At 38.8% G+C, this 116,206-nt stretch overlaps 6 protein-coding genes across 11 annotated transcripts; 5 read left to right on the top strand and 1 right to left on the bottom strand.

The window, feature by feature from the left end:
* Positions 1–26,865: 26,865 nt before the first annotated feature.
* Positions 26,866–43,146, bottom strand: LOC310727169 (cell division control protein 42 homolog). The gene is made up of 6 exons (XM_083543402.1): positions 43,027–43,146; positions 38,587–38,691; positions 33,676–33,748; positions 28,889–28,998; positions 28,521–28,718; positions 26,866–27,786 (listed from the first exon to the last, which is right to left on the bottom strand). The coding sequence occupies exons 2-6, from the start codon at positions 38,689–38,691 to the stop codon at positions 27,697–27,699; spliced, it is 576 nt and encodes a 191-aa protein (XP_083399528.1). The 5' UTR covers positions 43,027–43,146; the 3' UTR covers positions 26,866–27,696.
* A 10,014-nt stretch (positions 43,147–53,160) lies between these two features.
* Positions 53,161–71,924, top strand: LOC310727129 (gamma-enolase). 2 transcript variants are annotated; one of them, XM_083543331.1, is made up of 12 exons: positions 53,161–53,518; positions 55,702–55,787; positions 55,914–56,009; positions 56,104–56,162; positions 57,423–57,492; positions 58,910–59,043; positions 59,271–59,493; positions 59,590–59,787; positions 60,132–60,333; positions 60,708–60,816; positions 69,476–69,534; positions 70,782–71,924. In XM_083543331.1, exons 2-12 carry the CDS (start codon positions 55,703–55,705, stop codon positions 70,849–70,851), a joined length of 1,305 nt encoding a protein of 434 aa, XP_083399457.1. In that variant the 5' UTR covers positions 53,161–53,518; position 55,702; the 3' UTR covers positions 70,852–71,924. The 2 variants fall into 2 exon arrangements, with proteins under 2 accessions (XP_083399457.1, XP_083399456.1); XM_083543330.1 differs by lacking the exon at positions 53,161–53,518 and adding an exon at positions 55,287–55,366.
* Positions 71,925–76,110: 4,186 nt separating this feature from the next.
* pbxip1a (pre-B-cell leukemia homeobox interacting protein 1a) lies at positions 76,111–88,537 on the top strand. 4 transcript variants are annotated; one of them, XR_014533936.1, is made up of 12 exons: positions 76,226–76,356; positions 79,295–79,386; positions 80,646–80,730; positions 80,829–80,902; positions 80,996–81,830; positions 81,913–82,140; positions 82,263–82,286; positions 82,786–82,817; positions 82,989–83,051; positions 83,281–83,443; positions 86,109–87,117; positions 87,232–88,537. XR_014533936.1 is itself a non-coding variant. In XM_083543276.1 (11 exons), the coding sequence occupies exons 2-11, from the start codon at positions 79,321–79,323 to the stop codon at positions 86,909–86,911; spliced, it is 2,373 nt and encodes a 790-aa protein (XP_083399402.1). In that variant the 5' UTR covers positions 76,226–76,356; positions 79,295–79,320; the 3' UTR covers positions 86,912–88,537. The 4 variants fall into 4 exon arrangements, 2 of the variants coding, with proteins under 2 accessions (XP_083399403.1, XP_083399402.1); XR_014533937.1 differs by having other exon boundaries at positions 87,214–88,537; XM_083543276.1 differs by having other exon boundaries at positions 86,109–88,537.
* An 82-nt stretch (positions 88,538–88,619) lies between these two features.
* Positions 88,620–89,839, top strand: s100a11 (S100 calcium binding protein A11). The gene is made up of 3 exons (XM_083543412.1): positions 88,620–88,731; positions 89,132–89,285; positions 89,483–89,839. Exons 2-3 carry the CDS (start codon positions 89,157–89,159, stop codon positions 89,615–89,617), a joined length of 264 nt encoding a protein of 87 aa, XP_083399538.1. The 5' UTR covers positions 88,620–88,731; positions 89,132–89,156; the 3' UTR covers positions 89,618–89,839.
* Positions 89,840–92,427: 2,588 nt separating this feature from the next.
* s100u (S100 calcium binding protein U) lies at positions 92,428–97,478 on the top strand. Its single transcript, XM_083543404.1, has 3 exons — positions 92,428–92,636; positions 95,909–96,035; positions 96,449–97,478. Exons 2-3 carry the CDS (start codon positions 95,916–95,918, stop codon positions 96,785–96,787), a joined length of 459 nt encoding a protein of 152 aa, XP_083399530.1. The 5' UTR covers positions 92,428–92,636; positions 95,909–95,915; the 3' UTR covers positions 96,788–97,478.
* Positions 97,479–98,382: 904 nt separating this feature from the next.
* On the top strand, positions 98,383–102,884 carry s100s (S100 calcium binding protein S). Of its 2 annotated transcripts, none has more exons than XM_083543408.1 (4): positions 98,383–99,738; positions 101,023–101,078; positions 101,403–101,556; positions 102,215–102,884. In XM_083543408.1, exons 2-4 carry the CDS (start codon positions 101,056–101,058, stop codon positions 102,404–102,406), a joined length of 369 nt encoding a protein of 122 aa, XP_083399534.1. In that variant the 5' UTR covers positions 98,383–99,738; positions 101,023–101,055; the 3' UTR covers positions 102,407–102,884. The 2 variants fall into 2 exon arrangements, with proteins under 2 accessions (XP_083399534.1, XP_083399533.1); XM_083543407.1 differs by having other exon boundaries at positions 98,383–100,233.
* Positions 102,885–116,206: the final 13,322 nt, after the last annotated feature.

Raw genomic sequence — 116,206 nt, 5'->3', positions numbered from 1 at the left:
CTATAAGACGTTATAGTCCAAACTGTACATGTTAAATTTACGTCCACCCCTCGGCCGTTCTATACAGTTTGAATAAATCGTCAATGCAACAATGATGTGCAGTAGGAGGAAGATGCCTGTGGTCATAGGATGTTCGTGCAAATGTATTTCTGCGACAATCCAACAATGTTTCACAGATCAGAGCCAGACCAAACAGATCAGACCTGGACTGATAGTACTGATATTGATAGTACTCATTATTCTATATTCATTTATCACAATGGCTATCAAATCCTCATCGGGGATCAAGTTCATTTCACACTTTGTGTAGTGGTTTAAGTTTTAGGATCCTGAAATCGAGCAAACATCTGAGGATCATCTTGAGGAACCATCCTCAGAGCCCCCCCACCACACACACACACACACACACACACACACACACACACACACATACACATACACACACATTCTTTCTTTCCTTAGCCTTATTCCCACCACGTATAAATTCCTCTGACTCAGCAAACTCTTTCTCTTGGATAATACTTAATTTTGGTCACTGTCTTTTGCCATCCTACAACCGTCGCTGTTAATTTTAGAATCTTTTTTCTTTCTCTTCTGGGTTTTGTAGGCTTTCTCCTAAAGCACAGGCACAAAGAGCAGCGGAAATGAGGCACATGTACACTTGAAAGTTCTCTCGCCCCTCTCCCCCCCCCCGTACAGAATACCGAACATTAACACCAACATCCCATAATTCTAGATATAGAGGTGGTTGTTCAGGCGCACCCATCCCCCACACCATGCTCAACTAGCACCAAACATCCCATAATATAATTTCTGAGTCAAAATAAAGTGCAGACCATAATATTCTTCCTGTGCCGACAGTTGCCATGGTGACGAGCAGACAAGATGGGTGGGGGTTGGGGGGTCAGATTACTGCATATGCCAAAATGCAGACCATAATATTCTTTATGCTAGTACCCCCACCACATACACACACACACACACACAAACACACACACTTACACAAACACACACACACACACACACACACTTACACTCACACACACACGTGTGCACGTCTCCAGTCTACAAACATCGCTTAATGTTTGAATCACTAAGCAAAAGAACTACATATGGATTTCATTGTTGAGCCTCGCTAATAGACAGGCAGGGGGAAAAAAACACAAAGGACGACGGAGCGAGAGAGAGAGAGAGAGAGAGAGAGAGAGAGAAGGAGAGAGAGAGAAGGAGAGAGAGAGAGAGAGAGAGAGAGAGCACCAAACAAGGATGTGGACTCATTGATAAATGATTTGACAGATAAATAGGCCAATAATCCACAGAACAGACAGACTCAGAGATGGAGCATAAAACGACTAAGAGGAAAACCCCTAAAGAGGGCAACGTTTCCTGTTTCTGTCACCATTTTCATATGCATGCTGAAGGACTCTTTGATCGTTTTCTTCCTGTAGTTAATTCCACCTATTGGACCGTGGTTGCAGTTAGAATTTTGATCATTTCATTTGTATTTGGGGAAAGAAATCCAAAACCTATAGAGTATTGATTTTTCTTGAGCGAATATCCAGGTTACTGAAGGTCTTCCAGCGGAAAAAAACTATTAGTATAAGAAATAACTTTGAAGTGTGAGTTTCACCGTGGACTTCATATCTATCAACACACGACTTCCTTTAAAAAATAAAATGGCACCTGAATTACGAATGCGGCAAAATATGCATGCAGAAACCCGATCTGTGTGCTAGATCTGGGAGCCCTTGCCACGTGATAATGAAGTTGTTGGTTAAAACCGTGAAAGGTGATAAGCGCAAAAAAAGTAAGGGAAGAAACCTAGGCCCGGAGAGTCAAACCATAATATTCACCCCCTCCACCCCTTTAGTCACCGATTTTACCCCTCCCCCACATACCACTCACACACATCCCATAATATGCTGGGTGGCAAGAACACCCTATCCCTCCCCCCATCTCACCGCCACCCCATAATAATCAAAGAACAGGAGTACTAATTCACAGCTCACGTTTTGCCGTACTCTCGCAGTGTGCTAAAGCAGGGCTGGCCGTGACGTCTGCAGGAGATTTTCTCATCCTCTGGCCTTATTTTTCATGCCAGGATGTATAATACCAAATCAACCCATGTAGTTCATACATTAATTCGTATCAAACCGTTTTGTGGGTGAAAAAAGAAATACGTCATGCTAGTTCGGTGTAAAACTCCTACGTGAATTAAGCCTGTGCCTTTCTGACTTGCTGCAGGCTAAACAATGACAGCATTATGTGATTCTCCGACCGTGTTGGAATCTAATATATGCATCAATTTCGATGTTTGTATCCTCATTTATTATTTTTTTCAATATCGTCACCCCTCCGCAAAAAAAAGGGAAAAAATAACACACACACACACACACACATCTTAGTGGCCACCCTCCCCTCCCTCTCCTATATGAGGCCACAATGTGACAAAACAAAGAACATCCCATAATAACAAAATCAGCCTCACCGCTGCAGTAAGCATGGAAACTGACTATAGTGTAAAGCCTCAGAGTTGTTGGGAAAAAAAATAAATAAAAAATGGGTTGGAAACTGGAAAACGGGATCTAATGTCACAATAGGTACGAATCTCATGCATCTGTATCGCAAACACACAACCTCTTTCGTCAAGTAGTCATTTAAAATTTGTGACATTGTGCAAAAGAAAACTACATTCAACTAACGAACTGCCAATCGGGATGCTTTTGAAATACGGTGAAAAATAATCAAACAATAACAGACTCCTTGCATTCAGTGCCATGATGCTATTTGAAATCCTGGGCTTTCAGCCAGACCCAGATTAGCCATCAAGCGATTAAGGGGAAAAAATGTCCAGAACGTGATATGTCTTGCAACTGATTGGACCTGCTTATTTCAGCCCTTTTCAGATTAATTTTTATCCATATACAGTACAGACCAAAAGTTTGGACACACCTGCTCATTCAAAGAGTTTTCTTTATTTTCATGACTATGAAAATTGTAGAGTCACACTGAAGGCATCAAAACTATGAATTAACACATGTGGAATTATATACATAACAAAAAAGTGAACTGAAAATATGTCATATTGTAGGTTCTTCAAAGTAGGCATCAAGAGAATGCCAAGAGTGTGCAAAGCAGTAATCTAAGCAAAAGGTGGCTACTTAGAAGAACCTACAATATGACATATTTTTAGTTGTTTCACACTTTTTTGTTATGTATATAATTCCACATATAATTCCACGTGTTAATTCATAGTTTTGATGCCTTCAGTGTGACTCTACAATTTTCATAGTCATGAAAATAAAGAAAACTCTTTGAATGAGAAGGTGTGTCCAAACTTTTGGTCTGTACTGTACTTAAAACAGGATCAATTAGTCCTGAACCTGCTAGTCCATCGTGCATTCCTTCATAATCTCCATCTGGCTTCTGTAACTAAACAAAGTATGAAACAGAAAGTTTTATACTTCGATAGATGCACAGAAGAATGTGCAAGAAGGAACCCTGGTGGGCCGAAGAACATGAAATGAAGAAAAATACCACTTTTCTGAAGTGCAAGTCAGTAGCTGCTTAGCTAATACACTTAGCTAAAGATTTCTGTTAAGCTGCTTTGAGACAATGTCTGCTGTGAAAAGCGCTATAGAAATAAACTTGACTTGACTTGACAAGTATCACTATCTAGCAAGTAAAACTGCAACTGGCCGAATAAGTGGCATTTTTTTTTTCATCTCTGCATAATCTGGACCTATTAAGATAGCAGCTAAGGCTTAATTCAAAATGAAAGCCAGGATTGATAGCCAGTGACTAGTTAGCATTTTTTGGTGTTAGCAAGCTCTCGGCCTACACTTACGTGAATTGCATATATAAAGGGGAAAGGAAAGAAAAAAGTTATGCCACACAGGGCAATTTCGATATTTTAGTATTAAGACAATGATCATGCACTCCATGATTTGATTATTATTTCAATATTCTTTCTAATGGCTTTTTGTTTTTTTGTTTTTTTGCATTGTATGGTTTCTGCATTCCAAAAGTGCACTCCTAATCATATAGTCTTATTGGAGTGCACACAAAAGCAACAAAATTCTCAAAATACTATTAGTATTAATTATATTGCAGTATTATCAGTAATAATAGTATTAGAGATCCGATTCTGATATTGGAGAAAACTTCTGGGATGTCTTTCTGCACACAACTGTTGTAAAGAGTGGTTATTTGAGCTACTGTAGCTTTTCTGTCAGCTTCGAAAAAGTAAATGTACCGGCATTTACAGAACAAATGCCCATTTACAATTTTGTGTAAAATCTGCAGCAGACTTTTTCCTACGAAGCGCCGAAAATCTAATTTGATTGTGTCTCATAGACCGAAAATAAATGCTGCATTTTACCTTAATGTTATATTACAATTTGTATTAGTTGTCATGCTTACATTAATAATTTCTCAATATTTAGAAGTAAATTATTAAATGGAAAACATTACTAATGCCACTATAATTTCTAGTTTTCTAGTTTAACTTGAAAGACTTATAGTTAAACAGAAACATAGAAACTATTCCATTTATAGTATAATGAAGTTCAATGTGTAAAACAGCTATTTAAGCTTTAAGCAATACAGTCATGCTTATTTTTGTCTATTTTCCAAATTAGGATGCAGCTGAGGTACTGACAAAGTCAGGATATTGTGTAGGTAGGAGGTAAGTTAGTTTCCTTTCCAGTTTACACTTGTTAAAATTCATCAGATTGAAAGTCTGCTCACAGAGGTAGTTCCTTCCAAAGTTTTCAAAAATGTTCATCTTAAAAATAAACCTTTTTTTTAAATGTGAAATTTGAAGATTTGTGTCAATGCTACCCACGCATTTTTTTTCAAATATGGCATGGTGGACCAAATCAAAGGAGCGCTTTTGGCTCATGGGGCCTAATCTGGGCATCTCTGCTCTTCTTTCTATGAAGATAATATTATATATGAAATATGGAAATATGGAAACCCAACATGTCTGGTCTTAAATCACAATGTTTCCCTCATACTGATGTATGACCCAAACATTAACTAAAACCCTTGACCTATGCTTTTTATGAATTTTATACTGAGCTGCCCTATGGTAGGTTAATTAAATATTTAAAAAATGCGCCGATATTCAAGTTCTGTTTGATTCGTTAGTGGGTCTTTTACTGATTACTAAAAACTTTAAAGAAAAAAGTGAGAAACAAAACACTGAAAGGAAGAAAAAGGTACTCATCATCAACAAGAAATTATGTAATGGGGTAACAAATCCTTATAGATTTCGAAGAGAAAACCAAAAGAAAATACGTTTTTGAATATGCACAGGAAAGTGTGTGATCATCTCAGCTGTTTTTAATCGGTGCAAATCTATAGCATCCAGGTGGGACCAGTCACAACACCAGAAGGTGTGTTACAATGGCAGAAAGCTCCCAGCGAAAGTAGAACAAAAAATCAGGACAAATCAGGAAGTGATGTAGAGGTGTGTCATAATCATGCACTGGCATCACATCAGGCACATACAGATAAACACATACCGCTTCATAGAGAGTAGAAGAGAGTGCTATTTAATTAAAATAAATAAATACACCGCTTATCGACCGGCATGGACATCGACCTTTTCGCTTAGCGAAATTTGCGCCCGCTGAACGACCAAATGCCCGCTTATCGACCTTTTTTTTTACCCCGACCCACGTGGAGCGAGGGAAAGGATCTTCCCAGTCTCGCCTCAGCCTTCGTGGAGACAGCATTTATCGTAAATTAAACTTCGGTTTGTGAACAATAAAGTGTTATTTAGCGGTCAATAAAACAATTTAGTGCGTGTATATTGTATATTGCATGTACATTCGCTCTTCGACCTTTTCGCAATTCGACCGGTTTTAAAGGACGGATTAAGGTCGATAAGTGGGGTACCACTGTATTTAATTACTATTTAATTCAATACATTTGTATTGTAATTTAAATAATGGACATTGTCTTAAAGCAACTTTACACAGATAAAGCATTTACAAAGTTGTATAAAAGAGTGTCTACGTTATAACCTATAAATTTGTTCTTTATAATTGTAACTTTATCCCTAACGAGTGAGCCAGTTGTGACAGTGGCAAGAAAGAAACTCCCTGAGATGGCATGAGCAAGAAACATTTAGAAGAACCAGACTCAAAAGCATACTTATCCTCATCCTCAACACAGAATGTCCATTTATTACAGGTCGATTATTGTGCAGTAATGGGTGCTTTAATGCAAAACTGTTCATGCAACCTGTGGTCCTGAGCCATTGTAGCAAAGTTCTTGAGTTGCTCAAAAACTAGGCTATAGCTACAGCAGGTTCTTATCCTGAAGTGGTTAAAAATGGTGTACATTGCCCCCTAGAGTGCTCCTTTAATCACCCCTAAAGCAATTCCTAATTTTTTGTGGCGTTAAGAAATTTAACTGTAATGAATGCATTTGGGATTATACGTCATAAGTATACTAATAGTATTCAGAACAGCTGTACTAAGGGCCCTGCTCAGGGGCCCATCCGTGGCAGCTTGGTAGTTCTGGGATTTCAGTGAATATCCTTCTAATCATAAATTTAATATCTTAACCAAGCAAGTCCACACCAAAGCTTGGCTTGAATCTTAAATTGTACAACAAAACAGTAAAAAAAAAAAAAAAAAAAAAAAAAAAGCCAATCATTGAATACGCAGGTTTAGGAATGTCATGAGTACAAAGACGAGGACTGAGTATGAAGGAACCCGCGTCTCTGTTTATTGTATGTGTTTGTGTATGGAAGTCTAATTGAGAACAGGTGTGCTCAATCAGTAACTGGGTTGGTGAAAACTGAAGTCTGGTGCAGCCTTGTTTGGGGGCTGCCACGTTCATTTGGAATTAAAGTAGGCAGTCTGCTGAGACCTGTCATCTTTGAGCAACGCATTACAAAAAAACACAAAAAATCATGCAGAAACAAGTCAAGAGCTTAATATGGTGTCCATATCAAGTATCAGAATAAAGAAAAAGAAAAAGAAAATCTCTGATTTGTGGCATGGAAGATGGTAACTAATGGGCTGGTTTGCAATTTTCTGAAAGAAGCATTATATTCATCACATGTACATAACAGCACAGTAAAATTATTTCTTTGCAAATCTCAGCAATGTTAGGAAGCTGGGGTCACTGCACAGAGTCATCCACATCACAGCAACCCTGGAGCACAGAGAGTTAAGAACCTTGCTTAAGGGCCCCAAGAGTGGTGGCTTGGCAACACCAGGACTTGAACCCTCAACCTTCAGATCTGTAAACCCAGAGACTTAACCACTGAGCTACAAAACTACTGAACTCCAGGGAATTTCATACACAGCAGTCTCTAAAGTGTTTAAAAAAACAGTGAGTGAATGACATTTTTGTGTAAAACGGCTTATTGAGAAGAGAGAACAAAGAAATATGGACAGATTGAATCTTCTTTCAGCTGCTCCCGTTAGGGGCCACCACAGCGGATCATCCTTCTCCATACTACCCTGTTCTCTACATCTGCCTCTTTTAAATTAACTACCTGCATGTCTTCTCTCACCACATCCATAAACCTCCTCCTTGGCCTTCCTCTTTTCCTCCACCCTGGTGGCTCTATTCTCAGCATTCTTAATCGATGTCCCTCCTCTGCACATGTCCAAACCATCTCAATCTCGCCTCCCTCACCTACATCGCTGTTCCTCTATTAAACTTCCAGTCTTTTACTCAATGCCACTGTCTCTAAACCGTACAACATCTCAGGTCTCACCACAGTCCTATAAACTTCCCATTTCACTCTTGCAGATACCCTGCTATCACAATTCACTCCTGCTATCACTCTTCTCCACCCACTCCACCCTGCCTGCACTCTTTTCTTCACTTCTCTAACACACTATACTTTGCACTGTTGACCAGGTACCTGAACTTCTTCACCTTCTCCACCTCTTCTCCCTGCAACCGCACCACTCCACTGCCCTCCCTCTCATTCACACACATCTACTCTGTCTTACTCCTACTGACTTTCATTCCCCTTGTCTCCAGCGTGTACCTCCACCTCTCCAGGCTCTTCTCAACCTGCTCCCTACTCTCACCAAAAATCGCAATATCATCCGCAAACATCAAAGTCCATAGAGACACCTGTCTGATTTCATCCGTTAACCTGTCCATCACCACTGCAAACAGGAAAGGGCTCAGAGCTGATCCTTGATGCAGTCCCACCTCCACCATGAACCAGTCTGTAGTTCCAACTGCACACTTCACTGTAGACACACTGTCCTCATATATATCCTGCACCACCCTCACATACTTCTCTGCTACACTCATACAATATCACAACTCCTATCTCCACCCTCCACGCTTTCTTTAAATCCACAATCACACAATGCAACTTTTTCTGACCTTCTCTATACTTCTCTATCAACATGATAAAAGCAAATATTGCGTCCGTAGTGGTCTTTCTTATCATAAACCATACTGTTCCTACAGATGGTCACCTCTTCTCTCAGCTTAGCTTCCATAACATTTCTTCTCATACAACTCCTCATATGCCTTTTATGTTGCTTTTGCCACATCGCTCTTCACCTGCTGCTGCATCTCCTGCAACTCCTGACTACTTTTCTCATCTCTCTCAATTCAATCCTTTTAGCAAAATCTAACACCATCTGCCCTTCCACATTCCTCTCCTTAAAGCAATACCTACCATCACCTCCTCATGACCTCCTCATCACCTCTGTTCCCTTCACCAAAATGTCCATTGAAGTCTGACCCAATCACCAATCTTTTATTCCTATGTACACTCTCCACCACTTCATCTATCTAATTTTTCCTTTTTCTTCCTACTTGCAGATCATAGGCACTGATGACATTTATCATTACCCCTTAAACATCTAGCTTCTTGTTCATAACCCTATCAGAATCTCTTTTCACCTCCACTACACTCTTACTGTACTCTTCCTACAGGATCACCCCTACACCATTTCTCTTTCCATAAACACCATGATAGAAAATTTTTAAACCCACCTTCTAGCAGGAACCATCTCTGCTCTTCAGGACTGCTTTGAATGCAGACTGGGACAAGTTTAGGGAGGCTGCAACCAACAGCAGCTTCAGTCAATCCGGATCGGGAACAGCATCTCCAGCACCAATACACGGAGTACTGGGGCCCCTCAAGTCTGTGTGCTCAGCTCACTGCTGTTCACTCTGCTGACTCACGACTGTGTAGCAATGCACAGCTCAAACCACATCAAGTTTGCTGATGACACAACAGTGGTGGGTCTCATCAGCAAGACCGACAAATCAGCTTACAGAGGAGGTGCAACAATTAACAGTCTTGGGTAAAGCAAACAACCTGTCTCTGAACATTGACAAAACTAAAGAGATGGTTCACTTTAGGAGAGCACAGAGCGGCCATTCTCCACTGACCATTGATGGATCCTCCATGAAGATTGTCAAAAGCACCAAATTCCGTGGTGTTCATCTGGCAGAGAACTTCACCTGGTCACTCAACATCATCTCCATCACCAAGAAAGCCCAGTAGCGTCTTTATAGTTATTTTTTTATAACTAAATAACTGTTTACATGCTGTTTTGCACATCTTCTTGATTGCTGCTGTTGCTGTTTTACACAACTTTTTGTGTTTACATTTTGTGTTTATATTTACAATTACTCTGTTGTTTAAAGTTATTACAATTACTCTTTTGCACATTGTACTGTATAACACATTATACAGTAGGTTTACTGGTGGCACTATTTTGTTTTGTGTATCTGTACGCCATAGAGATATAAGGCATATATAAGACACCCCACTGTCTTGGGTTGTCTGTTTGCACTGTTTTCACCATGTTGCACATGATGCCTTTAATGTCGCTAGGTCAACTTACTTAAGTCTTAGCTCTGTGTTCTGTTATATATCTCTATGGCGTGTGATGTAGCTCTATGTCGTTTTATGTAGCACCAGGGTTCAGGTGAAACGTTGACTCATTTCACTGTGCACTGCATCAGCTATATATGGTTGAATGAGAATAAAAGCTTCTTGACTCCTGACTCATTAGATTAAAAATAATAAATTTAAATTCATAGATTTATTCGTGTGATTTTATCCCTAATGGGTGAGCCAGGGGAGACTGTTGTGAGAATAAAACGTCCCTGAGATGATATGAGAAAGAAACCTTGACAGAAAACAGATTTAAAAAGTAAACCTTTCCTCATCTGGGTGAGACACCGATATTTATTCATTATAGTCTCATCTTTGAGGTCAAACGATATTCACAGTGGTGGACAGTAACAAAGTAAATGTAATTTGTTACTGTACTTAAGTAGCTTTATGCTACTTTTTTTTCGCGTGTTTCCAATTGGGGAGACTTTTACTTAAACTTCACTACATTTCAAAATTAAATATCTTACTTTACTTAACCACATTTTGCAAAATCAGTCCTTTTTATTATTGAGTGGATAAAAACTTAACTGGTCAAACACGCAGCAAGCCACAAATCAGGGTAGAGTGCGCCCTGTTTTGAACTTGTTTTTATTGATGCTTGGTGGTATCTACTTAGCACGAAAATACAGTTCAAAGTCAGTTCAAAAGCAAGCAGAACATTTTGAGAGTGATAAAAAACTGATATAAGAGTGATATAAACTCTTGACCCTATGTTGCCATAACACACATGACCTTATTTGTGCCAACTGCACATTTGCTCAGTGGCATGCAAGATCATTGTTTGGCACCCCTTCCTCCTTCTCCCAAAAAAATAGGGATAAATACAAAAATAAATGCACTACATGCAATGGCGCCCCCATGTGAGGCACTGCATATACTGAATACACCATTTTTGCGCTTCTGAACCTGGGTGAAAGTGTGATAATGGGGACAACAGCATCCAAAAATCCCAATCCACCATGACATTCTATCCCTGTGAACCCTCCTTATACTTTACCTAAGGAAAAAACCTATTCACAAAAGGTTTGACAAAAAAAACATGCGTTTAGCTTAGCCCAAGGTTGTCTAATCTTTTTTTTTTTTCACCAAGGGCCGATGTGGGTGCAGGTTTTCATTACAACTAATCAAGGGCCACACCTAATTGTCATTGAAAATAAAATAATGAGTTTTAAAAAGATAGAATTTGGGGTGGACTTGCTTGGTTGGAATAAAAAACTGCACCCACACTGGCCCTTAGTGAAAACAACTGGACACCACTGGCTTAACTTTAAACCCTTAATCTGTGTCTGCATCCTAAAACACCATTTGAAAGACTGTTCTATAACTTTGGGGCGTTGTAAGAGAACTTCTAAAACTTGCTATAGTCTTTACTACTCAAGGTACCAACAAATAACCTGTACCTTTTGATTAAAATAGGTATGAAGATTGTAATAGATAAAATTTAGTTTAGGTTCCGTGGTGCAAACCATTCAATACATTTTAAGTCCACAATAAATGCAAAATCTCAAGTTGGTGATGTTTTCATATCTACTCTTGCTGCTGCATTCTGGACTGACTGGAGATCATGGGGTAAACAGAAGAGCTTCTCAGCATGCACAACATATCAAACCTTGAAATTAATGGACTACAACAGAAATAAAATCACATTTGGGTTCCACTGCTAAGCTAAGAACAAGAGGCTGAGGCTGTCACAGGCATAAACTCACCCAAAATAAACAGTAGAACAGATAATTAGATAAAAAAATCACCTGGTCTCTTTAGATAAAAGAAGTCTTTAGAGTTTGGTGAATGTACTTGGTGTACTCTTATCTGACCTGATCTGATCTAATCTTATATTTTCATGACTATGAATTTCTGAGCATCCGCACAACAATCTAAGATCACTATGTGCAATGCCGAGCTTCGGCTGCAGTGTTGTAAAGCGCGCTGTCACTGGACTCTGTAGCAGTGGAAACGTGCTCTGGAGTGATTAATCATTCTTTACTATCTGGCAGTCTGATGGATTTGGGTTTTGCAATTGGCAAGAGAATTCTACCTTCCAGACTGCACAGTGACGAAAGAATAGTGGGGTGGAGGACGGTTAATAGCCTAGGGCTGTTTTTCAGTTATGGAAACTTAGTTCCAACGAAGGGTAATTTCACTGTTAATGACACAATAAAAAGAGATTTTAGACAGTTTTACACTTCCAGGTTTGTAGAAACAGCATGACAATGTCCAAAGTGCAGTGAGGTCCATAAAGGCATCGTTTGACCAGTTTAATTAGGAGGTCACCCCAGTGCCGGGGTGTCAATTATTTGAGTAAATGTACTTCATTACTCTACCTAAGTACTGCTGATAGAATAGGTCTGTAGGCATCATTTGAAGATCACTAGAGATCCAGCTGTTTGTATATTGAGTGAATGTGTTTTCTGTTTTTTTACCATCGGGTGTCAGAACAAAAGAAGAGTCTGGAAGCATGCCTTCTGAGAGATGGGAAAAGTCGAATAGTGGTAGAGGATTAAAGGGTGAGATTCTGTAAAGCAGAGGGGTGTTGGTCCATTTTTTGCTTTACAGGCAAGGATCACTGACTTAAATCTGATGCAAACAGTTACAGGAAGGAGCTGGAGGAAGGATAGCAATGGGGTAGTGTGAGAGAACTTAGGTTGTTGGAAACAAGGTGAAAACAATGTAGGTGGGAAGCAAGTCATGCAGCTGCATTCTGGATAAGTTGCAGGAGTTGAGTATCTCTTATAGGCAGACCAGGCATGAGCGTGTTGCAGAAGTCCTGTCTTTAGGTTGACAAGGAGCTGAAAAAGTTACCTGTGTGGGAAAAAATTGACCAATTCTTCTGATATTGTAAAGGGATACAATGTCGGTTTGAGCTTGTTTGAGTGTGTTGGTGTGACGATTTAAGAGCTTTAGTTTCATTACTGACATTGAGGTTCACTGGAGGGCAGAGGTGTAAAGAGTACCTGAAAATTATACTTGAGTAAAAGTATTACAAGTTAAAACGCACCAATTCCAATATGCCTTGACTAAAAGTATTTAAACAGAAGTTGAGTATTTGACTCATTTTGAATGTGGGCTTAAAGATGCACTAGTCATCAACACCGAGACACGTGTTAGTGAAAAGCCAAAACAGTTGAATTGTGAGGTTTTATTTTCTAAAATACATATCAAATTGTACACCTCAGCACTGCATTATCAGGCTCTTCAACATGCCAGAATAAAACAAAGATCAAAACAGTAAAGCAATCTTTCAAAAGGGGATCTTCAATTAACCAACACAATTACAGTACCATGTCACTTAGCAGTAGAACATTTAGTATTCAATGGACAAAAGCAAATATAAATAACGATAAAGTAAAACAAAACATTCAGAGATGACTGTGATTTGATGCACCTCTCAGGGGCAATATATTTTTATTCAACTTCGGCTGGTTCTCAAAGTTTCTGGAATTTATTCGAGATCTTTTTGGACTTCAAATGAAGCCAGCAGTGTCACTCACAGGAAGCAGTAGGGGAGTGTTGAGCCTTAATGACATCTTCAGCAGTGGTGCAAAATGTAATTGGTAACAGTCATTGCCAAAGTACAAGTCGCTTATATCTTTGATACTCAGTAAAACTAGAAAGTAGCCAAAAAATGACTTAAATTGGCACTTCTCTATATAGATACAGTATGTAGATGCTTTAAGTAAAGTTCATTCTTCACATATTCCAGTGATGTTAGAAGGCTGGGGTCAGATTGATGCAGCAAACCTTGAGCATTGAGGGTTAATGGCCCAAGAGTGGCAGCTTGGAATACTGGGTCTTGAACCCCCAACCTTCTATACAGTAACCCAGAGCCTTAACCATTGCAGTAGCGCTTCAGTGATAGATAGATTTCTTTATTTTTTTTTACAGATTATTTTTCACTTCAGATGAAGTACACCAGTCGGATTGGATCATTCATTTATTCTATAAACGATTCAAATTGCTTTTACTGATGTACTATTTGTCTCTACATAATTGCCAAATTGTATGAATTGTATCTAGACTTTATTTTCTGTCTTACATTCTCTCAAAATCAAGGTCATTGCTATTCAACACTGCTGGAATGTTTGTGCTTCATTGGTGGTATTATTCCTTGTTAGCTTCCGTACTAAATAGGAGTCTAAAATGATTACAATTCTTTTTGCAGAGATATGCAACTGTGTGTTCCGTTTAATGCCATTTACTACACATTTGTTCTGCTTTATAATGAGAGTGTAATTATTACATCATTGTGCTTTTTTAATGATTATTTTAATCATAATGCTTCTCTGCATCTTCCTAGATGCCACTGAAAGTATTGATGGAATGATTCAGATGTGCTCGATAAGCCGTAATCAGCTATGCATTGCTTGTCCAGGAGCAACTTCAGGCAGCTTTGGTTCACCTATCGATTTTGTGGATTCCAGATGTGTAAAGAGCATCATTCTGGAGGAAAAGAATATCTATCTTACCTTAAAACTTACTTAATTACAAGTTAAAAGTCACCAATTCCAATATAACTTAAATTAAAGTCTTTGAGTATCTGATTTGAACAGTATTTAAGTATTTGGCTCATATTGAATGTAGGCTCAGAGATACACTAGTCCTCAACACCAAGACACATGTTAGTGAATAGCCAAAAACAGTTGAGTTGTGAGGTTTTATTTACTAAAATAAAAATCTAACTGTGCACCACAACACTGCATGGATCAGCACAACAGCTTCTACAACATGCCAGAATAAAATAAACAAGTCAGTCAGTCAGTAAAAAAAAAAAAAAAAAAAAAAAAAAAGGCTTGTTGTTAAGAAATCTTTTAAAAAGAGATCTTTAATTATGGAATAAAATCACAGTATCATGTCAAAAAGTGGAAGAACCTTTAGTATTTAATAGACAAATAAAATGTATCATTTTAGATATAGTAGAACCAAATATTCAGAGCTGACTGTGATTTCATGCACCTTTCATTCTCAGAGAGGAGCAATATTTCTATTCAAATTCAACAAAAGCTGGATTTCAAAGTTTCTGGAATTTATTCAATAATAATAATTTGTGTTTTATATAGTGCATTAAAGAAAAAAATAAAAATAAAATGAGTAAATAAACATAAAAAAAAATTAAATAAAAATCACAAAAGCTATCCCGAAAAAGTGAGTTTTAAGAGCAGATTTAAAAACAGTAAAAAAAAAAAAAAACAATCAGACTGTCCAATCTTAGTGGGGAGAGAATTCCACAGCCTTGGTGCATGTGAGGAAAAAGTCTGATCACCTATAAAGGGTAAAAGGGTAGTGGGAACAACTAAAAGACAAATAATAATAATAATAATAATAATAATAATAATAATAATAATAATAATAATAATAATCAAATAATGAGGTGCCGTACAAAGTAGGGCATGATAGCTCAGCATTAGAACTTTAAAATCAATCCGGAATCTGACAGGAATTCAATGCAATGACTCCAAAACTGGAGAAATATGATCACCAGACCTGGTCTCAGTCAGAATCAAGTTCTTTTTGGACTGAAAATGAGGTCAGCAGTGAAAAAAAAGTTTCTTACAGGCAGTGTTGAGCCTTAATGACTTCTTCAGCAGAGATGCGAAATGTAAATGTTAACAGTGATTGTCAATTCATATATAGTGGAGTAAAAAGTACGTATATTGAAGAAGTAGTAGAAAGTTGCTGATATCGTTGATACTCAGTAAAAGTAAAAAGTTATTTTTTGGCTACTTTCTACTTTTACTGCGTTTTAAAGATATTAGAAACTTTCTACTTAACTACATTTATGATTCAATATATGTACTTTTTACTTTTTATAAATTACAAAACCGATTCCAAAAAATTTGGAACACTGTGCAAATTGTGAATAAAAAAGGAATGCAATAATTTACAAATCTCATAAACGTATATATTTTATTCACAATAGAATATAGATAAAATATCAAATGTTGAAAGTGAGACATTTTGAAATGTCATGCCAAATATGGGCTCATTTTGGATTTCATGAGAGCTACACATTCCAAAAAAGTTGGGACAGGTAGCAATAAGAGGCCGGAAAAGTTAAGTGTACATATAAGGAACAGCTGGAGGACCAATTTGCAACTTATTAGGTCAATTGGCAACATGATTGGGTATAGAAAGAGCCTCTCAGAGTGGCAGTGTCTTTCAGAAGTCAAGATGGGCAGAGGATCACCAATTCCCCCAATGCTGCAGCGAAAAATAGTGGAGCAATATCAGAAAGGAGTTTCTCAGAGAAAAATTGCAAAGAGATTGAAGTTATCATCATCTACAGTGCATAATATCATCTAAAGATTCAGAGAATCTGGAACAATCTCTGTGAATAGGGGTCAAGGCCGGAAAACCATACTGGATGCCCTTAGATGGCACTGCATCACATACAGGAATGCTAATGTAATGGAAATCACAACATGGGCTCAGGAATACTTCCAGAAAACATTGTCGGTGAACACAATCCATCGTGCCATTCGCCGTTGCCAGAAGTGCAGGCGTTTTCTCTGGGACAAGGCTCATTTAAAATGCACTGTGGCAAAGTGGAAAACTGTTCTGTGGTCAGCCGAATCAAAATTTGAAGTTATTTTTGGAAAACTGGGATACCATGTTATCCGGACTAAAGAGGATAAGGACAACCCAAGTTGTTATCAGCGCTCAGTTTAGAAGCCTGCATCTCTGATGGTATGAGGTTGCATGAGTGCGTGTGGCATGGGCAGCTTACACATCTGGAAAGGCTGAATGCTGAAAGGTATATCTAAGTTCTAGAACAACATATGCTCCCATCCAGACGTCGTCTCTTTCAGGGAAGACCTCGCATTTTCCAACATGACAATGCTAGACCACATACTGCATCAATTACAACCATGTATTACAGCCATGAGGCTGTGTTGAAAGAAGAAGAATTCCGGGTACTGAAATGGCCAGTCTGCAGTCCAGATCTTTCACCCATAAAAAACATTTGGCGCATCATAAAGAGGAAGATGAGACAAAGAAGACCTTAGACAGTTGAGCAACTAGAAGCCTGTATTAGACAAGAATGGGACAACATTCCTATTCCTAAACTTGAGCAACTTGTCTCCTCAGTCCCCAGACATTTGCAGACTGTTATAAAAAGAAGAGGGGATGCCACACAGTGGTAAACATGGCCATGTCCCAACTTTTTTGAGATGTGTTGATGCAATGAATTTTAAAATCAACTTTCCCTTAAAATGATACATTTTCTCAGTGTAAACATTTGATGTCATCTATGTTGTATTCTGAATAAAATATTGAAATTTAAAACCGGAAATCAGTGTCTCAGTGTCTCATCTTAAATCATGGTCTTAATATGTATACATTTGAATTTCCTGAATTTTGATGATTACTTCTACATTAATAAAATATCTAAAACTCCCAAAATACCTCCAATTCAAATCAGTTGTATCTGTATATTGCTTTCAACAATGGACATTTTCCCCAAAGCATCTTTATAAAAATACATAGATTACAAATATATATTTTAAATTAATACAGTTTAAAATAAAGTTTGCTTTCATTATTGGTGAGCCAGTGGAAGCAGTGGCAAAAAAAATCTCCCTGAGATGGTGTAAGGAAAAGAGAGGAACCAGACTCAAAAGGAAACTCATCCTCATCTGGGTTACATCGAATGTCCATTCTTTATGATTTCATCATTGTTGGTTATTAACTGTTCACTGATTGACACTTGAATGCAAAACTGTTCATGGAAGTTCTAAACAGATATTAATAACAGTCCAAATCCATTTTCATGGTTCCTGAGTTTAACCCTCCACAATAACCTCATGTATTTCCAGACTGTTCATGTTGAACCATCCTCAGCTAGTGGTCTCCAAGTTATTCAGCACTACGAAATGATATTGTATTAGATAGTGGAATCCTTTACATTTTCTCTTCTCTAACAACCAATTCACAGCTTTTCCTGGGTGTGTGTGGAAATAAGTGATATGAGTAATGCTAAAATGGGCATAGGAGTGAATCCAGGCTCAGGAAATCTGTTTTAATGACAATTAATTGACTTGAAGCATTGTAGCGCCCCCAAAGGCCAGTTCAAATAATTTTTAAGGTCCTCTAAAAAAAACTTTCATGAGAATACATAGTATTCACTAAAATTCAGTGCAATTCTTTCAAATTTGGTCACAATCATTATGTCTAATTTGAGATGTAGTTATTTTATTCCAGCAATTGATTGAGTATCATGTTTTTTGTGGTATATAATAACAATAAAATTTCAGACTGTCAAAAATGTATCAAGAAATTAATTGCATTCAAAGATAAAAAAATCTATTTTAGGTTTTTGCCCTTCATTGTATTATTATAATTTTTTTTTTTATAAAATAGATTCAATATTTTTCCCAATCATCAGGAAAATTCTCCATAAAAAAAGGAACATTAAAAATAAATAAAAAGAACACATAACAAAAAGAATGTAAACATAAACAAAAGGATTTGTACATTTATTTCAAACAGCATTTACGCAAATGTACACGACTGCTCTACTTTGTTGAAGCAATTGCAAGTTCTTATTTATTTATTTAATCGAATAAAAACCCTAAATAACACTTTTGCTCAATTCTTCAGGCCCCAGAATTTATTTTTTAAAATTCACAGATTTGCTTTTCTTGTTTTAATTTCGAAGGATTGCATATAAGGACATTTCACATCATTTACATTAATGATGTCACAGAGCTCTGAGACAAGACTGCATTGAGATACAGATCTGGGAAAAGGGTCGAAAAATTGTTCTGCTGTAGTGAAAAACACTGGCTTTCACTCAAAGTTCACAATGTTCTAGCTGTACTGGTAAATTGAGAAGAAGGACTTCAATCAAACAGGTGACTTTCTCTTTCGGCTTCTCCCATCAGGGGTCGCCACAGCGGATCATCCGCTTGTTTGATTTGGTACATGTTTTTACGCTGGATGCCCTTCCTAATGCAACCCTCCCCATTTATTATGGGACCGGCACTAAGAGTGGCGGGGGTTGGTCCCTGACCGGGGATCGAACCCGGGCTGCAGCGGTGAGCGCGCCGCATCCTAACCACTAGACCACCAGGGACCCCAATCAAACAGGAGACTAAGTCTTCTAAAATCACTCTGACAGAGGTCCACCATGGTGCTGGAAGATCCTGTCAGAAGAACAACCATATTTATATCTGGACGTTTAAGATTAATCATCACCAATGTACAAGGCTAACTCTTAAACTGGAACAAGAATTAAATCAGGTATCAATGAGAAGGTGGTGGCTCAGTGAATTCAAATCCCAGCAACACCAAGCTGCCACTGTTGGTGTCAAGGCTCATTGAAAACAGAAGCAACAAATTCAATAACAAAGTTAAATCACTCCAACATCTTCATCTTGTATGCAGAAGACACCACCGTGGTCAGCCAGATCAGCAACAAAGACAAATCGGTCTACAGGGAAGAGATCCGAAGCCTGACAGCGTGGTAAACCAACAACCTGACCCTCAACGCCACAAAGACTAAAAATCTCATTGTGGACTTTCGGAAATCTAACAGCAGAAAGCTTTAAGGTCTTGGGAGTTCACATCTTTTAGGATCAGTCCTGGCACCAGAAGACTTTGGTTAGGAAGGCACAATGACGCCTGTACTTCTTGAGGAGTCTTAAGAAAGCTCATGTGTCCCCAGGGATTCTAATGAGTTTTTACTGCTGCATCATCGAGAGCATCCTGACCAACTTCAGCACTGTATGGTACGGAGGCTCCACTGTGTATGAACATAAACCCTGCAAAGGTGGGGGGGTGTCAAAATCGCCCAATGCATCACTGGCACCCAACTACATGCTATTGAGCACCTTCACCACAGCAGATGTCTGTGCAGAGCTCACAGCATTATCAAGGACTCTTCACATCCCAGTTACAAACAATTTAACCTCCTTCCATCACAAAGTAGATACAGGAACATACCCACCATCACCCTACTGAACTCTACACTACACCGTTCGATCACTGTACAAACACAGTATATAACTTCTGTACAATTATACATACAATGTACATATTGTATTTTTTATACTTTTCATTCGCTACACATATTGTGCTTACATCTGCAAAGGTTTCCTGAGCCTTTAAATGGTGCCTCAGTCTGGTTCAGGCTAAACAATCATGGGGGAAGCTGCTGACTTGACAGTTGTCCAGTAGACGATCATTGACACCCTGCACATGGAGGGTGAGACACAAAAGGTCAGCGCTAAAGAAGCTGCTGTTCACAGAGTTCTCTATTGAAGCACATTAATGGAAAATTGAATAGAAGGAAAAATGTGGTAAAAAAAAGGGGAAAAAAGCCCATTCAAAAGATTCACAAAGAGTGGACCGCATCTGGAGTCAGAGCTTTAAGAGCCTCCACACACAGACGTATCCATGGGCTACAACTGTTGCATTCCTCGTGTCGAGCCGCTCCTGAACCAGAGACAACGTCAGAGGTGTCTCACCTGGACAAAGAACAAAAAGGGATGGACTGTTGCTTAGTGGGCCAAAGTTGTCTTTTCAGATGAAAGGAAAGAAAATTTTGCATTTCATTTGTAAATCAAGGTTCCAAAATCTGGAAGAAGAAGAGAGGAGGGGCACAGAATCCAAGTTGCTTGAGGACCAGTGTAAAGTTTGCACAGTCATTGGTGGTTAGAAGAGTCGTGTCATCTGCTGGTGTTGGTCCACTGTGTTTTATCAAGTCCATGGTCAGCACAGCCATCTACCAGGATTGCTTTAGAGCACTTCATGCTTCCTTCTGCTGACCAACTTTATGGAGATGCTGATTTAATTTTGCAGCAGGATTTGGCACCTGCCCACACTGCCAGAAGCACCAAACGTTGGTTAAATGACCATGGTGTTGGTGTGCATGACTGGACAGCAAACTCACCATACTGGAACCCCATAGAGACGCAAAAATGCAAATGAGCTGAATGCCACTGTCAAAGAAACCTGGGCTTCCATACCACCTCAGCAGTGCTACAGACTGATCACCTCCATGCCACGCCGAATTGAGGCAGTAATTAAAGCAAAAGGGTATTAACCAAGTATTGAGTACATATACAGTAAAAGAACATACTTTCCAGAAGACGAACAATTCACAAAAAATGTTTTTTTTTTATTGGTCTTATGAAGTATTCACATTTTTTTGAGATTGAATTAGTGGATTTTTGTTAAATGTGAGCCAAAATCATCACAATTAAAAGAAATAAACACGTGAAATATATCAGTTTGTGTGTGATGAATCTATAGAATATACAAATTTCACTTTTTGTATTCATTCATTTTCTCCCGCTTATCCGTAATTCGGGTCGTGGGGGCAGCAGTCTAAGCAGGTCCCAGCCTTCGACTGCTGCCCAATCCTCACAGCACCGTCCCATACGGTCCCTCCTGCAGGCGGTGAGCCCACGGGAAGGTGGCCCCACGTCACTCCGACATCACGGACCTTGATATTTCCCTCGTAAGGGACCCCCAGAGCATAGAGGGTTAAGGGCCTTGCTCAAGGGCCCAAGAGTGGCAGCTTGGCGATACCGGGGCTTGAACCCCAGACCTTCCGATCGGCAACCCAGCGCCTTAACCGCTGGAGCCACCACTCCCCCCCCCCCACTTTTTGTATTGAATTACTAAAATAATTCAACTTTTTAATGATATTTAAATTGTTTGAGATGCACCTGTATATTTATTGGACTTGTTTATTCAGCTTGCACTTCTTTTTTTGTCAATGCTATAGCCTTATAACCTTTACTTTGAACAGTGACTGCACATCTCTTCACTGCTATAGCCTTTATATTTATTCACTGTACATATGTTTACATACATATACACACACATATACATATATATATATATATATATATATATATATATATATATATATATATATATATATATATATATATACATATACACACATACATTATATATATATATATATATATATATATATATATATATATATATATATATATATATATATATATATATATATATATATATTTACATGCTGTGCATATACTACATCTTTATCTGCACTTGTCAATTTGCACAATTGCTACTATTTGCACTTCTGGTGGATGCTAAACCTCATTTCGTTGCTGTGTACCTGCACTATGCAATGACAAAGTTGTTTGTGTGTGTGTGTGTGTGTGTGTGTGTGTGTGTGTGTCGGTCTGTCCTGATGCCCAGGCAAATACACTGCTCAAAAAAATAGGGGAAAAAAGGGAACACTTAAAACAGCACATCCTAGATCTGAATAAATGAAATATTCTTATTAAATACTTTGTTCTTTACATAGTTGAATGTGCTGACAACAAAATCACACAAAAATGATCAATGAAAATCAAATTTATTAACCCATGGAGGCCTGGACTTTGAGTCACACTTAAAATTGAAGCGGAAAAACACGCTACAGGCTGATCCAACTATGATGTAATGTCCTTAAAACAAGTCAAAATGAGGTTCAGTAAAGTGTGTGGCCTCCACTTGCCTGTATGACCTCCCTACAATGCCTGGGCATGCTCCTGACGAGGTGGCGGATGGTCTCCTGAGGGATCTCATCTTAGACCTGGACTAAAGCATCCGCCAACTCCTGGACAGTCTGTAGTGCAACGTGGCGTTGGTGGATGGAGCGAGACATGATGTCCCAGATGTGCTCAATTAGATTCAGGTCTGGGGAATGGGCGGACCAGTCCATAGCATCAATGCCTTCGTCTTGCAAAAACTGCTGACACACTCCAGCCACATGAGGTCTAGCATTGTCTTGCATTAGGAGGAACCCAGGGCCAACTGCACCGGGATATGGTCTCACTGGGGGTCTGAGGATCTCATCTTGGTACCTAATGGCAGTCAGGCTACCGCTGGCAAGCACATGGAGGGCTGTGCGGCCCCTTCAAAGTAATGCCACCCCACATCATTACTGACCCACATCCAAACCGGTCATGCTGGAGGATGTTGCAGGCAGCAGAACGTTCCCCATGGTGTCTCCAGACTCTGTCACGTCTGTCACATGTGCTCAGTGTGAACCTGCTTTCATCTGTGAAGAGAACAGGGTGCCAGTGGCAAATTTGCCAATCTTGTTGTTCTCTGGCAAATGCCAAATGTCCTGCACGGTGTTGGGCTGCAGAACCACTCCTTTATTGGGGGTGTCTTGCTAATTACCTATAATTTCCACTTGTTGTCTATTCCATTTGCACAACAGCATGTGAAATTGATTGTCAATCAGTTGCTTCCTTAGTGGGCAGTTTGATTTCACAGAAGGGTGATTGACTTGGAGTTACATTGTGTTGTTTAATTGTTTCCTTTCTTTTTTTGAGCAGTGTATATTCTATTCACATACTGGGGCACAATGTATCTCTCATACCTTGGTGACAAAACACTGTTTCCTGCAGGTAGAGTCAAAGGTATTTGGGATTGTTCAGTCAGGGATTGGTGACCCAGAGGTGCACAAAGCAGGCTAGATTTGGTATGGAGGGAAAAATCGTCAGACAATATGAACAAAAAACCTTGTGGGGAACTGATAGTGAAGATCCCTTGATGAGGTTCTGGTAACACAGGACTTTATCAGTGGTCTAAAAATTAATGCAGAACTGTTTGTAGCAATTGTAATCCTAACCCACCATAGATTGGTTTCCAACTGAAGCGATCTCCATCCAGAAGCATCAGATTTGATCAGGCAGATCCAGGAAGCAGAAGGGAACAGGATGAATGGAATCTCAGGAGTAGCAGAGCCAGAATGAGAGAATTACAAAGGACAATTGTGAGCAGAGTGCAAGCAGGGATCTTCTGGGAAATTAGTGTGGGAAGGGGGGGAATAAAACACAGCTCTTCCCCCTGCTGGACACTTTATGATTTTAAAGTACCAATAAATAGCCTGCACTATTTAAATGAAGAAGGCCAGCAGACCATAGAAAGCCAAAAGCTCGCTGAGGTACTTTATTATGTCAGTCGAAATATTTTATAATCAGTGCAAAATAAAGGGTAAAGATAAAGATAAAGGGGCGTGTCTTCTGGTTCTACTAAAGTTATGCTACATCCTGGACAACTGAAGCTTGTGTATAGTCGTACTGTGACCTCCAGAACAGCAGTTTCTGAGATGAATGAAAGCTTTAATCTACATATTTAATCTACACATGCTATAAATTTTATAATTTGCTATTCTACATGAAACACAGTGATGCACAGTGTACAACATGCTTCTTTGATTGTTACAGTTGAGAAAAAATAGGCCACTTTGGTATTAAAGTGTATTATAAGGTCACCATTCGGATCATTTTATTTATACCTGGGTTATGATTGAGTTTGACCTAATATATTCAAATACCTTAGAGGAAATATTCATATTCTCAAAGCTGCCAGGAGCAGGGCTCAGAATCCAAATATACGGATGACTGGTTAATTGCAGCAGTTGATATTCTCACAGTGTATAAAATCACTTACTGTCTCTCGGCTTCAGAGTGAATCATTTGGAAAACTATTTTATTAAGATGAGCGGAGTTTAGTAAAATGTCCATGCACACGTCGGTGGCATTCGATCTGTCAGAGAGCGCAGTAGATCACATGCTTATTAGTACAGGGTCTAATCAGATCAGCTAAGAATCAGATACTTTGGAAAGTAGATTTGATCTTAACACCTCGGCCCTGTTCAACCTCAAAATAATCTTTCCCTAATGAACAAGTGTACAATAGATGAAATGGTCTTTTCCCGATTTCTGTTGGGAATGAATGTCAACAATGATGGAACTGTAATAAATGGACATTCGTTGTCACCCGGATGCGGATGGTGTCCTTTATAGTCTGGTTCCTCTTAAGGTTTCTCCCTTAAACTATCTAAGGGAGGTTTTTTCTTGCCACAGTCACCACCGACTCGTTCATTAGTAAAAAAACGTACAATTATCTCGTAGACTTAAATGGAGAGTTATCCAGGCTAATGCTAGTAAATTATGGCGTGCCACAAGGTTCAGTTCTAGGACCCCTGCTTTTCACAATATACATGCTTTCCTTGGGAAATATTATTAGAAGGCATGGAATTAGCTTCCATTGTTATGCTGATGATACCCAGCTATATATCTCATCTAAACCAGGCGATACAGCTCAATTAGCTCGCGTAACTGAGTGTGTTAAAGAAATAAGAGATTGGATGACCCATAACTTTCTACTATTAAATTCTGATAAGATGGAGATTTTGCTCATCGGCCCAAAAACCAGTACACAGAAGCTCCAGCATCTCAACCTGCATTTAGACGGATGTACTGTAACCACTAGTTCAACAGTAAAAGACCTGGGAGTTATTTTAGAAAGTGACCTGTCCTTTAATAATCATATCAACCAAGTTACAAAAACAGCCTTCTTTCACCTTAGAAATATTTCTAAGTTAAGAAACATGTTTTATATATATCTGATGCAGAGAAGCTCGTCCATGCGTTCATGACCGCCAGAATAGACTACTGTAATGCATTACTAGGTGGATGTCCTGCATCATTAATAAACAAGCTTCGGTTAGTTCAGAATGCGGCAGCATGAGTTCTCACAAGGTCAAGAAAATATGATCATATAACCCCAATCTTATCATCCCTGCACTGGCTTCCTGTTAAGTTTCAAATAGACTTCAAACTACTGCTTCTTACTTATAAAGCACTAAATGGTTTGGCTCCCATGTATCTCTCCAGTCTTTTAATACACTACAATCCGCCACGCTCCCTGAAATCTCAAAACTCTGGGCTTCTAGTAGTTCCTAGAATAGCATAGTCCACTAAAGGCAGTAGATCATTTTCACATTTAGCTCCTAAACTCTGGAATAGTCTTCCTGACAGTGTTCGGGGTTTAGACACACTCACCCAGTTTAAGTGCAGATTAAAAACATATCTGTTTAGCAAAGCCTACACATAACATACGTCTCATCATAACCTTGTGCTCCAGAACACATGATCACATGCACATTATCAACTTGTGTTTGTTAATATCATGAACAGCAGCTACGCTAATTCCTCTCCACTGCTTCTCTTTCTCTCCCCATCCCGAGGTTGGCCAGCTCCAGTCAGGTCCCACCTCATGAAGATTATGGACCTTTGAAGAAGTAGATGCCGAACTCGCAAACATGCCGAACCATCTAGAGACGTACCAGTGCCAATTGGATCCCACTACATGTGTGGAGTTTTGACATTGGACCTCCTGGCTCTGGCATGGAGAAGCTGGTGCTGGATCTGTGATGATCACAGATGTTGAGCTCAGTAGCTCCTAGTTTTATAACCATAATGACTGTAGAAAGAACATTACTTACAATTAAACCCACACTATATGAATGCCTGATCATAAGATTAATATGAGCTGCTTTTTGAATATCCCAATCCACATTTAGTCCCTATTTACTGTTATTCTATCCTCCACTCTTCTGGGAAGATGTTCAGAGAAGATGTGTGTTAACCCACTGATAATGCAAAGTCAGGTACTGTGTAGATGAATTGAGGAGGCCTGGGGTGTGGTCAGCGTTCCAATTCACCTCAAAAGTGTTTAATAAGTTTATGGAGCTCTACAGGAGGTGATCTTCCACTCCAACCCATCTAAATCATATGTTCATGGAGCTGGCTTTGTGCACAGGGGTATGGTCATGCTGGAACAGGTTTTGGACCTCCAAGCTCAAGTGAAGGGATTCTACGACATCCAGAGACATTCTATAGAACTGAGCACCTCTGACTTTGTCCTTTTGATCAACTCATGTGCTGTGGTTTGTTTGTGTGATGCAAAATAAACCTAATGATCACAAACAAGAAACTGAAGAACCATTTCGGAGCCCAAAGAAGTGGACATCCAAATAAATTCCCTGAGAAATATAATCCTGTATTTTCTGTATTTGATTCAAAACACAATGTGTCCATGCATATAATATGACAAAGGTCTGCTAACATTTCGGTTTTTGTTTTGTTGCTTTACATTACAGTAACACAAAAAAACCTGCTCCGATATCAGTTCCACATCCTGTGAATTTTTATTATGTCATTATTATTGCTTTAATTACCATGGCTACCGGTTTAGACACCAGCTAATATAATAGATTATAACGCAATTAATATTCCTTAAAATAAAAAAAATAAAAAAAAAGGACCGACTGTGGTGATAAAGTGGCACCTAAAAAAAAATTGCACTAAAATCTCCTAGCTGTTAAACTCCCACTCACCAGAAATAATAAAAAATATATAATCATACAATACTTGTTATTATTAATACGCCACAATCATAAAAAAAAAAAAAAAAAAAAAAAAAAAAAAAAGGAATGGAATGGAATGGGGAAAAAATAAAATAAAAGTTCCGGTTTAAGTCCTGCAGAGGGCAGAGGTGGTAAGAAACACTTGGAGCTCCAATTTGCCACAATGAAAAAGGAATGAAAAGAAGGAAAACTGATCACTTTAGCATGTTGTTCTTCCTTTTAAGATTGCTCAAACTAAACAAAAGGCGGCAAAGGAAGGAGGGATGTATGGGGGGAATAAAGGTAATGGCAGGGTTGTTAAGCAAGAAAGAAAGAAAGAAGAAAAAAAAAAGCACACCAGTCATCTATTTTCCTTGTTTTGAAGGCATTGTGGTTTGTTTCTCTTTTTTGGTAGGTCTTCTTCAGAAAGACTGGTCATTGGTGAAGAAGAGAGAGAGAGAGAGAGAGAGAGAGAGAGAGAGAGAGAGAGAGAGAGAGAGAGAGAGAATGTCAGCATATTACCACACAAACCACTCAATTTTGTAAAACTAAAGGCACTGTCTGAAGGCCTCCCATTTTTCTCCCGGTCAACTTGTTCCCACATTTTCATTTATAAGAGAATGCAGCGTTTCTTGGGTTTGGTCTCAGGAGGCTCCAGCGCAGCCAAGATGGCTTCATCAAAGACATTCTTCAGTCCTCTCTGTATGGAGCAACAAAAAGAGATGGAGAAAGTATGTGAACACTATATACAATGAAACTTATCTTATACATACATTTTTTTTCATGGAAAAACGAATCCTTACTGCAATTGAGTCAAACAGTATTTAAACAGTAATTAGATAAAAGACCTTCGCTTGAATACTTGGTGAGAATACCATTAATTTAAGTATTTTCTGAGTAAAAGCTTTTTCTGGTGCCTTTGAGAGCATCATGTCATCATATCTATAGGGTTTTTACTGTGTAGTAGGAAAACATGAGTAGCCTCGAGTGTCTATATATACTTAAGTGCCTTCTGACTTCTAACGCACGGCTTAAATAAATCTAGATGTTCATTTCCTGTTCTGTCTCAAGGGAGATGCAGCTCTACCTCTGCCATGTTAATCTATAATCTATGTGACTCCCAGGACACACCTCGGCCTCCATAGTGTTGTTTTTAAAGAATCGCCAAATTGCTCTGCTTGACTGCATTGGTTACTTTATTCTGATCTAAAGACACACATTTTCCTGCTGATTAACTTTGAGCCGTATACAATTAGATGGTGAATAAATACATCTTGGTGTCTAAAATGGTTTTAAAATGTGCACGTTATATGTATGTGTACGGGATATGTGCATATCACCTAAAATAAAACTATAGAGTTATGCGGTATGCTGATTATAGTGTAAAAATATAAATACAACTGGAGAAAGAGTTTTTTTTCTGTATGTCCACACCTGTGTGAGGGCAGAGCACTCCACATATTTCACTGCTCTGAGGTCTCTGGCCAGTTTGTCTCCGCTCTCGGGCGACAGTGGACGCTGTTTGTTCTTGGCGAGTTTCTCCACCGTGTTACTGTCATCTCTCAAGTCGACCTGCGTACCAACCAGCAGGAATGGGGTTCGGGGACAGTGATGGGAGATCTCTGGTACCCACTGTATGAGAAATGACAAAAACAAATGATGTGTCTCGAAGTCGCAACGGAAAATCACACACGATGCCATTCATACATTTTTATGCGATAAGAAAACATTCTATCTATCTAACTATATAAAAAAAATTTGATTTTAAAATAAATAAAAATATGCATTGATTGCACACTAACCTTTTCTCTGACGTTCTCGAAAGAGGAGGGTGAGACAACAGAGAAGCACACAAGAAAAACGTCTGTCTGAGGGTAGCTCAGGGGCCGTAGTCTGTCATAGTCCTCTTGGCCTAAATGGAGAAAATGTTAACGACAATGCAACAATTAGGGGATGGAGAAGGTCTATGGGATTGGATCTGACTACGTTCACCTCTGTTTGTTAATTCAAAGTGACTAAACAGTATGGAAACTCCTAGTCTTTTATGTTTTTTGAGACACTTGCATGTTTCTTTTGTTTCTATGCAACGAACTCTACAGCTAAAAAACAACAGAAGGAACGGACACTGAATGGAAGAAAGTTCTGTGAAGAGATGATGTTAGCAGACTGCCTCGCCCCCACAGTCTAACATGGACGGGGTGAAATGGTTTGGGGTTGTTTTGGAGCAGGGAAAACTGGAGACTTATTCTGGGTGAAAGGAACCAATATGGCAACCATTCCATACTTCAACAACATGCAGTTCTCTCTGGACTGCAGCTCATTGGAACTGACTTTACCATACAAGACAATGACCTGAAGCATTATTTAGAGTCGGTTGGAGTGTTCTCTATAATAGAACAGCCTGCCCAGTCACTGCACCTAAATCCTATTGATTTGCTCTGGGATGAACTGGATCACGAGAAAGAAATATCCAGTGAGATTAGTGAAGAACATCTTTGGCAAGTTTTCCAAGAGGCACGACAAAGAAATGCAGCTGAATGTTTGGAGAAACGAACTGTCCGGATGCTGAGTGTGTGTAAAGCTGTTATTATGCTCAGGGAGGAAAATCTGTGCATTTACATATTTGTTTCGTCAAATCAAAACTTCATACTGTTACAGTACCTGGTCTGTTGCATAGAAACAAAAGGAACATGTCCTTTTTATGGTCTCAAAAACCATAAAAAGACATGGTAAAAATTCCCATGCTGATTGACTAAAAGGTTTAGTAAAACCTTGTTAAAACACTGTACATTTGAAAATCCTATCTGCTTAGTAACCATAAGAACTGCAGTAATGCTCTTATTTAGAAAAGCAGCTTTGATAGAACAACCATTCCCTCAAGTTACTTTCCCCCAGAACTTCTTCTTCTTCTTTCGGCTGCTCCCATTAGGGGTCGCCACAGCGGATTATCCGTCTCCATACCACCCTGTCCTCTATATCTGCCTCTTTTACACCAACTACCTGCATGTCTTCCCTCACCACATCCATGAACCTCCTCCTTGGCCTTCCTCTTTTCCTCCTACCTGGTGGCTCCATCTTCAGCATTTTTCTACCAATATAATTCATGTCCCTTCTCTGCACATGTCCAAACCATCTCAATCTCGCCTCCCTCACCTTGTCACCAAAACATCCTACATGTGCTGTCCCTCTAATAAACTCATTTCTAATCTTGTCCATCCTCGTCACTCCCAACGAAAACCTCAACATCTTCAGCTCTGCTACCTCCAGCTCCACCTCCTGTTTTTTACTCAATGCCACTGTCCATACAACATCGCAGGTCTCACCACAGTCCTATAAACTTTCCCTTTCATTCTTGCAGATACTCTTCTATCACAAATCACTCCTGTCACTCTTCTCCACCCACTCCACCCTGCACTCTTTTCTTTACTTCCCTAACACACTCTCCATTACTTTGCACTGTTGACCCCAGGTACCTGAACTCCTCCACCTTCTCCACCTCTTCTCCCTGCAACCGCATCACTCCACTGCCCTCCCTCTCATTCACACACATGTACTCTGTCTTACTCCTACTGACTTTCATTCCCCTTCTCTCCAGCGCATATCTCCACCTCTCCAGGCTCTTCTCAACCTGCTCTCTACTCTCACCACAAATCACAATATCATCTGCAAACATCATAGTCCAGGGAGACTCCTGTCTGACCTCGTCCGTCAACCTGTCCATCACCACTGCAAACAGGAAAGGGCTCAGGGCCGATCCTTGATGCAGTCCAACCTTCACCATGAACCAGTCTGTAGTTCCAACTGCACACTTCACTGTAGACACACTGTCCTCATACATGTCCTGCACCACCCTCACATACTTCTCTGACACACCTGACTTCCTCATACAATACCACAACTCCTCTCTTGGCACCCTGTCGTATGCTTTCTCTAAATCCACAAATACACAATGCAGCTCCTTCTGTCCTTCTCTATACTTCTCCATCAACGTTCTCAAAGCAAATAAGGCATCTGTGGTGCTCTTCCTCGGCATGAAACCATACTGTTGCTCACAGATGGTCACCTCTTCTCTCAGCCTGGCTTCCACTACTCTTTCCCATAACTTCATGGTGTGGCTGATCAACTTTATTCCCCTGTAGTTACTGCAGGTCTGCACATCTCCCTTATGCTTAAAGATCGGTACCAGCACACTCCTTCTCCTTTCCTCAGGCATCCTCTCACCTTCCAAAATCTTGTTAAACAATCTGGTTAAAAACTCCACTGCCATCTCTCCTAAACATCTCCAAGCTTCTACGGGTATGTCATCTGGTCCAACCGACTTTCCACTCTTCATCCTCTTAATCGCTGCTCTCACTTCCTCCTTACTAATCCTATCTACATCCTGCTTTACTAACTCCACATCATCCAACCTTCTCTCTCTCTCATTTTCCTTGTTCATCAGCTGCTCAAAATACTCCCTCCATCTTCTCAACACACTCTCCTCACTAGTCAACACATTTCCCTCTCCATCCTTTATTGCTCTAACTTGCAGTACATCCTTCCCAGCCCTCTGCCTGGCCAATCAGTATAAATCCTTTTCTCCTTCCTTAGTGTCCAACCTCTTATACAGTTCCTCATATGCCTTTTCCTTGGCTTTCGCCACATCCCTTTTAACCTGCTGCCGCATCTCCTTGTACTCCTGCCTACTTTTCTCATCACTCTGTCGATCCCACTTCTGTTTTGCCAATCTCTTTCCCCTAATGCTCTCCTGCACTTCCTCATTCCACCACCACGTCTCCTTGTCTTGCTTTCTATTTCCAGATGTCACACCAAGTACTTTTCTAGCTTTCCCCCAGAACACTATGTGGAAAAAGAGGATTAGACCTAACCTGAAAATAAATCAGCGCTAAGAGGTTTTTCAATTTATATCTAACTGTGTACTACATTTGATTGCTTTTTGTTTATTAAGAATCTGACTGTAATTTGCGTGATCAAAAGTACAGTCATCCCTCGATTTATCGTGGTTCGAACCTCGTCCCACTTTAATGCGATTTTTAATTCGGCACATAACTATTTTGATTTGCAAAAGGTTCTGATTTCAGTTCGTCATAAGACATGAGTAGCGTATTTATTGGTTGTAGTATCCTCCGACGTCAGGGGGAAAAAAAGAGGGCGGAGTTGAAGACATGCGTCACCAGATTTAGCTAATGAGAATAAAGAATGCAGTGACATCCTATTGATTTGCTCTGGGATGAACTGGATCACGAGAAAGAAATATCCAGTGAGATTAGTGAAGAACATCTTTGGCAAGTTTTCCAAGAGGCACGACAAAGAAATGCAGCTGAATGTTTGGAGAAACGAACTGTCCGGATGCTGAGTGTGTGTAAAGCTGTTATTATGCTCAGGGAGGAAAATCTGTGCATTTACATATTTGTTTCGTCAAATCAAAACTTCATACTGTTACAGTACCTGGTCTGTATTTTTAACTCCGCCCCTTTTTAAAGTCATAGGACACACAAAAACAGGCAGAGAAACTATGCATAGACTACACTTCAGTACTGTACTACAGTACTCACTATAAATGTGATATTTCTACACATTTACACAAAATTCATCTTACTTTATTCTTGCAAGTGTTTTCTGTGTGTGTTTAAAGAGTGGGGGAGGGGGAAGCATTTTTAGGGTAGGGTCCATTTATCAAACTACATTTTCCACGGTCGGTTTTGGGACGTAACTACCGTGATAGACGGGGGACGACTGCACCTGCTAAATTAAAACATCTGATTACTGAACCTTATACACTACATGAACAAAGACTTATGGCCACCTGACCATAAGATTGGCATGAGCTTTATGCTTTATTCCACTTTTAGTCCCCATTTACTGTTATAATAACCTTAATTCTTCTGGGAAGATGTTCCACTAGATTTTGGAGTGTGCTTATGGACATTGGTGCTCACTCAGATTGTTAGTGAAGTCAGGGGTTCAGTGGGGTTATAGAGTTTTATAGCAGCCAACTCAAGATCTTCATGTAGCTGGCTTTGTGCACAAGAACATACTGGAACAGGTTTTGGGTCTCCTAGTTCATCCTATAGAATTGGATGTCTCCAACTTTATAGTAACATTTTGGGCAAGAACCACATATGGCTGGAAAAGGGGTCAGGTCAGGTGTCCCAATACCTTTGTCCACATAGTGTCTATTTACTGTCCACTTTATTAAGAAGTACAAGAATGAAGAGGAACAGTGACCCTGGCGAGTTTCAGTTCCGTTCCTTCATCATTCTGACACTTGCAGCAAACTTCAACTGAAACCTCTGACCTCTTTCAATATCATTTAATGCTTTAGGCTGTTGCCTGACTGGACAGTTGCATGAAGGATCAGGGGTAGACATGTATCTATTAAAGAATAGGACCTAAATTAGGCCATGCTTGCATATTTGGCACAAGTATCTTAAATAACAAAGTTTGTGAAACTAAAATAAAGCACTAACGGTATTTGGGGATTAAAGCTGGAAGGAAGTTTTTGTCTGAAAATATAATGAGGTCTTCATGTGCCCCATTTCGGTGTAACTAGTAATCAAGAGTAGAGAATTTGGAGGCAGCTGTTTACCTGCTGTGTCAAAAAGGCCAAGTGTGTATGGCTCTCCTCCAATCATCACAGTGACTGCATAGTTATCAAATACCTGTAATAAGAACAAAAACAAGAACACACACACACACACACACACACACACACACACACACACACACAATCATGTTAACATACAGTGAGGAAAATAAGTATTTGAACACCCTGCTATTTTGCAAGTTCTCCCACTTAGAAATCATGGAGGGTCTAAAATTGTCATCGTAGGTGCATGTCCACTGTGAGAGACATAATCTAAAAAAAAAAATCCAGAAATCACAATGTATGATTTTTTAACTATTTATTTGTAGGATACAGCTGCAAATAAGTATTTGAACACCTGAGAAAGTCAATGTTAATATTTGGTACAGGAGCCTTTGTTTGCAATTACAGAGGTCAAACATTTCCTGTAGTTTTTCACCAGGTTTGCACACACTGCAGGAGGGATTTTGGCCCACTCCTCCACACAGATCTTCTCTAGATCAGTCAGGTTTCTGGCCTGTCGCTGAGAAACACGGAGTTTGAGCTCCCTCCAAAGATTCTCTATTGGGTTTAGGTCTGGAGACTGGCTAGGCCACGCCAGAACCTTGATATGCTTCTTACAGAGCCACTCCTTGGTTATCCTGGCTGTGTGCTTCGGGTCATTGTCATGTTGGAAGACCCAGCCTTGACCCATCTTCAATGCTCTAACTGAGGGAAGGAGGTTGTTCCCCGAAATCTCGCAATACATGGCCCGGTCATCCCCCCTTAATACAGTGCAGTCACCCTGTCCCATGTGCAGAAAAACACCCCCAAAGCATGATGCTACCACCCCCATGCTTCACAGTAGGGATGGTGTTCTTGGGATGGTACTCATCATTATTCTTCCTCCAAACACGTTTAGTGGAATTATGACCCAAAAGTTCTATTTTGGTCTCATCTGACCACATGACTTTCTCCCATGACTCCTCTGGATCATCCAAATGGTCATTGGCAAACTTAAGACGTGCCTGGACATGTGCTGGTTTAAGCAGGGGAACCTTCCGCGTCATGCATGATTTCAAACCATGACGTCTTAGTGTATTACCAACAGTAACCTTGGAAACGGTGGTCCCAGCTCTTTTCAGGTCATTGACCAGCTCCTCCCGTGTAGTTCTGGGCTGATTTCTCACCTTCCTTAGGATCATTGAGACCCCACGAGGTGAGATCTTGCATGGAGCCCCAGTCCGAGGGAGATTGACAGTCATGTTTAGCTTCTTCCATTTTCTAATGATTGCTCCAACAGTGGACCTTTTTTTCACCAAGCTGCTTGGCAATTTCCCCGTAGCCCTTTCCAGCCTTGTGGAGGTGTACAATTTTGTCTCTAGTGTCTTTGGACAGCTCTTTGGTCTTGGCCATGTTAGTAGTTGGATTCTTACTGATTGTATGGGGTGGACAGGTGTCTTTATGCAGCTAACGACCTCAAACAGGTGCATCTAATTTAGGATAATAAATGTAGTGGAGGTGGACATTTTAAAGGCAGACTAACAGGTCTTTGAGGGTCAGAATTCTAGCTGATAGACAGGTGTTCAAATACTTATTTGCAGCTGTATCATACAAATAAATAGTTTAAAAATCATATATTGTGATTTCTGGATTTTTATTTTTTTTAGATTATGTCTCTCACAGTGGACATGCACCTACGATGACAATTTCAGACCCCTCCATGATTTCTAAGTGGGAGAACTTGCAAAATAGCAGGGTGTTCAAATACTTATTTTTCTCACTGTACATGAAAAAAAGAACACAATCCTCTTTTCACTCCATTAATTATACAAATCCGAACATTTAGTGGACATGAGACAAATTTTACAGAATCTGATAAAATGTTTAGTATTATTTTAATATTCTACCGTTTTCTCACTCATCATCTAATACCCAATTCTTGACCCAACCAAGTCATCACCTTCATAGCATTCCTGGACCTCAAATTTGCGATTAGACAACAGAATTTTCGTTTTCCATTATAATATACGGCTCAAAGCTTTTGGGTTCCTCTTCAGTCTTTACTTGTTAAATCTTGAGTTGGTCATGGTTCCATGAAAAACAGAACTTTAATTAATTGTGTTCAGAACGTGTTCTACGTGTCAGAAAATATGTACATGTGATTCTCAATAAGTTGGATCCAAGACGGGTTTTCCAGAAGAAGGTGATCAATACAATCGAAAGGGAAAATGCCTGTTCTGTGGCCATGTTGAACAAAAACCCTCGCAACCCGCAGGTCACACGTGAGGTTTTGTATCTTTTACTTCCCCCAGTGATCTCCCAACGGTTATAGTACTTTAATTTATTACTGAACTACATACTTCATGTTGGAAACTTTCAGAATTTGATTAGATTTTGTACAAAGTTTAAGAGACAAGTTGGGTTCTGTTTTCATTTACAGTCTCTTCCAAAAGTACTGGAGCAGCAAAGGCAATTTACACCAAAGTTTCACATCAAGATCTTAGAACATGGCCCATTAGGTATACCTACAATTTAGCTGAACAAAAGTATTGGAACAGAACTGCACTTTTGTTGCATTGGGTGATGCATCACCAAATGGTTGCATTCTTCTTTTTTTTTTGGTGATACTTTTCGTTAGTTCTTCATCCTTTTTTTCTGTATCCTCCCTTCTCATCTTCAGGAGGAGAAATGTTTGAGTTAAGATCCAATGACTGACCTGGTCAGTCTAAAACCATCCACTTATTCCAAAATCCTTTTACTATCCACTCCCTGACTGAAACAATTAGTTTATTGACTAATGACACATTACTGGGCGAACCTGAATTCTGTGCTGGTTTTAAAACTGCAGCTTCACTTTGAGCTTTTATTTAAATCACGATATGGCCACTGCACAGTCTGACAAGTATGCGGAATAAAAATCATCCCTTTCTCTTAGTTCCTTCCCTCGAATAAATAACTTTCTTTTGGCTTCTCCCATCAGGGGTCGCCCAGCGGATCCTCCGCATGTTTGATTTGGCACATGTTTTTACGCTGAATGCCCTTCCTAACGCAACCCTCCCTATTTATCCGGGCTTGGGACCGGCACTAAGAGTGGCTGGGGTTGGTTCCCTGACCGGGGATCGAACCCGGGCCGCAACGGTGAAAGCCGCATCCTAACCACTAGACCACCAGGGGACCCCCTTTCCTCGAATAAATATGAATGCTTTATTTAAAATACTTTATTTGAGGTGGTTTGGACATGTGCAGAGGAGGGACATGGGGTATATCGGTAGGAGAATGTTGAGGATGGAGCCACTAGAAAGGAGGAAAAGAGAAAGACCAAGGAGGAGGTTTATGGATGTGGTGAAGGAAGACATGCAGGTGGATCCCTGATGGGAGAAGCCCAAAGAGGAAGAAGATATTTAAGAGACTTTATGTTTTATTAAGCACCACTGCCTGTTTAAAATACAAAATGGATGCAAAAACACACCACACATTTCTATTTGATGCATATTTTCCTCTTTATTTTTGTGGACTGTAACATCAGTGTTATAACAAGTGAATCCACCTGCATGTTGATGGGACTAAAGTCTTTCGTTTGGACAGTTGATTGCTGGAACTATTGGTAAAAATCCATACCGTTATACAGAACGAATTGGGCCTCTTGAGGTGAATCACCGACATCTTTTTATTTCATTTTGGATGTAACTGTTTTAATTTTGTTTGATTATTACTTTTTGTTAGAGTTTGAATTTGTCTTATTTACCTTAATATTTATTAACAATATACATTTTTTTAATTGAAATTTTATTAAATTAATATTATTTAATTTTTTCCTATAAAATTTATTTATTTAGCACAGATCCATCTAGTTATTGACGTATGGGTCGGCCTCTAGTTATTAACCGGATTTAAGTCATGACCTCTAGTCCAAATGTGGCATATTCTTAATATCTGTGATAAGAGATTAATGTCATTGTAACACAAATGCAAATATTACACAACCATCATTGTACCAAACTTCTCATACAAACTAATATGTACACTTTCCTGAAAACCCACACAAGCCTGAACCTGCGCATTTAAATGTAGATATTTATCACTAAACCCATATTTATGCAGTAAAACCGTGGAATATTTTGGGAGCTCTTGGAGGTTGTTATGAGCACTTTAGAACAAAATGTTGTGACTTTTTATTAGCTTGTTAGAGTCGTATAATCAGCTAGTGTTCCATTTAAATAGTGTGTAAGATACATTATTCATATAAACTCTTTTCTACAATGGCTTATGGCTGAAATTGAACACTTTTGCATTCCAGTGTCCACTTGATAACCTCAACAATGATGAATGGACCTTCTGTGTCACCCAGATAAGGATTGGATCCATTTTCAGTCTGGTTCCTCTCAAGGTTCTCGCTCAGGAAGTCTCGGGGAGTTGGGCACAAATGGCACAAGCTTTCTTGGTCTTAGAATGTAGAGAAATAAAGGAGGATTTCACTTCCAGCTGTTTGGCCAGAGTTTCTAAAAGTTCTCAGTATGCAGAAAGCTTCTACACCTTTAGAGGACGATTAGGACGCCTGGGATTACAGGGAACACAGTGGAAACTCTTATCCATACCATCTGATCTGGCGCAAAATGGGTGTTGTACATGTACACAAACAACAAAATGTGCTATGACAAGACAAAAGAAAGGCAAGTTTGGTCACACTAGGTACATGTAGAAACTCATCTGTCTGTAAAAACAGCTGGTTTCTACTGTTAATCACACCACTGGAGAAACTGCTCAAGTCAACTGCTCTAGAAGGTCCCACTCGCACTACTCACTTCAGCTTTTTTTTTTCTTTAAGGTCGACTTCCTCTCTTTGACTACTCTGTTCCTTTTCACACCTCAATGACTTGTATGTCTCGCAGTGCAGCGTTCCATCTGAGAAAGCGAACCGTTTCTTGCACTTACCGTAGGCACGTATTCTGAAGGGAACTTGTTGGTTGTGTAGGAGATCAATAAGCAGGTCTTTCCCACTGCACCGTCTCCCACCACCACACATTTTATGGTCTGCATCTGAGCAAAAAAAGAAATGAAGAATGAAACGAGAATGATTTCAGAATGAATCGACTACTTTGACAAAACTATGCAGCATGCAGTCGGAATGCATGCGAATGCACATGGACAATAAGAACGAGTTAAAGCGATGAAGAGTGTTATTGTATTTACATGTCCTGTGACCAGTAAGGACCAGTTGTGACACATTCTGGCAAAACCTGCAATACAACAGGGCCTGCTGTCGACCACACCACTGCCTCGAACTGCCGTGTTTAGAATATAAATTGTGTCATGTTGAAGCAATGTAAATATTAGGAAGTTTTAGACAGGTGTGGAAACATGCTGTAAAGTAAAAATACTTTAAAAATTAGAAGTGTTTCTTTCTATCAATTAACACAAAGGAAAGTCAATGAACAGAAGGAAAATCCAAGTCAAATCAATATACTTCAAGGTACAATTAAATACAGTTTTTTGAAGGAACCTGGCAAATAGGTTGTTCCAAACATCTTGGAAAAATAACCACAAAACTTCTGTGAATGTAGGCTGCCTCAAATCCTTCTTTCTCTTCATGTAATCCGACTTGATGATGAGATTAGGATGAGATATCTGTTCCAGTACTCCATCTATTCTGAAGAGACTTCTTAATGGCATTAGCTGCATGTTTGGGGTTGTTGTCCTGCTGCAGAATAAATTCAGGGCCAATCAGAGGCCTCGCTAATGGTATTGCTCATATGAATGGATAGCACCGAGGCCACATGACCAACTCTCCAACTCTTTTTGCAGAAATGCAGCCCCAATTTTGGTGGAAACCTCCACCATGCTTCACACAGTCGTTATTGTACCGTTCTTCAGCCTTCTGATGAACAATTTGCCTTCTGCTTCAGCCAAATATCTCATCGTTGACTCTTTTGAAAATTTTTCTGCACCCCACTTCCTATGTTTTTGTGCCCACTTCTGGCCAGACGTTTCCAGACATTGCATTGGTGCACCTGGGTCCCACTGGTTTCTGGCAGTTATTTGCTGATGGCACTGCTAGAAATCATGTCAATGTCAAAGCAAAGTAAGCCTGAAATGCCCGTCAATCGCTGCATTAAATTTCCTTGGTTGACCTAGGGTTTTTAACATCATCCGTTTCTCTGTGCTTTTTTAAAACATCTTAAGACCTTGGGGCTCAGAGAGAGACCTTGATGATACAGTAGAACTACCTTGGATATTGTTGCTATGCTCAGCCATGAGCACACCCTCACCTCAGTAGCAGAGTTCGGCTGTTCCTCACCCAGTTTCAAGCCTCCAACACAGTAGTTTCGGTTAATAATAACCAGGTTTCAACCGACATATGAAATGGTATCACTGGTTCATCAGACACTTGCCTCTGATCTTACAAAATCCATGACATTGTCCAAGTGTGCAAAAGTGAGAACTGAAAAGGTGGTGACATCAAATATGGATTTGACTTGGATGTTTATTCTGCTCGCTCACTTTGTAGTTTGTAAAGTGATACAAAAATAAATAACCTTGTGTGTGTGTGTGTGTGTATATATATATATATATATATATATATATATATATATATATATATATATATATATATATATATATATATATATATATATATATATATACACACACACATACATATACATACATACATACACATATATATATATATATATATACACATATCATCTTTCTTTCGGCTTCTCCCGTTAGGGGTCGCCACAGCGGATCCTCCGCACGTTTGATTTGGCACGTTTTACGCTGGATGCCCTTCCTAACGCAACCCTCCCCAATTTATCCGGGCTTGGGACCGGCACTAAGAGTGGCTGGGATGGTTCCCTGACCGGGAATCGCAGCGGTGGGAGCGCTGCATCTTAACCACTAGACCACCAGGGGACAGGGGATGGTTCCCTGACCGGGAATCGAACCCGGGTCGCAGCGGTGGGAGCGCTGCATCTTAACCACTAGACCACCAGGGGACCTATATATATATATATATATATATATATATATATATATATATATATATATATATATATATATATATATATATATATATATATATATATATATATATATATATATATATACACATACATACACACACACACAGTACAGACCAAAAGTTTATATATATTATATATACAGTACAGACCAAAAGTTTATATATATTATATATACAGTACAGACCAAAAGTTTTTATTTATATATATATATATATATATATATATATATATATATATATATATATATACATACACACACACACACACACACACACACACACACACACACACACATATATATACACACACACACACACACACACACACACACACACAGTACAGACCAAAAGTTTGGACACACCTGCTCATTCAAAGAGTTTTCTTTATTTTCATGACTATGAAAATTGTAGAGTCACACTGAAGGCATCAAAACTATGAATTAACACATGTGGAATTATATACATAACAAAAAAGTGAACTGAAAATATGTCATATTGTAGGTTCTTCAAAATAGGCATCAAGAGAATGCCAAGAGTGTGCAAAGCAGTAATCTAAGCAAAAGGTGGCTACTTTGAAGAACCTACAATGAGACATATTTTTAGTTGTTTCACACTTTTTTGTTATGTATATAATTCCACATATAATTCCACGTGTTAATTCATAGTTTTGATGCCTTCAGTGTGAATCTACAATTTTCATAGTCATGAAAATAAAGAAAACTCTTTGAATGAGAAGGTGTGTCCAAACTTTTGGTCTGTACTTTGTATATATATATATATATATATATATATATATATATATATATATAAATATAAATATATATATATATATATATATATATATATATATATATATATATATATATATATATATATATATATATATATTTATTACGCATTCTTACTTTTACAGCACTTTTTCACACCTGTCTAAAACTTTTGCACAGTACTGTATGGTTAAGATTCACTGATTCGCATTGGTGCACCGGCATAAAAGTTAACGATGTGATGCATCCAATTAAAAATAAGTGGACCTCAGATGCAAGTTGGCATTTGTATCGAGGCGCATCGTTTTTAAACATATTTATTAGTAGATGCGCTGTACTTTTAAGATTTAGAAACTGACCAATAATTTGTAACCACTATTTTATACCTCGATTGATTTCTCTTCCGCTAAACTGTTTCTCAAAAGCGTTCTCTCAGAGACCGAGGCGTGTCCCGAGAGTCACATAGAATACAGATTAACATGGCAGAGGTAGAGCTGCGTCTTCCGTGCGACAGATCGGGAATTTTTTTTTTTTTTATTTAATATTTTTTGCACTGCAAAAGCCTGTTTGTGAAAGGGCCATGTGTTTAAAGTCAGAAGGCACCTAAATAAATTAATGATTTGCTGTCTGTCTGAATCAAAGAAATAAAAGCAAACAATCTGCACAATATTGAACTGCAGAACATATTTTTCCCCATTGCATTAAATCAAATAGATATAAATTGGTACTTAATAACACAGTGAGAGGACAAGGTAATAAAAAAAAACACCAGATCCATGAAAACCACAGCTCTTTCCCGTACTGCGCGCGCGCGTGTGTGTGTGTGCGCGCGCGCGCTGATCAGAGACCCAGTTCTTCCTGCACTTCCGCATAACTAGCCGGGCTTCCTTCTAGTCAACAGGAAAGATCTCAACTCATTGACCTGCAGATCATCAGAAATGAAATAGTCTACACATTCAGCTCTCAGGATTGCTGAGAAATACCGAATTTTTCCTCCATGTTCTTCCTGACAATCTAAATTCTGACTGTCTTCTACATTCGACCTGAACTCTTGACCCAGTTAGAAGTTTACTTCACCCCCAGCTTGATCCCAAACTCCACACAAACACGGGATTAGATATAAAATAAAGCTCTTGTTCAATTACTTCAAATGAATTTATTCGAAAAAATAAAACCCCTCACTATGTTTGAGATTTGTTCTTGTTAGCAGACTGCTAGCTAGTAGACAGGAAGTAAAGCAGGCCAACACAGAACTTCTCGCCTGCTAAGCAGAAAATCCTCACGAACGGCCTTATTAAACCTAAAATTTCATTTTTGCCTTCAAAAACGCCCGGGTTCAATACAAAAAGTCGAAATAATATGATATATTTCGAAGAAAGAGACTTTTGACAGGATGAGGAAACTTCAACCAGAAGCGAGTTAGCAAAGCGAAACTAGCCGAAACAACCGAGTAAATAAAAACAAATACTGAATCACATTCTTAGGTCAAACTAAATATAATATAATATGATAAACCTGGTTTTGTCGTTATAAACTATATATATTGTGTCTGAGGAAATGAAACGATTATAAATCTCAGCTCACCTTTGATTCTCGGCTGCTGTCGAAGGAGATCACATCCGGGTACTCCGACTACACGGCTGTACTCAATAGGCGTGTCCAGGCCCAGCCCTTCTCCTGCTTTACACTGTAATGCACCATTAAAAAGGGGTTTGTACACATTTTATTTAGATTTTTATTTAATAAAATACATTTATGCATTCATTTCACATCGACTCTTTATGACTGGGTCCTTTAGGCTGTTTAATTCAATACCTTTCTCTTTCAGTGGGTCACATTTAGGCCTTTACTGGTGTTTTTTTGGAATCAACTCACCTCTTAATACCATCATTAGGACATCATGGCAATAAAAAAATACATCAATATTTTAGAGAAACGCAGTATTCTTATAACGAGAATATAAACGCTACACCAACCCTGTTTTAACAGCTGCGTTGTATTACATAACATGTATTTGAACACATTATGAATACATTAAATACAAAACATTTTCTTGTCAGGCTCGTTGAGCTAAATGCCGTAAAATGTATTCTGTTTTTGAAATCAGAGCGAGTAAATGTAGGCTTTTTGCAACGCCTATGTTTTTGTTTGCCAACTTTCACCTCATCCGCCATCATTATCTTCAAACAGCTAAATAATAGTGAAAGAACCCATCCATCTGTATTATTTGTTTGAATTAGCACATGACACGTTCTAGGCTTTGCCCCATCCTTGACCATCCAGCACTGAAACCTCCCGAAGCCCTGACTTAGAATTCTTCTGGATCGTTCTTTACAGAATACGTTTTCCAAAATAGAGACGAAAGTACATTGTGCCCACTTACGCTTCCAATATGTTGATTGTAACATTTAACAAGTTTATTATTTATTCTGAATACACTGATTTGTCCAAGTACCACAAAGAGGTATATATTTATATTTATATTCACTCCTGGGTATAGTTTTTACAGTTTACAGTACTGTATAACCAAGTATACAGTAGGTTTACTAGTTGGCGCTATCTTGGTTTTGTGTCTTGTCTTGTGTTGTCTGTCTGTACTGTTTTTTGCCTGCACTGTTTGCACCAGGTTGCACTCGATGCACTTTATGCAGCTTGTGTTGTGTTGTAGCTTTATGTTATTGTTTAGTGTAGCACCAGGGTTCCGGAGGAACGTTGTCTCGTTTTTACTTTGTACTGTGTACCACTGTGTATAGTAGAAATGACAATAAAAGCCTCTTGACTTAACTTGACTTGAGACACCTGATCATATAAAATATAAAAATGTAAAAAGTACCATAATATGGACACACTTTGTTTTCAAAGCCTCCTACAAACTGCAAATAAACCTAAAACTTGTATTGCTAAACACATGTGCCAGTGAGCAGTATTGCTAATTTGTGAATTAGACCACCCTTAAGAAGTGAATTTAGACAAACCCAGTGGTGTTCCTTATGTCATGGTCCTTCACATATGTTTTTAAGTTTTGGTATGAATGAATACATTCCACTTTACATTATACATTACTTGAATTGCACTATGACAGTATTATTACCATTAGTATTCATCTTTTTTTTTTTTATGTGGTTTTGTGGATTTTTGACACTTAAATGTCAACATTAAAGTACAATTAGCACATATATAAAAAGATTTTCTTTAGTTTTTTGGTTGGCAAATACTTGTAGGACTAATGAATTTAGATTCATCAGGGAAAAAGATTGCAAAATTATACTTCAGAAGGAAACAAAGTAAATATTTCATGGCATTTAGCGTGAACAACCTGGGATTAAAATTGATTTGGGGAAAGAGGTGTATAATAAAAAATGCACTTTAAAATGCACTTTAAATGTACATTCTATTCTTTTTCCAATATTTCTCCATTGCACCTTTTTGGCGAAACCCAATTGATCTCACTATGCTTTGTTATTAGCTTCTCCCTATCTGAGCTTTGGGTCTATAAAGCTCCTTCAGAATTACATTTTGCATCTTAGTGCTTTCGTTGTTTTCATACTAAGAATTAGTAGATACTATCCTGTAGACAGAGACAATGTTGTGCAAATTCTTTAATAATGTATCTGGTGAGCGTTGTCGCTCTGCTAGAGCAGATTTCGCTCATATGTTTTGGATGTTCCCCAGACTGTTTGATTATTAGGCAACAATATTTAAACCCTGTCTGAGACATATATTAAGGATATTAAGCCTAGTTTTGAAATAGCAGTTTTTGGAGTACCTGAGCAAGGTACAGTCATGTGCAGGAGATGTCAAGACTCTTGTGCTTTGGCATGTCTTCTGGCATGGAGAAGAATACTACTTGATTGGAAATCAAGTAAACCACCTTTAGTTTCACTCTGGCTTAGAGATCGGATGCTATTTTTGGAATTGGAGTAAATTAAATACTCTCTTAGAGGATCCACCAAACGTTTCTATTCTAAAAGGCGTAGCACTTTCCCCAAACTGAATTTAATAGTGTAGTTGGAAGGCATGTGCACATTGTAACAGGTAATGCAGTCAGGTGCAATGGGCTAACAATGTTGTTCTGTATTTCCTCATTGTTTCTAATGTCATAACTTTGAGATTTTGTGTTCATACACATCAGTGCTTACATAAACATCCTCCACTAATGGAGATCAGTAATTGAATTAAATTAAATTAATTCACATAAATCACTTATGTGGTGTGGTGCAAGTCATTAATAAAGGCTTTTACTAATTGACTTCCTGTCAGGACTCTATTTAAATAGAAAGGCAAGCAGAAAGACACAATGTCCAGATCTGGAGGAATCATGATGAGGAATGAGTGTTTTAATGAACTGGGATGTTTGTATGCTGTTGTTCTCCCACACTTACATCTTTACTCAAGTTTGTTCATGGTGGTGTGGTGGGCTGTCTTTTATTCCAGTGATCACTCCAGTCTGTGCTACCTTCTGGCTTCCCCTTTTAATTATGCAGTCATAGCTAGTCTTGCCAGAGTCTATTGCACCCTGACAGAGATGGGATATAATGAAGTACAAATACTTCATAACTGTACTTAAGTAGATTTTTCTGGGGTCAGTACTTTACTGTTTATTTTTTCTGCCAAGTTTTAACTTTCACTCATGACTTTTATTTTTCCAGAAATATCTGTTTTTTCTACTAACATTTTCAAACCAGGCTCGTTACTTTAGTTTTAATCTATTTGGTGACATTTGGTGACATTTGGTGACATTTTTTCTGCTTATTCAGCCCATCAACCTATTTTTTAAAGCGCAGCTTTTTCAATCTACCACTGGTAGAGGGAGTCTCTGTCTCATCCACGTTAACCCCATACGTCTTGTCGCCTTCTGTCTTGCTCATTTTTAGCTTCCTAAACTCGTCTACATCTGTGGTGTGTGAGAAGCAGGTGATGTAAACATGAACGAGAACAGAGACTTTCCTGATCACCTGATCATCATCATCTTTTCTCTGCTTGTGTTCTATATGGTGGATGTTCAGCATTTTTAATTATTTAATATTAATATATTGATATGATGTGAGGTCCAGTTACCAGCATGACACTAAATCAGGTGGTAATGGCTACTTTTTACGTAAGTACATGTCAAAGCCCAAACTTCTTTACTTTAACTTGAGTGAAAACGTGTACTCAGTACTTCAACTTTAACCAAAGTCTTATAAATCAGTACTTTATCTCTACTTGAGTGAAGGATGTGTGTACTGGCATAAGGAAGAAACCATGAGAGGAAACAGACTGGAGGGAACCCATCCTCATCTAAGTGGCACCAAATGTCTATTCATTAGAGCTAAACGATGTTGAGGTCTGCAATTATGGTGATCAGATGCAAACTGTACTTTTAAGTCAGAGTGGCAGACTGTTGACATTAAGTACAGTACAAATCCATCCTCAAAGCTCCTGTGTTACATCGTTATTTCATGGATCTCTAGGGCTGTTGATGTGAAACCATCTTTATAAGCTTTATAAGAAAAAGATTTGCCCCCCTTCATTATTTGAGGTACCAACAAATAGCCTGCACCTTTTGATCTAAGTGGGCCTGGGAGATCATACTGGTACACTCAGATACTGTGTCATGAGACTGTTAAGTGCTTTATACATCAGTGGTAGTACTGTATTTTATAATCAATGCAAGATTTAATTGGGAGCAGTGTAGACTGATTAAAATAGGGGTGATGTACTCATATTTTCTAGATCTAGTGAAGACTCTTGCTGCTGCATTCTGAACTAACTGAAGCTTATTTATGCACTTACTCAAACACCCAGACAGTAAAGCGTTACAGTAGTCTAATCTAGATGTAACAAAAGCATGAACTAGTTTTTCTGCACACTGTTAACAACATCATATTTCTTATTTTAGCAATATTTCTAAGGTAAAAGAAAGCGATCCTGGTAATATTATTCACATGAGCCTCAAAGGAAAGTATCTAAAGTCAATAATCACATGAAGGTCTTTGACTGCTGTAGACACTGAGACAGAAACACCATACAGAGGTGCTACGTAATCTGAAAGATTACTTCTAGCTGCATGTGGTCCTAGTAAAAGTACTTCCGTCTTATTTAAGTTGAGCAGAAGGAAGTTATCAAGCATCCACTGTCTAATGTCCTTTACACACTCCTCAATATTGTTAAACTCATCTCTCTCATCTGCTTCTGAAATATACAGCTGTGTATCATCAGCATAGCAATGGAAGCGAATACCATGTTTATGTATAATTTCACCCAGAGGCAGGATATACAAAGAGAAAAGCAGTGGGCCTATGACAGATCATTGCAGACCACCTACCTTTGCCTCAGAGACTGTGGAGAACTCATTATTTACATCAACAAACTGATAGCGATCAGTCAAATAAGACCTGAGTCAAGAGAGTTCCCTTTATTCTAAAAATGTTCTTAAGTCTATAAAGGAGTATAGTGTGGTCAATGGCATCAAAAAGTTCGAGCAAAACAAGAAAGAGACCAAACCCTGATTAAAGGCAAATAGCAGGTCATTTACCACTTTAACTAGCGCCGTCTCTGTGCTATGATGAGACCTAAATAATAACTAATACATTTCAAAACTGTTATTACTAAGTAGATGTGAGCAGAACTGCTGTGCTACAACCTTTTCTTAAATCTTGGAGATAAAGGGGAGATTTGATATTGGCCTGTAGTTGGACAGCTGACAAGGGTCAAGGCCAGGTTTCTTAATTAGGGGACTGATAACAGCCAGTTTGAAGGATTTAGGTACATAACTAGTGCGAGAAAGTTCAATTATGTTTAATTACTTCTGGAATTATCTGTTTGAAAAAAACTTGTAGGCAAAGAATCGAGAATACAAGTAGATGATTTTGAAGAGGAAATAAATGAAATTAAGTAATTCTCTTGAATAGGAGAAAACCTTGGTAATTGTTTGTTATAATTACAGTGCTGTCTACAGGGTTATTTATAAAATATTTTGGATTTATGTTTATCGTCTGGATTTTTTGCCTGAAACAAGTTCCTGAGGTACTATGATCTTGTCCCTTATTTCTTTCAGACCACCTGATTCATCATCTGATTTACACTGGGAAAAGTTTATTTTCAATTGGAGACCCCTTCGCTACAACTGAGGATGTTTCGAAGATCCACACAGCTACTGAGAAGGGTTTAAACATGACGATGGCTTTGGACTGTAATTACTATCTGTGCAGCAATTCTGTTAAATCAGGTGAACACTGTAATTTTGCCCACGATTTGGTCTTCTGAGACCAATTGTGAAAATCTTAAAATATCTTTATAATCCTAAACTGTAGTCTTTGATAACTGGTTTGACATGTTCACCAACAGCCGAATAATAGCCATTTATTGAGATCACTATTTTCCTCCAATTAAATTCTGGCAGTCGTAAGATTTCAGACTTTTCTTCAGTGTGACTTCTCCCACAACGACTGTCAAACCAAGAACCAACAGGAGCGTCAAGCTTGATGACCCAATGAGCATGACAACTTCAAACCACCTCAGGGAAAATTTCAAAACAAGTCAGGTGAAGGGTAATATATATAGTGGGTTATAGAGTTATAGAGGAAAAAGAGATGTTTGTATTACAAACCCGATTCCAAAAAAGTTGGAACACTGTACAAATTGTAAATAAAAAAGGAATTCAATAATTTACAAATCTCATAAACTTCTATTTTATTCACAATAAAATATAGATAAAATATCAAATGTTAAAAGTGAGACATTTTGAAATTCATTCATTCATTCATTCATTTCCTCCCGCTTATCCGTAATTCGGGTCGCGGGGGCAGCAGTCTAAGCAGGCCCCCGCCTTCGACTGCTGCCCAATCCTCACAGCACTGTCCCTTACGGTCCCTCCTGCAGGTGGTGAGCCCACGGGAAGACATTTTGAAATGTCATGCCAAATATTGGCTCATTTTGGATTTCATGAGAGCTACACATTCCAAAAAAGTTGGGACAGATAGCAATAAGAGGAAAAGTTAAATGTACATATAAGAAACAGCAAGGACAAGCCAAGTTGTTATCAGCGCTCAGTTCAGAAGCCTGCATCTCTGATGGTATGGGGTTGCATGAGTGCGTGTGTCATGGGCAGCTTACACATCTGGATAGGCCCCCTAAATGCTAAATGATATATCCAAGCTCTTAAACAACATATGCTCCCATCCAGACGTCGTCTCTTTCAGGGAAGACCTTGCATTTTCCAACATGACAATGCCAGACCACATACTGCATCAATTACAACATCATGGCTGCGTAGAAGAAGGATCCGGGTACTGAAATGGCCAGTCTGCAGTCCAGATCTTTCACCCATAGAAAACATTTGGCGCATCATAAAGAGGAAGATGAGACAAAGAAGACCTTAGACAGTTAAACAACTAGAAGCCTGTATTAGACAAGAATGGGACAACATTCCTATTCCTAAACTTGAGCAACTTGTCTCCTCAGTCCCCAGACATTTGGAGACTGTTATAAAAAAAAGAGGGGATGCCACACAGTGGTAAACATGGCCTTGTCCATCTTTTTTGAGATTTGTTGATGCCATGATATTTAAAATCAAATTATTTTTTTCTTAAACTAATACATTTTCTCAGTGTAAACTGTTAAAACATTTGATATTTATGTTGTATTCTGAATAAAATATTGAAATTTGAAACTTCCACATCATTGCATTCTGTTTTTATTCACAATTTGTACATTGTTCCAACTTTTCTGGAATCGGGTTTGTACATTTTTATCATGTCATAAGCAAAATGGACCCTTACGAGAAAAATAAATCAAGGACCGTGACGTCGGAGCGACGTGGGGCCGCCTTCCCGTGGGTTTACCACCTGCTGGAGAGACCGTAAGGGACCGGTGCTGAGAGGATTGGGCAGCAGTCGAAGGCGGGGGCCTTGACAGCCCGATCCCTGGACACGGAGAAGTGTCTGGGGAATCTGCTTAGACTGCTGCCCCCGCGACCCGAATTACGGATAAGCGGGAGAAGATGAAATGAAATAAGCAAAATGGACCCTACAATAGTTTTTGTGGCTGCTAGCGTGAGTGAGGGAACACTGATCTGAAAGTGTCATTGATTGATGTCGTTTAACTTCGAACGAGTCTTTTGATTGCCGTACAGTCTGACATTATGACAACTGGTATCCTACAGTGTGACATGGGCTCACATTATATTCAAACAGTCTAAAATGCAACAAACACAATGAGCTATTAAAAAATGCACCCGGCATTTGTTGTGTGTAAACACAAATCCCAGATTTCAACATTTATGATATTTCGCAGATGCCCATCTAAAACGCATTTGATTAGTAGCTCATAGGCCCAGCTAGGTGGTACTGGGATTCAAACTCACAACCTTCTAATCCGAAGTTGAACATCTTAAACGCTGAGCTACCACCGTAGAGAGAATGATGGCAAACTGGTCAGAAAAACAATCAATTACATGAAGTCAGAGGGATGGAAGGTCAGTTAATCATGAGATTAGAGACAAAAATGAATTAATTATAAAGCCATCTCTTCATCGGTGATTATGAATGTGTGTGTGCATGCAGCTGCTTGTCTGGTGTCAAGGGCACTGTGGCTTCTTCAAATGGTCATGCCATTATTGCAGGCGGTTTAATTACAGTCGCACTCACATTCATTGCTATGAGCTGTATAATGACACGAGCAGCATGAGTGGGGCCTTTTCCAGCTCCTGGGTTTTTAATGCTTCACATAAACCATGATTGGATTTATATATATATATATATATACAGTGCCTTGTGAAAGTATTCGGCCCCCTTGAACTTTGCGAACTTTTGCCACATTTCAGGCTTCAAACATAAAGATATGAAACTGTAATTTTTTGTGAAGAATCAACAAAAAGTGGGACACAATCATGAAGTGGAACGAAATTTATTGGATATTTCAAACTTTTTTAATAAATAAAAAAACTGAAAAATTAGGCGTGCAAAATTATTCAGCCCCCTTAAGTTAATACTTTGTAGCGCCACCTTTTGCTGCGATTACAGCTGTAAGTCGCTTGGGGTATGTCTCTATCAGTTTTGCACATCGAGAGACTGAAATTTTTGCCCATTCCTCCTTGCAAAACAGCTCGAGCTCAGTGAGGTTGGATGGAGAGCATTTGTGAACAGCAGTTTTCAGTTCTTTCCACGGATTCTCGATTGGATTCAGGTCTGGACTTTGACTTGGCCATTCTAACACCTGGATATGTTTATTTGTAAACCATTCCATTGTAGATTTTGCATTATGTTTTGGATCATTGTCTTGTTGGAAGACAAATCTCCGTCCCAGTCTCAGGTCTTTTGCAGACTCCATCAGGTTTCTTCCAGAATGGTCCTGTATTTGGCTCCATCCATCTTCCCATCAATTTTAACCATCTTCCCTGTCCCTGCTGAAGAAAAGCAGGCCCAAACCATGATGCTGCCACCACTATGTTTGAGAGTGGGGATGGTGTGTTCAGGGTGATGAGCTGTGTTACTTTTACACCAAACATAACGTTTTGCATTGTTGCCAAAATGTTCGATTTTGGTTTCATTTGACCAGAGCACCTTCTTCCACATGTTTGGTGTGTCTCCCAGGTGGCTTGTGGCAAACTTTAAACGACACTTTTTATGGATATCTTTAAGAAATGGCTTTCTTCTTGCCACTCTTCCATAAAGGCCAGATTTGTGCAGTATACGACTGATTGTTGTCCTATGGACAGAGTCTCCCACCTCAGCTGTAGATCTCTGCAGTTCATCCAGAGTGATCATGGGCCTCTTGGCTGCATCTCTGATCAGTCTTCTCCTTGTATGAGCTGAAAGTTTAGAGGGACGGCCAGGTCTTGGTAGACTTGCAGTGGTCTGATACTCCTTCCATTTCAATATTATCGCTTGCACAGTGCTCCTTGGGATGTTTAAAGCTTGGGAAATCTTTTTGTATCCAAATCCGGCTTTAAACTTCTCCACAACAGTATCTCGGACCTGCCTGGTGTGTTCCTTGTTCTTCATGATGCTCTCTGCGCTTTAAACGGACCTCTGAGACTATTACAGTGCAGGTGCATTTATACGGAGACTTGATTACACACAGGTGGATTGTATTTGTCATCATTAGTCATTTAGGTCAGCATTGGATCATTCAGAGATCCTCACTGAACTTCTGGAGAGAGTTTGCTGCACTGAAAGTAAGGGGGCTGAATAATTTTGCACGCCCAATTTTTCAGTTTTTTATTTGTTAAAAAAGTTTGAAATATCCAATAAATTTCGTTCCACTTCATGATTGTGTCCCACTTGTTGTTGATTCTTCACAAAAAATTACAGTTTCATATCTTTATGTTTGAAGCCTGAAATGTGGCAAAAGGTCGCAAAGTTCAAGAGGGCCGAATACTTTCACAAGGCACTGTATATATATATATATATATATATATATATATATATATATATATATATATATATATATATATATATATATATATATATATATAATTTATTAATTTTTTTATTACTTATTAATTAATTAATTAATTATTTAAGTGATCCGATCCTGGAATCTCAAATTATTTTGGGACAACACAATCTAAATCCAATGGTACACAGCTGTGTAGAAATAAAGGACTAGATTTCTCCATGTTTTATTAGACTCTGATAATGATGCAGGAGTAAATATTAGTTGCACCTGCTCTCTCTCTCTCTCTCTCTCTCTCTCTCTCTCTCTCTCTCTCTCTCTCTCTCTCTCTCTCTCTCTCTCCATGTATTTATATCACCATACCCCAGTTTATCATGCAGTATCTTGCCTCCTTCTTTTCCCCTTCCTCCTCCTGAATCCCTTGTTCTATCTCTTTCTATTTCTCCACTCCTCTGTTTTTCAGTAGCTTCCTCTGACTCATCCTTTCAAATCCCCTCCCTATTGTATCACACGTTCTCTCCCCTTTCTGTGTTTTTTTCCTCCTCTCTCTCTCTCTCTCTCTCTCTCTCTCTCTCTCTCTCTCTTTCTCTCGTTCACCCATTGGCTCGTTTTCTCTCTATCCATTTCCCCCTCCACCTGTCTCTTTGCTCAGGGTTTTCTGCCTTGACTTGGACTTTGTGAGGGTTTAAACGCACAGGTAAGCACTCTGCAGATTCATTTCTTTTCTTTCCATTTTCTTTTCTGGATTCTGTCATCCTTTGCTCCATTGCTGGTGTGCTTGAGTGAGGAAGTAATTGTGGAGTCTAGATGATGCTGCACTGTGCATCCTAGAGACATAGCGGAATTGTCGGGTTTGCGCATATGTGTGTGTGTGTGTGTGTGTTGGGGTCTTTGAGCTTTTTGCGTTGATTTCTTTGCAAGGGTTTGTGCATGCGAATATGACAATATAAGAAAAAGGATATGTGTTGTGTGTGTGTGTGTGTGTGTGTGTGTGTGTGTGTGTGTGTGTGCGCGCGCGCGCGTGAACTGGACATTCAGTGCGTCCGTGTTTTTTACATGTCACGTCAGTATATGCGCATATCTTATTGTGGATCAGAGAGAATGGATATTTAGTCTGATTGTAAAAATCCTTATTCGACTAAGATCGCATGATCTCTATTATTTCCTGTCCACCACCTCAACCTCTCCTGCTTCCTGTACTGTATGAAGAAACCCTCAGGCGTAATAACGGTTTTGCGCACTCCACGCCCCGAGCGTTGGGGTCGTGCTGCAGTACAGACGCACAGAAATGTCGTGCATCATCTCTATTATGTAACGCACGACTCCACTGGAAGTCGCCAAGACCTAAAAATCTGCCTGCAGAATCCGTCCTGTCTTAATGTCAATACAACACACACTGTATACACACAGCTCACATGCATTTATCCATGCCCTATTCAAAGCTCCACTGAAGAAGGGAAAGTCATTGGGTTCAGCCACCCAGATCCTTGAAATCGATCCACATCTCTGTTTGATCTAAAGCAGTGTCTCTGTTGTATATTTTTATATATAGATATATATGCAGTACCTACACTAAGACGTTCAGGTCAGCCATTTTGGTCTTTGGTTACAGCATTTGCTCGAAGCATCATACATCCTCATCAAATGGATTTCTCAGATGGATATTTGAAGTCGGTCGTGAGCTGAAAATTAGTGAATGTCAGTCAACGCATTGCCTCTTTTTAAGTGGCTCTCAGGTTTCCAAAGCTCTCAAGACCCATCCCCACACTGCTCACGGCTCAGTGCTGCAGTTCCCATCCCTTCTCTTCTATCAGCAGTCTATCACCAGGCTGCGACATATCATATGCTCTGCATCGCTGTGTGAGGATCATAATTAACATACTTGTAACAGACTTGTGATTTCACACTGGGATCATAACCCTAATTTTAATGACTATGACTAAAAGCCGCACCGTTTGTTAGTCTTTTAAACCATATATAATGCTAATCATCAAGGGTTTTTAAATACCCAGAGTATACCCTGTAATGTCTTATGCTTTATTTTAGTTAAATCAATATTAAACAAACTAATTTAGCATGATGCAATGTGCAAGTACCAGATAAAGATGGTTTGGCTTTCTGGCCCCAATTAGATAAAAAAATTCCATTAGTTATATGTATTGGGGTATAAAAATCTTGCCCAACCCTCGAAAACTGGGCTACTTGCCATTTAAAATACAAAAAAAGATGGTTGTAGATACACATTTGCACATTTGTCCCCTGCTACTGATCTAGTTGTGACAACTAAGCCATCCATGAAGGCGCTAATGTGGGGTTGTTAAATGCCAGACTTGGTAATAAGCCCTCTACACGATGCACTACTCAATAATTTGGCTAGTATTGGCACGGGGTGAAAGGAGCACTCAAGTCCAGTGATTCTCTGGTAAATGGTCTTGAATTTTCTTTTTTAAAGGGATCCAGGCTAGCTCTATGCAGCACCAATGCTCAGCGACTTTTCTTCAGAAAGCCCTTCATTTTGGGCATCTCTTAAAGATATTATTAGATGGTTGGTCTCTTGGATTTGGCACTTTTTTTGGCCTGAACTGTTATTCCTGACAGAAGAATTAAAATGTTGCATTGGCCAAATCATTCTCTGGATCATGGAGATTGTTATCTCTTTAAAGCTGGCTAGTCCCCCACTGGCCGAACCATTGGCTGGTATTCACGAACAGATTTGCAAAACCTATTGTCAGATTTCTTAAATAAAAAAATAAAAAAGCAATTGCTAACAGTTTTACTAACTTTTTATTGGATTAACGCATATACATATATATTGGATAGATAAAAAAAAACTCTCTCTGCCTGTCTGTTACTTTGCCTGTCTAATCTTTTTGTCTGTAGGATGTCCATTGTAAGCATCATCGCCAGGGAGATCCTAGACTCCCGGGGCAACCCCACAGTTGAGGTGGACCTAAGAACTGAAAAAGGTGATTTATTTTACTTACAGTATTAAATAAAAAAATTTAGAGCATTTTTCCAAAAATATTGGTGTGTGGCTTAATAACTGGCCATCCATTTGGTCACTTTTGCTCTTTTCCTCTTCCTCAATTAAGGATTGTTCAGGGCTGCTGTTCCCAGTGGAGCATCAACTGGCATTTATGAAGCTCTAGAACTCAGAGATGGAGATAAGAATCGCTTCAAAGGCAAAGGTGAGTTAAAAAAATTAATTGCCCAAAATATTAGACAGTGCATTTAATTTAATGTATTTTTTATGTCTAAGTTTCGTTCTTGATATTTCTTTAGGTGTACTCAAAGCTATTGGCCATATCAACGACACTCTTGGACCTGCCATCATTGAATCTGTAAGAAGATAACAGTCATGATTTTAACACATTAAAAATAATTATTATTTTGATGACATCATAAACGTAAATAATATAATATATGACCAGAACAGTATAATAATATATCTGAATATTTTTAATAAAATCTTAACATTTGAATGCACAATATTATATGCAGTTAAATCATTGGCGGGTCGTAAATTTTCTGCCTGAACCAATCCACCTCTTAATACCATCATTATGACTCCATTGCTATAAAAAAAAAAAAAAAAAAACCCAAAACGCAGTATAAAAGAGCGCTGCATCACAGACAGGTATCTCATGCAGTGAGTGTGAACAGACGTCTCCTTTCACTGCAGCCACAGCTGCACTGCCTGCATACATCATCTTTATACACTTTTTCTATGCATCACGATTTTCCTGATAATTAGATATTAATATATTGATTATGTGTTATTGTGCAAATTCAACAGTAAAAGAAAACGCAAAAGTGTAAATGGTAAATGAAAAACGTTACCAACTGATTTGCTTGTTTTGGCTGACTTTTTCTCATAATGTCCAGGTTTGTTTAAAAAGAATCTTGTAAATCTTGTCTTGTAAATATCCTTGTAAGTGTATCTGCGACCAAATCAGTTTCTTCTCTTCTATCAGCCATTGTGGTATATATAAAAAAAAAAAAACAGCTATAAAATCCACATGAATATATTTGAGCTTGCACAGTTTGCTACAGATGCAGTTTGCGAGTTCTGACTATTGCGCTCTCTGACCATCCAGTCAAAGGACGTGAAAATGCAGACGAAATTGGATGCCTTCTAGAGGGCCTTAGTGTCAAAAATTCGCAATTTGATTGGTTAAAGCGACAGCCTGCGAGCAGCATTAACTGTTCGCTGCGAGAGTTGTTCAGTGTGAAGTCAGTGTGAATCACTGACTTATATTTTATTCTATTTTTGTCCAGAATTTAATTTATTCAGGTGAGCTGCTGCTAGAAACTTCTACCTGTTGAATTGGCAAAAACAGTCACAAACCCATCACTACTGAAATACAGACAATAACAAACGATGTTGCAATTATTTAATTTATTTAAGACACATATACTTTAAATATGCTTATGGGAATATTTCCACACATACCTGAAATTATAATTATATTTTACTTATTTAGATGTAAGATGATATTTGTTCATTTTTTTTTATTGTATTTTCAAAATGACACTAGGCAGTGTTTTTATTATATTTGATAAGGTTTTGAATTTAATCTGGATTATGGTGTGATCTGCAGGGTATCAGCGTGGTGGAACAGGAGAAACTGGATAACATGATGATTGAGATGGATGGCACGGAGAATAAATGTGAGCCAAGACCAGTGACCACCTCATAAACAACATACAAATAATACAAAACTTGTATTTGTAGAGTAACAGGAATTTATGTTTTCTGTGAGGTCTAATTACACCATTGGATAGAATCTTATATTGGATGGAACATTCTTTTTTTTTGTTAGTTGCAATAAAAAGCTTGAATTCCACAGTTTACAAACACTAGACATTTTTAGTCAATTAAGCGGATCAAATTTTTAATTTTAAAGTTTTTACCTGACGGATGAAAAACTCCCTGAGATGGTATGAGGAAGGAACCTTGAGAGAAACCAGACTCAAAATTTAACCTGTCCTCATTTGGGTGGCACAGAAATGTCCATTCAATACACTTCCATCATTGTTGAGGTTTTGTGTTCAGCACTGGTGGACGGTAAAGAAGTAAATGTAATTTCCTGCTCTATTTAAGATGCTTTTTTTGCGTATCTGTACCTTACTAAAGAATTTTCCATCAAATATCTTACTTTTAACTACATATTGAGAATTGCGTTTTATTTATGAGTGGATAAAAACTGGTCAAACACACAGCAAGCCATCAATCAGGGTTTTGATCTTGTTTTGATTGCAGCTTTGGTGGTATCTACTTATCACCAACATACGGTGCAGCATCAGTTCAACAGCAGGCAGAACATTTAGAAAGGAATAAATAATGGAAGAAACTCCTGACTCGAACTTACACCAGTGGCCTTATTTGTGCGATTTTTTTGAAGTAGTTGAAAAGAACATTTTGGGCTCATGATAATTGAATCGATATCAATCAGTGTTTGACTCATTAATTCCATTCTATTAATTGATTCGTGTTATACCTGATAAGCAGCTATGGGGACTGTGGCAAGGAAAAACTCCCTTAGATGTTATGAGGAAGAAACCTTGAGAGAACCCAGACTCAAAAGGGGAATCCATCCTCATTTGGGTTACATCAAAAGAGTTATTATAGTCTTTAAACAATACAGAACACTGGAGAGTGAGAACTAACATGAGCACAGGAATGTACGATTATGACTAATGATCTTTCTACAGTCTTATGTAGTCTTTAACTCAAGTACATGCACCAATATACTTCCTCCACCACTGCTATTCAGTGATGGGCCCTTAAATACATAACTGTTCATGCAAACTGCAGTCCTAAGCATTTATAGCAGACTGCTGATATTAATTACAGTCCAAATATATCCAGTGTACTTTGGGATGTTCTGCTATTGGAAAATAAGCCAAATTTTGGTGGTAATGTTTGTTTGGATATGACCATTTTAAGTATCTTACTTCAACACTCAACTTCATATTAAGTGCATGATATAATAAGTCACTTAACTTTAGATGTTTTTATTTTGTTAGTTGCATTTATTATATTTGTAATGGGAAGGATAAGAGCAACAGTTTTGTGTCCCCACAGCTCAATTTGGTGCCAATGCCATTCTGGGGGTGTCCTTGGCGATTTGCAAGGCTGGAGCAGCAGAGAAAGACATTCCCCTGTATCGCCATATTGCCGACCTGGCTGGAAACACTGAGCTCGTGTTGCCAGTTCCTGTAAGAAATTGACCTCATAATTATAGTCATAATTTACTTAACTTCATTTAATGCATTTATCTATACTGTACACTAAAGCCTAATGGGTTTAAAGAACTAGTCTAATATCAGTTAAAAAAGTACACATAGCACATTATTACACTTGTGTCCTAATCCCTTTTCTTCACCTCTACTAGTTTTTAGCTCATTTTTGTGTGTGTGCCTCAGTAAATCTTGTTTGTTTGCAGGCCTTTAATGTGATCAATGGTGGATCCCATGCTGGAAATAAGCTGGCCATGCAGGAATTCATGGTTCTTCCTGTCGGTGCAGAGTCATTCCGCGATGCTCTGCGTGTCGGTGCTGAGCTCTATCAGACTCTGAGGGGCGTGATCAAAGAGAAGTACGGACAGGACGCCACTAATGTGGGTGATGAAGGAGGTTTTGCCCCAAATATCCTAGAAAACAGTGAAGGTGTGCTATTTTTATGCTGTCTATGTTCTTTTAACAACGAATTAAAAACCTCACAGTTTCAGCTGAAATCTCTCTTTTTCATTTTGTTCTTCTCAGCTCTCGAACTGATCAAGACTGCCATAGACAAGGCAGGATTCACAGACAAGGTTGTGATTGGTATGGACGTAGCTGCTTCCGAGTTCTACCGTGATGGGAAGTATGATCTCGATTTTAAATCGCCTTCAGATCCTGAACGGAACATCTCCAGCGAGAAGCTTCTAGAGATCTACCAGAGTTTTGTTAATGACTTTCCAGGTACTTAATAATTAATAAATGATTTATATATTATCACTTTTAAGATCCATTCTATAGTTTGTTCCAGTTCGAGTACTCCAATTTACATTTATGGCATTTGGCAGACACACTTATCCAGAGCTACTTACATTTAATTCATTCATACAACTGAGCAGCTATTTTGTTAAGGGCCTTGCTAAGGGGCCCAGGAGTGCCAGATCGGCTGGGGTTTGAACTCATGACCTTCGGATCCAAAGTCCAATGCCTTAAATACAAAGCTACCACCTCCCAATTGATCACTTTAACATCTCTTTAACTTAATATTGTAATATTCCATTAATATTAATGCTGATTTCCATTTGTAGTTGTATCTATCGAGGACCCCTTTGATCAAGACGACTGGCCAGCATGGACTCGGATGACTGCTTCTGTGGGGATCCAGATAGTGGGTGATGACCTAACAGTGACAAACCCAAAAAGGATAGAGAAAGCTGCAGAGGAACGTGCTTGCAACTGCCTGCTACTGAAGGTCAACCAAATCGGCACAGTCACAGAGGCCATCCTCGCGTAAGTCACATCTGCCTGTAACATGGCTTTATGACATACGCCAGCCAGTTTTCTTTAGTGTGAAGACTTTTGAATCTTTGGAATACTTTTTCGTTGTGGTTCGGTCTTGAGTCAGCTTTCTGTGTTTTAAGATGTTGGGGGTAAGTGCCTGCCCAAAGGTCAGCCGGTGGCACTTTCATGGTGCTTGAATTGGAAATCACAACCTTCCAATAATTATATATATATTTTCAGTGTCTTCGTCAAAAATGGTACAACTGACTAATTCCAACCCTACTGGATTTATGAATCAAGTGATTTATTCATTCAATTTCAGATTTATCTTACATCCATTATCCATTTGATAGTTCATAAATATATAACACTTTCTTTCCTAGATGTAAGCTGGCCCAGGCTAATGGCTGGGGTGTGATGGTCAGCCATCGCTCTGGTGAGACAGAGGACACATTCATTGCGGATCTGGTAGTTGGGCTCTGCACTGGACAGGTAGTAATTTTTCTAGAGAATTGTATTTGTGAATGTCATTTTGATGCTCGGATGATAAATGAGATTAATACAAGAGTCTGGTTCAAACAAGAAGTCCTGGACAAACAAGAATGTAATAAATCAGCATCAGAATTAGAATATTATATTATATTTATTGATTCCATAGTCAAATTGTTGGGTTGCAGTCACTCACAGTAAAATTTAAATGAAGATTTAAGTCAAATGTAAAAAAAAAAAACATTTAAATGTACATGTTAAACAAGTTAAGTTACTGTTTATATTAAGCAAAATGAAATTTGTAGCAGCAAAACAGATGGCAGAAATTCAGACTACAATAATAGAAAAGAAAAATGTTTGCTAGGGGTGTAATGGCACATAACATTCAGGGTTCGGTTCAATTTTGGTACAGTTAGGAGGAAAAAATGCAAAACAAACATAACATTTGTGAACATCAACTGTTTACATTTTTAAAACAATTTGAAATAAAATGCCTGCTTGGTTTAAATAAAAAAATATATAAAAACTGAATAAAATAAATCGAATTTATGATATAGACAATTTTTTTTTATTTTAATTGTAAATAAAATTACATTAATTAATTATTATATAAACATCATTAAATAACCCAGCCATTAGGGAGGCACAAGCCAGTGCACTCTTAGTGCCGGTCCCAAGCCCGGATAAATGGGGAGGGTTGCGTTAGGAAGGGCATCCAGCGTAAAACATGTGCCAAATCAAATATGCGGGTCACGAATAAGAATTTCATACCGGATCGGTCGAGGCCCGGGTTAACAACGACCGCCACAGGTATCGTTAGCCAACAGGGTACCGGTGGAAATTGGGCTACTGTTGGCCGAAGGAGGAGGAGGAGAGGAGGAAGACTCCTACAGAGGCGACAGGAAAAGGAGCAGTGTAGGAGAGTGGAGGTTCGGGTTGGTACTTTAAATGTTGGCACTATGACTGGTAAAGGGAGAGAGATAGCTGATATGATGGAGAGGAGAAAGGTAGATGTGTTGTGTGTTCAGGAGACCAAGTGGAAAGGAAGTAAGGCCAGAAACATTGGAGGTGGGTTTTAACTGTTCTATCATGGTGTGGATGGAAAGAGAAATGGTGTAGGGGTGATTCTGAAGGAAGAGTACAGTAAGAGTGTAGTGGAGGTGAAGAGAGTTTCTGATAGGGTGATGATCGTGAAGGTGGAAGTTGAAGGGATGATGATAAATGTCATCAGTGCCTATGCTCCACAAGTCGGCTGTGAGATGGAGGAGAAGGAAAGATTCTGGAGTGAATTAGATGAAGTGGTAGATGGTGTCCCTAGAAATGAACGATTGGTGATTGGGGCAGACTTTAATGGACATGTAGGTGAGGGGAACAGAGGTGATGAGAAGGTTATGGGTAGGTATGGCCTTAAGGAGAGAAATGTGGAAGGGCAGATGGTGGTAGATTTTGCTAAAAGGATGGAAATGGCAGTGGTGAACACGTATTTTAAGAAGAAGGAGGATCATAGGGTGACGTATAAGAGTGGAGGAAGGTGCACACAGGTGGACTATGTTCTATGTAGGAGATGCAACCTGAAGGAGATCGGAGACTGTAAGGTGCTGGCAGGGGACAGTGTAGCTAGACAGCATTGGATGGTGGTCTGTAGGATGGTTTTGGAGGCGAAGAAGAAGAGGAGGAGAGTAAGGACTGAAAGAAGAATAAGATGGTGGAAACTGAAGGAGGAAGAGTGTAGTGTGAGGTTCAGGGAAGAGGTCAGACAGAGGCTCGGTGGTGGTGAAGAGGTGCTGAATGATTGGGAAACTACCGCAGGAGTGATGAGGGAGGCAGCTAGAAAAGTACTTGGTGTGACATCTGGAAATAGAAAGGAAGACAAGGAGACGTGGTAGTGGAATGAGGAAGTGCAGGGGAGCATTAGGGGAAAGAGGTTAACAAAACAGAAGTGGGATCGACAGGGTGATGAGAAAAGTAGGCAGGAGTTCAAGGAGATGCGGCAGCAGGTAAAGAGGGATGTGGCGAAAGCCAAGGAAAAGGCATACGAAGAGCTGTATGAGAGGTTGAACACTAAGGAAGGAGAAAAGGATTTGTACCAATTGGCCAGGCAGAGGGACCGAGCTGTGAAGGATGTGTTGCAAGTTAGAGCAATAAAGGATGGAGATGGAAATGTGTTGACTAGTGAGGAGAGTGTGTTGAGAAGATGGAGGGAGTATTTTGAGCAGCTGATGAACAAGGAAAATGAGAGAGAGAGAAGGTTGGATGATGTGGAGTTAGTAAAGCAGGAAGTGGATAGGATTAGTTAGGAGGAAGTGAGAGCAGCATTTAAGAGGATGAAGAGTGGAAAGTCGGTTGGACCAGATGACATACCGGTAGAAGCTTGGAGATGTTTAGGAGAGATGGCAGTGGAGTTTTTAACCAGATTGTTTAACAAGATTTTGGAAGGTGAGAGGATGCCTGAGGAATGGAAAGGGAGTGTGCTGGTACCGATCTTTAAGCATAAGGGAGATGTGCAGACCTGCAGTAACTACAGGGGAATAAAGTTGATCAGCCACACCATGAAGTTATGGGAAAGAGTAGTGAAAGCCAGGCTGAGAGAAGAGGTGACCATCTGTGAGCAACAGTATGGTTTCATGCCGAGGAAGAGCACCACAGATGCCTTATTTGCTTTGAGAACGTTGATGGAGAAGTATAGAGAAGGACAGAAGGAGCTGCATTGTGTATTTGTGGATTTAGAGAAAGCATACGACAGGGTGCCAAGAGAGGAGTTGTGGTATTGTATGAGGAAGTCAGGTGTGTCAGAGAAGTATGTGAGGGTGGTGCAGGACATGTATGAGGACAGTGTGACAGCAGTGAAGTGTGCAGTAGGAACGACAGACTGGTTCAAGGTGAAGGTTGGACTGCATCAAGGATCGGCTCTGAGCACTTTCTTGTTTGCAGTGGTGATGGACAGGTTGACGGACGAGGTCAGACAGGAGTCTCCCTGGACTATGATGTTTGCGGATGATATTGTGATTTGTGGTGAGAGTAGTGAGCAGGTTGAGAAGAGCCTGGAGAGGTGGAGGTACGCGCTGGAGAGGAGGGGAATGAAAGTCAGTAGGAGTAAGACAGAGTATATGTGCGTAAATGAGAGGGAGGGCAGTGGAGGGGTGCGGTTACAGGGAGAAGAGGTGAAGAAGGTGGAGGAGTTCAGGTACCTGGGGTCAACAGTGCAAAGTAATGGAGAGTGTGTTAGGGAAGTGAAGAAAAGAGTGCAGGCAGGGTGGAGTGGGTGGAGAAGAGTGACAGGAGTGATTTGTGATAGAAGAGTATCTGCAAGAATGAAAGGAAAAGTTTATAGGACTGTGGTGAGACCTGCGATGTTGTATGGATTAGAGACAGTGGCATTGAGTAAAAGGCAGGAGGTGGAGCTGGAGGTAGCAGAGCTGAAGATGTTAAGGTTTTCGTTGGGAGTGACGAGGATGGACAAGATTAGAAATGAGTTTATTAGAGGGACAGCGCATGTTGGACGTTTTGGTGACAAGGTGAGGGAGGCGAGATTGAGATGGTTTGGACATGTGCAGAGGAGGGACATGAATTATATCGGTAGGAGAATGCTGAGGATGGAGCCACCAGGAAGGAGGAAAAGAGGAAGACCAAGGAGGAGGTTCATGGATGTGGTGAGGGAAGACATGCAGGTAGTTGGTGTAAAAGAGGCAGATGTAGAGGACAGGGTGGTATGGAGACGGATGATCCGCTGTGGCGACCCCTAATGGGAGCAGCCGAAAGAAAAAAAAGAAGAAAGAAGAAGAAGAAGATAAACATAATTAAATTACATAAACAAATGCAAAATAATTTATATTGCTAAAAATGTTGGCAATGAAAAGAAGTGGCAGCGATTTTGCGCATGCATAAAACAAAATTGTGTTTCTGGTATGGATCGAGTAGCTACAGTGACATTGTGCTCAAAGTGCGAGGTGGAGACTAATAAAACCTGCGGTCCGCCACTTAACACTCTCGTGAGGGAACTCAGATTTTAACCATGTTCCACACACAGACAAAATGATTTGGTACGAACGCTCCCTAGTTATTGCACATGTATGCAACAATTATTAATTTTAATATTATTATTATTATTGCACTGAAATTATTGCACATAATTGCCCAGGATATTAACAATATATAAGGGTGGCATGAAAACCTATAATTTAAAAACTCTACAATAATCAAGAGGCTACAACCAACGAGTGGTTAAATAAAAAAATTAAAAAAGTACTGGTCGTAGATTGCAAAGATGCTTATCTCCTTCTTAAGTCAGTAAAATTACAACACTTACCAATAATGAGTGTGAACTTTTGCATGTGGAAGAGGGAAGATAGCACTAAAGTAGAAGTTATACCTAGGATTAGCATGCCAGAGGTCCAACTTGACATAAAGACACACCAGATTGTTAATTCATTTTGAAACACCCAGTATGTCACATATGGTGTAAATGATAATCATAGTGCAAGCTGAGGTCCTGACACACCTAGCAGGATAATGTAGCTAAAAAGGGAGAGCCAGATGGCAGTAGTTATGATGTCACTCCTGACACAGAACAGTGAACAACAACAACCACAAGCTCTTCTATTATGAGGGAAGTCTCATAGCAAAAATGTAATTAAATAGATTGGTGTCACTGTACGCAAAAGGCCTGCTGACTAGTACAGTTTATACAGTCCTTGGTACATAAATGAAGTTGATGCGAATAACAGTATCTAATTTATACAACTGAGCAGTTGAGGGTTAAGGGCCATGCTCAGGGGCCCAGCAGTGGCACAGCTTGGAGATGCTGGGATTTGAGCTTACAATTTTTTCAAAATTTCCCTTTACTTCAACATTATATTCTATTTTAATAGATTCATTGCATACACTTTGCTGAATGTGTTACACAAACCATGTACTTGAGTTAAAGTACAGATCCTCTTCAGAATGTGACTCCAGGAAAAGTAAAAGTGTCCCTTTAAACTTTCACTTGAGTAAAAGCACAAAAGTATTTGCCTTTAGATGTACTTAAGTATCCAAAGTATTATGATTTATTTTAACTATAATGTTCCTGTTATCATTTTGGTCACAAGACTTTATCAACTCAATTTATGTGAAAAGACTCGAATGTGACTCTCAGCAAGTGTGCTGATTAATAGAATGATATTAATGACTCAAACACTGATTGATTTCTATTGAAATGATCATGAGAACAAAACCTTTTGTGCAGAAAATTGTGCAAATGAAGTCATGTGTGTTTGTGGCGAGTTCGAGTCTGGAGTTTCTTCCATCATTTATTCCTCTCAAAATGATCTGCTTGATGTTGAACTGATGCCGAACTGTATGTTGGTGATCAGTAGATATACCAAGCGGCAATAAAAAAAGTTGAAAACAGAGCTCACGATCGACCCTGATTGGTGGATTGCAGGGTGTATGGGCAGTTAAGTTTTTAGCCACTAATAAATAAAAAAGACTGATTTTACAAAATGTAGTTAAGATATTAAGCTTTGAAATGAAGTGAAATTAAAGTAAAAGTTTATGGAGACGGATGATCCGCTGTGGCGACCCCTAATGGGAGAAGCCAAAAGAAGAAGTAGAAGAAGAAGAAGACTGCTCAATGTAAAGTTCGAGGGAGTCTCTGCCCCCTGTAGCCACAGATTCCTCTTTTTGGATGACAGCGGAGCAGCCTGATCGGGTCGGTTACTGTTTATCAACCTCAAAGTTTGATACGTTGTATATTCTGAGACCAAACGAATAGTGGTTAATTGAGTCATCATAGCCTTTTTATGTGAACCAAACGAGTCTTGCTACACTAATATTATAAAAACTGCTGTGTACACAAGGTCAGATTTTCTTTATGTCTCAGGTCTTCTTGTGAGGCATCAACATGTGTCCAAGTGACTTGACCAGAATTTAAAGTACAATGTATAATTTTGTGGAGTCCGTGTATGCTTGAGTGCACATTGTCATAAAACAACAACAACAACAAAAAAAAACCCCAAAGAGACTCAGTCAAGTTGCAGTCAATAACATTTGCAATAATAAGAATTAAATTCAATTGAAAAATAAATACAAAAGGGAACCCTTTTTTAAAAAGTATTTTTTAGACTTTTAGACCCCACTGTATGTATTTCAGAGTAAAAAAGAGAAAAGCTTGCACTAGGGATGTTGCTTGTGTCTGCAAAAAAGGACAAACTGTAATTTACAGTGATGCCACAGTAATTTACTTCTGTATTTGGAGCAATTACACAGCCAACAAGATCTAACATATAATCAAGTAGTGTCTAGCAGCTTTTTAACCAAGTAAGAACATCTCAGCATTTATCAGAGACAAGGGAACGTACGTGCATAACAGTTAACGATGGGAGGCATCGATTTTTAAAAAGTGTGCATCGGATACAAGTTGGCATTTGTATTTAGCTGCAATGTTTTTTAATATATTTGCATAGATAAAAAAATGCATAGATGCACCATTATTTTATTCATAAAAAGTGGCCAATCATTTGTGACTAATATTTTCAATGTAAGTTGATTTCTCGTTGCTAAACAATTTCTCAAGCATGTTCTCTCAGCACCACTGCTGCTACGTGAATATCACAACAATTAAGTATCACACTACATGTCCTTAGTGTCACATAGAATAGAGATTAACATGGCAGAGGTAGAGCTGCAACTTCCTGGAAAAAGAACCGGAAAAGAACGTCTGGTTTTATTTAATATTTCAGTCAGAAGGCACTGACGATTGGCTGTCTGTCTAAACTAAAGAAATAAAAGGGAACTATTTGTACCATATTGAATTGCAGAGCATTATAATATTTCCATTGCATTGTATTGCATTGAATCGCGTTCAGTCGAAATCAGATTGTGCTGCCCTGGAATATGGGTGAATCGCATCGCAATGGTAGCTGCTTTATATTTATCTGCAATGTATTAGCTGTGCATAAAGATGCTAATTACATTGGCCGCAATTATGGAGATGCACATCCCTAATGTGGTTCTTTCCCATAATGTAGCCACAAATTTAGAAGCACACAATTGTTGGAATGACTTGGTAGGCTGTAGATTTACAGTTTCCCTTCATTATAAGTAAGAGACTCAAACCTGTTCCAGCTGGAAAATCCCCCTTTGTACAAAGTAACATGTGAGGTGATCCATGGACCATCTGTGGAGTGAACTGGAACCCTGACAGCACCCATGGTCTTCTTTCCAAATATTACAGCTGGACCTTTCTAAAGCTTTTTGAATAAAAATTCCATATAGCCATGTGTTTGTTGAACATCTCCTTCCAGATTTATTCCTCCTCTCTTGTTATAACTCCTCTGGGAAGGTTTTCAGCTAGTTTTTGTACTGCGGTTGAGAACATTTGTGATCGTTCTGTTACAAGATGAGACACTGATGTTTGAGGAGGTCTGGGGTGCAGTCAGTGTTCCAGTTCATCCTAATGGTGTTCAGTGGGGTTGAGATCAGTGCAGAACACATCTTGGCACACCTGGTCACTTTGCTTTGCTTATAATTGTGTGCTTCCATTTGTTTGGCAAATAACCACATATGGGTTATAGTCACATAAATAACCACATATGATTTTCCCATCACACTTTAGTAAACAACAATGGCCACAATAGACTGATTGAAACAACTGTAGTATTCTCTGCTAATTATACCTTCGATGTCTTTCATGTATAGTGCATTAGTATTGCCTGTCTAGACCAGTCTAAACTTCCTATAGACCATCAGGTATTTGTACTACTGGATGGCTAGTGGTTTTACACACTCTTTTACACACTGGAAATCCATCAACTCTTCCTTTGATTTACCAGTTTTAATCTGATTTATGCCATTTGATTCATTTCCATTGTGAATTCACCCCTCAGTAGTCATTTCAGAGCACTGGTAGGTGGCTGAGTTGCTGTTTTACATTCTCTGGTGTATGTTTAAAATCATGATCTGCAATTAGGCCTGTCCAGGTGTTTCCACAATCATCTAAGCTTCCAGTTACACAAAACACATTTTTATTAGGTTGGTGTTTTATCCGGTCAAGATTTTGATCTTTCAAAGTACAGGTGTGTGAGAGTGGAACAATAGCTAATGACTATTAATCAGAATGAGTTTTATTACCAAGTATGTTTTTACTCACAAGGAATTTGTTTTGGTGACAAAAACTGGAAGTTGCATATTTTTTATAGGATAACAAAAAAAAAAAAAAAGAAAATACAAAAAAAACCAAACAGATAAAAAAAAAAAAATGAGAAAGCGGTATTGTGTTTTTTTCAATTGTAATATTGAACAGAAAATAAATATAACATTTAATTGCATTAATTCTTTATTTGTAGTTATTTTATTACACAATGGAAAGAGGATCTAAAATTTTATGGGGTAGATTTCCCAGGGGAAGAAACTTTTCTTGTGCCTTTCTGTCCCAGTGTTTGGTACTCAGTAGCGTTGACCAGATGGCAAAAGTAAAAAAAAAAAAAAGGTTTATTTATTTAGAATTATATTTGTGCCTTTTTCTTCACTCTGTATACAGTACAGCACATATAAATTAAACTAAAAAAAAAAAAAAAGCACTTTATAAAGCTACATAAAACAAAGAATTATAAAAATGTACAATGCAATTGTCTTATATATTAGTTTTGTATTGAGACCATTAAAAATGTTTTTCTTTCCTCAGATCAAGACTGGAGCTCCATGTAGATCTGAGCGTTTGGCCAAATACAATCAGTTGATGAGGTGAGAAAATTTGCCGGTGTGCTACTTACAACCGGCTCTAGGCCATGCCCTGCTTTCACATTAGGCAAAAAATTTAAATATGGTTAACCACCATTATCTCAGAGGAAAATGCAGTCCAACAATCATAATGCTTACTATCTTTGTCCCATATTGTGTAAACCTGATCTACTGCTTTAAATGAACCACCACTGACAAGATATTCTTTTGGTGTTCGGCTTTTCTCAGCAAAGCAGTGACAATGACATGGTAGCGGTATGCAGAGTAATACTGCTCAGGTTTTTAAAACAATATGTACACTGAGCACATTATTAGAGACACCTGTGTTAATACTCTGTCTATAGTTGTACTATAAGGGTAATGGCTCGAACCGGGGTTGACTGCATGAAAGGGAAGAGCTCTGGCGGTTTGTCCCACTCTGAGGCGTACTTCCGGAAATAAGGGCAAAAATATTCTAAATAGGTCTTGTTTAAAAAAATGCAAAGCAAAAATCAGTCCACAACTCAAAAATCTTTAGGAATAGAAAAATCAAAGTTATGAACACGGACTTACACAGGGCTACACAAGGTTTGAGAGACAGCAAAACAAATGCAAGTAATGGACACCATAACGTCGACTGATCAAGCAAAGAAACAGACAAACGGGGAACTTTTAATGAGGCTACACTAATTCAGGTTCAATTAGAAAACAGCGTTGTTTTTAATCGTTCCCAAAAGTTGCTCATATGCAGCAGCCCTGTACTGAGCATGAGCAAATCGTAAGACGAATCGACCTGCATTAATTCCGCCAGCCGTTTATTTACTTTCTCGCTCTTTGCAATGTCATGGCAATGATAAAAAATTAATTTTTTCCTCCAAAGCCTCCGTTTTTAAAGTCCACACCGCAATGCAAAAACAGCGTTTTTTTTCAAATGTATCTACTTTTTAGGAGCGTGTTAAAAAAAACAACCTTTTTGCCTGACTGAAACTGCTGTCACAGTGTAGACGGAAGGCCAAAGAAAAAAAATTATACGTGTGACATGGCCTTAAATACACTGGGTGGTGATCGGATAAAGGTGGTAACAATCTGTAACAAATGAGGGACACAGGGATACAATGGCGACATCTGGTGGGTAAACAGAGGATGGAAGGCAAACAAAAAAAGGGTAGAAACCTAAAACCCACCAATAATCCTGACATGTACAGCAAGTATAGTATGCCGTTCTAAAATGTTCACAATGTCCTCTCTGTCTCGTATTTTCTGCTTCATAGAATTGAGGAAGAGTTGGGTAATCAAGCCCGATTCGCTGGCCACAACTTCAGAAATCCCAGCGTTCTGTGAGCTGTCCTGCGACCACAAAGTCCACAAAACTAACACCACTAGACAGTATGCACTGACTAAGACAGATACAATTCAGACAAAACAACCGACAGAAAAGACACCATGCACTGTAACAGATACCCAATGAATATTTGCACTGAACACCTACTGACGATAACTAATCTTTTTTGACAAAAGCCCATGCACTGGACCATGTGGACAACATGCACTACAATTGGACTGACCACGATAATAAGCTACTAATATGCATGGCAGACACAAGACATGTCTGACAGGACAGACAGCTAAGTACAGTAGAACATCCAGGATGTAGGACAGACCTACACTGACAAAATGACCAGAGACAATGCAAAGCGATGGAGCAAAAGGGAACACACTATGTCTTGTTAATTATAGAGTAAATAAAATTGAACTTGATGCACATGAATGACTTTATCAACTGCAAATGAAAATGAAAAAAGATTCTTGACAGACGGAGGGCTCTTGGTGCATGTAGAGAAACAAATCAAGAAAGGAAAGAGAGAAAAAAAAACAGACCCTGTCAAAGAGATGGACCATCAGCTTACACAGATAAACACACACACTCACTCACACACACACACACACACACACACACACACACACACACACACACACACACACACACACACACACACATACACACACACACACACACACACACACACACACACACACACACATACACACACACACACACACACACACACACACACACACACACACACACACACACACACACACACACACACATAAACGTACACAGGCTCACATTTGTGTGGAAGTTTCTTAACCTTTCACTATCTTGACACTTTACTCCTTCTCTCTCTTGCTCTGCTGTTCCCCTAATCCTTTACTTTCTTGATGTTTCATTGTCGCTGTCCTCCTTTCCTTCCGCCTTTGGTATTATTGCACACTTGGTCCACCATGCTTGAATTCCTTCGCTATTTCTCTATATGTGGAATCACTGTGGTAAATGTGAAGAAGAAAATGATGGAATAAACAACATGCTTGCCATGAAAATAATGTTATGAATTAAAGCGATAATTTACTCCCACTTTGTGTTGTTTGTTGCCGAATAACAGGAGACGTGTTTGGTATACGGGTGAGTGTGTGTGGGGGTTAAAGAGAGCGAAAGAGACATTTTCTGTGAGGAACTATAGATAAAAAACACATCGTCCACTTTTCTGCTCTAGAATGCATTGATTTCAAAACTGCAAGTCATCAGTCACTGTAGTATAAAGTCAGTGGGTGGTGCAACTAGCATTCCAAAAATCAGGAGATGGATCACATGTGCTCTCCTACCTTCATTTGTAGTATCAATTATTATAGTAATGGATAAATGAATGCTAATGGTGATTAATTAGTGGAAAAGCCATTGAATATAAAGTAAACAAATGCACACAGTAAACACTAGGTAATAGAAAGGTTTAATGTATTTCCGAAACATAGAATGACACATGAAAGGTTCCCTGGTGGTCTAGTGGTTAGGATGTGGCGCGCTCACCGCTGCGGCCCGGGTTCGATCCCCGGTCAGGGAACTGACCCCAGCCATTAGGGTTGCACAAGCCCGGATAAATGGGGAGGGTTGCGTTAGGAAGGGCATCCAGCGTAAAAACATGTGCCAAATCAAACATGCGGATGGTCCGCTGTGGCGACCCCTAATGGGAGAAGCCGAAAGAAAGTTTTAGAATGACACATGAGCTGACTCTTCAGGAGAAATCTCCAGCTGAATCATCATCACTGCCCTGACCACAAAGAGGTAAGGTGGGCCCATAGTCATGTCCACCAACACTGATGCATGAAGCGATGCTGGCACTATCATACCCTGGAGAATGGGTAGAGTAAGGATGACAGACACTGTTTTGAGTAGAAGAGTCAGAAACTTTAGGAATGCATACAAGACGGAACGAAGGCCAAGTTCGTGGGTCTGGAGCAGATGTGGAAGACACCAAACTTTCCAGCGCGAAATCAGCCGCCATGTGCGAGAGTAGAAATTGACCGTCATTTTATTGAAGACATGATGCCTTCAGATGAGTGACACTGTGCTGAGAAGCTCCTGGCTGGCAAATATAATAGTATACTTATAATTAATATGAGCTAATTGGAGCACTTACGCAGAAGAATGTACTCATTAAATTACTAACATGTAGTAATAAATATTATATAAAGCAGGAGAAGAGGTAGGGTACTGACACATATATAATAAAAAATATAACAAGAAAGTAGAAGGTTGCAGATGTTCCTAAATCTTTTTGGTCCAAACCTCAACCGGCCGAAGTTAATAGTAAATAGAATGACTAGACAAACCCCTAAATGACATATTAAGGAAGGATATTTGAAAGATAATGGTAATTAGTGAAGGCCAAATTTTGGGGAGTTTCCAAAGTTAATAGTGTATAAAAGAAGGAAGTTTTGTCGTTTGATTTCAGACCATCTCTGACATGTCATGAGAACCATGATCTTACATAACCCTCAGCTGCTGTTTTCACTTATATCTAGCTTGCATTGAAAATGAATGGCCTCATTAACAATCTTATATATTAAATTTATGGTATGTGAGTTTTTAGTCAGTTAATGAGAACACATCAAATTTCCAAAGCAACAAAACTTTTTACAAAAGAGATTAGTTTGAAAAGCAAAAGAAAATACCCAGAGGAATTGCCTCAGATTTCCCAAAATGCTTTGAAAAACTATCCGGCAATTTGCGTTATTATACTGGTGTAACTGGTGCATTTTTTAAGGCAAAAAGGTATTTTTTTTAGCTATTATATAGAGAAGGTCAGAAGGAGTTACATTGTGTGTTTGTGGATTTAGAGAAAGTGTATGACAGGGTGGAGAGAGAGGAGTTGTGGTATTGTATGAGGAAGTCAGGTGTGTCAGAGAAGTATGTGAGGGTGGTGCAGGACATGTATGAGGACAGTGTGACAGCAGTGAAGTGTTCAGTAGGAATGACAGACTGGTTCAAGGTGCAGGTTGGACTGCATCAAAGATCGGCTCTGAGCCCTTCCCTGTTTGCAGTGGTGATGGATAGGTTGTCGGACGAGGTCAGACAGAAGTCTCCATGGACTATGATGTTTGTGGATGATATTGTGATTTGTGGTGAGTGTAGGGAGCAGGTTAAGATGAGCCTGTAGAGGTGGAGGAGTTCAGGTACCTGGGGTCAACAGTGCAAAGTAATGGAGAGTGTGTTAGAGAAGTGAAGAAAGGAATGCAGGCAGGGTGGAGTGGGTGGAGAAGAGTGATAGCAGGAGTGTTTTGTGATAGAAGAGTATATGTGAGCGTGAAAGGGAAAGTTAATAGGACTGTGGTGAGACCTGAGATGTTGTATGGATTAGAAACAGTGGCATTGAGTAAAAGACAGGAGGTGGAGCTGGAGGTAGCAGAGCTGAAGATGTTGATGTTTTCATTGGGAGTGACGACGATGGACAGGATTAGAAATTATTTTATTAGAGGAAAAGCGCATGTATAACGTGCGGGATAAGGTTAAATAAGGTGAGGGAGGTGAGATTGAGATAGTTTGGACATGTGCAGAGGAGAGACATGGGGTATATCAGTAGGAGAATGCTGAGGATGGAGCCACCAGGAAGGAGGAAAAGGGGAAGACCATGTAAACAATGAGGTTTATGTAAATAAAGAGGTTTATGGATGTGGTGAGGGAAGACATGCAGGTAGTTGGTTTGAAGCAGGCAGATGTAGAGGACAGGGTGGTATGGAGACGGATGATCCGCTGTGGCGCCCCCTAATGGGAAAAGCCAAAAGAAGAAGAAGAAGACTGTATTGTATATCTGATTATTTTTGAGAATCTATTTGTTTCCAGGGAAAAGAAACAAAAATCTGGCGACATATCGTGGTTGTCTAAAATGCTCTTCTTTTTGTTTTTTTACTATCGCAGAACCTCAATGGACAAAACAGCTGCAGTAATATCACAGCAGAATTACTGTAATTATGTGCTTGTAACTGGAAAAAAAACACAAGGTTAAGTGTCTGCTGTAATTATTAGTTAGAAAACCCACACTGGAAATTAGAACAAATAAATACTAGACTTCTGAAGTTTAATCATTAGTTAACAGTTCAGATCAGTTTCACAGAAATCCGGTTTAGATCAGTTTAGTGAAATAAGCAATTATGTAAAAAGTAAAAAAATAAATGTTTTGATTTGATATTATTTCACTTGGAAACCATTAGCTGCTGCTGAGGATGGTTCCACATGACCAGTTTAAAAATATATAAGGTTACTGTGGAGGATCAGGATGGACCATGAGGATGGATTTTGATTGTAATTAATATAATCCGTCTGCTACAGTGGTTCAGGACTGCAATTACCATAAACAGTTTTTGAAATCAAGTTTCCATCAGTGAACAGATGACAACATCAACGATTATAGAACTACAATAAATGGATATTTGGTGTCACCCAGATGAGGACAGGTTCCCTTTTGAGTCTGGTTACACTAAAGATTTCTTTCTTATACCATCTCAGGGAGTTTGTCCTTGACTAATTTTAATTTATCAAGTTATGTATATCTATAGTGCATTCTGACTTCTTACACATGGCCTTTTCACAAACAGGCCTTTAAATTGCAAAAAAAGGGAAAATTATAAAAAAAACAAAAAAAAAACAGACGTTCTTTTACGGTTCTGTCTCCAGGAAGATGCAGCTCTACCTCTGCCATGTTAATCTGTATTCTTTGTAACTCTTAGGACATCCTCGGTCTCCGTTGTCATAACGTCATATTCACGTAGATCCAGATATTCATGTAGGAGCAGAATCAGGGTCAGGTGCTGGCGTCATAAAATCACAGCATAATTTAAATGCAGATCCAGAAGGTAACACACGTAGCAGCATTGGTGCTGAGAACACATGGTTAATTTTTATGCCGATGCACCGATGCGAATCGGGGAATCTTACCATCCCAAATAGAGAGAGAATAGATGGAGTGAACAGAAAAGGTGAATAGAAAGCGAAGTGATTTTTGGATGGATTTGTTTGCATTTATTTTTTTTTTCTTGTGGCACATCCATCATACTCATTTATTTTTTTAATTCTTATCTAACGCTCCTTGACCAAATGATGCAATACCAGACTATTGTTATTTGGAAGGGACAGTCCACTTGGGAAACCCCAACAAATGTAGCCACCTGCTCTACAGACATGTTAGTACAGGGTTGGAGAACAGAGAACATAATCCCAGCCTTTCCCTTGTATATATTTAGGACTCGGACATGTTATGATGTCACTTGGGTTTTTCTCTGGTGTCCAACTTGACAAGTCCACAGCTTGTCACTTCCACCTGTAACTGTCCATCACCCTGAGCGCAAGCTCGGGCCAAGGATCTGATTGGCTAATTCCTTGTGACCTCACTAGGCACTACGCCCCCTGGAGGCGGGATGCAAAGTCGGAATTCCCGAGCTTCCCAAGTTTGGACACGAAAGGATCTTAGGAAAGAATACGGACGAAGGAGAGAAGGAATAACCGCAATTCAGGTGATTCTACATACATATACATACGGTAGGAGCGTGGAGGACTGGAATAAACCGGCATTTTGGATGTCGTGTCTGGGACAGTGTGAGGCTCCATCTGTTAGCTGTAGACAGACTGTAGGAATTTTATTAATGAATCAATCAATGAATTAGTTTCACTAATTACGACCACATATTGCCAGTGAAATACTAACTATTTAGAGAAACAGTGTCATCTGTCGCATAATCCATCTTATAAAACACTCATATAAATATACTATAAAATAAATGAGTGATTCATGCAGTGCATCCGGGTTATTTTTTTTTATTTCAGTATGGCATATTGCTGATATTATTTATGTAAACAGTTTCTAAAACTCTCTGCCCGTCAGCCGCCATGATGTTTATTTGTAAGCCCATTTGCTGTGATTAGAACCTGCGCCTCCATCTGCCAGTGTCACTACATCCCAGAATGCTAAGGACTCGTGACGTTCGCGCATGCGCTCTCGCGCAGGGTTAAGTCACTACCGCGATCGGGTCCTTAATAATAATAAACCATAATAACAATCATAATAATAAAATAAGTAATGCTTACCTTGGAAGTGCGAACGTCACTTGCTGAACTCTTGCTGAAAAAGTGATTGAGTGGCTTTTTTCTGTATTTTTTATTTTTTTTCCCTAGTCTGAGCTCGTAAGTTACGAATTTGAGTTGTTTCTGTGACTGAAAAAAATATCTTAATCATTGTATATTTAAAACTATTAGTCATGTAGGTGATGAAGTAAGAATGCTTTATTAATAGAAGCGTTAATTGTTTATTGTAAAAGTAAGAAAAAGTAAATAAAAAGAATTGACATTGAAATCAAATGAATATTTTGTGTGATTCCCTCTGCCTTTCATCTACTTTTGCACACTTAAGACATAAAGTTTAACAAACTACATCAAATCAACCCAACTATAAACCAAAGACAAGCTCTCAACTTCCATTTAAAATCCAGACACGTCCTAGTAAAGTAATAAAATCTGTTCTGTTTTGCAGGGTAAAATTTGGTAACATTAAATATGGATCTGATCTGGATTTCACTTATTTTCGTTCACTTTTTTATTTTGCTAATTGATAAAAAATTAACTAGTAGATTTTCTATTTTCTCACCTACAGCATCTGTCAAGTGGCTAAAACTTTATTATATATATATATATATATATATATATATATATATATATATATATATATATATATATATATATATATATATACAGTGGGTACGGAAAGTATTCAGACCCCCTTAAATTTTTCACTCTTTGTTATATTGCAGCCATTTGCTAAAATAATTTAAGTTTATTTCTTTTCCTCATTAATGCACACATAGCACCCCATATTGACAGAAAAACACAGAATTGTTGACATTGTTGCAGATTTATTAAAAAAGAAAAACTAAAATATCACATGGTCCTAAGTATTCAGACCCTTTACTGTGACACTCGTATATTTAACTCAGCTGCTATACATTTCTTCTTATCATCCTTGAGATGGTTCTACACCTTCATTTGAGTCCGGTTGTGTTTGATTAAATTGATTGGACTTGATTAGGAAAGCCACACACCGGTCTATATAAGACCTTCCAGATCACAATGCATGTCAGAGCAAATGAGAATCATGAGGACAAAGGAACTGCCTGAAGAGCTCAGAGACAGAATTGTGGCAAGGCACAGATCTGGCCAAGGTTACAAAAAAATTTCTGCTGCACTTAAGGTTCCTAAGAGCACAGTGGCCTCCATAATCCTTAAATGGAAGACGTTTGGGATGACCAGAACCCTTCCTAGAGCTGGCCGTCCAGCCAAACTGAGCTATCGGGGGAGAAGAGCCTTGGTGAGAGAGGTAAAGAAGAACCCAAAGATCACTGTGGCTGAGCTCCAGAGATGCAGTCGGGAGATGGGAGAAAGTTGTAGAAAGTCAACCATCACTGCAGCCCTCCACCAGTCGGGGCTTTATGGCAGAGTGGCCTGACGGAAGCCTCTCCTCAGTGCAAGACACATGAAAGCCCGCATGGAGTTTGCTAAAAAACAGAGAAATAAGATTCTCTGGTCTGATGAGACCAAAATAGAACTTTTTGGCCTTAATTCTAAGCGGTATGTGTGGAGAAAACCAGGCACTGCTCATCACCTGTCCAATACAGTCCCAACAGTGAAGCATGGTGGTGGCAGCATCATGCTGTGGGGGTGTATTTCAGCTGCAGGCACACGACGACTGGTTGCAATCAAGGGAAAGATGAATGCGGCCAAGTACAGGGATATCCTGGACGAAAACCTTCTCCAGAGTGCTCTGGACCTCAGACTGGGCCGAAGGTTCACCTTCCAACAAGACAATGACCCTAAGCACACAGCTAAAATAACGAAGGAGTGGCTTCACAACAACTCCGTAACTGTTCTTGAATGGCACAGCCAGAGCCCTGACTTAAACCTAATTGAGCATCTCTGGAAAAACCTAAAAATGGCTGTCCACCAACGTTTACCATCCAACCTGACAGAACTGGAGAGGATCTGCAAGGAGGAATGGCAAAGGATCCCCAAATCCAGTTGTGAAAGACTTGTTGCATCTTTCCCAAAAAGTCTCCTGGCTGTATTAGATCAAAAGGGGGCTTCTACTAAATACTGAGCAAAGGGTCTGAATACTTAGGACCATGTGATATTTCAGTTTTTCTTTTCTAATAAATCTGCAACAATGTCAACAATTCTGTGTTTTTCTGTCAGTATGGGGTGCTATGTGTACATTCATGAGGAAGAAGAATGAACCTAAATGATTTTAGCAAATGGCTGCAATATAACAAAGAGTGAAAAATTTAAGGGGGTCTGAATACTTTCCGTACCCACTGTATATATATATATATATATATATATATATATATATATATATATATATATATATATATATATATATATATATATATTTTTTTTTTTTAACAGTTTTAACAGACAACCAAACGGCAGTGATGTCGGATAACAGCACCGGCAGCAGCGGGTCTTCCATTAACAGCTGGACTCTTCTTTCTCCTGAGGTAAACATGGAAACCCAATACACAGGATAGTTTATTTTGTATCCAGTGTTGAGGGTCCAGGAAAGTTCCTCAGAGATATGGACACCCAGGAATTTAAAGCTACTTCAGTATATATATATAGGGCAGCGAGTGAACAACAAAGTGGATGTGTTAGAAGTAGGAAATGAACAAGCTTAAGGAGACGAATGGGTCAGAGCATCTCCAAAACTTCACCTCTTGTGGACTGTTCCTGGTGTGCAGTGGCCAGTATTTATCAAAAGTGGTTCAGTGAAGAAACAGTGGTGAAGTGGTGACAGGGTCATGGGTGGACAAGGCTCATGGATGCACATGAGGCGCGAAGACTGGTCCATGTGGTCCAATCCAACAGACGAGCTCGTAAAGGAGTTAATTTTGTTAATGGGTCAGGACTGTTTTGAAAGCAAAAGGGGGACCAACACAATATAAGACAGCTGGTCATATATATAAATATATATATATTAGTGCTGTCAATCGATTAAGATATTTAATCATAATTTAATCGCACATTTTTTCTGTTTTAAATGTACTTCAAATAAATACTTTTTAAGTTTTTAATACTCTATTAAACATGGTCATGGACAGATATTAATGCTTTATGCAAATGTATGTTTATAAGTGAAACCTCAACCTAGAGCATGAAGACAAAATATACTTGTAAATGTTTTAAAGTAAGTACAGTGTTTCAAATTACGCAAATCATCAGGACACCAAACGGAATTTTTGCTATGTTTCCACACGGACGGTTTAAATTGCCGGATTTGCACATTGTGGTGAATTTTGGTGCTTGATTTAAAACTTAAGTAGAGAAAAGATGTAAGAATAAATGTGTTGCATTGAAGGTTTTTAGTCCAACCTCTTGTAGAATGTGACGGGTGTGTGATCAATGGTCAGTCTATTATCTGTTATAATATAATTAGCAGGTTCTTAAATCTGATACCTACAATCATGCAATGGTCAAAAGTCACAGAGGTCACACTTTTTTCCTATTTTGATGTTTTAATATGGACATAAACTGAAGATCTTGACTTCTGTCTGCATGATTGGCTTTTCGGCAATTAGCTAATTAGATAACTGTTATTTCAAACCTTCTGCACTCACTTTACTACCTCTTGATATTTATTTATGTTTTCTTCTATGTGAAATGCCTTGTTTTAGGCATAGTGTAGAAAATGAGCATTAGGGATTGGCTTGCATTTTGGTTTGTAAAATTATTTAAACAATTCAGGTTTTGTATATTTTAGGAGGCTGCCATTGACACTGCTGGACCAGTAGATGATGGAACTGAGAGTATTGGTGATGTACCAAGCATTACTGAGGAAGTTGCAGGTTACATCTTAATTTTATTTCTACCTCCCTTCTAGTTAGGCTCAATGAGATTAACTGTTTGACCTAGCATCATTGCTTTACATTGCTGTTTATCACAGAAAGCACTTTCGAGGTGAAGCCGAGTGAAAGCGAAGCTCCACAGGAGACCGTCTTGTCAGAAGAGGGCCACCAGGTTATTCTTTAAACAAAAAAAAAATCATCCTAAAATATCAAAAATATACGATTTTGTAAAACACATGACACACGTGAAATGTCTTATTTGCAGGTGTGCCAAGGAACCTCCCCAGAACTGTTTGGCGAGGGAGCGGCGTCCGGTCCGAGTGCTGAGGACGATCCTGAGATTTGCGCACCAGTCATCCACGCTACTATCACAACCTCTCCACCAGACAATGATCTGCTTGGGGCAGTTCCCTTTAGCATAGCTACAGAGTCATCCCTTTTTCTTTCACAGGAGCCTTTCCTTGAAGCATACTATGAAGAGGCTTGTCTCATTCCTGAAGCTGTGGCTGAAGAAACACCTGAGTGTGTAGAAAATATTGGCCCTGCATCAAAACCTACAGCTGAAATTGGTCCTGCCTTTCAGCCTTTATCTGATAACAGACTTGCCTCAGCACCAGTAGCTGAAATTGGCTCTGCCTTAGCATCTGTAACTGAAATTTTCCCTGTTCCAGAACCTATTCAGGAAATTGGTCCTGCCTCAGAACCTGTAACTGAAATTGACCCTGTCGTAAAACCTACAATTGTCATTGATCCTTCCTTAGCACCAATAGCTGAAATGTTTCCTGTTCCAGAACCTATAGATGAAACTGATCCTGCTTTAAAACCCAGATTTAAAATAAGCCCCTCCCCTGAGCCCCCACGGTCTTCTTTTCCTGATGTTACTGCAGATGTTTTGGACATTAGTCACACCTCTGCAATCCCTGGGTTGGATATTGGCCCTTGCCCTGATATCTCATTTTCCAGTCTGTCTTCAGAGATTACTCATAGCCCAGCAGCTGAGAGCCTTTTCCCAGAAACCCCTGCTTCCTCAGTCTTAGAAGAAAAAGACCTTGTAACTGATCGAGATGAACATAAATCCACATACGTTGCAAGGCAGGCAGGTACAGTCTGAAATTACAGCTTAGTATATCTCCTTGCTTTCTAGCGCATTTTTATTCTCTTAAATGCTCCATATTTGTTTAGAACCTGTTGGTACCGATGAGCCGATTGAACACGGAGGAGAGGACAGTGGACTGCGGCAGCGACGCGTGCACTACCCTGAGGAGCCGAGACAGAGCTCGGATGAGGAAGATGTGGAGGAAATGGAGTTTAGGCTTCCTGAAAAGAAAGAAGAGAAACCTGGTTTATCGATGAATCACCTGATCATAGGAGCTCTGGCTTTGTTGTGTCTAGGTGCCTTTTTGATCTCTGGTAAGTTGTGAAATTAGGTTTTGCTGATTTCCCAGACCAATGAAATCCGTGCGCCTCGATTTCCAGATTTTAGAAATAACTTGAAACTTCAGGTATTGTATGACATTGTGTTGCGTCTCCAGGTACCTTTTTCGAACAAGCCGGCGGTAGGTACAGCTAGATGGCAGTATAAGCTTGTGTTTAATCTTGCATACAGGTAGAGGCCTCCCTTTAGAGCTGATCTATGACTAGCTATAACTTTTTCCATAAGCGCAGACCTAGATCAGAGACAGAGGGCCACTTCTACCATTTCCTGTAAGCTAACTCTACTAAACACTACCAGGTGTTTGTGTTGTGTCTGTTAATTTCCATTGCAATCAAGTAGTATTTGTGAACTAAATGTAACTGTTTAGTCGATAAACAGTTGCCTTGTCTGAGTGGAATTGCTAAGAGCATGTGGAGAAAACATTTGGATGCATATAATTATTTTGTGATAAGGAAATGCTTTATAGGGAAATTAATACATTATAGGTTATTTGAGGTAAAAAAACAAAACACATATTTTCTCTATCCTAATTCTCTCTCTCTCTCTCTCTCTCTCTCTCTCTCTCTCTCTCTCTCTCTCTCTCTCTCTCTCTCTCTCTCTCTCTCTCTCTCTCTCTCCAGATGACTTTGATGGCACAGAGTTAAGTGACCAGGTTGACTCCTTTCTACATATTTCATCTGTTCTACCCTGCTTTGTTTGTCACAGTAGCAAGCAGACACCACGTTCAGCTTTTATACGATTTGACTTCTTGTTGGCTGTTTCTGTGGAAAATGCATCTTTTGCAGGTTTGTCTAATCAGTACGACTAATCTGTTCCACTCTAGGAACTCCTTGAAAAACTCGTTGAAGAAAACAAGCAGATTTCCATACTGGAAGCCCAAATACAGGTTGGAATAACAGTCCCTCGTTACATTTTGGTTCATTCTCATCTGTCTGTGGATTTTTTAGAAATTTTTTTTAATTAATTACTAGTTTGTTCTTTTGTCCTTCAAATATAAACGTATTGTCATGTAAGCGGATGAAAGAACAAAGTATGCATTAATTAAAAAATAATAATAAATTAAATGATGTATAAATGATATAGAATAATAAATGATATGTTTCCTTTTGTACCAGGCACAAAAGGAAGAACTGGACCAGGCGTTGAGGGCAGCTGCAGAGAAGGGTATCACCGACAAAGAGCATGCCAGGATGAAAGAAGAATTCTCTGCATTACCAGGCCTGAAAGAAGAATTACAGGCACTTAAAGCTAGGGTCTCTGAGCTCACCCAGCTCACAGGTACTCTAAATGTTCTGTGGCTACTAGATCCGTACCGGAAATACAATTTGTTTTGCGCATTTTTATAAAATATTTTTTTATATATTTTTTAACTAAGCAGGCATTTTATTTGAAATTGTTTTAAAAATGTTAACTGTTCAAATGTTGATCACAAATGTTAATATTATTAATTACTGCATTAATAACAAAATGACAAGCAATTTAGTGTTTTGCATTTGTTCCCCTTACGGTTCCGGAATTTACCCGAACCGTGACTTAGAACCCGAGGCATGTACCGAACCGTGAAATTTGTGTACCGTTACACAAAATTACACCCCTAATATATATATTTTATTATGACATTATAATATTATGACCGGTGAGCAATATAAACCGGATCAGTAAATAACTGGAGTATATTAGGCAGTAAGTGAACATTTTGTCCTCAAAGTTGATGTGTTAGAAGCAGGAAAAATGGATTTGAGTGAGTTTGACAAGGGCCAAATTGTGATGTCTAGACGACAGGGCCAGAGCATATCCAAATCTGCAGCTCTTGCGTGGTGTTTCCCGGTCTGCAGTGGTCAGTATCTATCAAAAGTGGTCCAAGGAAGGAACAGTGGTAAACCGGCGACAGGGTTGTGGGCGGCCGAGGCTCATTGATGCACGTGGGGAGTGAGGGCTGGTCTTTGTGGTCCGATCCAACAGATGAGCTCCTGTAGTTCAAACTGCTGAAGACATTAATGCTGTTAATGCTCGACTGGTCAGGACTGTTATGGCAGCAAATAGGGGACCAACACAAAATTAGAAAATTTATTTAAAAAATTCTAAATTTGATAAGATGGACTTTAGATTGAATCAAATGGAGAATATGTGACTGTGTTATTATTTAGTGAGATCTTTCTTGTTCAAGCTCATACAAACAATCATTGTGTAAAAAATGTTAAAAGTTGTGTGAAGATGAAATAGTCAACCTGGCTTTTTTTTATTGTCTGTCAATAAATTACAGTCAGTTGGACTGTTCTGAGTGACTCATAATGTCTGACTTCGAAGAAGCACCCAGTGTTTTGTGGTTTGTGAGAAACACATGTATGTTTCTTTTGTTCATATATGCAACAAACAGATAGGAGGAAAAGTCTACAATAATATTGATAAAAGTTATTGCACATGTAACTAATTATTATTATTGCACTGAAAATATTGTAGATAATTGCCCAAGGTATCAATAACATATTAGTGTGGCATGAAAATCTATAAAAATAACATATCAATATAACCATATCTGTATTATCTATAAAGTATAGTATCTTTATATTGTGGAGCAGCTGTTTAACCCTCGGAGGAAGGAGTTGCATAGTTTGATGGTCACAGGCAGAAATGGTCTCTATTGGTGCATCGTGGTTGTTTGAGTCTGTCACTGAACGTACTCCTCAGAATGGCCAGTGTTTTATGTAGTGGGTGGGAGGTGTACTTTGGACAGCATCATCCCTTCAGACACTATCGTCAGAGAGTCCAGCTCCTCCCCAACAACATCGCTGACCTTGCAGATCAGTTTGTTGAGTCTGTTGGTGTCTGCCACTCTAAGCCTGCTTCCCCAGTATGTCACAGCATACAGGAGAGCAACGGCCACAACGGTCTCATAGAACATCCTAACCCTAAAAAAATAGAGGTGGCTCTGGCCCTTCCTGTAAAGTACATCACTGTTCTTGGTCCATTCTAGTTTATTGTCTATGTAAACCCCCAGGTATTTGTAATCCTCCACTATCTCTACCCCGGCACCTCGAATGAAGACAGGTGTGTTCTTCTTTCTCAGGTGCACTACCAGCTCCTTTGTCCTGGCCAAATTTAGCTGCAGAAAGTTGTCCTCACATCATGTGACAAAATTCTACTGTCCTGTACTAAACTGTCTCATCACTGTCACTAGTACATCCCACTACTGCAGTGTCATCTGAGAACCTGTGAAGATGGCACGATTCTGTCTGGTAGGTGAAGTCTGTGGTGTAGACGGTGAAGATAAAGGAAAGAGCACTGTGCCACCTGGTGCCCCTGTATTGCTGATCACTTTTTCTGACATACAGTGTTGTAAATGCACATACTGCTGTCTTCCAGTCAGGTAGTCTACTATCCAAGACACAAGGTGGGAATCAACCTGCATTGCTGTCAGCTTTTCACCCAGACACCCAGGCTTAATAGTGTCAAAAGCACTGGAGATTTCAAAGAACACGACCCTTACAGTACTTGCCGGTTTATCCAGGTGTGAGCACATCCGGTTTAGCAGGTAGAGGATGGTGTCTTCAACTCCCAGTCTTATGCAAACTGCAGTGGATCTGTATGTGGGCTGATCATGGTCTGTAGCTGTTAGAGGACAAGTCTCATCAAGTCCTTCATAATGTAATATATGGTGAAGTTGGTCCAATGAGCCACAGTTAGGATTGAATTGCATTGTGTTGGAAAGTATAGAATGGTAGCCATGCTGGTTCCTTTTACCTGGAATACCTCTCCAACCTTCCCTGCTCCAAGACAAGCCCAAACCATTCAGCTTCCACCTCCATGTTTGAATCAATTTTATATTGTTAAAATGAAGCAAAGGTTCTGTGAAGTGATTATAATGTTTATTGGTTATTGCTATTTGTATGACATAAGCATAGCATTCTTACATATTTTCTATCCCCACCTTCTTTTGTTTTAGCTGGAGAAGGTCAAAGTCCAGCAGGGCCTGCCAGACTGTGGGGGAATAACGATGAGCTCAAAAGACAAAAGCTTCTCTTGGAACAGAGTAAAACACGATTGGAAACAATGAAAAAACAGGACTGGCCTAAGAAATGGTTAGGAGAAAGGCTGGTTGAGATGCAGCAGAGGTTATCAGACCAGGTGGACCACATAAGCAAGAAAGATGAATGGAGGAGGAAGCAGAAAGGAGCGGAAACTAGGAAAAATGACTGGAGTGACGGTGTCCAAAAGCACAAAGAGTTCTTGAAGAAATACCGTGACGAGTGGGAGCAAACGAAGCCTGAGAGAAAGGTGGAGAGAGAGAGGAGAAAGCAGGAGAGATCTTTGCAAGCCAGGTCAGGCCACAAGCAGAAACATGACCATAGAGCAGACCAGCATTTTGAATCAAAGGACTTCTGGAAACTTCAAGAGAAGAAGCTGAGGAAAAAACGAAATCCACCCAGACACTGCCAGGGCATGTCCGGCTGTGCTGATGCAGAGGGCCTTGTTCATGTTAAGCTATCCGCTTTTCAGGGCCTCCTGGATACCTACCTAAACAAGTTGCAAGGGCTCAGTGCGGAGAATAAGGAGGCTTTCCATCGTCTCGTCGGCCAGTTTTTCCACAACGGCATTTTTCCGCACAACAAAATGCTTTTCAGCGAGTTCGCAAAAAACGTGGCCGACATCTTGGAGGACCTTGCAGATCTTCTAATAGACGATGATGTGCTGGAAGAGGAGATGGAAGAGTTTGAAAGGGAGGTCCTGTGGCACTTTGCAATATAGTGCAAAGGAGTCACATGACCTAAATGAAAGATACCACATAATGCTGAGCAATGCTCTCACTATACAAGGTGGTAGCAAAACGTTTCGAGACTAGCTCTGTTTACAAGAAAATCCTTTATTTATCTATGTTTACACACTATTATCTTCAAAATATCCCCTTGCACAGGAATACAGCGCTCCCAGCGTTCCTGCCACTTCTGCAATATGTCCTGGAAGTCTTCTTTTCGAAGTGTGTCTGCAATGGTGTCAAAACTGCGACCTTAGAGCAGGTGCGAAAGTTAGATCATGTTGTTTCCGGCGAGAAACTTGTGTGTAAGGAGAGCTCAGTGTCAGAATGCAATGTCGTTTGTTCTAACTTGCCGTCCATGATAAAATCGCGGACATGGTAACGCACCTGTTCAGAATAGCACCAGTTGCACAGCTCCCGATGTACACAGGACGATGTCTTTTAGCACACTGACTTATGAATGTCGGTGCTCCCTGTGACTGTGCGTGCAGCCTTGTGCTGCCATCTGTTGGCCTGTTACAAAACTAGTCTCGAAACTGTTTGATACCACCTCGTACATATGGTTCTTTTTCCCCAAGTAATCTGCCAGGAGGAGTGTGCTTCTGAGAAAAAAAATTTAATCATACAACTTTACCGATACAAAATAAATAAACAGTTTTTTTCCTCAAGCTACGTGTCCTAACTGCAGTATGCTTGTAGTGTTTGTAAAAAGTGTGTTTCTGGAGTAATTTCAGGAAAAGTCTGCCGTGTGATTAGTGTATTGCACTACCTCTCGATTCTTGCTTATTCTGTAAAGCAGTAGTTAACGGTAAAGTGTTGCCAATAAAATTGAATCATCTTCAGGAAATAACGGTTTTGTTGACCCCATGTTAAGTTGCCCCGGGGCTGCATTATTAGACACAGGAAGGTGGAGGGAATTTGCTTCAGGCAACCTTTATACCTGTTTACCCCTCATACCATGTAGTATCCCAGACTGCTCAAGTGTCAAAACTGTTTGCTGTCTCATGTCTGTATGACCTTGGAAAAAGGTTTCAAGCTCTGTTGTGAACTGTTCACATCTACGTTGCATGCTTGCACTTTTGATTGATGAGCCGATTACGTGTAACCTGGTAACCTTCACTAAACCTCCGTGCTGCGTCTTACAGATATGTACAACGTGGCTTTATTGTGGCTTACTGCTTAAATGTGATCCTGGGAGTCGAATTAAGTCTCCCAGGGATCTTAAACAAGGGGGTTATATATTATAGATTCTATAATGATTTTGTCCATTTTTGGTCCACTTTTTTTTTTGCACTATATAATTATTATATTATAAGCTGGACTTTTTTTTTTTTACTTTACAAAGCCAAATTGTTTGAATTGGACCAGTTTAGGACAAAATCCCATTAAACCTAAAAATTTATTTATGACCCTGCAATGGCTGACCTTAACTCGGGCAATGCATTAAAGATCACTGAAATGAATGTATAAAATGATTCATATTTTTCACCAGTGAAAAAAATAAAAAAGATTATACAATTGTACCATTGCATCGAAAAAAACTTAATTAATAAATGCTTATAGTTTGCTTATGTTCTGTACATGTTTAGAATCTGTCCATTAAAAAAAGTGTCACTATGGAAGCGGATTGTGTGTTTTATTTGCAATGGAAAGATCTCCAAAACAGATAATAGGACCTTTGTGGAATCTGCATTTTGTTTGGGGAAAACGAGCGTTTTCCGCTGACCTGTGCTTTAAGGTGCAGGGAATAAAAGTGGAGGTGAAAATGAACCGCCATATCAGTCTGCCTGCTTCTACTACCACCACTTTTCAGGTGAACCAATTCTCTTATTTCTTACTTTTTATTTCCTTTTTTTTTTTTTTTTTTACTATTTAAAGTTATGATTTAAAAAAATAGATTGCGAAATGAAAATGATTTGTTATCCCTTGTGTATGGGGAAGGTTGGAGAATCAGAAGAATGGATGTAGCTATTTCTTGTGAATAACGTCTTTTTTTGACAAACCTATTCAAACGCTTATTCTGTCAAATGCTTTGAAACAGAAAGTAATTTGGAAACCTGTTCAGTCATGTAATTTAACACTGTTTAAACAAGATGGTAGAAAACACCTGGACCTGTTTTTTTTTTTTGAAGGGCACATTGGCTTTGTGTTACTAATTGTAACATTAATTCTTTCAGTAACGCTCGTGTTTGCATTATGTTTGCTTTGTCTAGTGTAAAACTCCCATTCCAGCAAGACATGGAGTCTGCCATTAATGTCCTCGTTGCCCAGTTCAAGACTTTTGCTGGAAAAGATGGCAGCTCACAGACCTTGAGCAAAGATGAATTTCAGACCCTTGTGGCGTCCCAACTTCCAAACCTAGTTAAGGTAAGATGTAATCGCTGTGTTTTTAGTATTCCTATAAGTAATATATTTGACAAACTGTCGGCTTAAAGGAGGAATTTTTACATTAATTACTCAGTAATTAACATGCAGTGCCTTCATACTGCTACAAAATGCCATTATTATACTGTATTTTGTCATATAATTTAAAAAAGCACCTGTATTTTTGTCATTATCATCAGAACGCCAGCGATCCTTCTGCGATCGACCATCTCATGAGCTCCTTGGATGAGAACAATGACGGTGAACTGACGTTTCAGGAATTCTGGCAGCTTATTGGTAAACTGGCGAGCGTGCATGGCGGCTTCAGCCAATAACTTCACAGGCGAACCGTTCGAATTGTCTCGGGGGGAAACGATTCGGCCGAGATAGAAGCACGAGACCTTCCCGTCTAGCTGCAGCACAAAAGATTGTAAGTTAAACATTGATGAAGACAATCGACGATAAACAGGAAAAACAGTGTTGTACTAAGTCATAAAATTTATCTTGGTTTTATTGACCTTGTGAACCTTGTAATAAAAGATTGCATACATGTTGGATATACGGCTCATTCTTGTTCTTAAATCAGCAGGGGGTCACACAGTGTATAATCAAAGTAATCAAGAGAAAATACACAAAAGAAAAACACGAATTAATGGATTGTTTAAATACTCTTTTTTTTTTATTTTTATAAATCCGTCACTTTGAATTGTAACAGCTAAGAGACTTATTTTCAAGAAAGCGAGTGTATTCAATGCTAAAATCCACCCCACCACTTCAGCCTTGCTAACAGGGGAACTAGCGTTCATTAACATGGCTTATAAAACAGCAGATTTTGCTCAAGCACAACAAGGCTACTCCCTTGTATTAAACCTTTTCGTTTACCTTCAGAGACTGACCTGCAGGCAAACTGCTGATGTGACCTAGTAAACTTTTTTTTATTTATTGTGCTATGAGCAGCTTATGTGCCCTGAGGCTTGTGCAGGAGGTTCTTTTGTTCACAGAAGAGGTAGGCTCATAACAAACTAATGATTGTTGTTTGTGCACACTGACACAGACAGGTACAGTCACACACATAAGCAGGGTGGTGCCACCCTCAGGCCTGATTACACACAAACGAAACAGCAAGCTCTGTAGAAATAATATAATAAATGTGGGAAATGTATTTGGACATACACTTATATTTCTTTTTCACAAGTTTTATACATCAACAGTTATTTACACTTACAGAATAGGATTGAGGGGTTGAAGTTGAAGAACCCAATCTGGGCTACGTTGTAATGCTGAGATTTGAACTTTCCGTGTAGTTACTCATTGCCTTAACTAACAAACCACAACTTCCTCTCAGCCACTCTAAACTTCTCATAAAAGGGAAATCTGTAGAAAAGTCTTGATAATGTGGGAACGAATGAATGAATTATGAATGAAAGAATAAATTATGGAGCAAACTTCAGCACCAGAGAAAGCTCTCTCTTCTACACAGTTCTTTCTTCTACAGTACCAGAATAAATCTGTCCCTTCTCTTAGACAGAATACCATTGAGGGTTTGAAGTTTAAGGACCCAATCAGGGCTACTTTGGGATGCGGAGATCTGAATTTAGTGACTCAGTGGCACTCCAGACTTTTTAAAGAGGGAAAATCAATGGAAAGGACTTCCTGATCATGTGGGAAATGGAACAGTGAATTATGGGACAAACTTCAGCATAAAAAAATGCTCTCCTCTCTTTTATACACACTTTTCCTCTGTTCTGCATTCTTCTCTTTGACACATTGGGATGCGGAGATTTTACCTCAGAACCTTCCGAGCAGTTACTCAGTCCCTTAACTAACAAATCACAACTCAGGGATTGGGCATTATTGATGATACATGCGTTTAAAATATAAAATAGTATTTTATCATTTGTATTTGAAAGGGTTCATCACAATTTTTTCATATTTTGTATCGAAATACTTTCGTGTTTTGTATGTTTGTAGTTCTAAAATAATGTAAAAGAATTCGTAAGAAGTTCTACGTGATGACATCATAAAAATGCGATCTCTGATTGGTGTCTACTCAGTATTTTGCCCAGGCTTGTTAAGATCAAAACAGAAAATTGATCCATATGAAAGAAGGTGGTGATGGTCAGAAAGGTGCAGGTGCCAGCTTTCTAATTAAATATTTAATAGACTTTATTAATGAATATTGTACCCTAATTGAAGTAGTTGTTTGGTAGGATCATGATTTTGCATACTATTGTGTAAATGACTGCTCGACACATTATATAATATGTTTATGATCAACCATTTATACGATCAATCAGTTAGAAACTTGTTGCTCTGAATGCAGGTCCCATCAGTCGTCTTCTTATGAATGACGTGTTTGTCATTGGGTCGATGTTGCTGAGGCAAATTAGCCCTTCGTTACCAAACACCTAATTAACTAATTTAGTTAATTAGGAAACAATTATGATTAATTTGCAAACTGTTAAACATTTAACTGTTGGTTACTTTCAAACTAACCATCTGGGAGAACAAAGGAAAATCTATGTGAATATTTGATCTGTTAACTGGATGCATGTCAGATTTGTTGGTTGACTCCACCAGAGAAAAGCTGTTGCTATCAAACATTGTTTACTTAATCAACAAAGTTAGTGTATAGTGGTGAAGGAACAGATCAAATGGGTCAATTGATGGAAGGTTCGCAAAGAAATTTCAAAGTATTTTTTAGTATTTTCAAAAGTGGGTGCTGTATTTTAAAGTTTATTTTGATACACTTAAAGTAAATGCATTTGGTATTTTATTTAAAAATACATTTTGATGTATTTTTGTCCAACCACGCCAGACTCCAGAAAAAGAAAGAAATCAGTAGAAAGGTCTTTCTTGTTCATGTGGGACATGGAAGAATGAATTATGGGACATATCAAAATCCTCTCTCTCTTTATCATACACACTCCTTCCTTTCACAATCCCAGAATCAGTCCCTCCCTTCTCCACACAGTGTATTAAATATCATGACAGCTCTCATCCTCAAAATCACAATAACTTAATAAAATGAAATTATAATTTAAAAAAGGATTTTTTTACTTCCCTGTCTGAAAGTTTTCCAACATTCCCATTCTACTCGTCCTGTAGATATGTTGCCAACTCCAGCCTTTTCCCCCTGTGTTCACGCCCTCTGTGTGTGTCAGGGAGGGAGGGAAAAAGTGAACACAGAGGAAAGAGAGAGAAAAAACCAAATCGCGGAAGAGATTGTCTCCAGCAGTTCGAGTTTGACAAGTTTTTTCCCGTTGTTAAAGAAGAGACTGGAAGAGGGGGAAAAAAATAGGCGTAAAAGAAAAGACAGATCATTCAGACTCTTGAGTACCGGTGTGTTTCATGGTAAGTGGACTTTGTAAAGTTTTTTTTTGGGTTACTTTCTTTCCAGATTTTTGCGGGTTTTCTAGAGCGCTCTTTGATGGCGGGGTTTGAAGCGCCACGTTTCCGATCCGCCCTTCCAGTGCAGGACTGGGACTGGCCTCAGACTGGCCCGGGATTGGACTGGGACTAGCCCGGGACTGGCCTGGGTCTGGCCTGGGACTGGGCCGGGGCTGCGGGTTCTACATTTTATAACATGAAAAAAAGAGGTCATTATTCGTGTTGAAATGTGATCCTGTGGATGATCTGGAGCTCTGAAGCTGGTATGGAGTTGAACATGGCGAACTGTACACACTAAAGAGAAAGAGAAACGCTTTGCTCAGGAATTTCCTCACCATGAGACTTGATTTTCTATCCAATGATCAGGAATCTCAGCATTTATATCCTAAAAAAAATCACTTTATTCACTCATTTGTACTTGTAGATGATTGCAGAAAAGCAGACAAACAGCAGAGGGTATTATTATTATTATTATCATTATTATTATTATTATTATTATTATTATTATTATTATTATTATTATTATTATTATTATTATTATCATGGCAGTCTATTCTGCTTTGAGTATAAGAAGCTGTTAGCTGAAATGTTAATGTGTATCTCCTACACACTCTCTGATAACCTTCAGGGGGAAAAAAAACTCTCTCACACACCTACACACACTTTCACGCACACACACCTAATAGCCTAACTGTCTCAATATGCTGCAGACACCAAGATCCTTCTCACAGTATGTTTTTTCCTAAACTATTTTCAACAACATCAAAAAGATCCGACCAATATTGTCAGTCCTGAACCTTTCAAATCATGAAATGTTCTAGTGATACACAGAAGAAATGCAGCTCTCACTAGGAACCTTAGGAACCCCTCTGGTAGCAATACCACAAACAATGCAGTTCCTGTATAGAATGCATGAATACAGTGCCAGTGGGAGAACCCAGGGCCTTCTACAGGATCTTCCAGATGTTCATTGTGGGTTCCATGTGCTCGATTCGTATCCAGAACTCCGGTTTATATTGAAATGATAAAGTCTTGTCTCTAATCAGCTACAGGTTTTGGCGTGCAAAATAAAAAAAGGGTGAATGGTTATATGTAAACGCTTCCTGTTGGGAATCAAGAGTTTCCACATGGAGGACATTAAGGAATTCCGCCTTGCGAGCACTTTCTCCAGGAGCGCGCAGGAGCGGACCGCGAACGCGCGCGCGCACTCGCCAATTGCACTTTTTCTTTCTTTTTATTCGTCGGATCGCGTTCAACCCTCGGAGCAAACGCAAACCTCCATCGGTGCTGCCGCGCGTCGCAGAGAAACGACACCCATATATTGAATGACGCGCTTCTGGGCGTGCGCGCCCCCGTGCGAGACTAAATGCTGATTATAAGCTCTTAGTCATTGATAAATAAAAAAAAAAACCTTAGCGACCTGACTGATCAAGTCTATTCCTAAAGTGGCAGAAAAAAGCAGAACTTGGGCAGATAATGTGTATATGACTACCCTGGGGTGCGTCTTTAATTATTCAACTGACCCTGAGACTGCAATAGCAGAGGTCATGAGAGGTCAGACACCCAGAGCTGGAACAGTAGTAGCTGTAGATGTAATACAGTAGAACAGCCTTTTGGCTTATCTTATCTCAGAAATGGTGCACAGTGTGTCAGGTGGCTGTTTATGTGCAGCTTGAAGAGACATTCCCACACCCTCATACAATTTATCCTCATGCACCATTGAATGCTTTCATTTTAAAAATAAATGCATTAAAATATGGCTTAATAAAAGTCTCATGTAGTGATCACAGGCCCTATGGTAAAAAACAAACTGCATTCCAACATCGGCTGTTTGAGTGAGATATTATATGGCAGCCAAGTGAGGTTCCTGGGGAAAGCCCTCTTCATGCTTCCGAGTATTTAGAGAGGAAGTGGAACGAAGTTGATTTAGAATTTCAGCCAGGTGAGCATTTTTAGAGCTTTCAAAAAGGAAGATCTCGGCTCGCATGCTTTGGATAATCAGAAATGGTTGGTTAGCATAAGCTTGAAGGACTGGCTTTCAGTTTCCTGTGCTGTACACAAGAGATTCACACGGTAGTGCGTTCAGGATTCTGGCAACCGCTCTATGAAACTAAATACTTTAATAAGCTACTAGTGTGTCAGCTTGTGCTCGCTTTGCTAATTAGCCTAATCGCCAGGTTTCCTGGACATTGTGTACTTGAAAAGATGAAAAATCATGCTTCCAAATTAGTCAAGAAAATAAAAGTTGTGATTATTTTCATTTGATTTTGACTCGTCATGTTTAAGTGACTAAACCATGCATGGAATTCCTGCTACTAAAAAACGGTGTTTTTCTGTCGTCCCTGTGTGGTATCACTTTCTTTTTTTATTGTTCCTTGCACTGGAAGGTGGCGATCTTTCCTCCACAACTGCCTGGTGAAAAATATGATAGTGTTATGACACGTGTAGTGATATGTGGCATGGAGTGAAAGTGAACAATGTCAGACCAAGAAGAAGAGTGAATAGATGCGTAAACAGAGCACATGGCCAGTGTATTAAAGCTGGCAAGCTATACAATGAGGGAAAAAAAATGGTTTGGGTTCAGGTAATCCCTCAAGGTAACACAAAGCGGCTGTGCAGTCAGGTCTTCAGGAGATCAGATGACCTATCGGAGATCAAGAGAGTCATTGAGGCGGCGCCCTCCTCTTTTCCCTTATCTACATTCAACTGTCAGGCCTAAGACCTTCATACATAGAACTCACTTCACTTTTCAAGTAAAACCAGATGAGTTTATCACGTACCAAGCGGCCGAAGACCTTGGATTTATGCTGCACATTCTGTATGTTGTGTACGAATGCCAGATCTTTTTTGACAGTAGTATTTTGCAAGACATTTGGGGTTAGAGTGAAGTCTCTGTCTCTGGCATAGTCAAGAGTCCTTGCTCAGCATTACATTTGTGTTACAAATGCAGGTAATATAAGTTATAATGTTCAGTCACTAGCTATGAGATTTATCCTCTGAGTGAGCACTTCAGGGCAGTTCTAGGCTCCGTTTCTGCCATTTGTCTACTATCACACATTAAATATAATCTTAGAAGGTATTCTGTTTCTGTATTTCTAAAATTTTAGTACCTAATCAATAAAAAGAAGCTGTTTTTGGTAACCTTCCGCATGCCTAATGATGACCTTTGATGAATAACCCCTCTTATATAATTCATGCATTTCATTGTAATGTTCTCTTGCTTGTGCTAAAATTAGATCAAACATGGAAGCAGCTATCAAGACAGTGGTAACAGTCTTCTTAAAGTCAGCGAAAGGCAAGGAGAACCTCGGAGCAAAGGACTTCCAAAGCCTAGTGAAGAACCAGCTGAAGAACATATTGACGGTTAGGATCTGTGTTCATTTTCTAGAAAACCCAGACTAATTATTCAGTCCCATCATTCACCATTTCATCAACTGATAACAGAAACTGAAGGGTTTGATATGTTTTTATTTTCCTATTGCACAGTTACATATCTGTGCTGGCTGAAGCCTGTTTCAGGTGAGACCTGAAGCTGTTGAAAAATCATCACGAAAACTCAAATTTCTCTTAGACATTATAATAACGCACTTTGTAAAAAAATGTCATGATTCACTAGAATTTCTAAGTTAAAAGTTTGAAATGGTGAATGATAGAATACGTGGTGTATTAAGAGTTCGGAAGATTCTATTTAGTGTTTTTAATTGTTATAGAGAGACAACGAATTCACAGTACGCTTAACTTTAGAAGTGTTAAAAAGGTGCGTCGTTATGTTACAGGATACAGAGAACTCTGAGGCCATCAAAGATATGCGCCAAGGCCTTGATGCCAACCAAGATGGAAAAGTCAGCTTCCAGGAGTACATGACGCTGGTCGGATACATGGCCCAGTCAGTCAGTCAGCAGCGTTGCGTCAAGGAAACCCAAGTGGCGAGTTCAGGTCCAGAAACGCAGGCAGAGGCCAGTGGAGCTTCGAAGGCTGAGCCTGAGCCTGAGAAAGTGGTGAAGCCTGTGAAAGAAGAGGAGCCAGTCAAAGAGCAAGATGAGGTTGTGGATGTTGAATTGATCGGGGAAGATGAAAATGAGGAAGAGGTGATTGCAGTAGAGGAATGCACGTAGGCTCTTGAGGCGGTTGAAGAAAACATCTCGAGACCTTATATAATCCTTGTTTTTATTGCAATGAATTTTGTTCATATTTCTTAGCTAAATTTGACCAACACTACAATTTTGTACCACTAGATAAATGTGTAAACCACTCGATACTATTTGGAAGTCTTTTTTTTTCTATTGTGTAAGACATTGTTTTTTAAACCAGTCCTCAGACGGTCTCCATCCCCTCCAGATAATTTACATTTCCCTCTTCACCAGCTCACAAAAGACAGCGTTAGAGCAAAAAATGTGGATTGTCTGGGGGGTGCGTGAGGACAGTTTTGAGAAGTACTCGTCTACATAGACACAGCTAACACAATGTACATGTATTGTATTTTATCCATTTTAAGATTTGGATTTGTATTAACATTAACACTAGGTTACAACATGGATGTTTCAATGTGTTACACAGTACCTCTAACAATATGTTTACAAATGATGCTTTTATTGGCATGTTCAATTAAAACGACCCTGGTTTCCTCCTGAGGTAACAGTACGCCCATACTGTATGTGACCTTGTTCACTTTGTGTTGCTTAGCATGTATGCTAACCCAGTTTCACAACAATTGCTGACTAATATTCAGCCCTATTTGTCACTCCACTGCCAAATCTGAATGAAAACCCATTTGCATGACAATAAACCAACAGTTTTCTTCGAGCATTTATCATGTAGCTTGTGTGTTCTCATCCTTAGCTCCTTTCCGGTTTGGCTAATCTCGTTCTATTCTTCACAGCTTAAGCTATATTCCTCTTCATGCTCCACAGGCTCAAATATACAACATTTCTGTTCATTTCTCATTCTAATTTATAAGACTTGTTACACAAGGCACTTGGTGTCCCAATACTTCTAACAAACAAGAACGTATGGAGTTGAACGTTCAATTCAATCAATTTATTTTTATTTGTTTAGCACTTCTCAAAGCAGCTTTACACAGATAATGCGGTGATTAAGAATGAATAAGATTGTACACCATGTGACTCCATAGGACCATTAAGTATTGGACCACTGATCCAAAATTGAAATAAGAGTAAAGTGCTTTTAGAGTGCTCTATCAACTGGGTGTGTTTTGTGTGTCTTGTACACATTGCTAACGAACTCGGCTGCGATAGTGCAAGGTCTTGACTAAAAATCCAGTATGGAAGTCTCCAATAAGATTTTTTTGTAAAAGTTAGCTATCACCATAACTTGGGACACCTCAGTCAACAGCCAGTGACTGAATGAATGAGATTGGTACAGAATGCTAAACCACCTGCTAGTTTAGTTCACTTCCTGTCCTGCATTTTTGCCACTTTGACAGTGTATATGCAATGGCTGTGCTCCATGCATTCACACAAAATTTGTCTTTTTTTCTAACAACACTTCTGGACATTCTTGATTGGGGTTTACTTTAGTTTACTAATGATAAAAAGCATCTCAGTGACCACTAAAATGTATCATTTGTATTTATGTATGTATCTCTAAAATAATTATGATATTGGTCTGTTATTATTACAATTGTCCATGTTTTGCTTAATCCTGTATACTATATATATATATATATATATATATATATATATATATATATATATATATATATATATATATATATATATATATATAAAATTCACCTCTATACCTGACCTGGGCTTCAATCGGGAAACAATGCTAGTTATTTCGATTTATATATTGTATCATTCAGGCTTTTCGTCTACTTAGGAGCAGTTTAAAAAAAATATAAATAGCTGTCGGTTAGTAGACCAGTGTATTCGACAAAGTTTGTTTTATGAAAAAAAAAAAACAGAACCAGATTGGAGGTTCACTTTTCATTCAACTGTTGCAAACAATAAAACCGTGGTATAAATGGTACAAACTCTGAAATGGGATGCTCATTTAACCTGGCACACACAGATTACCTCAAAAAACAATGTATAACAGAATTTTCTCTATAGCACATGAATTAGCTAAGCAGTCCTTAGAAGTTTTTTAAATATTTAGCTTACACGTATAATCGGCCAATGTGAAGTTGAGCGCAAGTAAAAAAGAGGCCTTGTGTGCTTCGACTATGTAAACCTTTGGCTGTGTAATGGTTTCTTGTTGTTTCAAAAGCAAATGTTTGCTTTTGGTGTGGCTGACGCTGTGACGTTGGGCTCCATTACGTTAGCATTATCAATGCGGCGTCACTCTGGGGAGCGATATGAGACACCGCTGTGACAGCCTCCTCAGGTTAGTGTGGCTAACGTCTTTTATTATGCAGCACTTGGATATGTTGCAGACTGCTCAGTGTTCAGAGCTTTTTGCTTTTATACACTGTATATAGAATTACTTCATATTAAATAACTGACGTTTTTAATAACAATAGCAAATATGCACAAACGTGGCTGGACATGCTTCCTGCCTGGCCCATTCCTTTTTTTTTTTTTTTTTTTTTTAGAAATATTAGATCTTCAGAGCGATACTTTTGGCTTAACATACCCTGCACTTGCACCACAAATCCTCCTACTCCCTCCAAATCTCCCTCCCACTTCCAATTCCCCAAAAATTGGACATTGTTTTGGTGAAATAAATTTGTGCAGCTTGTCTCTATTTGAGAACTTTACAGCTTTGCACTGCTTTTCTGTGGTCAAACATCCACATTTTGCTGTAGAGTTACAAAACTAAGATGTACTTATTTAAAAAGCAATGAAAGGCTCCAAAGCTATCTAAATTTCCTTGCATGATCAATTAAGTGAACACAAGACAGCATTAAGGACAGGAGGAGGGGACGATGGAGGAATGGAGAAACATAAGCTGATGGAGACATGCAAGAGGAGGGAGGAAATAGGGCTGAAGGATATTTAAGACCTGGAGATGTGCTCTCTTCATCCATTTCGTTGCATCTTTCTAACGGCCTGCATCTCTGGCTCTTTGGCATAGACAAAAGACACTCTTCAGCAGCTCTCAGGTAAGACGAAATAATCGGCAAATGTAAAGTTTCTATTCCAGATTTGATCTGATGGCTGCTGATTTCGATCGGACTTGTGGAAATTAATGGCATCTAATTTTGCAAATCTTAATTGTACAATTTGATATACCAAAGTCTAATTGAAAACACTTATGTTTGGGATGTTTAGCATCTTGCATTCATCTGAATGTCTTTTTTCACACATGCTTCGTATCTATGACATTTTTTCACCCATATTAATTGGATGCGTCCTTATTTCCTACAGTTTGCCAAACAGAAAGACTCATTTACAATGTTGCTCTTACAAGGTCACTTCGTTTTTGTTTTCATCCGTGTCATGATTGCTGTGGCTTCTCATTGTGATTCTTCATCCTACGGATGTTCGCCTTGCTAATGAATTCACCTTCAAACCTATATTCTTCTAAAAAAGTGCCATATTCTGCGTTCTTGCTTGGATTCCCTGACTGGGTGATGCGCCATACAGTAGTTCTGCTTGTAATCCCATTTTACTGTTCCAGCTTGTAATTGTGCCATCTGTCTATCTGCAAAAATATTATTTCATAGTCTCATAGTAACTCGAACTAGAACCAAAACCAACATTACATCGTTCACACTGGCTGTATTAGTTCCACTGCAGCATCCGAGCGCCGTAATTAGAGTCTGTAATGAATTAATAAGGTACATTAGATAGAGTAGGGTTTGGTATGAGTTCTGTAGACACGCAGTCCCAGTATATTTGTTTTCAGCTTTAAATTATATTTACATATTTGCAAGCAGGAAACAAACATTATAAATTGCAATTACTCCATCTAATCGTTCATAATTGCAAAATAGCTTTGTAGCTAGTAATTAGGAGTCATTGTCAGAAATCTAAAAAAAATATTAACATAATAATGACAGTATTTTCATTACAGCCACTTTAGACCTTACTACATGGATTTCCTTCAATTTAATGTGTCAGTCTTATTGAAAGCTTCAGGTTATTTGGTCAGATCTCATCAATGGCTTCAGAAAATGTATCTTCTACATGTCTATATACATTTTGTGTATGTCCTCAATTCACCAAACCATTCACACTTCCCAATCGTCATGGAAAAGTCTTACTCTTAATAATCATCTCTTTCTGCAGTTTGTCTACATCAGAGTGTCCACATCAGCAAAACACTCTCATTAGTCGTATTCCCTCGACTCAAATTGCATGCGCTTTCCAGGTCTTTTTTGCTATTTCTTTTTTCTAGTTTAATTCCTTTTTTAATTACTGTGTTTGTGTCTGTATAATCCCAGTAGCTCGGCAAGCCTGGAGACAGAAGAACCAAGATGCCACGGTCAAATTGTGATGTGTAAGAATGCGGCGCTCCCTTTTTTCTATCCAACCCCCCCACAACTTTCTCTCTCCCTCTAGCTCTCAGTTTAGATGAGAAAACTATGAAGAATCATAAAGAAAAAAATGCTTTTTCCATTTAAGGTGATCTAAGATTTAACCTTTTTTAATTTTAATTAATCGGATAATCCCTTTGCTTTTACACCACCCAATTCTTGTGCTTGTGCCACTTCTATAAAGCTAAAGCTTTGCCCATGCCAAGCATGTAACCTTACATGCGGCTGGGACAAGTGTGCACCAGGCTACTCTGTGTTTAACCTTCGAGCCTTCTACATTCTTGCAGCATGGCTAAAGAACCTAGCACGAACCTGGAGAGCGCCATGCAGATGCTCATCAAGACTTTCCATAAGTACTCAGGGAAAGAAGGGGACAAGTACACACTCAGCCGGGGCGAGTTAAGAGAACTGCTGACAGAGGAGTTGGGGAACTATCTAGGGGTGAGAAGGACATTTATGTGTTGAATCACACATCATGTGTTGGGCATATAACACACACACACACACACACACACACACACACACACACACACACACACACACACACACACACACACACACACACACACACACACACACACACTCACATCTATTGGAAAAGTCATGCCATTTCAGAACCAGATGACTAATAAGTCAGAATGAATAATATTAAATTACTCAACAGTAGAATAGTAGTAGTAGTATTAGTAGTAGTAGTAGTATCAGACAATCTACACTTTGTGGCATGTTGCAACGTGCAAAAATGCTCATTGCATTTAAAGATACATACCTGGAATGTTTCTCTCAACGCTTTTGCGTAACCATTTCCCCATTCACACTCATGACACGGTGGTTTGGAAGTACACAGTGATAAATGTACTCATACCTTTAAAATGATGACATCACAGTCTCTCTATAATAGCGAAAAAAGGGCGTCGGAAATCATGCATGCAATACGCTGAGAGGCAAAAGTCAACTTCTGGGTTATTAGGCTTTAAGGTTGATATAGTTCAGTTTATTCCATTTCCACTCAATTCCCATATCTGTTTACAATCATTCACAAACATTCTGTATTTCCCAAATTCACACCCAACACTAATCCTGTTCATCCCGTCAAAAGAACGCACAAGACAAGGATGCCGTGGAGCGAGTGATGAATGACCTGGATTCCAATAACGATGGTGAGGTGGACTTCACTGAGTTCATTATCCTGATGGGGGCCCTCACCGTGGCCTGCAATGACTTCTTCCTTGACAGCCCTGCACCCAAGAACAAGCCTGAGGCAAAGTCAGAAGGAGAGAAGAAAGAGTAATGACGAGGGCATGTAAATGAGAGCATGAGTTAGTGCAATGTATCGGGTGGTTTAATTAAGCAGTGGCGGTCTGAGAAGGGACCTGTCTGTTTTGCGTTATTCATTACTTCCAATTATAATGCTTGTCATCACGCTGTGCCCTAAACACATTCAATCATTGAACATATTTTCCCAACCCGAATCTAATTCCCCAGATAAGCAGAAAAGCAACAATGCAGCTGTAGAGGTGAAGTGCATCTGGTACCCTGATGATTTATTATTAAAACCTTCCTGAAATTCACATGAGGATGTGGACCAGATGGGGTTAGGGTTAGGCCGAAGTGCGGGGTTGACCTCATTTGTAACAAACACATATTAAGAACAGCGCCACCAGTGTTGAACTTTTCAGTTCTTTTCAAGGCTCCTATTTTGTAGCCTGTTTTGTTAAATGTTGATATGTATCTGTATCATTACAATAAACACGTCTAATTGATCTTCACCCGAATCTATTTATTGTGTAATGCTCAATTACATGAACAGTACTGGTGAGATTGACATTAGAGAAACATCAGGAAACACTCGCCCCACAATAAAATAATCCATGAAAAATACACTACATGGACTGGAGTCTTGGGACATCAAACTGTTACCACAAAGTTGAAGGCACACAATTGTGTAGGATGTCTTTGGATGCGGTTGCATTAAATTTTCCCTTGACTTGAACTAGGCACAACCTTGTCCCAGCATGACAAATCCCCTGTGCAAAACCCCATCTCCATTAAGAAAATAAACCATGTTTGAAGTGAAAGATCTCATATAGAGATCTTCTATAGAGATCTGAACTTAACCCAACTGAACACATATGGGATGAATTGTAACGCTGACTGCACACCAGGCCTCAGCGACCTTGTGGCAAAATGAGCACAAATCTCCACAAACATACTAAAAATCTAGTGAAACATCTTCTCAGAAAAGTGCAGGTTAATATAAGAGCAAATAGGGACTAAATGTTTAATGCGATGTTCAGAAAGCACCTACCAATCTTATGATCAGGTGTCCACAAACTTTTGCTCATGTAGTGTACATACTGCAGACGACCATGACAGCACATGAACGAGCCTCATGACATATATATATATATATATATATATATATATATATATATATATATATATATATATATATATATATATATAGACATCTGTTTAGCCAGACCTGTGCCTAGTTATAAACACTCCTATAAAGAACCAAGACTTTTACTCAGTCATGGACAAGTCTCACATTTAGTAGTAGTTTTGATGAATCAGTTATGACTGCACTGAAATTCTTGACCATAAAAACACATTTTTGTTCAGAAAAGGATCCAGATGTGTATAAAATCAAATACACTGCCTCATACTGAAATAGAGCATAAACATAAACACACACATATATAATACATATTCTATGTGCTTTTTGAGCATCACATTCCACATTTAGTACCAATTCTCTCTTATAATTCCCTCCACTCTTCTGGGAAGATGTTCCACTCGATTTTGGAGTGTGCTGGTAAAGATTTGTGCTCATTCAGACACAAGGGGTGTTAGTAAAGTCAGGTACAGATGTAGCGGGGTGAGGACGCCTGGGGTGCAGTCATCATTACAGTTAATCTCAAAGGTGTTCAATAGGGTTGAGGTCAGAGTTCTATAGCAGGAGAACTTGCTGGAACAGGTTTGGGTCTCCTAGTTCAACTGAAGGGAAAATTTCATGTTACTGCAACCAAAGACACGATATTAAATTGCATGCCTTCAGCTTTGCTATAACAGTCTGGGAAAGAACCACATATGACTGGAGAAGTCAGGTGTCCAATTACGTATGTTCATATAGTGTTTATATATACATAATAATTATATACAGTATATATATGTACAGTATATATATATATATATATATATATATATATATATATATATATATATATATATATATATATATATATATACAGTGCCTTGCGAAAGTATTCGGCCCCCTTGAACTTTGCGACCTTTTGCCACATTTCAGGCTTCAAACATAAAGATATGAAACTGTAATTTTTTGTGAAGAATCAACAACAAGTGGGACACAATCATGAAGTGGAACGAAATTTATTGGATATTTCAATAAACCTGCCTGGTGTGTTCCTTGTTCTTCATGATGCTCTCTGCGCTTTAAACGGACCTCTGAGACTATCACAGTGCAGGTGCATTTATACGGAGACTTGATTACACACAGGTGGATTCTATTTATCATCATTAGTCATTTAGGTCAGCATTGGATCATTCAGAGATCCTCACTGAACTTCTGGAGAGAGTTTGCTGCACTGAAAGTAAGGGGGCTGAATAATTTTGCACGCCCAATTTTTCAGTTTTTATTTGTTAAAAAAGTTTGAAATATCCAATAAATTTCGCTCCACTTCATGATTGTGTCCCACTTGTTGTTGATTCTTCACAAAAATTTACAGTTTTATATCTTAATGTTTGAAGCCTGAAATGTGGTAAAAGGTCGCAAAGTTTACCGAATACTTTCGCAAGGCACTGTATATATATATATATATATATATATATATATATATATATATATATATATATATATATATATATATATATATATATAATAATTATATACAGTATATATATATATATATATATATATATATAATAATTATATACAGTATATATATATATATATATATATATATATATATATATATATATATATATATATATATACACACACACACACAAAATGTTTTTTTTTTCAGAATTCTTGAGATGCCTGACGATGTATGAGATGAGCGAGTCGTCTCTGGTGCATCTCTTTCTTTTCTTACGCAACTCTTGTGGTTAAAGATATAGCGTTTTCGACATTCCTTCTCACTGAGAAGAGAACTCCGGAGTGTATGGAAGCCTCCCTATGTGTTTGTGTGTTTGAGGAACTTTAGGCAGCTTGCTGCGACACATCCTGGACTTTACACACATCCTGCCTGACCTGTTAGACCTGTTCTATTCACAGATTTGTTGATGGCTTCAATATCAAAAAGAAAAAAAAAAGAGAGAAAATCAGAGAACGAGTCTGATACATTTCTGGTTGTTTGGCATGGGCGTGTGAAGGCGGAAGCACATGTGCTATCGTTTAAACTTGGGTGCTTAGTCTTAGTGCTTAGTCATTTTCATTAACCCTTAGTCACTCTCTGTATCTTTGCTTTACCCTTAGGCTAATTCCTTGATCTTATGCAAATTCCTTAAACCTGATGTAACGTCCTGTACTTTAGCGAATGAAGGGATGCCTTTCAAAACAAAAGTAGCAAAGGAATGTGGGTGTCTGTATGTGTGTATATACAAACTATGATAAAGAATTTTTGCTTAAAGATCATTTCAGGATCTTATATGTAGTCATTTTTATTTCCTGAGCTAATTAATGGTGTTAATGTTAGCCTGGTAACATTAATGCTACATATTGTACATGCGTGTATGTGTGTGTGTGTGTGTGTGTGTGTGTGTGTGTGTGTGTGTGTGTGTGTGTGTGTGTGTGTGTGTGTGTTTATGCTACGTGTAATGGTTGTGTATTTGTGTGATCTTGTTCCTTTCACGTACACCATGTCTTGGGTGTCTTGGCGCCGACCCGGCCTGTCGTTGTGGCTTTGACGCGATGGTGTCGTCTGACTCCGCTGGAAACTGTAGTGTGCCCTGTCACTCTTATTAGGCCACACTGTCTCCAACAGGCCTGACAGACACTCCAGCACACTTCACACACCACACACCACACACTGCTACTCTTCTACACTACCAACCCTGTCTGTGTCTTCCTCGTGACATTACGTGGCTCAGAACGACCTGCTTGCTCACACTGTAACAATTTTGAGATGAATTGTAATGCTGATGGACCCCAATCTTCTTACCTCACCTACATCAGTACCTGATTTTACCAACCAAATTGTAGCTGAATGATCACAAATCTCCACAACAACACTCTAAAATACAGTGAAACATATTTCCGGAAGAGTGGAAGTTATTATAACATCAAAAGGGGACAAAATGTGGACGTTCACAAAGCAATCTACTGATCAGGTGTCCACAAATATTTATAGAGCATTTTGTTGGCAACAAATTTAAAATAAAGCCATAATCATATGGATTAATTTATGTGGATAACATCAACTGTTTAATACAAAAGTTAGCAGGTGTCAGTTTTGCAGTTAGAAGAAGCTACAGTTTTGTACAATAGACATTGACACAAGGGGGTTTTACAGAAATCAGGATATACAATTTTAAATCTCTTCTTGTTTCATGTTGTGCTGAATTTCCTGTAGCGCTTTATCTGTGGTCAGGTTTTTTACAATTGGACTGTTGGATATTTTGGTACTGTCTCTTTGTGAGACCTAAAGAGTGTTGGACTGTAACAAAATAAATGTAATTAGTTACTGTACTTAAGTAGCTTTTTCGTATATCTGTACTTTACTGCTGTATTTTTATTTGGGGTGATTTTTACTTTTAACTTCTCTACAGCACACGCTCTGTTTCGAACTTGTTCTACTGATCACCGACATACAGTTCAGCATCAAGCAGAACATTTTGAGAGGAATAAATGATGGTGAAAAGAAAGTTGTGAGCTCATGATAATTTTAATAGAAATCTATCAGTGTTTGAGTCATTAATATTATTCTATTAATAGATCAGTGTGCTGAGAGTCACATTCGAGTCTTTTCACATAAACTGAGCTGATTAAGCAAAAAAAAACATTGTCTGGGTGTTAAATGATTCTCTGCACAGCACCTGCACTGAAAGATACAAGTTAATTGGCATTGCAGTGTTTTAGGTGCAGTGGTGGACAAAGTACACAAACCATGTACTTTGTCCACCACTGCACCTAAAACACTGCAATGCCAATTAACTTGTATCTTTCAGTGCAGGTGCTGTGCAGAGAATCATTTAACACCCAGACAATGTTCAGGTCAGTGGTGGTCCTATGGTGCTTCCATTCCACTGATTAAATGAAGAGAAGAGATGCAGGATGAAAAGATGGCTCAGTCATACACAAATTGGTCGCTCTGGTTGACTAAACTGTGGTTTGAAATTGTATCAAGGTAACTTTTAATGCGTATGTGCTTCCTTTTGTATATTACTAGTTAATTGACTTACTCCACATGTTGTGCTCTGTTTTTCTGTTTGTTTCTCACACACCTGAGTCAGTCTACGGTAAGCCAGTAACAAGAGACCACTCATATTACTGAGCTACGAGCGCAGTAATGGTGTGTGAAAGGTAAATAGTGAGGGGGCTTAAGGCATGGAACATGGTATCAGCTCCACCTTAAATGTGCCTACTAGGAGTGAAATGATCCCATGGTGGTGCTCTGTTGTTCTTCTTCCCCTTACCTGTCCTGCTTGTCTTCTAGCTATCACATATTGCTGCATATCTAACCTTAGCTTTGACCTTGGCGTCTGTATGCTTGGTGTACATCCGATCTGACAACAGTCATTAATCTCATCATCTCCCTCTTCCATTCGCCTAACCTTTACTGTGACTTTAACCTGACCATTACAGCATCGCTGAGTTAACATTTGATCTGACGCCGAGACAATACCAGGAGCTATTCAATACCCGGTCTTACATTAACCCTAATGAGGGTTTAAGTGTGCAGAATTGGTTAATTATGACTAACAGAGACCGACACCAGAGTAACACCATCGGGATAATTCATAACTAATGATTAGGGGGGATTGATGACAGGGGTGGACTGTGTTCTGCTGGAACAGAATCCTTTGGGTGTCATAAATAAAGGTGCTTTGGGATCTACAGTACAACTCATTACATTAATTGAAGTGTGCAACAGCAACATTTGCGAGGTCTTAAATGAGACATAAAGTCTTATATTGAAATAAAGTGAACGTGGGAATGAAAAATGACTTAAAATAATATTGGAGTATTTACATTGATATTTGCTCTGTTCCATATCAACCTCTGCCAGAGGTCTTAACAATAACTCTTTTATTTTTGTTATTTTTAAATGATTGATACGACAGGAAAATTTTGATTTCTTTATTTATCCCAGTGACACAGAAAGCCATGGTCAGAGCGCAGGGTCAGGCATGTTACAGCGCACCTGGAGCACAGAGGGTTAAGGGCCTTGGTTAAGGGCCCCAAAAGTGGCAGCTTGGTAATACTTGGGCTTGAACCCCTGACATTCCGATCAGTAACCCTTAACTACTGAGCTACAACCTCCCAAATGAGCATTTGGATCATAGATATCGATTATAGACTCTTTAACTCAGCATTATAAATGATTATTTACGCATTATATATGATGTATATATATTGTCATCGATTACTAAATATACTGTATTAATTTGGTACCGTGGCAAAACATTTTTTTATTCATTTTAGATTCATTTACATTCTGTTTTTCATTTTCTGCCTCCAGACAGTAGACAGACGAAAACCAGCCTAATAAAGAGCCCTGTCTATTCTGGAGTGTATTTGTATTTGTATTTGGGGATTCTGGTGATGACTTTGTTGTGTCTCTCTTTCACTGTATTTTGTCAGAACATATTGCGAATGAGAGGCAGCAGCACAACAACAACAACAACAACAACCAGTGAACTCCACACGAGTAGGACTACCCAGTGGACTTAACTACTGGGAAGTTAAAAAGAGAAAGAGGAAACATCATGAGAAAAGAAGAAGCAGGATTGTGCTAGCGGATAAGAATAATAATAAATACATAAATAGTAATGAAATTGGTCGAGTTTATTTACAACAAACAAGCTTTGAGAGGATTTCAAATGTAGTTCAATATAATTCAATATTTTGCCATTTATTTCATGCCGTTTTTATGTATTTTCATTTATTGATAACTGTAGAATAGACTATAAAATGTTTACAAATCTTATCTCAAACTTGGGTACACTCTATAAAATGCTACTGGGTTGACAAAAATGCTTGGTTTGGGACATTGACCTGAAAAAGAACAGGCATTTTACATAAAAACCTAATTTGTTTTTACATTTTTCAATTCAAACCTATTGTTTTTAAATGTACACAGATATCACGCTATCGTATTTTAGGTCAAAATAGCACCTTCCATGATAGGTGTTTTTTTTTTTTGAGAGAGAGATTTAACAAATTAAAGCTGCTTTAATTTACTTTATAATTCACAAGACCGCTAATAATTCCTTTGTGATGATTCCAAAATACCTACACAGGCATAACATTGGGACATCATTATATTATAATAGGTGAAGTGAAGAACACTGATTATCTCTTTATCATGGCACCTGTTAGTCAGTGGGATACAGTATACCAGGCAGCAAGTGAACATTTTGTCCTCAAAGTTGCTGAAGGTTAAAAAAAAAAACAGCAAGCGTAAGGATTTGAACGAGTTTATAACGGCCGGAATTGTGACGGCTAGACGACTGGGTCGGAGCATCTCCAAAATTGCGGCTCTTGTGGGATGCTCTCAGTCTGCAGTGGTCAGTATCTATCAAAAGTGGTCCAAGGAAGGTGATCCGCTGGCAGGGTTCACTGGAACCAGTGGCGCAGTGGTGAAACGGTGACAGGGTCGTGGGTGGCCGAGGCTCATTGATGCACATTGCAAGCGAATGCTGGTCCGTGTGGTCCGATCCAACAGATGAGCTCCTGTAGATCAAATTGCTGAAAAAGTTAATGCTGGTTCTGAAAAGTTTCCACTGTACATCGTAGTTTGTTGCATATGGGGCTGTGTATCAATAGACCAGTCAATATTAGCCGGGTGGTCATAATGTTATGTTAATGTTATGATCTGTGTATATCTTCAATTTTCCAGCAATGAAGAAGCGAATATGATGAGGAGAGAATAATACCTATACTTTTCTTTAGGGCGAGGTGGTATCTCAGTGGATAAGGCTCTGGATTACTGATCTGTGCTCCAGGGGTGCTGTGTCATGGCTGGCCCTGAACTTTGACCCCAGCTTCCTAACATTGCTGGGATATGCGAAGAAAGAATATCACGGTGCTATAAAGTACATTTGAGACGCAAAAAGCGCCATTCTTGCTTTCTTTTCTTTTCTTTTCCTCACATGTGGACTTAGTCATGCAACAATCATTATCCCACATCAGCAAAACCTTCAATTAAATAAAGAAACAGATCAGTGGGCCTTCTTAAATCTCACTAAGATGCATGTTTGTTTTCTTCATTTACTCTACAACCATTTGTTGTACTGTAAAATCATATTGGCATTAATAAATGTAATACATTACACCTCCCAGGATGTCTTGATAAAGTTTTTTTTAAAGCATTGCACAACCCATACTTACACTCTTTAATTATAAATAGTCTCTTAATGCAGAATGTCTACATTTTTTCTCGAGTTTGTTTCTACGTTTAGTTGCCGTGCAGTGTGACAATACAGCCACTAGAGGGACCCCGTGTTACTGTTTGCACTGCTGCTGTTGAACACTAAAATAACTAAATATAAGATTACACGTTTTTTAAAAACTTTTCTACAATAATAATAATAATAATAATAATAATAATAATAATGCAATTACACACACATACCATATATATATATATATATATATATATATATATATATATATATATATATATATATATATATATATATATATATATATATGGTATGTGTGTGTAATTGCATTATATATATATATATATATATATATATATATATATATATATATATATATATATATATATATATATATATATATATATATATAGTATGTGTGTGTGTGTGTGTGTGTGTGTGTAATTGCATAATATTATTATGTAATTGCAATTATATATATATATATATATATATATATATATATATATATATATATATATATATATATATATATATAGAGAGAGAGAGAGAGAGAGAGAGAGAGAGAGAGAGAGAGAAAGAGAAAGAGAGAGAGAGAGTCTTTTCCTCATACTCTGCTGAGCTCTTAAAGACATTCATAATTATCTGATAGATGGAAGGAGGTACAGTATATAAAGCAAACACACACAATGGGGGTTGTAATTCTGATTATTTACATTGGTGTATCGGCATAAAAGTTAAAGATGTGATGCAGTGATTTCATATTTATGGATTTTTATTTATTCATAGTTAATTATTAGTTAATTATGCTCTATACTTTCAGTATTTAGAAAGTGACCAATATTTTATATGTAGATTGATTTCTCGACGCTAAACTGTTCCAGGAGCACGCTCTCACTGCATCACTGCTACTACGTGAATATGATGTATCACAACACTACGAAGACCGAGGCATTTGCTGAGAGTCACATAGATTATAGATTAACATGGCAGAGGTAGAGCTGTAACTTCCTGGAGACGAAACAGAGAAAGAACATCTTCTTTTTGCACTACAAAGGCCTGTTTGTGAAAGGGCCATGCGTTAGGAGTCAGAAAGCACTTAAGTAAATTGATGATTTGCTGTCTGTCTGAACCAAAGCAATAAATTGCATCGTCGTGTTGAATCAAATCTAAATCGGATCACACTGCATCAAAATGGGGGTGAATTGTATCGCATCGCATCGGTAGCTGCCTCATATGTGTCTTAAATGCATCAACATGCGAATCTTATCGGCCTCAGTTATAGAGAGGCACGTTCTTAACACACACATACATACAAACAGACCTTGCAGTTCCCTTAGAAATAAAGTAACAGACAAGTGGTTAGTGTTTTGCTAACCAGCTACAACAGAGTCATAGCAATAGACCTCTCTCTTTACTCGGGTTTGGTAATTAAAATGTTTTTTAATGCATTAGAAATAAAAAAAAGCTTTTTATTTAATGCATTAGAAATTAGCGGGTGAAATGTTTTTTGAATTATAATGAAAAAACAAAGTGTTTTTTTTATAATCTTTAAAACGAAATCACAGAGTAGGACCTGAGGACCTGCGGCGGTGTGATGGTGTGAGATTACCACAAAAACCACAACAGTGAATAACGTATTGGCCCGTAGATGCATATGGGATCATAACTTTTTCTCAGCATTCAGTTTTCATGCTGTGCCACTATTCAAACAAATATGGAGAACTTCAGAGTGTGGTACACGTCTCATGAAGAAGAACTGAGAAGGAAGCCATAATAAAGCTCAAAAACACTCCTAGTGAGCTAACTCTATATCATTTGACTTGCAAAATAGCTTTGAACCATTTGCATAAAGAGCTGCAAGCCGTGTGCATGAGGTCGGAGAAGTGCAACGTTGACGCTTGCCGTCGTCTGTTCTGCAGTGATGAAGAATGTGCAGAAAATCTCAAGTGATTACATTTTGAAAAAACGAATAACATTTTAAATGACTGCAGCTGCTACACCATTCGCTGCCACATTGCAACAGCGTGGCATCAGTTTCCAGCACACAGCTCTTTCATAATCTTTTCATAATCTCTCCGGACGACTGTGTTCGCCAAAATAGCTGCCTGATTTGATCCTTGCTGCATATTTATTTGACAATACAAACATGTCGAATGTACAGTGGATTTAAAAAGCATTCAGACCCTTTTGTTTGTATTGTGTTGTAGGCAGCGGTGATCAGTAACAAAGTAAATGTAATTCGTTACTGTACTGAAGTAGCTTTTTTCACTTACTGAAGTATTTCCATTTTGGAAGACTTTTATATTCACTTCTCTACATTTCTGGGTCCAATATTTTTCTTTTTACTCAACTCTTCAATTCAATTCATTTTTATTTGTGTGGCATAAGGAAGAAACCTTGAAAGGAACCAGACTCAAGAGGGAACCCGTCCTCATCTGGGTTGCACCGAATGTCCATTTATTGCAGATATACAATGTTGCGGGGTGCAGTGATGATTTTCAGAAGTAAACTGTAGTCCTGAGTCAGTGTAGGAGACTGTTGACATTAACTACAGTCCAATCCATCCTCAAAGCGCCCGTTCTACCCCGAAATTTCATGGAAGCACACAAAGCGCTGATGAGAAACCGTCCCAAGCTGCACAGAGTGGCCTCCAGTCGAAGAGGACACCATCCAGAGGCAGGCCTGGACGAAGTGGGAAGATCCATGGAGGAAAGAGGGGCAGGAACAGTGGTCACTATCTTTTGCTAAATCAATTGTTGCTTTTTATTTATGAGAGGATAAAAACATAACACCCTGTTTTGAACTTGTTCTGATTACAGCTTAGTTTATCTACTAAGCACAAACATACAGTTCAGCCTCAGTTCAACATCAAGCAGAACATTTTGAGAGGAATAAATAATAGAAGAAACTCCTGACTCGAACTCGCCACAACACCCGTGCCCTTTAATTGCGTGATTTTCTTTAAAAGTGAAAGTGATTTTCGATGAAAAGAAGGTTTTGGGTTTATGATAAACGTAATAGAAATCAATCAGTGTTTGACTCATTCATATCATTCGATTAATAGATCGATGTGCTGAGAGTCACATTCGAGTCTTTTCACATAAACTGAGTTGATTCATCAAAGAGTCTTGACAGAGACGTTTGACATGACATACGTTTAATAAACAGCGATGCTGCAATGAGTCGTTCAAAGTGTAAGAACATCACTTAAAAAATTATGAGAAGAAGACCTCTCCACATGATCTCACCTCTGAACCCACCCTACTCGCCAGATTTGGCTTCTGCAGACTTTGCCCTCTTCCTGAAGATGAAGATCTAGCTCAAAGGTCGCCATTTTGACACCATTGTGGAGATCCAGTGCAGATCGCAGAAGTGCTTGATGGTGTTGATGGTATTACCCCCTTCGGGTCTGGAAACTCCAGCAGGTTTGTGACTGAGAGCTGTTGGGCTGCACCATTTCTCCACACCAGGCATTCATAGTAGAGTGGCAAGACAGATGTTTTTGTGTAATAAAAGACATATGAAAGCAAGAACTCTAGCAACAGAGACTTTTTTGGCAACAATTCTTAATTCTAAAGTTCTGTAAAGCTGCTTTGAGACAGTGTCTATTGTGAAAAGCGATATAGAAATAAACTTGAAATTGAAATGTATTCTCTGGTCTGATGAAATCTCACTGGGATGAACAGCGTACGTAGTGAAGCTGGCAGCATTATGCTATTGGGGTGGTTCTCAGAGTCAGGAACAGTGAGACTGGCAACAATTTAAGGAGGATGAATGCAGCCAAACACAGAAACATCATCGAAGGAAACTTGCATGCAAACTCAAACTAGGGCAACAGTTCACATTTCAGCATGACAGTGGCATAAAACAAAAACAGAACTGAAGTAGATTCAGTAAAATTTTTGAATGTATATGAGAAGCCAAAGTCCAGACTGAAAAAAAAACCTGATCAAAAACCTCTGTGAAGAGAGCTGAAGAGCTCACCTGGCAGTTCAAAGATATTTGCCATGACAAAGCTTGAGAAGATCTACCATAACGGATAATATACACTTCCCAAACCCAGGTAAGGAAAGCTTGTAGAAACAAATCTAAGAAGGGGCTTCTATGAAGTATTGAATAAAAGGTATGAATACTTTTGAACAGATTTCAGTTTCTGAAAGCGAATTAATATTAAAAATTTACGTTTTCACTTTGTCATAATGAGCATTAAGTGTAGACTGATGGGTAAGAATGGTATTATATCCTTTTAAAATTATATCTACAATTAGAGGTGTAATGAGAATCTAAAAATCATACTTGAGTAAAAGTGTTAAAACCTTACTGCAAAACTTACTTTATTACAATTTAAACAACAATTATAATACAAATCAAATTTGACACCTCAACACTGCATTAACCATCAACACAACATCCTCTTCAACATGAATAAAGCAAAATAAAAAAATTACAAAGTAATAAAGCAACCTTTCAATATTGTGTTAATCTTCAATTCGTACTGTAATCTTCAATACAGTACAATACTGTAAAATTACAGTACCAGGTCACATAGTAGAGGAACAGTTAGTATTCTATGGACAAATAAAATGAAAGTTAATCATTTTTGTAAAAATCAAGTGAAACCAAATATTCAGAGCTGACTGTGATTTAATGCACCTCTCAGTCTCAGGGGCAATATTTTGATTCAACTTCAACAAAAGCTTTTTGGTTAAAGGTGAAATTGCCTCTTCTGCAGAATAAATGAACAAATTAATAATTTTATTGTTGATTTACAATTAAAATATAATGGCGTATAAACTACATCTATTAAATCATAAATGTAGTTGAGCAGAGAATAAAAGTTGCTTAAATCTTTGATACTCAGTAAAACTAGCAAGTAACCAAAAAAATTACTTAAGTACAGTCACAAATACATTACACAAGTCCACAAGAAACAGTACATTTAAAATATAGGCTTAGTTGCTGTCTTTTTCTTGATCGTGGCAGTGGGAAATCCATAAAATCATGCAGATACAATCCATGAGACAAAATATGAACTCGAGACTTTGCCATGGTTGCTGGTTTCAGACAAGCTTTCTTTAGGTATTTCAGACACATACTATAGCAGTCTCTACACAGAAATCAAACCAAAAATCATCTAATGAGAAAAATCCCTGTGGTCACAAAAGTCAGTTAGATCAGAGAGATCTGAAAAGAAAAGTGGCAGCAGCTCAATAGCTGATCTTTACAACAAGAAAATCATCCCAGAACATTGAATCCTAAGGCAGTTGAGCTACAACAGCATAACCATGTCAGATTCTAAAGCTACAGATGGAGCATACAGTAATCACTAAAACTGGATAGAAAAAATCTTTTAATTTGGTATTTTCGGGTTTCCTGCACTCCACATGTCCATGAATCAAATCGAGCAAGCACAATACAAGTCAGCGTATTTAATATCCAAGTCTCCATTATCGATAAAATTTTTCTTCACACTTTGTAACAACATACATATGTAATT

This window comes from Silurus aristotelis, assembly GCF_946808225.1.
Source record: "Silurus aristotelis genome assembly, chromosome: 6".
Taxonomy (NCBI): Eukaryota; Metazoa; Chordata; class Actinopteri; order Siluriformes; family Siluridae; genus Silurus; species Silurus aristotelis.
The sequence above is the reverse complement of the archived record's forward strand: the minus strand, read 5'-3'. Positions and strand labels throughout refer to the sequence as shown.

Excerpts from the sequence above, each read along its gene's own strand:
- s100u (XM_083543404.1), top strand. The coding sequence starts at position 95,916 with ATGGAAGCAGCTATCAAGACAGTGGTAACAGTCTTCTTAAAGTCAGCG. Across the intron at positions 96,036-96,448 it reads AGCTGAAGAACATATTGACG|GATACAGAGAACTCTGAGGC; the intron begins GTTAGGATCTGT and ends GTTATGTTACAG.
- pbxip1a (XM_083543276.1), top strand. The coding sequence starts at position 79,321 with ATGTCGGATAACAGCACCGGCAGCAGCGGGTCTTCCATTAACAGCTGG. Across the intron at positions 81,831-81,912 it reads ATACGTTGCAAGGCAGGCAG|AACCTGTTGGTACCGATGAG; the intron begins GTACAGTCTGAA and ends ATATTTGTTTAG. Across the intron at positions 82,818-82,988 it reads GCACAGAGTTAAGTGACCAG|GAACTCCTTGAAAAACTCGT; the intron begins GTTGACTCCTTT and ends GTTCCACTCTAG.
- s100a11 (XM_083543412.1), top strand. The coding sequence starts at position 89,157 with ATGGAGTCTGCCATTAATGTCCTCGTTGCCCAGTTCAAGACTTTTGCT. Across the intron at positions 89,286-89,482 it reads AACTTCCAAACCTAGTTAAG|AACGCCAGCGATCCTTCTGC; the intron begins GTAAGATGTAAT and ends CATTATCATCAG.
- LOC310727169 (XM_083543402.1), bottom strand. The coding sequence starts at position 38,691 with ATGCAGACCATAAAATGTGTGGTGGTGGGAGACGGTGCAGTGGGAAAG. Across the intron at positions 33,749-38,586 it reads CTTCAGAATACGTGCCTACG|GTATTTGATAACTATGCAGT; the intron begins GTAAGTGCAAGA and ends TTCTTATTACAG. Across the intron at positions 27,787-28,520 it reads AGTGCTCTGCCCTCACACAG|AGAGGACTGAAGAATGTCTT; the intron begins GTGTGGACATAC and ends TGCTCCATACAG.
- s100s (XM_083543408.1), top strand. The coding sequence starts at position 101,056 with ATGCCACGGTCAAATTGTGATGT. Across the intron at positions 101,079-101,402 it reads CCACGGTCAAATTGTGATGT|CATGGCTAAAGAACCTAGCA; the intron begins GTAAGAATGCGG and ends ACATTCTTGCAG. Across the intron at positions 101,557-102,214 it reads AGTTGGGGAACTATCTAGGG|AACGCACAAGACAAGGATGC; the intron begins GTGAGAAGGACA and ends TCCCGTCAAAAG.
- LOC310727129 (XM_083543330.1), top strand. The coding sequence starts at position 55,302 with ATGCTCAGCGACTTTTCTTCAGAAAGCCCTTCATTTTGGGCATCTCTT. Across the intron at positions 56,010-56,103 it reads GAATCGCTTCAAAGGCAAAG|GTGTACTCAAAGCTATTGGC; the intron begins GTGAGTTAAAAA and ends ATATTTCTTTAG. Across the intron at positions 60,817-69,475 it reads TTGGGCTCTGCACTGGACAG|ATCAAGACTGGAGCTCCATG; the intron begins GTAGTAATTTTT and ends TTCTTTCCTCAG.